Source organism: Abramis brama, assembly GCF_963993115.1.
Source record: "Abramis brama genome assembly, chromosome: 19".
NCBI lineage: Eukaryota > Metazoa > Chordata > Actinopteri > Cypriniformes > Leuciscidae > Abramis > Abramis brama.
Genome location: NC_139981.1, coordinates 24,037,597 through 24,175,959, shown reverse-complemented (window position 1 = coordinate 24,175,959; position 138,363 = coordinate 24,037,597). Strand labels below are relative to the sequence as shown.

The window sequence follows — 138,363 nt, the reverse complement described above, 5'->3', positions numbered from 1 at the left end:
ATGTCTTCTTTTTTTCCCCCGCCCTCAAACACTGTAGTTGTATTCTGAGGCCTGGAAGAGTGTTATTCATGTTTTCAGCTCAGCAAATCCACTTTGATATGGTAATAGGCGTTTCGTTTCTGATGTGCGCTGTAAGCGACAGACCAATCACAACAGACCGGGCCTTCTGACCAATCAGAGCAAAGTAGTCTCTCGGAAAGGAAGGATTTAGAGAAACTGAATCTTTGAACAAACCGTTTTCAGGCTTTCAGTGTATATTATGAGAAAAGTGTTTTTGACCTTGGATGCATGTAAACCTGATGTAAGAGACTTCCAAAACAAAATTAGAAACCTTAAAAATAGCAAAATAGGGGCACTTTAAAGTTCTAGTAATTTTTGTTGTTTTTGTCATTTTTATTCGTTTTCTTTTTTTAAATATGTATGTATTTGTTTTATTTATTTTTATTTTAGTTTTAGGTTTAGTTGTTTTAGTACATCAAGTTAAACTATGTTCAAATGAGAAATGTTGCATTTGTCAACTAGATGAAATACCTTTGTGCTGATATTACATGTAATATTATTCTTTTACTGCCCTAAAAGTGCCTGGACATCATAAAATGTAAAGCACAGAGACACCAAACTTGATATGATGATGCACAAATTTCACCCACTACTCAGGCAAGTGTAATGACATTTACATTTTTGCTTGGGAACCACATGGGCTAGAACCAAATCGAATGTCTAGAATCAAGTTGAATTGGACTATTGATCATGTGCTCTTCAATTTCCATCTACAAAAAAGTTCAGACATTTTCAAATTTCTTTGTTCAAAACTTCTGATGACAACTTTTTTTCTGTTTCACGTTGTGCTCAATGTGCTTTGACCTTAATAATTGCCATTATTTTGATTTGTACAATTCTGTTTAGTGGAACAGAAGTTACACTTCACTTTCAACTTCATAAATGTAGGTCAGGTAGTTTTCAGTCAGTATCATGCCTGTACACTCTTGTCCAGAGAGCAGCCAGCCATAGGCGATGCCAGGAAGACATGATGAAAAGGGCTGATTTTCAGGTGTCACGGGTGATATTACAGGGCACTCATACTGACTCACCCATCAGTTGTAAACAGAAATAACCTTTTCAGGTTAATACCTTGTCTGGACACCTGAACCAAGCACTGGGTTAATAATGTCTTCAGCAGCAAACAGCTTCTGATTAGAGACTCTTGTAGTGACATGTTTTATGTGAATTGACATCATGTAATGAAAGGTAACATTACTAATGTAACCCCCGTTCCCTGAAGGAGGGAGCGGAGATGTTATGTCAGTGACTGACCAATTGGGATCTCGTCTGAGAGCCCAATCACCTTCGAGTGGTAACAAAACAAGCCAACGGACATTGGCGAGTGAGATTTGCATCACAAACCACTCCCCATGATACAGGGATATAAGGAAGCGTGCTACACTCACTGATTAAGTTTTCGCTGAGGAGCCGAGACAGTGTCCTGGCCGCTCAGCTGTGGTTACAGTGATTGTGGCGACAGGACGTAACATCTCCATTCTCCTCTTCAGGGAATGAGGGTTACATTAGAAACCTAGATTAGTAACCTCACGTTACGTCAGTGACTGACGAATTAGGATCCCTAAGAAACACAATCGATGTGCCTTCCCAACGCCCCGTGTAAGATGCCTAATCTCTCTGCACTTACTGGGGCGGAAAAATGGACAGGGTGGAATGTTGATCACTGCTGTTCCTTCTTACACTAGACTAATTGGATAACATTATTACCAATGGAAAGGAATGCTACAGATAAATACTACATCCTACCTGTATGGAGGTAACGTGGAGTTACACATATGGACTGGCCATTAGAGAAGTGCTACATATGGAAGGTCTCTGTGGTAGATTCTGCCTTGTCAGGGATGAAGTCAGTACAATTATAGAGACGGCAGAGTGGACCTTGCCAAGGGAGAGACACTGGCTGTGTGCTAGTGCATACGTGCAGAGGGTCACCAAAGTCAGGGAATAAAACAACTGTCAGTGGCACATGTCTGGAGAGGCAAACAGGTCTACCTTTGCGGCTCCAAAGAATCTCCAAATCAGCTGGAACACCTGGGGGTGGAGTCTCCACTCTCCCGGTAGCGTGAGCTGTTGTGAGAGCGTGTCGGCTGCATGATTGAGCTCGCCCGAAATGTGAATGGCATCCTATGCGATGGTACTGGACATCCGTTGGGGGACGGCTCGACGATCCTCCGCCTCCTGGAGGACGTCGATGGCTCCTCCGGTCGAGGGCAGCCGGCAGTGAGTCCCCCGTTCACTGCTCCGCCCCCATCATGGCGGACGGCAGTAGGCTCCGGCCCACAGCGAACGGGAGCGACGACTCCGCTCCCTCTCGGACGGCAGCCACACCTCCTCGACCCAGAAGCACGGCAGCAAGCTCTCCATCCTACCTGCTGTTCAATCGCTCCAGCACCACCGCCTCAGGCAGCCATCGGATTCACCGCTCCTTTGCTGCCTTACCTCCTCAGCACTGCGATTCCCCTCAGCAGCGAGGGCTCTTCGATAGCGTGTCCCTCCTTCCTACCGGGTTTCGGCACCACTGTAGCAAAGTTTGTTGTTGTAATGGGGAGGAGGAGGTGGGAACCGGTGAACATTTAAAGACTTTTAATAACAAAATAAAACAAATACAAAACAAAATTAAAGATGGCAGCCCCTCACGGACGACTGCTGCCACATATAAATAAAACAGCCCAGGCCTGGTCTTCTCTCGTCCTTCACTGTCGCCGTTCCTCCTTTTATGCTTCCGCTCCTCCGTGAGAGACACGAGAACGGTGCGTCGTCCAGGTGTCGCTCATCATCAATCACGCCACCAGCCTCGTGCCGTTCTCTCACGGCCCTCAGCCTCGTCCTGCACACCACACTTCTGACTCCAGAGGAGATGATGGCAGGCGAGTTGTGACATGGGTCGAGAATGTAGACCACCTTGACAGTTGATGTACGCAACACTCAACGTGTTGTCTGTTCGGACCAGTACTGCTAGCAGTTCAAGGCAATTGATATGCCACTGCAGTCAAGGTCCTGTCCAGGAGCCAGAGGATGCATGCCCGTTGCATACAGCACCTCAGCCTGGACATACCTACCCCGAAGTGACAAATAAAATAAAATTCCATATCAAAATTTATATGGAAAGACCAGTACTTTGTTTAGGCTTGGTTTGTAGGGAATTCCAAACCTGCGCACATATATTCAAACGCACATAACTATAGAACCAATTCTTAATGCACATGTGAACACCATCAGCGTTTCTCACAGGTTCGCGTTTAAAGTCTGTGTAGAGAGAATGGTGTCGTCTTAGCGGCCCCTAATTTAATAACAAATGATCGTTGCGACGGAAGCGAATCAATCAAAACTAACTTTAGCTGAAAAATAACTTTATTAAAGAACCGCTATAAAGCCAAAACAATCTCTGTTACCATAAATTATATGTTTATCTCTGTAAAGCTGCTTTGAAACAATCTACATTGTTAAAAGCGCTATATAAATGAGGATGACTTGACTTGACTTGATTTGACTTGTTCTAGGGGTACTCCTGGCCATAGAAAAGCAATGTCTGACCTCGGGTTGAAAGGTCGGCGACAGGCCAGTGTGATTGCCACCCAATGTGTGTTTCGTTTCCATGCCCATCTCGGGACTCGGCCGTGTAACCAGTGCTGAATCGGTCTCATATGAAGCAATCCGAGTGGCATGACCATGGATGCCATATGCCCCAGAAGCCTCTGAAATACTTTCAGTGGAACCGCCGTCCTGCCCTTGAAATAAATTCAAGCAGTTGAGCACTGCCTGAGCGAACTCTCTCATGAGATGCGCCGTCAAGTTGAACAAGTCTAACTACATACCGAGAAAAGAGATCCTCAGCACGGGGACAGTTTTCTCTTTTTCCAGTTGACCCGAAGCCCAAGATGGCTGAGGTGCCTGAGCACCACGTCCCTGTGTTCGCACAACTGTTCTCGCGAGTGGGACAGGATGAGCCAGTCGTTGAGATAGTTGAGAATGCGAACACCCACTTCCCTTAGCGGGGCAAAGGCAGCCTTTGCAACCTTCGTGAAAACGCAGGGCAACAGGGACAGTCCGAAAGGGAGGAACTTGTACTGATATGCCTGCCCCTCAGACGCAAAGCATATGAATGGTCTGTGTCGAGGGAAAATCGAGACATGAAAGTACGCATCCTACAGCGTCCCAGAGTGGGGACTGAGTGTGCGGTGCAACACTAAGCTGGCTCCATGGCGCAGCTTCGTGGGTACCCCCGGCCTGCGATGGGAGTATGTGGCAAGCAGGACAAGGCAGAGGGCCGTGGAAACAAGCTAGGCAGGGCAGCGCGATTGTTAATGAGCGTCACCTGCATTCCCCGCTCCAGGCCTTGAGTCTCATTGAAGGAGATCCAGATGAATAAAAGGAGGAGTGATGACGGTGCAAGAGGAGAGATGACCAGGCCTGGGACTTTACCTGATGTTTTGTTTATGTGTTTACTTGGTTTTGTGTTTGTTTATTTTATGATTAACGTGTTTAAAAGTTCACTGGTTCACACCTCCTTCCCTGAACAACTAACCTCGTTACAGTCAGTCATTGACGTAATGTCGTACGTGACTGATTGATAGGGAACTGAGGCAGTCTTCATTTATTGATGCTTTTGATTATTAGCCATTTTATTGTTTCTTACTTTTTGGGTGGGTTGATGATATTTTTGAAAGAAGGCTAATTAAATAAGGAGATGATTGTGGACTACATTAACCAGCCAATGAAATCCTTTGTCATTCGTTCAAGTGAGTGAGAGGCATTGTTTGTCGCCACATCACAGATGAAGAGGGCAAAGTCTTCATACAGGATCATTTAACTTCATTGTGATTTCTCTGTACATTTTACCACTTCCGTGTGTGGAAGTATCATATAACAGGACAACTGTTCATCCTCAGGAACTGAAAACCATCTCATAGTCGGTTCTCTCACATACAGCACATAAATAATACCTGAAGGCCATTACCTGGATTCCTGGAGGTCTCTTCTTGATCTGAAGACTTTAAGAACTGGCAGCAGAGCAAGCAATGAGACTGTCAAAAAGTCTTTAATTTCTGAGCTTTATGCAAATTGGAGAACCATGTGTTCTACCGTAAGCATTTCAAAATTGAACTGTAGCTGATGCAGTACTTTTTACGAATCAGTGCATCCATTACATTGCTATACTTGCTGTATTTCAAATGCAGTTTGGATGCTTTCATTATAGTTAAATTTTGTTTGGGTTAACAAAATGCATTCAATTTACATCATATTTTAAAACTTATGTATTTTAAAAATTGCCATTCAGAATTCAAGTATCACATTAACCTGAAAACTTTTTTGTTAATTTAATATATATAGAAAATACCATAATACTAAAAGCAAAACAAGAAAACAGAAAATATCAAAAACTAATTTGAAATATCAAAAACAACTATGATATAGTATATGATAAATATAAGTCGTTGGCGGTGTAGTAGTATAGTAGTTTCCTTGGCGAAAGCACTTCTGCCACAGTTCTACTGTTGATCCTACAACAGTGAAGTGTGCTTTCTTTTCTTTACCAGGGATGGGATCTTGGATAGGAGCAGGCGGCTGTTGGTGTATCAGTAATCAGCTGGCTTTATCTGGACTTGTCACGCAATCAAACCGCTAATCAGAGCAGGATGTGCTGGGAAAGCAAGATAAAGCACTTCATAGGGAAGGGTATATCCTACTCACTTTCCTTCTATTTTAAATTCCCAATTGAGTGGCTGCATACAGATATGAAGTGTGTATTAAAGTTAGAATGGTTATTTTTTACTGGTCACTATTTTCCTAGGGTAGTAGGGAGCCACTTGTTTTTATACAACATTAAATCAGCCAGTTTTGTTTTACAGACTCAACATTTTTTGACTATCATACAAGACTGAGTAATGATATTTTGATTTACACATTTATTTACACATTCATATATTATATGTATGCACTACATTTAATCACAAAACTGTAAACTGTATGCAGTTTAGAATTTCAAATGACAGAGCTTAAATGAAGTAGAAAAATATAATATTTCATGTTGGTATCATACGGCCTGGGAACTAAATATTAGCAGTTCAGTAATAAACTTACATATTAATGTTTTGCACAAAAATATATAGTAGACATAACACAGTTCAACAGCCTATTAACATCAAATGGTATTTACAGTACAAAAAGATATTACCGCAAATCAAACATCGCTATTACAATTCAAAATTACATTGCAGCACTGCAGTTAGAAGCGAGAACAAATTAGTCACAACACACACTATACAGTTAGTTAACAAACCCTGAAATTCCCCTTCTGGATTCCCCTAACTAGAAGGGACCCAAGGGACACAAAATGTAGAGGAAGGAGGAGGCTGCGGTGAACACAATGGAAGTGGACTGCGTTAAACCCACCTATGTTTATTTGGTAATTATATAGATTAATGGTAAGAAGTCAGTAATAACAAGGCATCCACCTCAACAATGCTGTAGTGAGAATCAGGAAATAGTATCAAGATGCACAGGGATTAAGAGGAACAATAAAGTGCTGTAAGAGTATACTGTACAAATTTATCATTTTATGAACATTATACAGTGACGTTTACAAAGCAGCACAGGGCTAGTTTGAGCTAAAGGACAACAACTAAACAAGGAAAAAGTACTTTGAGCTCAATGCAGTCATGTAAAATATTAACAGAACATTGTTAAAGTCAACATAAATAGATCAAAGCAATTGTATGTCTGCATGCTATATACAGACTAGGAGAACTAGAATTAGTAATATACAAATCTCTCGACTAAATAATGCTATGCATGTAAATGTCTCAAAACTCTCAGAAATCAAACATGGAAGCTTTCATTTGTATGAATAAAGCAAGCCACCATGTAATGTCCTGTTATGTAGCTTTTGCTTTGCTGCTCTTGCAGAGTATATTATAAATCAGTGCATTGTGTAGTTACAGTAATGCAAGAGTGTTTTTATTCCTGTAGCTCGTTCTGAGCAGGAAAATGTTTTGCCTGAGTATATGAAGTCTTTAAATATATTTATATTTATATTTCACACATGCAGATATGAGATATTCTTCAGTGTTTGTTTTCTTATCCAACCTTCATTTGCCAGAGTATTTAAGTTGTGTGCTTTGATTTCACTTCAAACTTGAGGTCTTTGTCTCTGTTCTGTAGGAGTCTGAGACATTTCTACCATGCTGTCCAGGAGTTCTGTGCTGTCACGGAGTGTGACAGACACTTTAAAGGCTTTGGGCTTAATCGTGAGCCCATACTCACAGTCCATGCTGGGGATACTTTCTGCTGTAAAGCTACACTGATGTAGCAGCAAGGAAGTGAAGAGGAAGAGCTGTATCTTGGACAGGTCTTCTCCAATGCATCTGCGCTTCCCCGCAGAGAAGATCAGCACGTTGGTGGTTAAGTCTTTGTTGAGCGCTCCATCCTCGTCCAGGAATCGCTGTGGGTTGAATACCTCAGGTTGATTCCATTTGGTCGGGTCATGGTTCAAAGACCATTGGTTGATGAAAACTATGGTATCTTTGGGGATGCCATAACCATTGATGGACGTATCCGCGGTCGTGCTGTGGGGGATCGTTACGGGGATGAACGAGGTGAATCGCATGACTTCGTAGATGAAGGCTGTGAAGTATGGAAGATGAGGCTGGTCTGCAATGGTTGGAAGGCGACTGCGATCCACCACTCTGTCTACATCCTCCTGAAGACGTTTCTGGACTTCTGGATACCTGTAATATAAGTGAAGACCTCTTTCAGCATTTTCAACTTTCTGCTGCTTGAGTTCACCCAGTCACCAAGAATTTATTATGGACATTATGGATTTATTATTTATTATGGAGAATTTATGAATGTCGACATTGAAAACACTTGTATTGCAAAGCAGAATAGCTGTTTCATTGAGGATTTAAATGATGTTTTATTAACAAAGTTCGGGAGGAGCACAGGTATTATAATTAACACGAGTGGAGAGCACTCAGCAATCAACGATAAGAGGTGTGTGTATATATATATATATATATATATATATATATATATTCAGCAGTCTCACCTCAATTCATTGACAGTTTAGCAGCATCCCTCCACCACCCCTTCTCCACACTTCTGTTCCTAACCATTTAAATACGGGGGGAGTACTCTGGGTTCGGGCCGAACTCCGAGCTCAGAGCCCCCCCACCGGACAGCACGCCAAATATGCATTAAACTTTACTCCCTCTAATTGTATGTAAGTGTGAACTCGTGAAATGTAATTTGTATCCCATATCTGTTTATAAAATAAGCCTAAAGTCTCATCTGTACTAGTATCCTGCATGAAGCAGTCATTGTGTTGAGTTTCACAGAGTGGCCTACATGTTTAAAAGTGTTAGTGGGTCAGATTTCATGTTGTGTTTCTGTAACCTGCCCTCATTATTTGCTGCCAGTACCTGCACGGAAGAGTTACATAACACACAAAAACTGTGATCCGTCTGTCTCTTGTGGACTCTTGTAAATCTGTAAGTTGTCGTACTGCAAAGCTAGAGTTCACCCAGTAATAAAAATGTTGTCGTCACTTACACACCTTCACGTTGTTCTGAACCTGTATGAGTTTCTTTCTTCTGTTGAACACAAAAGAAGATATTTTAAAGAATGTTGGTAACCAAAGAGTTGATGGTAGCCATTGACTTCCATAGTAGGAAAAAAAAAACATAATATGGAAGTCAATGGCTACTTACTTCCATCAACTGTCTGGTTACCAAAATTCTTCAAAATATCTTCATTTGTGTTCAACAGAAGAAAGAAACTAATACAGGTTTGGAACAACATGAGGGTGAGTAAATGATTGCAAATGTATAACTTTTGGTGAACTATCCTTTTAAAGTGCTGCATAGTTCAGCTAAATAAATAAATAGCAATGCTGTTATAATGTACTAATGTTAGTTTCAAACTGTTTTTTGTTTTTTTTTTCAAAAAAGTTTTTTTTTTTTTTTTTTTAGCAACATAAGGAGATTCATTGCAGCGGCTCTTTTTCATGCAATGAATGTGATTATTGATTGATAGTGTCAAGCAGAGTATATTGAATAAATCATGTTGCTTTTTTCCTTTTTGGAGCTTCACGGTATAAATCATTGTCCACTGAGCAGATTGAACGTCCAGCAATATTTCTTCTTTTGTATTCCCACAAAAGTAGTTGTATGTGATTTAAAAAATAATGTATTTAAAGCATTTACCTGACTAGTAACAGAATGATCCACTGTAGAGCTGTAGATAGAGTGTCTTGACCGGCTCCAAAAATATCTGACATGGTAGATGGCACGAACTCCTCATCCAGAAAGACCCTCGGCCCCCCTGACATCCCTTTATCCATAGCTACGATAAACGCGTCAGTCATGTCACGGACAAGGCTCAATGAAATAGTCTTGCGGTGCTCCACCACTTTGGAATGAATAAACTCGTAAAACTCCACGTTGAGTGCTTTAAACTGGTTAAAGAGAGTTTTGATTGGGTTTGGGAAGTACTGCAGCCAGGGCATCACATCCACGATGCTTCCAGCTCCGACTGTCTTGGTAAACTGATCATTTCTGCCCACCACCTGCTGGAACTCCGCATCATCAAGTGAGTACCGGTTCCCGAAGCACACGGCGCTCATGGTGTTCGCCACAGACACCACCAAATACCGATGCGGTTCGAAGAATTGCTGCTCGCGTGTTTTAGTCAGAAACAAACGGATGAGCTCTCCTATCTCGCACACGATGTGCTTCTCAAAAGTTTGTTTGGTTTGGATGTTGGCTGTGGAGAAATTTCTCACGGTGCTTTGGGCGATCTTTCGACGCAGTTTCCACCGCTGGCTGTAGTTACCGAACGCCAAACTTTTCCCACCGGACACGAACCGGAACGAAGCGAAGTCGGGTCTGCCGGCAAAATCGACAGCTTTTTTTATAAGCGCCACTTTAATCGCGTCTCCGTTCAGAACCACCACGTCTCGGCTGCCAAGTTTGATCTGAAACACGTCGCCGTATTTCTGGGCCATTCGGGTGAAGAAAAAGTGAGGACAGTTACCGAGCTGAGCGGCGTTACCGATGACCGGCCATGGGAACGGACCCGGTAACTGACTCCGACCGGGTCGCCGCCAGAACATGAGCGTTAAACACACCAGCAGAGATAGTAAGGCACTCCGCGACGAAAGCTGGATGAAATCATTCACAGCCGCTAGGAGATCCATTTTTGATATATTTGCAAGCCTCGAAATCAATGCAGAATCACTTTGAAGTGGTCAGACACAATTTACCTGTTGAGCATCAATCACTGTTAAAGTTTCCAGCGCTTGCGGCGTGTCTGAGTGATTCATATGAAATTATAGAGTGGTGATAAAGTTAGTGTTGTGATGGTTGGTCTAAGATGAAATGAGTTTATCCACGAATTGATCCACGACTAAATCACATCACTGAGAGTCTCCTCCTTTACACACACACACACACATGCACGCACCCTCTCTCTCTCTCTCCCTCTCTCTCTACCTCTCCCTCGTTACATATAATGGGCTAAATTTGCGGTGAAACTGTTTAATAAGGCAAAACGTTGTAGCCTTCCAGGGTAAAATAAATTATATTTTATCGTCTAAATCTAGTTATCCACTGAAATGGGTTAATATTTTTTGCTTAATTCAAAGCTGTTACGTTTTTAACATTGTAATGGGGATGCTTTAGTTTTCTCGTGTTTGCAACTTCAGTACCGTGCAAGTCAGAACAGATCGTATAAAGAATGATGATGTGTGCTGAAACTGTGCATCAAAAATAATGTTTGACAGGAAAATATACAGTAGAGTACTTCCTTCATTACTGTGGAAAATACAATAGAAAATATAACAAGTGATGGAAAATTATGCAATGCTGGAGATTTTTGATAGTATTTTCCTCTTACTCTGTTTCCACCTGTTGCCACTAGGAGGACCACATTCCCAACCAGCGCCACATTATGACACTTAAATTAAGTAATGAAGGGAAAATAAAGACCCGCATTTATTTGTTTGTAATTCTACAACTTTTGTCGTCCGTATTTTGTATTTAAAGTCTTTCTTGGGATGCAACATTATAGGCCTCCAAATAAATCACATATCTATTTTTCTTACAGGAGGACAAACTCCATTCCACAATGTTTGGTATTAAAATATGATGATCACGATCCACTCTGTTTTCACAATCAATCATCAATCATCTTTGAAAATCGATTCATAATTGCCTTTTTTTTTTTTTCTCAGTTGCATCAGACTATTTTGAGGTTTTTTGTTTAAAACGTAGGCTATATAAAAATAAATATGCCTATTATTACAAAATATTATTAAAATTATTATATACAATATATTAACATTATTATAAAAGAGACACATTTCGTATAAAGATATGTTCATAAAAACGAAATACTTATCTAAAAGTATGCCGAATTAGTCCAGCGGCATCTCGACAGTTCAGTACCACGGACAGCGCACGTGCGGCGCGCACTGATCACGCCATGACACGTCAAATCACTTAACAGGTTTTATAGATCCCCAGAAGAACACTGACTCTTTACAGCAATCAGGACTTGACTATTTCAAATGGGCTATTATAAATAATAAAATAAGATAAAATAGTAGGCCTATAGGCCTACATGTGCATCAATATGTGGCTATATGTGCACAACAAACCTTTCCATTACATTCCATTATTTTCCACATTTTAAAATGCTATATATTGATACACAAATATTGTAAGGCTGAATTATCATTCTATTTTGTTATTGAAATATTGTGTTAATATCTGTCAATGCGGCAGTGACATCATTGACGTCTTGTATTTGGTTATTTTTATTTGACGTTTTAACAGATTATGATGTAGGCCAGTGTTATTTCTTTAATCCTTCATTTTATAACATAAAAAAAATAAAAATAAAATAAACAATCGAAAACCATCCCTGACTGACAGTAGCCTAGCCTATACATTATCTTTTTTTATGTGTTGGAGCGGAGGCTTTCGGGACCGCGCATAAACGTCACATCTTTTTGATTTTCCCGGTGAAAACGACCCGAGTCCTTCACGATCAGTCAACCGGCTTTCATAGAAAAACCTAGGAAGTCGCGGAAGGTTACTTTTTTAAGTTTCGTTAGAAGCTGTTCACACATTGGCAATAAAAAAAGCGATTAATACATGAACATTCTTACATATAGGCCCTTTCCGATCTGTTAACATAACATAATGCACTGTATCCTAAATTAACATCGATATCAACAATTGTATTAACTATAAGAAAGGTTAACAAATGCTGTAAGAATTGCGCATGACACGAACACTGACACACACACAAGTCAAGTCACCTTTATTTATATAGCGCTTTTTACAAGATTGTATCACAGCAGCTTCACAGTGATAACATGAAAATAATACAACAAAGTTTGTTTCTAAAAGAAAATTGCGTCATCGTCCACCTTAAATAAGGCAGATCAATAATATTGTTGAATATTAAATTAAAATGTTTAATTAAATTAAACTAAGCAAACCAAAAGCCAAGGCAACAGTGGCAAGGAACCAAAACTCCATCAGGTGAAAGAATGAAAAAACAAAAAAAAAAAAAAAACAGGCTCAGTCAGGGGCCAGTTCTCCTCTGGCCAATGAATGAACAGTGTATGATTATGATCTTTGTATGATTATGATCAGGGCCGTCGCTAGTGGGGTGAAAGGTGGTGACAATTATAGGGGCCCCCGCTGCCCAGGGGGCCCCACAAAATCCAGCAGTTATACTATATAGGCCCCTGTTGTATAAATAATTATAATATTTATATTAGTTGCATGCCTGAGATTTAAATGAAAACCAGAAAAACATGCAATTTGGTTAAATATTTTTTCCAAATATCTGCTTCTCTTACCTCCCTAAAAATGGTTTAGTCCGATCTAAAGTATTTATTAATTATTCAGTCAGTGGCAAACAACAGATGGACCCAATACAATTGTAAGTCCCGCCCCAGCTCGTGAACAGAACCAATCAGAGTTGAGGCGGCAGTGCCTGAAGTTAATGAACTTGGTGGAAGAGCAGGAGACTGACTGACTGAAAATTTCGGGGAAAAGAAAACATAAATCAGGGTACCAGAAACGCCATGAAAAGGAGAGGGAGGCCAGGAGAGTTGTTGTATCCCAGTCGATCAATACGTTCTTAAAGACAGGTTGCATTGTTATTTCGCTTGGAATAAGAAAACTACCGTCGACTAAAGCCTGCCGGCCGGGTACTGTCACTTTTCATTATCGCTGCGCACCACAATCGACCGAATGATTACATGGTCAAAATTCCTCTTTTTACACTGATTTACATAGAGTTAAAAAATTTACACGAGTCACGACGCATTGCATTATGCACCTGACCTGCTGGCTGATGACGTATTTATTACATCAAGAAAACAAGAATACAACACACTGCACTTGGATGAATACATTTATTAGCTTTATTTAATAATATATTACCAGTTCCATATTATCTTTATTAAAAAATAAGACAATAAATTATTTTATTTTTTAAATTTGACTGCATTCTTGTCCATTTCTAATTGTTTACTTTTTGATTTATGAATTATAACAGACTGATGGGGAAAAAAAAACATTATTTTGCTGTTACTTTTTTAAAATTGGTTTTATTATTATTCAACAATTTCTTGCTTTTTGTTAGTTTTTATTAGTTGTAATTTTTATATAAACATTTAACTTTTAAAATAAAGGTTTTACAACAACATCACCATCTTCTGTTATATTTGGGCCTCCATGCTCATCTATTTACAGTATATGATATTGGTGGAGGGGGCCCACATCAATATTTTTTCAGGGAGCCCCGAATCCTCTAGCTACTGCCCTGATTATGATTATGACACACACACACACACACACATTGATTCATTCATCAAAATCATCATTCATTCAATTCATTCAAAATATACTTTTAACCTTTTTTCTTTTATTACAAATAAATATGGGGAACTATATTTTTGCTAAACATACACTTATAGTGTGTGATGTATCATAGGCTATCTGTTTGGAACAACATAATCCAGGTAGAGATGAATTTTATTTTATCCATTAGATTCAGTGTTTCTGTTTTGTTTAGTTATAGTCTACACAGTTTACCTTTTTGGGAAAATTGGAAAATTTTGACTTATGGTCCCCCTCCGAACAAACTCTGGACCCCCAGGCCTCTTTACTGTATCAAAGACCAATGCAGGCCATGCTGAGACAGGCCCTGACAGACACAAGCAACACTTTGCTGCGGTCCAGGTGTTTCCAGGTAATTGTAAAGCTGTTTGTTGTCATTTTTATGTGCATGTTTTATATAGAGCTGGTGTCAGTTTGACAGACTGCATCCTGTGGAACTCTAAACATACAGGTTCTATATTTATCCTTAAAGGATTATGTCAAGCGCTTCAGCTCTTACAAAGAGCTTGTAAAAATAAAACACTAGAAAAGATTACATAAACAACCCATTAAACTTGAATGTATTATGCAATAATTTAAGACATTTCTCCTCATATTCAACCTTATTGGCATACAGGTTCTTTAAAACTCAGTCAAGAACCCTAGGGTTCTATATAGACCTTTAATAATAATAATAATAATAACAATAATAAATTATTTAAAATAATTGGAATTATTGAAATCAAGATGGCCAAAATATAATGATTATGATAGCAAGATTAAAAAAACTTAGATGATCTAATAACTTGAAAAAATTATGGTGCATGCGTCAATTATGATAAAAATATTTGTTAACACTTTACAATAATGTTTTCTTTGTAAATCTCAACATTTTCTAATCCATTTTTAAAGGGGCTATATGTATGTAGAATTCAGAAACCATTGTTATTAGTGACACCAGTGGCCGTTAAGTGAACTGCAGCCAGCAACTTACCAACACACACGTATACAAGAGACTAAACGTGATTCAATGCCCCGATAAACTCATGACAAATTTATTTCCGTTCTTCACTTAAAAGGTAAAAAGAAGTTGGAAATACCTTTGCAGGGATATACTGTTGACGAACATCCCGACATCATCCACACTGCCAAGAGCGACGTTTAGGTAAATAAAATGTGCTGCGCTATTCCCTCTCAAAAACAAAATAAACACACAACAAAAATGACAGCGGTGAGAAAGCAGCATCTGATCTGTAAGTAAGATCGCAGTCGCAATTGCGTGTTATAAAGTCAGAATTGCGAGATATAAAGTCAGAATTGCGTGAAATAAAGTCGCAATTGCGTCTTATAAAGTCAGACTTTTTTTCTCGCAATTACGACTTTATATCACGCAATTCTGACTTTATAACACTTAATTGCGAGTTTATATCTCGCAATTCTGACATCTTTTCTCAGAATTGTGAGAAAAAAAAGACACTTTTTTTTTTACCTCAGAATAGTTTATCTCACAATTCTGACTTTATAACACGCAATTGCGACTTTATATCATGCAATTCTGACTTTACATCTCCCAATTGCGACTTTATTTCTCGCAATTGTGACTTTATTTCTTAGAATTGCGACTTTATATCTCGCAATTGCGACTTTATTTCTCAGAATTGCGACTTGATTTCTCACAATTCTGACTTCATATCTCGCAATTCTGAGAAAAAAAGTCACAATTCTGACTTGATATATCGCAATTGTGAGATAAAAAGTCTCAATTATTATTATTTATTGTTCAGTGGCGGAAACAAGCTTCCATAAAAGTCAGCAGCAGGCTTTCATAGAAAACCTTGGAAGTCTGGGATGGTCTCGTTTTTAAAGTTTCGTTCAGCTGTTCACACATTGGCAATAAAAAAGAGATTAATAGGCTACATGAAAAATCTTTCATATAGCCCCTTTCAGATCTGTAAATATTAGTTAATGCACCGTGAATTAAAATGAATATCAACAATTTTTTAACTAAAAGAAATGTTAATAAACGCGAAAAAATATTGATCATTGTTAGTTAATGCATTAACTAATATAACAAATAAGGACTTTTTTGAAGTTACTTTCATTTAAGGCATTTAGCATGACAGTGTCTTGTCATTGAAGTCACTCAAAGTGAATGTTTGAGTGAAGTAATGATGACCTAATCCCGTGAACACTAGGAACAGGAAAAACCGGACATCTTATCTTATTCGAAATATTTATAATTCCTGCTCCTATCTGATTGGACAAAAATAGTATGATATATGGAAAATGTATATAGATAACTGCTGAGTAGTGTGACTAGGGCAGGCCAGTGACTATAAACTAATATGAAGTAACAAATCAGGAAAATTTACAATATTTCAGTATGAAAAATAGTAATTGCAATGACTGCCGAAGTTGTCTCACGACTATGAGCACATTGATAAAAAAAAGTGCGTGCTTGAGACTGGCTTATCTTCTTTGCTCAGTCAGAACAGTCAACTTCTGGAGGAAACAGACTAACAGGAGAAATCGCCATGGGGCGTTGAGTTGAGTGCTGCAGTCACGCACAGGCACTTTATCATGAGAGGTGATATCAGACACAACTGGAGCTGCCCGTTTAAAACTTACAACTGTTTTTCTGTGTTGCTATGGCTTAGCTGATTAAGTAGATCCTAAAGACTGGATTGCCTGAGTTATTTGCAGGGTAAATGAACAGGAAGAGCCTGAGAATGCTAACATGCCATATTCTGTTTTGTATTTATTTATTTTTTTTAAATTTATCAAATAATTTTGTTAGCTAAAATTTGAGTGGAAATTTGTGCCTTTGAGAAAAAAAAAAATAACAGTGCCAATATAAAATGATAACCGGCAATACGCTAAGATTACAAAACACATATTAAAATACTAATTCATTATTTTTACCTGTACAAGCGAAAAGGCGTTTCCCTGTCACTGTCTGTGTAACTGTAAACAGTGTGAAATGTGATATTGTAATTGTGTTGTTGAATCGTAGGCCATAGGAGTTCATTTAGCAAATTATATTTTACTTCCTCCCTTATAACAATATACTTGCACCAGGAGAGCCCGATCTCATGAAAGTACGTATCTATAGCACGAATGATATTTCTCGTATCATTTATACGCCAAAAAGAGTTTTTGCGTACATATGATACGCAGTTTTCGCGTGCACGCAAAATAATGCAGAATCTTAAAGGTGCAGTAAGCGATTTTTGAGAAACACTGTTGATTTTTGAAATATACCTAAAAAAAACACATCCCTCCATTCATTGCTCCGCCCCCAAAATGTACAAACATGCAGTGCAAGAGTGGATGTCTATTTATCAAAGCTGAAGTGAAAGAAAAATAATGCTTCACGAAAAATAAAGCAAAGATGATGAATTAACGACAATGAAGAACATTAAATAGACATACAGTACACCAGAGTATATACAAGCAAGAGAACTCAAAACTATCTTGTTACTATAGCTAACATTACAACAACAGCATATATTGGTTCTGTGGAACAACAACACCAATGTTACTCATGTATGGAGCAAAAACAATGCAGCCTCAGCCTCCCCTTCTCCAGCACTGGAAAGCTTTTCTAATTTTAACGCGGGTCCTGAAGCTCTTGCCTGATCATAACTCTTTTTTTCAGTGATATCCCTCCGATATTTTCTCATTTGTAATGTCTCTCAGCCATCTCTCTTTCTACAGTCTTTCTTCAAATCTCCCTCTCTCCTCCCCCATCATGAGTGTATACGCCCTAGGGGTGTACGATACTGACAAAAAATTATATCTCAATATTTTCTGGGATTTTATTGATAACAATAATTTGACGATATTTTTTATTGTATATTATAAAATACGATATTATGATGATATTATGTGTTTATTATGTTGGTACCTTGGTAGGTTTAGGACTGCTGTGGACAGCTGACTTTATGAAGTTTTTGATATTCTTTATATTCTGTGTGGTCGTCAATCAGTCGCAGCAGTGACAGAAATTATAATTTCCAAAAAGTTTAAATCGTTTTTTTATCTTTATGGGCATTTTTACCTTTATAAAGCCTTTTTTTTAACCTAAATAAATGTATGCATCATATTTTGCACTAGTCTAACCTACTAGTATGCGTGCACCTCTAGGTGTGTCTTTGTAAAGTGAGGTAATACTGTTCAACATCAGTCGGCGCGTTTGTCGACCCTAGAGGGTTAAGCAGTAATGTACATAAAGTATTGAATGAAAATGTCTCTGAAAAGTGTGTTTTTGTCAAAAATTGCATTTATTTCACTTACCTCAGCTGTGGTAAAGTACGCAAACAACAGCAAGCGTCACTATGGGAAGCAGAAAGTGTCCGACTTCACGTCTCCGTTTTCAGCTCCTCTCTCCGATCGGTTACATCCAGCCGATGTCGAACACACCTGATATATATCGCACACCTCTAATACACACCCTACTGCTAATTGGCTATGATCCTATCCACTTATCGCCTTCTGCACCTTTAAATGTTTCTTTTTTGCTTTTGTTTGGTTGAAATCCATTTCAAATTATAACGGAAAGAAAAGATTCAGATTTGAGAGTGTTCTTTTGGGGCCCCACTGTGTGTGACCGTAACTTTTTACAATAATATTTGCTGAATTTACCCATTCTGCATCCTGTGACACAGTTGTGTTGCCAGACCGTCTGATTTCCCCTCTTTGTTTGTCCATATTACACTCACACTCATACAGACACATCTGCAAACGCATGCGAGCAGGATATTTGTATTTATCAGCTTCACTCTGTGTGATGGTGTCAGAGAGTTTAATCCAGAGCATCACCCTGCCGCTGTGTTACGGCCCTGTTTCCCACATTACAGCACAATGACCCTCGTGACGCCACACTCTCTTCAACCTTTGGTTTCCCAGGAAAATGATAAAACCCTTTCTTTCCTCCCCCTACAAAAGCTCAAAAACATACTAAAACGATTGAAAAGGCAAACAATGCTAATGAGTCTACGAAGTATCCTAACGACCCCACAAATTAACAACCAATTGAGGTACAGCTTCCATCAGGCTGCGCGGCTTTTTTTGTCTAGCCAACTGTTGCGGAGGCCCTTGCCAAAGCGAGTCACTAGTCCGTGAAGGCGTCTCCCTCTTCCTGACACTAGGAGGGCATTTTTACCCCAGAATTTTGAACTGTCACCCATGTCAGATTTACATTCTTTTTGTTTCTTTTCTCTCCTTTCTCTTTTTGTGGAGGAAACGTTTGCAGCCGACATCTAAAAGTGGGCTCTTTGGGGAGAATGTGCAGGAAGCGACATGGTGGTACGTGATCAGCCGCATGACTGCACTTTAATGTCAGCCCACACTATTTTCAGTGGGCGTGATTGCCCAATGCTGATTTTTAATTTGACAACACATATACAGTAAGCAATGAATGCTTTGAAAAATCGTTACAGTAAATTGTGAGTATAAAATAATCCAGACTTGCGGCGACTTTACGTTATTGCTAATTAATAAGTGAATATGTACTTTTTGAGTAAGTGTATTGCATAGACAATATCTTTTATGTTAAACAGTGATTTAGTGGGTCTGAATCTATACTACAAAAACAACACTTATCATGTGAATCTGGTGAGTCTGTGATGTTGACTAATATTTTCCAATACTTTATATACAGTGCTGTAACCACTATATAATTATTTATAGTACTTAGATTAGTGGTTAATCTTTATTGAGTTTTCAATTGCAGATTACTAAAATATTAACTTTTGTCTCCCCCAATATTGATTATTTGATGGTAGTCTTGTGTACATGTAAAAATTGTTTTAAATTTTTTATAATAGTTTTGAAAAGTATTTTTATTTTTCTGTTTATATGTTGTCTACATAAGTTCCCCAAACCAAATATGAGAACTAGAGCCTTGTGACTGTCCAGTGATGGTTTCTGCATTCAGCAAAATTCAGCATGAGACTGAGTTTTTTTATTTATTATTATTTATTTATTTTTATTCATTTATTTATTTGTTTGTTTTATTGGGAATCTACAGACCAGACAGCACAAAGTACTATGTTCCAGCATCCACTGGGGAATGAATAAATTAACCAGTTGATTTATTTTATTTATTTATTTTTATTTGCAGGTTTATTTTTCTGTTGTTGCAGTTTTGTTTAATTTTTTTTTATTATTATTTATTTTTTTATTTTTTTTATTTTTTTTTATTTTTTTTATTTTTTTTTATTTTATTTTATTATTATTTTTTTTATTTATTTTTTTTATTTTTATTTTTTATTTTGTGCTCCAAACCTATGACTTTCTTTCCATGGAACACAACAGATGTACTACGATGTCAACGATGTACTAAAGAGGGAAACGTTTTTCTTTTGCTTTTTACACTGTCCAAAATTTTCCAAATGATCTCCGTTCACACGGATCCGCGAACACGATTAAAGACACTGTATTATGCTGCCAGGCCAGTAGAGTTGGCTATGTCACTTTGGAACACTACACACCTATAGACAGAACATGTAATACGCATCCCCATTTTCGAAAATTCACGTTTTTATGGTTAACATGGAGATGATAATGGTATCGTTTTCACAAACTGCACTTTGAAACCCGTTTTCAATTTCAGGCCCCCAAAACGCTGTTGTTGTGTAAATACAGCCAAAACGCATAAAAGGTTTTCCGTTATTGTGTAAACGGCCCCTCAGTCTCAATTAACTTTCTTTGCATCTTTTTCCATACAGTGTACATTACTACTCATTTTGTGTTTTCGGGAATTTTGGAACGACATGAGGGTCAATAATGTTTGTGTAAAATATCCCATTAATGCTGTTGCCTAACAAACAGTTCCTTACACCTGTTTTGCCATTCATATCAAGCTGTGTTGAGTTGCCAAATGCTAATCCTATTGTGATCCAGCCTGAACAAACTGAGTTTTTACGTGTCAGTGGACTTCAACTCTTTACCTCCTCTATTTTATCCAGCCCCATTGGAAGAGGTCAAAGGTCACCCAGTGCTCAAAGAGAAGTTCTGTCTCCCCACTACAAGCCATGACGGCAGTGTTTTCATTAGCAGTTAATGATGACAGGCGGTCATGCATGAGTGACACCAGCCTTCAGAGTCACGCAAGGCCTCTAAGATGGAAGACACACCATGAAAATGTTGTTTTATTTTTGTCACGAAGAGCTTCTAAAAACATAATCCTAGGAAATCCAGTCACCATGAAATGAGGAAGTGACCAAATTTATCCCCCACATATTCTTGGAATACAATTTTTTTTGGCTTTTTTTTTGGATAGTTGCCATACTTTGACAAGGTTTTTTACAGTAGTATTTTTTTTGTAGAGTTTATTAATTTTAATTGAAAAATCACAGATCAGACAGCCCATGGTACTATGCTGGCACTTATTCCTACCATGCATTGTGACAATAATAAATTAAGCGATGCATTTTTTACAAATTATTTGCAGGTTTATTTTTCTTTTGTAGCTGTTTTATGTTGTCATTTATAGTTTGGTTATAATCAGTTTATTTTATTTTATTAATTATGTTTTAATACTTATTTATTTATTTTATTATTATTTTATGTTCCATGATTTAGGTTTTTATTTTATTTTATTTATTTATTTATTTATTTTATTTTTTAAATTTTTCAGTGTTCCAAACCTATGACTTTCTTTCCATGGAAAACAAAAGATGGGATTATTGAATGATTATTTTATTTTATTTTATTTTATTTTATATATAACTACCTCACTACTTATAAAACGTACAGGAACAAGCTGTTCCTCGGAAAATACTTCAACAGATCAATCTTCTAAAAGTACCAGAGCATTACGTAGTCAAGACTGTCCATCGCGTGCAGAGAGGGCAGAGATGTCACTATTCAACATTGTTATTATTTCTGCACTGGCATGAATTCTGTTTTTCTAACGTTTCTTCTCTCGTTATTTCTGTCTAGCTTTTGTTTCAAGGAACTTGCGTGACATTGTACAGAGTGAGGAGGAGGAAGAAAAATCCCCTCTTGGCAAGACACGGCTACATGCTGAATTTTCCCTGCAGCTAGTAATATCTGAGGCTCTGCCTGCCCTCACAGTATTGTTTCAGGGAGGAATTTGTATCATTTCCTCTGGACTTTTTTGTTGTAATTAATACATCACTCTTTTTTTCATCAGAATAAGTGGTAAGATATAGAGGTTTCATCACCTTTGTTATGCATACTAAGAATTACACAGACCTTTTCGTGTAAAACAGTTGCTAACGTTGTTGTTGTTGATGCTCTTGTCCGTTTTATTGTGTTTGTATCTCCAGGTTTATGGTACAGTCATGCACGTGGTACCCCTCCAACAGCCTGTAAGAACAATGCAAGGTGAGTGCTGAAATCGCACGTACACATGCTACAACCAGTTGGCACGAGTCCACGCCATCCCAAACAAACAAGCCACTTCCTCTCCACCCATACAATCTGGCTCCAAGATAAAGAATGTACAGTTTTACAGGAGGACATCAGAATAGACAAAACCATGTATAGGTACCAACAAATTGTTGATATTTCCAGATTCAGCTTAACCATCACAGGAATAAATAACATTTTAAAATACATTCAAATAGTAAAATATTACATTTTAAATTGTAATAATATTTAACAATATTACTCTTTTTACTGTACTTTTGATCAAATAAATGCAGCCCTGGTGAGCATAAGAGACTTTTGGAAGCATTTCACTTTTGGCAGTATAAATAAAATTGTAAAAATACAGCATCCGTCTAAAAAGTCTTGTAGTGAGGTGCTGCTTAACTAAATCATCATTGAAAATTGTAAAAATACAGCAGCCGCACACTCAAACACTGTGCAAAATCAATTGATTTTGCACAGTGTTTGAGTGTGCGGCTGCTGTATTTTTACAATTTTCAATGATGATTTAGTTTAGCAGCACCTCACTACAAGACTTTTTTGACGGATGAGCGGTGGCTTTTTCTATTTTGGCAGTATAAATAAAAAAAGTTTTATACGTTTTTGGAGATGTGGATTAAACGGTAAAAGACTTGATCTGATGGCGCACATCATGGCGGAATCATTTTTCACTAAACTGCATTAAATAAGTTGGCTTAGTTATCTTATTTAACATTATTTTATTTATCCGTTATATTTTTTTTGAAGGATATTGGTTTACTTATGGCCATTTTGAGCACTTCAGGTTAACTGAGACGAGTATTTGTAGACATTTAAGAGGGGGGTGTTTAGTTTTATTCGGTCTTCACAAATCAACTGTTTCTTGTTCTTCACTGGCATGTCTCTCAACACTAGGCGTTGAGGACTAGTGTATCTTTGAGATTACATTCAGTAAGAGTAAAATACTTAAGTACTGTTAAAATCAGATACTCTAACCCCCAGTTTCACAGACAATGCTCAAGCCTTGTCCTATACTAAAATGCAAGTTTGAGCTGTTTTAACTAAAAGCAACTAAAGTAATGTTTTTTCTAAGGCATGTTTATAAAAGCTATGTCCTAATCGAACTAAGCCCTAATCCTGGCTTAATCTAAACCCTGTCTGTGAAACCAGGTCTATAAGATTTTACTCAAGTCGTATTAGAATTTGTGACTTGTAACTTGTAATGCAGTCTTTTTCACTGTATCTCTACTTTTACTTAAGTATGGTTTTCAGGTAAAGGCCTACTCTTTAGTCAAGTCAAGTCAAGTCACCTTCATTTATATAGCACTTTTAACAATATTGATTGTTTCAAAGCAGCTTTACAGTGATAATAGGAAATTAAAGTAACAGAGATCTCTGCTTATCCATTCCACAAGTTTTCCTTCAAAATCACAGCTGAAAATATGAAACAAGTGCATTGATTCTATCTGGACCTGTGTTTGTGTTGATGAGATTCACCGCAGCTGAACGGATATACCTGCACACACAGGCACTAATGAGCGTTCGGCTTCACTGGCTGTAAAATCTTTCTCATGTCCAACTGAGCTGTTAAGGAAACATGAATCTCCTCTAACAGCAGGAGCCAGACTGCTCAACCAAGACCATCTCGCACTGTTGCCATAACATGGCAGGAATGTCGGTGAATATGAATATTACAGTAGATGCCAAATATGATTTTGCAGAAATGCACAGAAGGACAGTGACCTTCATCTAAACCCGTTGCAGACGTGCAGGATTTCAGAGCATGTGATAAACAGCCAGATGTCTAATTGGGATAAAGGTAAAATACTTGTATGGTGTTGGATGGCAACTGGTGGATTTGCAGGCTAGTAAATCAAAGATTTCATACATATCCTGTGTATGTGTGTGTAATCACACTGAGCATCTGCAATGGCTCAAGCACCTGTAATCATGGTATGCGGAAATTTCTGTTTGCAATCAGATAATTTTAAACCGCTAAACTCCTGGCAAGTTCAATGATCAAGTCAGAGGACACACTTAACGACTAGCTGAAACATTCTAAGTCTGAACTGAACACACGTACAGACTTTTTCCAACAGCTGGAGCAGATTTTAAACACCGACTGAACGCGACTCGGCGCGTTTGGTCATGATCAGTGGTAAGTAATCGGCCTTACATTTGTTAAGTGTGTCCCTGGCTTAAGTGATTTTATTCAAACAATCAGTCCAAAACAGTGCCAATGTAAAGAAAACCAGGCTGATTACATCAGAGATTGCAGACTCAGGCAGAGAGTAGACTCACGTTGCGTTTTCAGTGAATTATTCATTCCAGTGTATGTTTCGAGCTCTGTCATATGCTGTGATTGTTTCTGAAGAGCGCGAGCAGCGTTGGAATGGAACGTCAAAACATCCCTCCGCTGTATGGCCAGATGATAGTACGCAAACTACCCCATCAAACATTGGTCCGACGTCAACGTCGACTGTGTTCCTGGTTAAAAATAGTCGCGGTAGGACGGCATAAATCGGTAAAAAAAAAATAAAAAAAAAAAGGACTCGTAAAGTAGCCTAAGCACGAGTGAGTGCGTTATATGCGAAAACAAACCGTGAATGTGTGCTCTTGATGCACTGCTCGCACAATGCGATTTTGGCATCTCCATGTTGTATAAAATGTAAACAAGCTTTGCTCATGCACACATAGCCTATAGGCCTACATGGTAAATTCTGGAGAAAAAAATATATCTGTAATGTTTTGGGTGTTATGGGTGCTTAAGTGCATAAATTGATGAATTATATGAACCCTTATAATTTGGTTATTAAAGTGTCCTTTTTTTGGAAAGACACCTAGATTTACCTTAAAAAAAAAAGCTTGCAGAAAATACCGTTTTGTGAGAATCATCCTTAAATCCAATAACATATATATATACATATATATGTATATATATATGTTATATATAATTAGAGGAACTAATTATCATATATAAACACTATTTAAAATAAATGCTGTTCTCACAGTCACACACACACACACACACACACACACACACATATATATATATATATATATATATGTGTGTGTGTGTGTGTGTGTGTGTGTGTGTGTGTGTGTGACTGTGAGAACAGCATTTATTTTAAATAGTGTTTATATATGATATTATAATAAACACTATTGTTTTGTTTTTTTAATGTTCTATTCATCAAGGAATTCAGAAAAAAAATATCATGTTTCCAATATCAAGCAGCACAACGGATTTCAACATTGATAATAATAAGAAATGTTTCTTGAAATCAGCATATTAGAATAATTTCTGAAGGATATTGTGACAAATTACATTATAATTTATATCAAAATAATTTTAGTGAGCTTAATAAGAAGCTTTTTTCAAAGACATAAAAAAATCATATCGACCCCAAACTATATGATTATTTTATTTATTTTTTGTATAATTTGTAGACCTATCTGTTTTTCCCCCAGTACCTTGTTTTATTTGTTATTTATTATATCAATTGTATAGGGACAAATGGCAGGTTTCATGTGAATGATCCAATAATATTTAATACTTTTATGGTTAGATAATGTCATTGCCCCATGTTTTTAAAACAGAAGAGAGGAACTAATTACTGGACCATGACCCTTTTGTTTGGGTTTTTGCATTCCCGAGTCCTCCGAAAGTAATATGCTCTATTAATTCTGATATTTCTCTAATTAGATCGGCCATTTGTTTTGTCACTGTGGACTGCAGTCCAGTCCTTCTGTTGTGAAATGAAAAGGTCTCGGTGGAACAGAAGCTGCCCCACAGCGGCCCCAAAAAGCAGAAACCCGAATTCACCTCATCACAAATCCTCTGCACACAAACACATGGACGTGATTTGGGAGTTTTATCCTTTTACAAGGCCTCCCTCGTTCCATTATGTTTTCTATAAAACACAGAACAGATTTGATGTCAAGCTTTAAAGGCATTGTATCATAAGGAAACAAATGTATGTTCATTTATCAACATTTAAAAATTCTTCCTCAGTGAAAAAAAAAAAAAAGTTACCTATGGTCAGTAGAATATCTTTTGGTGGACCATCAAAATAAAGTGTTATCAGATATTAAGCATAGAGTCTACTAATACTCTATTGGCAGTAGTTGACATGTAGTTGCAAAATTACTTATAAGTAGAATGTCTAAAGTGGACCATCGAAATAAAGCGTTACCCAATTTTAAAAACTGTTTTCTATTTTAATATATTTTAAAATGTACTATTTTGCTCTGATGGCAAAGCTGAATTTTCAGCATCATTACTCCAGTCTTCAGTGTCACATGATCCTTCAGAAATCATTATAATATGATGATTTAGTACTCAAGAAACATTTCTTATTATTATCAATGTTATAAAAACATGTCAAAAATGTGAGGACATACAAGCAAACAGGAACACATGCCAAAACAAAAATGACTGTTTTATTGTTTTATTATTTATTAATTATGTTGTAGTCAATGCATGCTTTTTCCTGTGAGCTTTTTGTTTTTCTATGCATTTTTTTTTTTTTTTTTTTTTTGCATAGTAAAATAAAACATGTAACTGTAGTTTGCCTTTTTTGCCATATATATTTATTTTGCCCTATATATTTCAGTGCAGTACATCCTTGAATTCTGACAGCGTGCATGTTTAAGGTTGGTCACCACCGTAACGGTTGCTATAGGAGTTGTATTTGGTTGCTTTGTTGCTTCAATGAGCAAGAAAGGAGAGGTGTTGCCACAGGTAATCTGAAAAGAAGAATGGCTGGCCTGTCAATCTGGATTATATGTGTCTCGCTGCACTTTGATGTGCCATGACCGTCTGAAGCACTGCACACACACTGCTTCCTTCCAATGCTGGCCTGTGTGAGAGTGTGTTTATACAAACTTTATTAAACTAGAAAAGATTAGACAGCTATGAACTATTTGCATGCTAATTATCATGCAGAAAGCTCTTCCAAACCTGTATGATTCATTTAGCTGAGACATTCAGCAGAAAGTTCACCCTGATATTTCTGTCCTTTCAAAGAATTTGAATGGTGGCAAGGTGCTGTCAAGGTTCAAAATGACAAAACACCATGAATTTAATTTAATTTAATTTAATCACCTAATTTTGTTGAATTCTTAATCATTTTAATAATAATTCATGTATTTTGTTGTATTTTTTTATAATTATTTAAAAATATATATATTTAATAAATATTTGAATATTAAATACATTTTAATAAATATTTAAATCAAATCAAATAATCTACTTTTGTTAATTTAATCATCATTCTGTTGTAATATTTTAATAATACATTTTTAAATGCAATAATTTTGAATATTAGATAAAATGCTAATAAATATTTAAATGAAATAATTAAATTTTTAGTGCAGTCAAAATGATTACCATATATATATACATTATATATATATATATATATATATACAGTGAGGAAAATAAGTATTTGAACACCCTGCTATTTTGCAAGTTCTCCCACTTAGAAATCATGGAGGGGTCTGAAATTGTCATCGTAGGTGCATGTCCACTGTGAGAGACATAATCTAAAAAAAAAAAAATCCAGAAATCACAATATGTGATTTTTTAACTATTTATTTGTATGATACAGCTGCAAATAAGTATTTGAACACCTGTCTATCAGCTAGAATTCTGACCCTCAAAGACCTGTTAGTCTGCCTTTAAAATGTCCACCTCCACTCCATTTATTATCCTAAATTAGATGCACCTGTTTGAGGTCGTTAGCTGCATAAAGACACCTGTCCACCCCATACAATCAGTAAGAATCCAACTACTAACATGGCCAAGACCAAAGAGCTGTCCAAAGACACTAGAGACAAAATTGTACACCTCCACAAGGCTGGAAAGGGCTACGGGGAAATTGCCAAGCAGCTTGGTGAAAAAAGGTCCACTGTTGGAGCAATCATTAGAAAATGGAAGAAGCTAAACATGACTGTCAATCTCCCTCGGACTGGGCTCCATGCAAGATCTCACCTCGTGGGGTCTCAATGATCCTAAGAAAGGTGAGAAATCAGCCCAGAACTACACGGGAGGAGCTGGTCAATGACCTGAAAAGAGCTGGGACCACCATTTCCAAGGTTACTGTTGGTAATACACTAAGACGTCATGGTTTGAAATCATGCATGGCACGGAAGGTTCCCCTGCTTAAACCAGCACATGTCAAGGCCCGTCTTAAGTTTGCCAATGACCATTTGGATGATCCAGAGGAGTCATGGGAGAAAGTCATGTGGTCAGATGAGACCAAAATAGAACTTTTTGGTCATAATTCCACTAAACGTGTTTGGAGGAAGAAGAATGATGAGTACCATCCCAAGAACACCATCCCTACTGTGAAGCATGGGGGTGGTAGCATCATGCTTTGGGGGTGTTTTTCTGCACATGGGACAGGGCGACTGCGCTGTATTAAGGAGAGGATGACCGGGGCCATGTATTGTGAGATTTTGGGGAACAACCTCCTTCCCTCAGTTAGAGCATTGAAGATGGGTCGAGGCTGGGTCTTCCAACATGACAATGACCTGAAGCACACAGCCAGGATAACCAAGGAGTGGCTCTGTAAGAAGCATATCAAGGTTCTGGTGTGGCCTAGCCAGTCTCCAGACCTAAACCCAATAGAGAATCTTTGGAGGGAGCTCAAACTCCGTGTTTCTCAGCGACAGCCCAGAAACCTGACTGATCTAGAGAAGATCTGTGTGGAGGAGTGGGCCAAAATCCCTCCTTCAGTGTGTGCAAACCTGGTGAAAAACTACAGGAAACGTTTGACCTCTGTAATTGCAAACAAAGGCTACTGTACCAAATATTAACATTGATTTTCTCAGGTGTTCAAATACTTATTTGCAGCTGTATCATACAAATAAATAGTTAAAAAAATCATACATTGTGATTTCTGGATTTTTTTTTTTAGATTAGGTCTCTCACAGTGGACATGCACCTATGATGACAATTTCAGACCCCTCCATGATTTCTAAGTGGGAGAACTTGCAAAATAGCAGGGTGTTCAAATACTTATTTTCCTCACTGTATATATATATATATACACACACATATGCGATTAATCAATGCGATAGCACTACAGTTTTTTCAAACTGCTTACACACTAAAAGTGATACTTACGGCTCACTCAGTGAAACCATTCACTCATGTACCGAATCTTCAGACCAAGTCTGCAAAACTGCAAGCACATTACCTGCTTTACACTCAGTTTGCAATTGAAAAACAACCTTTTTGCAAAACTCTAAACACAGTTCTCTACATCATTCAAAACTAACAGCTCTTTTGTTTCATTTGGGAAACACTGATGACCTACACCCAATGATCATGTGTGAAAACACTTATACATAAATTGATCACTTAGATATCAAAACTCAGTGTTTTGAGATGTTTACCCCCTTTATATTTATAGTGTAAATATATATGACCCCCTTTATATTTATAGTGTAAATATATATATATACACATACATATACACACATACACATCGCTTTAGAAATAAAGTTGACTTTCAGACTTGACTTGTATGCATATTCAGTGTGCATTCAAGCTACAATATATTGTTTCACAGCAGCCTTACAATAGTAAAACAAATTCTGCTGTAAAGTATGTGTTCAATAACTGTGTAAAGTTCATCAATTGTGCATACATACTGTATATACAGTGTATTTGTGCACATACATGTACGTGTGAGAAACTCTTGTAACTCCACTGCACACTGAACAAGCAAAAGACACAAGATAGTAGTGTTTTACATTTTTAACATTCGTGTGTAGTTTGGTGTGTATGTGGCTAATCATTTTATGTTTGTGTGTAGAGTTACTATGCAAACACACCATTTTTGGAAGCGTTAAAATAGTTTTGAACGAAGTGTTTGCTTTTGCTAGAGATGACTGATGTTTTGCATGTTTTGTGCGTGTTTAGTGGTTTTGTGTGTAGAGTTTCAAGAAATGGAACCATAGTTTCAGAAATTGTAAGCAATTAGAATAAAACTGTAATTTTGTTAATTTCAGTATAATTTAATATTTTATATTCCTCCTGATTAAAGAAAGAGCTTTGAATCAATATAAGTTGGGTGAAATATCTATTTAATTAAAGGTAGGGTCGGCAGTGTGTGTGTGTGTGTGTGTGTGTGTGTGTGTGTGTGTGTGTGTGTGTGTGTGTGTGCGTGTGCGTGTGTGTGTGTGTGTGTGTGTGTGTGTGTGTGTGTGTGTGTTTATTGCAGTCCTGAGAGGACTAGAGACACTCGATTTTTATACTCTCTTTTTCAGAGTACTTACATTTTAATTATGTATTGGTATATAAAGACAGTTTAAACAAATTTGGGAAAAAGTTTTTTAGAAAAATCCTGCCTACCCTGCCTTTAAATGAAATCATATTTGCACTGCAGCCACAGTCTGACTAACACCATTCAGGTGAATTTATGAATGGCACATGAAGTACCTTCCTCTTGTTTCCATTGATGTGTGGTGTGTGTGTGTGTGTGTGTGTGTGTGTGTGTGTGTGTGTGTGTGTGTGTGTGTGTGTGTGTGTGTGTGTGTGTGTGTGTGTGTGTGTCAGTCAGTAAGCTCTGTGGATGTTTTTACATGGCAGCACATTTAGTTCTTTGTAGTTTACACTAACTTATGCAATCACGTAATAGAATCGGTGTCAGTGTGAATGGAACACACCAAACTGGATCGGCCAGATGAGGGGGAAGAGGCAGTTTGCTCACACGCACACATACACCTGTGTTACCGCTCTCTGCAATTCTCTCTCATTTTTTTCTGCGCTGGCCACTGTGACCGGGCAAACAAAGCAATGCAATGTGCAAGAAATAGCTGAGAGCTTGCACAGTAGCTGCAGCGTTCTATTTAGGTCAAGTATGTGAAAGTACATGTCGTGAGTCAGACAGTTTGCTCTTTGTCAGTGGACATGGAAGCTGACTTAGAGTTTCTGTTGTGTTCTTATTGTCTCTGTACTGGCATTGCTTGTGTTTGGTCCACCCTAGCAACTCCCTAACAACCATATTCTCACGGAAGGTCCAGAGAGGGAGCGAGAGGAAAGGAAACATTTTCTTTACAGTGTCATGGCTTTTGTGGATTTTAGAATTTCAAAATCTTTTTAAAGTTTTGTCTTTCCGATCCTCTTTTATTGTGGCATGTTTTATTGACATGACATCTGTTACTTAAATGGCTTGACTAATTATGAATATATAATTCGGTATGCTCAGTCTAATTTATTTAATTTATTCATTCATTTTACTATATATATATATATATATATATATTAGTTGCTTTTCAAAAACAGAATTATAATATAATTATATTTATATAATATAAATATAACATATAGAAATATGGCACTATTAATTATTCATATTTAGCATTTTTGAAAGTAGTCTCTAACTTTTTAACTCCATTGTATTTAGTAAATTGTCATTTTCTTTTGGTTACAACTAAAATGTATTGATGATTTGAGAAAGTACACTATTCTTTTTTTAATACTTTTATGACCTCGGCCTCCTATTCAACATCTACAATATCACATTTCGCAATGTTTACACTCAGTTACACAGAAAGTGACAGGGGAAAATAAAAATCACTTGCGCAATAAACGTGGCATTGTCAAAATTCTCTGTTATTAATGAGTAATGTTACCTTGAAGTTATAATGTGCTTAATCTCCAATAGAATTAGATTGTCTTATGTGTTAAAGTCCCCCTGGTGAAAATCAAGCTTTTAATGTTGTTTATATGTCTACGTGGTGTTTTTAAAATGCTTAATAAACACTGCTCTTGACATTCAGAAGAGATAACGGATGCAAAAAATACATCTGAGATTTATTCCACAGCTCCCTTACTCATTATTATTGGAGAGCATTGTTTGTATGATATTTATAGATGAAGTGTGTAATTTCTATGCCAATAGTGTCACCAATGGGATTTGCATAAATACAGTTATAATCAGAATTATTCAACCCCCATTGCAAATCAGGTTTATTGGCAAATAAACCCAAATTCAAATCCCACCAGAGATTTCCTATGGGGTTCAAGTCAGGTGACTGTGATGACCTCTGTAGAATCTTCCAGGACTTCTTCTGCAACCAAGCCTTGGTGGAATTTGAGGTATGCTTGGGATCATTGTCCTGTTGGAAGGTCCAATGACACCCAAGCTCCAGCTTCCTCACTGACAGCATGACATTTTCTTCTAGGATTTCCTGATACTTCAATGAATCCAGCTGGCCTTCCACACGCTGCAGGTTTCCAGTGCCAGAGGATGTAAAGCAGCCGCAGAGCATCACCGAGTACCACCGTGCTTAACTGTAGGCAAAGTGTTCTTTTCAGCATATGCTTCATTCTTCTTCCTCCAGATATACCGCTGATCCATTGGGCCGAAAAGTTCCAGTTTTGTTTCATCACTCCACAGTACAGAATCCCAAAACTTCTGAGGCTTATTTATATGATTTTGAGCAAATTTTAGCCGACTTTACTTGTGCTTTTGGGTCAGTAGTGGTGTATGTCTTGGAGTACTGGCATGTGTTTAGTATGCGCCTTACTGTGCAAGCTGAAACCTCAGTTCCTGTTGCCTCCAAGTCTTGCGGCAGGTTTTTTGCAGTCACTCAAGGGTTTTCTGAACCTACCTTCTCGGAAATCTCCTTTTTCTGCCCCATCCAGGTAGTGTAACCACTGTTCCTTTAACTTTGAACTTGCGAACTATGCTTCCAACGGTGTCTCTAGGAACATTTAGTGCCTTCACTATCTTTTTGTATTCTTTGTTTGTGAAGGGCGATGATATCTTCTCTTAACCTTTTGGACCATTCTTTTGACAAACGTGACACTCAAAAAACCTAGCCAGTTCAGATATTTCATGTGTTCTAGCTCAAACACACCTGGTGCAACTAATGAAGCCCTTGATTAGTTGCATCATGTGTGCTTGAGACAACACCTGCTTTGCAGATTTGTACTGTTGTGAGGGATTCTATTCAGGGGACTGAATAATTTTTAGACGGCAGAAGTCATTAAAAGTTGCATTTTCAGTTGAATTTGGGGAAACCATTTGTTGTGTTGAGATATGTCAATTAATTTTGTTTGATTGATTCATTGCAAACAGCTGGAAGTCAGTAAATTTTGTCTATAAACCTGATTTGAAATGGGGGTTGAATAATTTTGATTACAACTGTAGCTGTCATATTTGCGCAGTGACGGTTTTCAAACAGGTTGTTTCCATCCATCCATCCATCGGCTTATTATAGCTAGGTAAATGTATTTTAAAGTATTTTTTAGACACTCAACTGTAATATGCTGGCAATGAAGGCCTTGTGATCACTCTCACATGCAAAAACAAGCTGGTTTGTTAACTATTTTATTTACTTTCAGTATGTTAACTTAAATACTATATGTATATGTTAACTTATAAACCAAATGTATAATTCAGAAACCCTTGTTATTAGCGACACAAGTGGCCGTTAAGTGAACTGCAGCCTGTAAATTATTGCTCAGGCTCGCACACGTCATGTACAAGAGCCTGAATGGGATTCAATGCCCAAATATACTCACGGCCAAGTACTTTTTTGTTAAGTTAGAAGTGTTGGTTGCAGCGATATACTGTTAACAAACATCCAGACACTTTCCACGCTGAGAGTGACATTTAGATGAATATGTAAATATGTTCTGCGCACTTTCCTCTCAATGACAAAATACACACACAACAAAAAATGACAGCGGTGAGAAAGCAGCAGTTGTGGATATGGGTTTGTTTGCACAACCTCTGCAATTCATCGGCATCATGTTGACAGATGAGGTAGGCCTAATTAAAATGACACTATTATGATAGTTTGATTATTTGAGACCATAGACTGTATACTTGATCTGGCTAGCCTTTTATTTTTTTTGCATTACACAGTACATAGTAGCTCATTCAGCATTATCCTGAACATTGTATACGCATTCATTTCATGTCTCATAGAAAGGATGAAAGGCTCTCGGGAGCGTGCGTAAACATCACTTCTTTTTGATTTTCCCAGTATTGTGTAAAATGCAGTTCCTGTGAAAAATTGTTCCAGTGGTTTTAGTATACCTGAATATTTATGATATTTCCCCTATTGTGGCAGTGTCCTTGATACACCACGGAAACGAATGGAGCTGAAAATATTAGTGCACACTCATCAAATCGTAACTTGTTTAATCGCTTATTTGCAAAAGGTAATGAAATTTCAATGTTATACATTAACATTCACATTTTCAAAACAATGAATAGTTTGTGTACTATGATAAATCGTCTGAGCTGTTTTGTCTTTTTGCATCTTTTTGCAAACTTTGCATCACATTTGCAGGCTTATTTTGTAAACATGTTTCCTATTATCCTCTGACTGTATAATACTGCCCTGCCTCTAGTATTAAAACGTTTTCTTTTCTTGCCAGCCAGTTGCTGTAATGACAGTGGTAAATCTCTCTTTTAATTTACAGCAGGCTGATAAATTCAACACTTGTATTTGAGCCTGGTGACGGATTGTTGTGTTTGTGTGTTGCTATTTGATGTCAACTGGATGGTTTTCAGCATCTATTAGTATATGTATTTGTCATTAAAGGAATGGTTCACCCAAAAATAAAAAATGAAAAAATTTTAGTCATGATTTTTTAAAAACCCATATGGTTTTGATTCTTTCATGTAACTCAAAAGCAGTAAAAGCTGCCCTTTTTTACACAATTAAAACTTTCAAGGCAATATCTTTAGTGACTCAAATATATAGGCCTATGTGTTTGTTTATAAGAGATGTTTGTGTACATTCTCTTTTGATTATGGCTGCAGAAATGTAAAATGTCGACCAAATGATTATGTGCTGTTAACCCAATTTGCATAATTCCTCTCACTGAATTGGCTACTATAACAACACAGACCGAGCATGCAAATAAATAACGCCGCCATAATATGCTATTCATACTTCAGTTTCCTTGCAACTATAAAGGACAAAAATAGATGGCTTTTAAAGAGCAAGCTCTTATATATAGACTCAAAGGCCGTCAGATCATCAGATAATGGACTTGTTGAACTTTCATTTAATTCATGGGAAACCTTTGCAGACTTGCATCATTCACTTATCTGGTGTCTATCATTTATCCTCTCTTAAGTTTCAGTGACATGTCCTATTATTCACCTAACACAGCAGATATGTTGTTTGTTTTGGGCAGATATTCTCATTCATCTTGGGGTGAAGATTGCATGGACATGTTTCTGGCAGATGGTGTGAATTTGCTGTGGATGTAAGAAAATGCCACCTATACTAATGGTTGCTAGAGATCACTGTGGTGCCATTTTGTCTGTGTCTATTATCAAGTGATTTACAACTTCCTGGTATTTGGAAGATATCCACCCAAAAGCAAAGAAAAAAGCTGTTCATGAAAAAAAGAGGTAAATAAACAGTATGCTGAAGATCTAGTGTTTTTGTGATATCCATTTACACACTAGATCATGTTGGAATTCCATTTTTGTAGACCCTCTCTTTGGGGGTGTTGCATTGTACACAGAGTTGTATTTTTGTAACTTAAAATGATTTTAGTCATACAATTACTATTATTATTTATTTCATTTTTTTGCATGATCAATTAAACGGTTCTGAGAAATTTCTAGCAAATGTGGGGAAAAAATGGGCCGTTAAAATCTCTCTCTCTCCCACACATACATATGTATCATCCACAAAAATATTAAGCAACACAACTGTTTATAACATTCATAATAGTAATAAATGTTTCTTGAGCAACAAATCATCATGTTAGAATGATTATACAGAGTAAAGATAATCATCTGTAGTTTATGCCTCAGGGGAATATGATTTGTATTGACATCACTGTTTTAAGGGAAATAACATTCACATAAAATTTTCCACAAGTGTAACTCCGACGTCATTATTTGACATATACAGTAAAACCTTTTGACAAAACAAAATATTTTTCATTTTAATTTGAGCACACATATTACTATGTGGTTTCTACTGAAATGCGCTGGTGGTGTGATGCAAGAGCTCATTGTTCAGCAGGAGTTCCCCTCTTATCAGGATCATGTTTCTATCACTCAGAAAGGGACTCAGTGTCAGGAAGACATCTGTAATTAGATACCTCATTAATGACCATCTAACGCTCAGAACCAGAGACACCATGAGAACTCTTAACAACATGTTCCTGGTGCATTTTCCATTACCTCAATGACCTTATTGACATGCACATTTAAGTCAAGCAAGCATCCAAAAAAATAAAAAAAAAGCATGTTGTGTGTGCATAAAGTTTATAATTTTGCTAAATGTAAAATTAATTGTTAAATGTTGAATGTTCATCTATATGACTGTTCTTTAAAAAAAAAAAAAATACGGTAACACTGATTTAGGGTGCAGTTCTCACTATTAACTAGTTGCTTATTAGTATGTATATTAATAGGAAATTGGCTGTTTATTAGTAATTATAAAGCACATATTAATGTCTTATTCTGCATGACCATATTCTACATCCCTAATCCTACCCAATACCTAAACTTAACCACTACCTTAATAACTATTAATAAGCAGTAATTAGGGGTTTATTAAGGAAAAAGTTGTAGTTAGTTTAATAGTGAGTATTGGACCCTAAATTAAAAAGTGACTGAAATTACTACTTTTATTCAGCAAGGATGCATTAAATTTATAAAAAGTGACAGTATAGACTGTTAAATTGTTACAAAAAACGATTTCAAATAAAACCTGCTTTTTCTATTGATCAAAGGATCCAAAAAAAAAAAGTATGTCTCCACAAAATATAAATATTATGTATATTACATTGTTAACAACAAAAATAATATTATAATAAAATGTTTCTTGAGCACCAAATCAGCATTTCAGAATGATTTCTGAAGGATCATTTGCATAGGCACTTGATACTTGACCCCTGATCCGCACAATAATAATGAGAAGTACAACCAAAAGTTACATATTTAAGCTGCATGCCATTATACAGTCTTTTAATATGCCATTTTAACAGCTTTCCCCCCGTGTCCTCAGACCAAAGCCTTAGGACCACAACTACAATATTATATAACTTATTTATTAGTCTTTTATATATTATTTTCAGTACTGAATAACTATATTAATAACTGACCATGGTGTTGCTTTCTCTATGAAGGAGATATGTGGTGTGTATGGAAATTTCCTTACAAATACTTTTTATCAGGATCAGTGTTGATGTTAATTGTATGTATTGTTGTTGGGTGTGGAATGTAGTTAATATCCATAAACCCATCTGGTTTATATGTGTTCGTATCCCTCTTACTCTATGACTCTAATGGAAACTTTGAGATCGGCAATCAACAGCCTATGAGGAGGGAGAAAACAGCCAGTGTTCAGCTGGAATGACTTCAGTGTTGAGTGATATACAATCATTAATCATGCAGGAACTTCCTGTCTACATTCTCAATCTCTGAGTGAGGGCCTCGATCACTTCTGCCTGCCCAATTTTGAAGGTAACCAGTGCTGCCACAGTTCAATGGACTTGTATCCAGTGGCTACGCTTGGCATGTTGCTATGATCTTGCTATGGTGGCTGAAGTCTTTTTGACGTTCCTAACCCTATAAATCCTACTATATAATATTTGATTCATGACTTTTAAATTATCAACGGATCAATATGCTGGAAAACCTGTTGCACATCTATTTATTCGTTATTCATTCATTCTGCTGCCGAAAGTGTGTGATTATGCATTGGTTACAGTTGTAGTTCATAGTTTAATAGTGAGTATTGGACCCTAAATTAAAATGTGACTGAAATTACATTTTGACATGACTGACAAATGTTTGACATGATTATATAATGATCATTATTCATAAGGAGCAAGTATCCTTTCAAAATAAGTAAAAAAAATTAAATAAATATATACATGAATATATATAACAGGACAAAAGTTTGGAAACATTACTATTTTTAATGTTTTTGAAAGAAATTTTCCTAAAAAAGTATCACAGGTTATGAAAAAATATTAAGCAGCAGAACTGTTTCCAACTTTGATAATGAATCATCATATTTCATCCATCAATTTTTTTTTTTTTTTTTATTATTTTTTTTACAAATGTTGCACCTAAAGAAATCAATTGTAGCTACTTTTGAGAAATGGTCAAAATTATGTATATATACATATATATATATATATTGCAATTAAACCAGTGAAATGCATTGATAAAAATGCTGTTTGTGTCAAAATGAAACATGTTCATGTCATAACAACATTATCATATTACTGACAGTATTCTCTATATCTATATCTATAAATCTATATCTATAAATGCCACTTTCGGTATTTGAGTGGAGGTAAGTAATAAAATAAACGATTTTTGCTCTTGTGTGATGACTCTATTTGATTTCATTATTAATTCTATCATATGGCTTTTATTGATAACAGTAATGCAAGATTTCAGCAATGCAATTTAATGATTTAATTGCAATGGCAATTCAATTAAATGGCAATACAAGTTTTGACTTGCTGTTAACAAACATACAGTGGTGCTGAGGCAACATTTGCTCAATCATTTTTTTTTTTTTCATGGTTGAGAACATGTTGTGTAAAGATTTCTTCCAAACCACATGGTGTGTTTGTGCGCAAGGTGCTGAAAATCATGCAATATCAGTAGATCTTGTGTTGCATAAATGACACATTGACCCAGAATGCCACGCTACTGTTGACAGGTTGCTGCTGTCAGTGCCTTTTTCTAAATTACTGTAAAAAATTTGACAGTTCAAACACTCCCTGTAAAATTAGGAACATCTGAACATAACATTCGCTTTTCTCATTCAATTTATTTTTATGAGCGTTGCATGATGTTCTGATCTAGAAGAGAAAAGACTTCATACTGCAAGAATAAAGGAGCCGTGCCCTCATGCACTTGCTCGATCTCTTGTTTCGCAGGTGTTATCTGAGATATTTAAACATAAGGTGACCCAAACGCCGTGCTGTCTGTGGGGGAGGCTTGTACTGAACACAGAGATCGCGTGAGACTGCAGACATGACCACCCACTGAGATGAAAAGCAAAACAGAGCGCTGTGTGTCTGTGGAGAAGAGTGGCTAAAAGGTTTCCATTGTCATTTCGCATGCCTTTTAACACATGCATTCAATGTTTGAGTTTTTGAAATCTTTAATGCAAATTTGAGTAGTTGAAATTTTCAAGTCTTCATATCTAGATTCAGTATTGAATAGTAAAAATGGAATTCTTACTTGTAAAAAATGCAGTAATGATCTCTAATAATAACATCTCATGAAATAAACGTTTTTCTCCAAAAAAAACATTGGCCAAATATCTCTTAAGGATATTCCCATTAATATTTACATTTTTTAGCACACCTGCCTAGGAACATGAAATTGTCTAGCTATGACTTCTTGTTTCACAGGAGTATAAATACTAGGAAACACAAATGCCAAATTCCCTTAATCATCCATCACAATGAGTAAAACCAAAGAATATAATTCTGATGTGCAGCAAAAGATTGTTGAGCTTCACAAAATAGAAAGTGACTGTAAGAAAATAAGTAAGTTACGAATCTGCCCGGAAGAGGACATGTGTCTATGTTGTCTTAATGCACAGCAAGGAGGAAAGTTTGAGTGGCCAAAGACTCTCCAAGGATCCCAGATGGAGAATTGCAGAGATTAGTTGAGTCTTGGGGGTCAGAAAGCCTGAAAAAATAATCAAACAACCCCTACATCACCACATGTTGTTTGGGAGGAAAAATCCTCCTTGCTAATCCAAAAACAAACTCCAGCATAGTTGTCAGACACGACTGTAACTTCAAAAGGGATGAGGTTCTATGGTCAGATGAAACAAAAAAAGATTTTTGGCAGCAAAACCACCAGATGTGTCTGGTGCTAACAGGGATAAAAAGTACACACATGATTTTTCTGCTGGAGGTATACTTGATCATGGATTCTAGCATTTACCAACAGATAAAAAATAAAAACTTAACGTCCTCTGCTAGAAATCTTATAATGGGTCATGGTTGGATCTTCCATCAGGACAACGATCCAAAACAAACATCAACATCAACACAAAAATGTGTTAATGAGCACAAGGATACTCAGAGCTGTTATCTTGGCAAAAGGAGGTTGCAAATAGTATTTAATAAAAGGGTGCAATAATTATGGCCAACTTATTTAGGGGGAAAACATTTATTTTATAATGTGATTTACCCCCTAATTTCAATTACTTTACTTCAATGAAATGTTAGAATGAAAGATCAAAAGGATAAACAATGCATATTTATTTTTACAGCCATATAATACAACTGTATAATTCAAATCAATAACTTTGTTTTTTTAAATTGTTGATTATAAAGTATTCTGCTTTTTAAAATTGAATTATGAATTGAACATATGGAAATTAATTATAACTATTCAAAAATACTAATGAAATTGCAGATCTCACTTATTGTTATTCTCACTTGTTTAAATTTCATTTTATTCAAAATTACCCCAAATAAATTATGACTTTCTGATATGTGACCCTGGACCACAAAACCAGTCACATGGGTAAATTTTATGAAATTGAGATTTATACATCATATGAAAGCTGGATAAATAAGCTTTCAATTGATGTGTGGTTTGTTAGAATATGACAATATTTAAGATACAACAATTTGAAAATCTGGAATCTGAGGGTGCAAAAAAATCGAAACATTGGGAAAATCACCTTTAAAATTGTCCATTTATGTTGGCGATTGTGCTGCATTCACTCACAAAAATACATGTTTTATATATTTACAGTAGGAAATGTACAAAATATCTTCATGGAACATGATCTTTACTTAATAGCCTAATGATTTTTGGCATAAAAGAAAAATCGATAATTTTGACCCATGCAATGTATTGTTGGCTATTGCCACAAATATACCTGTGCGACTTATGACTGGTTTTGTGATCCAGGGTCACATATTTGTTTTGGAAATAACATATATCTGTCATGACAACTCTTGGTGTGTTTGGCATGTAAAAGGATATGACAATGTTAATATTTTGGTCTTGGCGTAATAGATTTGCTACGCTGCTGCTGTTGGTTACTGTAACAGTACTTGCTACAGCCAATACATACATGACACGCTGCTGTAAGCAAGTAAGACATGATGCTGATGTACAACATAGCGTACATGACCCGTAGCAGATATATACAGGTGGAGCTGGGGGAGGTGGAAGGTTTCTGAAAGCGTGCTGTACTGCTACAGCAGACGCTGACCAAGTATTTGAAAGTTGAGGAGCAAGCTCATTGGCTGCTGATACAGCAAGAACCAACAAACTGTGTCTATAGAGAAAGATGTGATTGCAAGGCCAGGCTCGAGTTTCATGACAAAACATTGTATTTAAATCCTAAATCAGGGTAGCTCAATCCTGTTCCTGGATATCTACTTACCGGCAGAGTTCAGATCTAACACACCTGTAATTATTAAGTGATCCTGAAGATCTTAAAGGGGACCTATTGTGGCCCTTTTTACAAGATGTAATATAAGTCTCAGGTGTCCCCAGAATGTGTCTGTGAAATTTCAGCTCAAAATACCCCACAGATCATTTATTATAATTTGTCCAATTTGCCCCTATTTGGGTGTGAGCAAAAATATGCAGTTTTCATGTGTGTCTCTTTAAATGCAAATGAGCTGTTGCTCCCCCACCCCTTTTCCAGAAGAGGGCGTGGCCTTTGCAGCTTGTAAACCCTCATGCTACTGATATGTGTAGCTGTGCCGGTCGTTGCAAAAAACATTTCACTTTTAGTCTCGTCTATACAGAAAACTTGTCTCTGTGAATACAATCACAGACATTAGTGGGAACTTCAGCCGCATTAGCCACGGAACTTAGTAACAAGCACATTTGGAAAGGCGATTTTCAGTCATTTACAGAATATAAAGTGTGATACTTACATCTTCAGGATCACGAACAGTTAGTTGGTACTGCTCCATCCTCGGGTTACAACTTTTTAGCAAGACCTGCTTTGTATTGACCCTCGTTCACAAAGCAGTCTGGTGTAAAAAAATAAGCGCAGACATAAATGAAGAGTCGTATGCTCACTCTTACATCCAACAACAAAACACCTGGCTTGTTATTACAAAACTGAGACATTTTTCTTATCACTACAGCTGCTCCAGCGCGTAGAAAATGGCGGAATATGTACAGCTCTCTCAGGGTCTATGCTATGCAGGGTCTATTAGTCTATGCTAATAGGGAAGAGTCCATCAGCAGTCGTGGGCGGGGCCTAGGCATTTTGTGTCACAAAATGTAGAATCTGCAAACGGCTTGTTCTGAGATGCTGCTGATTTATGGTGGATTTTTACCATTATAGGGTGGTTGTGTACACACACTGCTGACACACATTTATGTTCAAACACCATCAAAAAGTGAACCTTGCATAATAGCTCCCCTTTAACCCATAAGAACCCGGACCAATTTCCCCTTATAGGAAAATGGACCACTTAAAACATGTTTCTCTCAGTTGTTTTTTAAATACAACCACTCCTTGTCAAAGATCTGTAATGTTACATATATGTGACATTGGGCGTTTATGATACATTTTTAATGTTACATATATGTCACATTGGGCTTTTATTTCTCATTTGAAAAAAAAAAAAAAAAAAAATATATATATATATATATATATATATATATATATATACATTTTGTCCGTTTTCTTGCTAAATAACAGTTTTTTATTTTATTTTTTTATTTTATTTTCCACAACATTTTCAAAATTATAACTTTTCTGGGAAGATAAATAAAAAAAACTTTTTCAGAAGTAATACAGTTTTTGCATTTTATTTGCTTTGCCACATATGTAAAAACCACATAACTGTGACCATTCAATTTTACGACAACTCTTTTGTAACATATCAAAATTCTACATTTTCAGGTATATGGTTTAACCAGAAATACATTTTTTGATTATTTTTTCACAACTCGAAAATGTGCAAACTGAATAAAAATAAATAACTATCTCACACTGCAGGTCAACATGTTGAACATGCATGTGGTACAATAACATTGCAAAAATGTGTATATTGTGCAATAAAACTGTAAACAAACAAACAATACAATGCTCAGTGAAAATAAAAACTTAAGTTTTTTTACTTAAAAGATAAAATAACCTTAAAATAGTACCAACATATGATATCAAATGTTATACCTGTTTTATACCATATGTTGCATACCTGTTTTAGTTACAGGTATGCAAAATATTTTCAAAATACATTTCATTAACAATGTTATTAATTTGACTTTTTTTTTTTTACATATGTTAAAATATGCTTTGAATTGAGCAGCAGAATATATATAACACTAAAATAATTGAATCAGCTAAATTATTTGAGCAGCTCATTACCATTTTGCTTAATGTGACACATACGTCACATCAAAATTCCACCTGTTTTAAGGTTAACAGCCAAATGTGACACATATGTCACCACAACATTTTCATAACTTGTTTTATATCAATTTGTACAAGACATGTATTAAAATCAGGTCAAGTGTAATCTAGGACATGTTATTAAAACATTAGAATTGTTGTATGGGTTGAAACCTTTAGTAACAAAAACAAGCATTTTTAAAAATTGCTGACACTGCAACGTGCAGACCAGACAGGCCACCATTTTGGAAATGTTACCATGGCAACAAAAATGCTGGGGCGGGGGTTACCATCATGGTGACGATTGGAGCATGAACTTAGTTTGAGAATAGGTAAGTTAAAAGTAGAGTAGGTCATTTTCGTAGAAGCTAGCAATACTGAGTTAGCTTTGAAAGCATAAGATCCCTTCAGAGTGTCTACAAAGCCACGCCTCCTCTAAAAACCATGAAGGTGTACAGCAAAGGAGCAAACAAATGCAAGACTACATCAAAGTACCTCATGTCTCAAAGCACATTACAATAATAATAAACATAAACAACTTCAAGAGCATTGACCTGTACCACCTGACTGCTGCAGATTTGTTACGATGTTGATAGTGTTGCCATTGAAATGCATAAATTCGAGTCACAAACTGCTCCGAGTATAACGTCAGGGGTTTCCATCTCTTCCGATTTACGGTAGTTATCATGTGAATGCAGCATAAGCTCATTGTTTTGGTCAAGGAGGAACTATGGCTGCTGTTTCGATTGTGGTGCTCGGCGACTGACGTCTGTCCAACTCATAGCATGAAATGCGATGATGACGTGTGATGTCTGCGCGGGGTGCGAGGAGGTATAAAAAATACAAACGCTGACAGGCAGGAAGGACTTCATATCCTTGCATTCAGACCGAATACAATGATTGGATGAACATTTTATGGCCCACAGATGAGATATTTACATAAATACTAAGTGATTGCTATCAGCATGTGAAGAGACTTTCAACCAGCATAAAAAATAAATAAAAAATGTCTGGAACAAAATGCCGCTCGATGGTGTTTTAAGCCCCCAATGGCTCCTTAGAGGCAGCTAACCCTACCCTCAACCTTAAACCTACCCATCCCCTCGCTGCCTGGAAGGCGCCGTTGGGGGCATAAAACACCAAACACCCAAAATGCCTACCCTGTATTTAAATGTTCTATGTCACTTTATTCATTCAGCAAATGCTGTGCTAATCGAAGCATTGTGCTACCAATTAGCAAACTAGCATTCAATGAATTAGCTAGTTATGTTTCCACTACTAAATATATTTAAATTGAGATTACATGATATATATTACCCAAATACTTCAAGTTAAGAGCAATTAACATGCATAGTACGAAATAAAAATCTGCTCTGCTTACTTAAACTTAGAATTCTGATTAACTGATCTCCTCAATTTTTTTTTTAGTTTTGCCAACTTATTCAGGTTTACAGTGTGCAGTAAGGTAGATCTTCAGGGACAGGATTGGGCACCCCTGTCCTAAATAATCAAAATACTAATTGCAATTCTAATAATTAAAAATATAAATATGACTAGTCAAAATTATATTTCATATGTCTAATATGTTGAAGTAGCTGAAATTGCATTTACTTTTTTTTAAATTCCTAAACAAATCAATAATATTGCTGCTAATGCTAATGATATGAACCATCAGAAGGACTGAAATGGAGGCTAAATCAGTGAACTGAGATCTGTAGCTGTAATTGCTGCAGTGTTTGTTTTGGTAGCCATAACTCTCTCACATTCCCCTCCCTGAAACTTATGTTTACAAAACGTGTTTTGAAAAGAACTTTACATGAACAGGAATTGTTGAAACAGAGACTGGCATCCGTGCTATGAGCAGAATCTACATGCGTGAGAAATGCTCCAATTTCTGATCATGCCCGAAACGAGAACAGAATGCAGTGACACATTTTTGCGTGTCAACGTTTGGCGCTCGGCCAGGTGTGTGCACGCAAGGTTACATAATGAGAGATACACGAGAGAGGGAGTGAGAAGTGTCATTTTAAGTGTCATTTTAATGCTTGAAATAACAATACATGACACTTCCTCTGGATACACTAACTGCTCTCAATGTCTTCCTCTACATGCAAGCTGCACAGTAATCATCAACTGATAACAGATCTGCTTGCACGGCTCTTTTTTTATCATAATACATGCAGTTGTTTTAAGACATATCTACTTATTAAACATTTTCAGGGCCACTTCCACACTAAAAATGGAAAACTTTTTATGCATTTCGGCCGTTCATTTACGCAACAACAGCATTTTGGTTAGATGTTAGATACATGGTTATTTTAATATACAGTTTACTATTTTATCTATTAAAAAATCCACCACAATAACTACACACAGGAACAAATGAGAAACGAAGTAGGGGTGAGCGGGGCACAAATAACGCGGGGCTAGTTGGTTTAAAACTTTCCACACATGCCAGCATGACGAAACTTAGTGTATTTACTAATTGCCATATCAACACCATAAAGAGAAAAGAGTGTGCCAAAATTTTAAAAAAAAAATCTTTGGAAGATATCACAGAACATTTATTCAGAAATTATTAATTTTTATTATGTTGTGTACTAAGCTGTATAGCTGTGTTTTGCTGTGTATTTGTTGTCAAACTAAAAAAATATATATTTTTAATTCTTAAAAAATGCCATTATTTTGTATGAAAATGTTAATAATTGTATTTTTTCATATTTTCACAGTTTTATTCATATTTTAGTTTGTCTTGTATATTTTTTTGATTAGATCAGATTACATTTTAAGCTTTCATATGGTCATGTTACATGCCCCTCATATGTCACAACATGCCCCATGGGGCACACATGTGGGTCACGTTTCACTTCCATTCTTTCGGGGTATATTAAGAAAAAAAAAATGTATTCATGAAACAAAACCACATAATTGTACTAGACGTGTGTGAAATGTGGGGGGGAAAATTATCTGAACCCCAAGTGGATTTACACAAATCGAGAAAGTCAAAAAGTGTAAGGTTGTGCCCCGCTCTCTAAATTAACATTCTAATAACTGCTATTAACTAAAAAGAAACTCTGATTAACAAATTAGTGAGTAATAGTGTTCAGTTATGAGGTAGTTCACTTAGCTAATCAATAAATTTTGTCATATCTCACAGCAGACTTCTAAGAACTACTATATACAGGTTCATAATTAATAATAATGCATAATTAATAATAAGTGAAGATCATGGTAACCCTCTAGTAATGACTCAAGTGTTGCTACATCCTTCTAAAGGAATTACTAATTATTTCTAAAGTGTAAAACATGGTAACTACCTAATATTGACTTGCAAGCTTTTCAGGTTTTTGTAAGATTTTGGATAATAATTGCTTCTGATGGATTTGCTAACACTTGAGTCATTAGTGGGTTACCATGAACTTATTTTTAGAATGAATTATACATTATGCATTATTTACATTCATTTTTAACCTGTTTATAGTAGTTCTTAATAGTTAATAATCTCGGTGAGATATGACAAAAACAGTAGTTACTGATTAGCTAATAGTGAACTGCCACAGATAGTGAACTACAGAACAGTATGTTACCCACCGTAGTCATGTAGATGATGTATGGGCATGTTGAGTAGCCACAGGTGTAATTAATCACATTAACTAATGAACACATTCCACCATTTCATAACCAGAAAGTGTCAAAATACTTTTTGTCTTCATTTTGAACTGCATATCTATAATTTTAAAAATGGATTTATTTATACATTTGTTTGGTTGGTTGGTTAAGGAGGGACTATTTTGTTTGAAAAGTGTGCTTTGAAGGGTTAGTTCACCCAAAAATGAAAGTTCTGTCATTACTTATTCGCTCTCATGTCGTTCCAAACCCGTACGACCTTCTTTCATCTTTGGAACATGAATTAAGATATTTTTTATGAAATCTGAGAGGTTTCTGAACCATAGGCAGCAACGTCATTGGAACGCCGTCTCAGTTCAGGTGAGCACCACGACACATGCGTGTGATGCTGACGCAGGAGCTGGCCAATGGTGAGCCGCCGTTTTGGCGTAGAACCCGGAAGCGCTGCACTGTGTTTACTACGTCAACAGCGTAAGAGACTGACACAGACGAGAAGAAATTGTTGAATAAAATCTTTATTTTAGTGTTTTTTTTTCACAAAAATAATTCCTGTTGCTTTATAACATTAAGGTTGAACCTCAAGTCACATGGACTATTTTAATGATGTCTTTACTAACCTTTCTGGGCATTGAAAGTTGCAATGACGTTGCTGTCTATGGATGGTTCAGAAACATCTTGGATTTCATCAAAAATATCTTAATTCGTGTTCCGAAGATGAACGAAGGGTTTAAGGGTTTGGAACGACATCACAAAACCAGTCTTATGTGTAATTTTTTTTAAATTGAGATTTACACTCACCTAAAGGATTATTAGGAACACCTGTTCAATTTCTCATTAATGCAATTATCTAATCAACCAATCACACGGCAGTTGCTTCAATCCATTTAGGGGTGTGGTCCTGGTCAAGACAATCTCCTGAACTCCAAACTGAATGTCAGAATGGGAAAGAAAGGTGATTTAAGCAATATTGAGTGTGGCATGGTTGTTGGTGCCAGACGGGCCGGTCTGAGTATTTCACAATCTGCTCAGTTACTGGGATTTTCATGCACAACCATTTCTAGGGTTTACAAAGAATGGTGTGAAAAGGGAAAAACATCCAGTATGCGGCAGTCCTGTGGGCGAAAATGCCTTGTTGATGCTAGAGGTCAGAGGAGAATGGGCCGACTGATTCAAGCTGATAGAAGAGCAACTTTGACTGAAATAACCACTCGTTACAACCGAGGTATGCAGCAAAGCATTTGTGAAGCCACAACACGCACAACCTTGAGGCGGATGGGCTACAACAGCAGAAGACCCCACCGGGTACCACTCATCTCCACTACAAATAGGAAAAAGAGGCTACAATTTGCACGAGCTCACCAAAATTGGACAGTTGAAGACTGGAAAAATGTTGCCTGGTCTGATGAGTCTCGATTTCTGTTGAGACATTCAGATGGTAGAGTCAGAATTTGGCGTAAACAGAATGAGAACATGGATCCATCATGCCTTGTTACCACTGTGCAGGCTGGTGGTGGTGGTGTAATGGTGTGGGGGATGTTTTCTTGGCACACTTTTAGGCCCCTTAGTGCCAATTGGGCATTGTTTAAATGCCACGGCCTACCTGAGCATTGTTTCTGACCATGTCCATCCCTTTATAATGCACCATGTCACAAAGCTCGAATCATTTCAAATTGGTTTCTTGAACATGACAATGAGTTCACTGTACTAAAATGGCCCCCACAGTCACCAGATCTCAACCCAATAGAGCATCTTTGGGATGTGGTGGAACGGGAGCTTCGTGCCCTGGATGTGCATCCCACAAATCTCCATCAACTGCAAGATGCTATCCTATCAATATGGGCCAACATTTCTAAAGAATGCTTTCAGCACCTTGTTGAATCAATGCCACGTAGAATTAAGGCAGTTCTGAAGGCGAAAGGGGGTCAAACACAGTATTAGTATGGTGTTCCTAATAATCCTTTAGGTGAGTGTATACATCATCTGAAAGCTGAATACATAATCTTTCCAGAAAAATCGAAATATTGAGAAAATCGCCTTTAAAGTTGTCCATTTCTATTGGCGATAGTGCTGCATCCATTCACAAAAATAAATGTTTTATATATTTAAGGTAGGAAATTTACTAAATATCTTCATGGAACATGATCTTTACTTAATATCCTAATGATTTTTGGCATAAAAGAAAAATCTATAATTTTGACCCATGCAATGTATTGTTGGCTATTGCCACAAATATACCCGTGCAACATAAGACTGGTTTTGTGATCCAGGGTCATAGGGTGAGTAATTAATGACAGAATTGAGATTTTTGGGTGAACTTACCATTTAAAATAAATGCCATTTTTGTTTTGATATTTTACTGCAATTAAATTTTAAATTGTGGGTTAAGTTTCTAAACACTCCATGGGCCACTGTTTATGAAGTAAGGCTGATCATGCAATTCAGCCTTTTAATATAAAGAAAAAACCACAAATACTCACTATGAAAACTGTAAACCTCATGGTAAGTGAAGAGCCCTGAAGGTGTGCATGCTGAGCAGAGAGGGAAAAAATTGAAATTGCAGCGAGGCCATATGAGGTGAGATGAGTTTGCACAGAGAAAATGCTAATGAATAGAGTGATGGGTAAATCCTGCACTGCATCTTGCTGCAACTTGCTTATCTCAGTGAACATTCCGTGGCTTTGAACAATTATGCGACATAATATATATTTTGTATAATTATGCGACAATGTATAATTAACACAGCTAATGTGATAGATAAACATACCTAATTTCTTACCAATGTAGACAAGATGATTGCAAATTATATTATGTATCATGCTGTCCTCAAAGATGCAAAATATGTTTACATATATACATTTGTAAATATATTATTTTTTCATGATTCCTCATGTTCCCATTTTGTGTTTCACGAAAACAATATCAGACTTTGGAACAACTTGAGGACGAGTAAATAATGAAACAATTCTCATGCATTTCTAGGTGCTGTTTCAGAGTTTCTGAATGATTTCCCAAAGTGTCTGCTTTCATTCTCTACGATACGGTCGCAGCATACCATACAGATGTTGTAATAGGAAGGCATTCAGTTTTGTTTTACAGTAGAGAATATCCTTCAATCCAATAACTAAAAGAGCCACAGGTTTCAGTCTTAGCCATGATGGACAGAGTTGTAGTGATGTAGTTGAATTTGTTCACTCCGCTATGATGCCCTCATGTGGCCATGGTTGTGATTGCATCTCAATTGCTCTAAAATTATAAGTTTTTATTATTTCCTTTTTGTATTTTGGGTGAAAAGAATAGTGAAATATATATATATATATATATATTTTTTTATATATATATATATATATATATATATATATATATATTTGTTAGTAGTAAACAGTAGGCTACACATTGGCAAATATGTATATTTAAATATTTAATTATATTTAGTATTTTTTAGATTTTTGTAGAAAAATTGCATTTGTGCAACGTTTTTTAGACTTTAATTATTAGTATATATCTGCCCTGGCTAAGTGTAAATGGTAAAAAACTTGTCACATGGTTAAGATGAAAGGCAACTGGATGGAACTGGATGGAACCACCTTAGACAGATAGGCTACATATAGGCCTAGGTTACGTTCAGACACAGGCGTGTTCTTTTTTCTTCTTCAAATGCCAGCACAGTAATCTGATAAGAACCTGAAAAAGAGCATGTTTATTGAGAACAAACCAAAGTTTTCACGTAACCTCATTCATAGCTGCCAACTCGCACATCTTCCGACATTCAGCTGCCGCTCAGATTTTCCACCTGATTACTGTCATGTACTATATTAGCTTATTGCTAGAAATGTGTCTTTTTCTCAAGGATAAATATAAATATTAACTTACATTGCAGAATGCAGCTTTTACAATAAAATTTTACTAGCCATAGCCTACATTTGTCATTTTAACATCAATGATTTTTATACAATGAGCAAATAAATCTCAATGAAACGAAATACTGTGAATTGAAAGATCAATTTAGTCAAATGTAAAATTAAATAAATAAATGAAGAAGAAAAAACACCACCACCTAATATAGCCTACATATAATAATTATATGCATTTTCCAGTGAAATGTTTTACTTGGGAAAAATGAAGAAGAAAAAAAGAGTCTAGCCTGATAACAATGTCAGTAGACCGTTGCATAAAAATAGTAGTTAGGGGTAGCTAATCAGTCTTATTTTTCGCTACCAAATTAGACCAATCTACGTTTTTATGTAGCCTACTGACTTACATAAGTTGAACAGTCTTAAAAAATATGACTAACTTGTAAGACTAGGCTAGTCTTAGCAGTTTATGCAACTGGTGTGGTGAAGTGTTGAGTCGGGACTACTAGTAGTTAGCCTATACTTTAACTATATAAATAATCAGGATAAAAATAAAAGATTATTAGCCTATGTGAATAGGGTAGACTGAGTACAGTTGAGACACTTTTTGCGTTTTGATTTTTCACACAAAAATAGATACTGAAAAGTGAATTTCCACATGACATGCCACATGACATTTGACCACATGACCACATGAAGACCCCTCAGGCGGCCATGGCGGAGACGACTCCTCAGGTGGCCAGGGCGGAGACGACCTTTCGGGTGGCCACGGCGGAGATGACCCCTCGGGCGGCCAAGGAACAGGCACCGGCTCAGGAACAGACACCTCAGGAACAGACACCACCGGCTCAGACACCACCGGCTTAGGAACAGACACCACCGGCTCAGACCATGGCCTCTCGAACCATGGCCGCCCGACGGGTCGTCTCAGCCCTGGCTGCCTGCACGATCTTCTCCGCCCTGGCCGCCCAAGGGAGAGTCTCCGCCGTGGCCGCCTGAAGGGTCGTCTCCGCCCTGGCCGCCTGAAGGGTCGTCTCCGCCCTGGCCGCCCGAGGGAAAGTCTCCGCCCTGGCCACCAGATGGACTGACATTTCCGCCCTGGGCTCCCGAACTGTCCATTTCCCCTGCCCCACCCTGGTCTGTCCTTCCTGTTCCCCCTGTTCCGCCCTGGTCTGTCCCTCCCGTCCCGCCCTGGTCCGTCCCTCCCTGGTCTGTCCCTCCCTGGTCTGTCCCTCCCTGGTCTGTCCCTCCCGTCCCTAGTGGAGCGTCTGGTAGCCGCTCCTTAAGGAGGGGGTAATGTCACATGCCTGTCCTGTCTCGTGTAGCACATGTGGTGTTTGTGTTCCTGTCTCTGTTTTGACCCCACCCTCCTTGTTATCTCATTATTGGTTTCATTTGTCCCACCTGTTGTTCCCTCATTATCTGCCTGATTTGTCCCTTTTATAAGCTCCTTTGTGTTTGCAGTCTTTGTCGGATCGTTGTATTGTTTACGTCTCCTGTTCTCCTGTGACCCAGTGGTATGTTCATTTCATAGTTGTTGTGTTGTTTATATGGTTTTCCCCCCTCGTGGGTGTTTGTTTTACTTTGTTCTTTTGTTAATAAATCATTCTTTCTGCACTTGAGTCTTCACTTGGTTTTCTTAGTTATCCCGTCACACCTACTTTAGAAAAAACTTTTCCCGATATTTTCGGATCGGAGATGCGTCCACTGTTCAAATTTCCCACAAACAAAGAGGACACTAATACGCACGTGCACAGCAAAAATCACAACTTGTGCTTGCTGCGAACGCAAGTTATTTAAGGTGTCTCAACTGGTCTATGTCTCAACTGTACACAGTCTACATAAATTATAATTATATATTCGTATTGAACCGTTATTGGATTTCGGTTCGGTCCTGCAGACCAAAATGTAGATAGCAGTCGAACTAAACCTCAAATTAATTTACACCTCAAATTAAAACCCAGTGATGTCCGCAGATCTAATGGTAACAAAATAAAAACGACATAGGCTATACAGATTATGCCCTGTATATCATGAAGAAAAAATGTTTATTTTGTGTTACATGATATCTATTGGTGTTGCCTACCGTACCTCTATGAACAGTGCTAATTCAGGTTAAAAATACACTGTGACAGAGGCAAAAAAAATGAATTCAATAAATAATTATTTAATTAATGAATGAATGAATTAATTCAATTAATAATTACACAATACCACTGTTACCAGTCAAATTAAATCATCAAATGAAAATCCATCTTTGCAGTGCATAGGTGACACAGAAGTGGCATCCGATCTGGCATTAATATATTTTCACTGCATTTACAATTGCATAAATAAAGCTGTGAGACCTTTGAAATTAGAAATCAGGAAAAAAATAAAAAAAATAAAAAATACTTTTAACATATGTCCAAATAGAAACTGTTATTTAAAATTGTAATATTATATTATATCACAATACTGCTGTTTATAGCCTAGGCTAGGCTACTACATTTGAATCAAATAAATGCAGGCTGGGTGAGCATATGAGACCTATTTCAAGAACATTTAAAAATCCAACTGACACACACACAAGTTTCAAGTTTTGAAAAATACAACAACAAACAGCAGGCTAATATTGTAAAATATTATAATATTAAAATATTATATTCAGTCGCTGTCTGTTGCATTGAGACTCTCTGGTATGGCTTTATTTTGAAATTCTCGTCAGCAAAATAGAAGGAAAACAAACAATATTGACAATATTGTTTATAAAATGTAACTCACAATGTTAATTTATTGTCAATTTAACTGTTCCGTTCCGTTCGCCTTACATACTTAATGAAACCTTACGTCCGCCAATAGCAGCGCTTAGTAATCGTGACGTAGGCCAATAACAGCTGCAAAGCAGAAGCATTTGTGGGAAATACCGACTGTTTTAACGAATAAACGTAGCGTTTGTGTTTTTATCGTGTTTAACACATCTATATATTTGATCGCGCGAGTATATCCAGCGTGAAAAATCGCAGCTTGAATTTCCAGTTACCGTCGAGGAGAAAGACAGGTCGAGTCTACCATATAAATAGCCGTCGCGCGTTCCCACTATTTGTCGTTGAGAGCGAGCAGGCTGGCGCCACCCCATTGATCGCTTGATGGATCGGCTGATCTGGGCCGGTACGCTCCCATCGTAGCTCGACGATTTTTTATTTATTTATTTATTTTATTTCAATAGTCCAAGAAATGTATACTGTACACCAGTGGTCTCCAACATGGTGGGTGCCTGCAGGCACCTGGTAGCCCGCATGGAGTCTCTGAGTCGCCAGCCAAGTTCTAGAAACAGCCTGAATTGTAATCTTTCATTTTCTTTTTTTTCTTTCTTTTTTTTCATGATAATAACATAAAATGAGAAAATAACTATGGGTAACATTTCATATAACATTAAAACACAATAAAACCGTTCAATAATTGAAAATATTTACAATCTGCAAGTCGAGATGAGCTTCAGTTCACGAGCTTCAGTTGGCGCCTCCATGATCTGCTATATTTGCCTTCTAATTTATTAAATCCAGGCAACTGGTTGATGAAACATTGATTAAAATTAAGATAGCCTACAATTTATACAAAACAAAATTCACTTTAAAGAAAGGCTTTCTACAAAAAATAAAAAGATCTTTCTATTCATCAAAGAATCCTAAAAAATGTACGTCCACAAATCAGAAACATTCATGATGGATTTAATGTAGTAGGCTAAACACTAACTGTCACCATGGAAGTTTGGCAGGACTAAAATGCTTTCCAGTACATCACATATATTTTCTAGCACTTCAAAACTCAAATATGATCATATATTTAAATGTTATTTTTAATGTGATGACCAAAACATTATTTTGTTCATCCTTCAAAGATTATACCCCAATTTATAAAACTAAACGTTTCTAGATGTAGGGGGGAAAAAACACATTTAAAAATAAAAAAGACATTCATTTCCACTCTCAAATATTTATTTTTTAATCGTTTTGTTTTTGAATTATTTCGACATGAATAAAATTGCTGCCCTCAAATGTTAACCTGGAGTCTTGAAAACTTAAAATAAACCTAGAAAATAAAATAGCCTAGGCCTACTACAACAATAGCCTACATTTCATTTTTTATAAGGAGCGGTTTTTGTTTTATATGCTGCTAAGAAGACACCCCAGAAGATGGGTCAAGTATAGCTCCATCATTGTTCAAAGTAAAAAAAAAAGATCATACTTTATGATGTTAGTTTTAATAAAAAAATTAAAAAAAATCTTTAAAATAAATAAAAATCAAGGGAATTTCTCTGGCATTTCTTTCTTTTTGCTGTATCGAAAACATACCGAACCGTGTCTGTCACCACTGTATCGTATTGAACCGAACCGTGAATTTTGTGAACCGTTACATGCCTAATATATAATTCTAAATTCAATTGTTATAATATTTTACAATATTACTGTTTGTTGTTGTATTTTTCAAAACTTGAAACTTGTGTGTGTGTGTGTTTGTGTGTGTGTGAGAGAGAGAGAGAGAGAGAGTGAGTAAGCCTATATCAAACAAGTAGCCCTCTAGACTGAGAAAGTATTAATTTGTTTAGAAAAACTACTGACCCCATACTTTTGAATGGTATAGTTTGTTTCATTACACTACATTTATTCATTTAACATACACTTTATTGACTTAGAAATTAAGAAAATGACAGGCAATTTATTTTCAGTATGTGGTATCGTCAGGTTTTTATACCTCAAATTAAAACCCAGTGATGTCCGCAGATCTAATGGTAACAAAATAAAAACGAAACTAAGATTATGCCGTGTATCATGCAGAAAAAATATTTATGTTAAAATGTTTATTTTGTGTTACATGATACCTATTGGTGTTGCCTATACCGTACCTCTATGAACAGTGCTAATTCAGGTTAAGAATACACTGTGACAGAGGCAAAAAATGAATTAAATAAATAAATAATAATAATAACAATGATGATTATGATGACGCATGCAAAACAGAGAGAAAAGACTAAATTCTATTAGAATAATTACACAATACCACTGTTACCAGTCAAATTAAATCATTAAATGAAAATCCATCTTTGCAGTGCATATAGATGACAAACACATCGTTAATATAGTCCAAGTGACTACAGTGTCTCAATCTTAAGTTTATCAAGCGACGAGAATACTTTTTGTGCGCAAAAACTAAAGTTTTTTGTTGTTGTTGTTTTATTTAATTTTATCAGTAGGAAATCGCTCTGAAGAAGTCTCGTTCCGAACACATCGCGATATTTGGCATCAGTTCACGTGTGTCAGATGTTGGTAAGTAGTAATTACGCTGTCCTAATAATGTGTGATATAATGTATTTTCTGTTTGTCGATATTAATCAGATTAGCTCGCGATCAGTCACTGCATTATATGTGTCATCTCCACGGAGGCTTTGCGTTTTATTGCTTTTTCTAATTCAAAACAGGGTGATAAACACTGCCTGTCACATGACGTGCTATAGGCCTAAAGACCTTAAATCAGTTAATCATATTCATATCAGATTAAAAGTAGTACAATTAGTTGTATTTGTAGTAGAAGCACAGTATGAACAACACTTACCATGCTTTCACCACATTAACATTAGTTTTACTGTGGTAAGTGTAGTAAAAAGACAGTAATCACAAAACTTACCATGCTTTTACCACACTATTGGTAGTTTTAATGTGATACTTATTGTAAATGCACATTAACCACAACACTTACCATGCTTTTACCACAGTAACCCTAGTTTTACTGTGATAGGTGTGGTAAAAGGACAGTAACCACAACATTTACCATGCTTTAAACCTCAGTAACCTTAGTTCCCTTTCGTGGTCACTCCGAGTTACGTCGGATGACGACGATTGGGGTTTCGCTTAGAAGCCTATCACCTTCGAGTATTAGAAAACGAGCCAATGGCAATGAAATGCCATGGGTCTGCGGAATTTGCATAGCGTAACTCCGCCCGCCGCAGGGGGTATATAAGGAAGTACGCGAGCACAATGCAGACATGCTTTCGCTTCGGAGCCGAGAACTTCTCCACTCCTGTAAGCCAAATATTCTGAGTTATTCTTCTCTTACCTTCGAGACGAGCGAGCTCTCCGGTGTTGGTGTGACGGCGATTTTCAGCGAGTGCACACTTCCCTGCTGATCTTGTCAGTGATCTGACAGTTAGTGTGATTTCTCCCTGTTCGCTTCAACATCCGCGGAGTTTCCTCTCACAAAAAGAGCATTGCATGTGGCACGTCTTTTTAAAGATGTCTCGCCCGTGCACTTCTGGTTGTGGTCGCGATGTATTTTTTCCTGATGGGCACAATCTCTGCTTAGCGTGTTTGGGCGTTGATCACGCTGAAGCAGCGTTTGTGGATGACTCATGTTCTCATTGCGGGAACATGACCATCTCCATGCTGCGGTCGAGACTCAATGAGCTCATCAGAGCGAGAGTCCCCTCATCCACACCCCGATCTACGGTCTCCCCGAGAGGCTGTACTTCGGCTGGTGGCCAGGGTGACCTGAGGGTATCTGTGTGGGACAAACCGCCGATACGTCCACGGTCCACACGCCCCTCTTCAGCATTGGTACCCGCGAGCGTGCAAACCGAAACCGCCGGTCTCTCTACGGAAGCCCCGCGCGTTTCGTTTCGCGTTCCACAGGAGGATGCAATGTCGATCACTGCATCACAAGGTGGGTATGAGTCCTCGGGAAGTGAGGATTCGGCTGTGTTGCCGCCCTCGGGCGCGCCAGCATTGCCCGAGTCTGATCCCGAGCTGACTGCCATGCTTTCCCGGGCAGCCGCGACCATTGGGCTCGAGTGGTCCCCGCCGCCCGATCCAGTGCGCTCGCGGCTGGATGATTGGTTTTTGGGAGCGGCCGCTGACATTCGTCGCCGCCCAGCCCCAATACCATTCTTCCCGGAAGTGCATGAGGAAGTCACGCGGTCCTGGAAGGCTCCCATGTCTTCCCGCGATCGTTCGTCGGCTTTCTCCGCCTTTCCTCCCCTCGATAGAGCTGATGCTTGTGGGTACACTGGGATTCCCACGGTTGAACGTTCTGTCGCGATGCAGCTGTGTCCGGCAGGCGCTTCATCACGTGGTGATCCTAAGCACCCGTCCAAAGCCTGTGGATTCTCGTCCACTCTCGTGGCGAAGTCTTACAGTGCGGCGGGACAGGCAGCTGCCTCTTTGCATGCCATGGCCATCCTGCAGGTCTACCAGGCCCAGATGCTTCGTGACATGCACGAGGGCAGGACAGACCCAGGGCTCGTTGATGAGCTGCGCGCCGCCGCCGACCTCGCTCTCCGAGCGACGAAGGTGACCGCGCGCTCCCTGGGTTTGGTGATGTCCACAGCTGTGGTCCAGGAGAGACTTCTCTGGCTGAACCTGGCTGATATGTGTGAGCCCGACCGGACTCGTCTGCTTGACGCTCCCATATCCCAGGCCGGCCTTTTCGGCGGTGCCGTCGAGGATTTTGCCCAACAGTTCTCGACCGCCCAGAAGCAGACTGAGGCTATTAAGCATATTCTGCCCCGACGCTCCGCTGCTCAGCCGTCGGCACAGAATCCTCAGCCTGCTCGCCGCCGAGGGCGCCCTCCCGCGGCCGCCCCTCCCGCACGGCCCCAGCAGCAACCTTCACCCGGGCCACGCTGTGGTGGGAGCCGCAGGCAGGCGCCACAGCCCTCTCCAGCCCCGCCGCCCGCTAAACGCCAGGCCAAGCGGCGCTCCTGAGACGGGCTGCTCAGGGTTGGCTTCAATTCTGTCCCAGGAGCTGGTAGCAGGGCCACTCCTTCCCCCGGTGGAGGGCCGGGGGAGAATCTTTTGTTCTCCACTCCCCGCTGCTCGTCCAACGACGAGCAGTACTTTGATGTGGTTGAAGACAGAATTGAATTCCCCAACCCTGAGCCGACAGAGTCCGAGGGCCGCAGTGCGCGCCACCCTCGGGTCCCGCCACTGCCGCCCTCCTCTGTCCCAGAGGTGCGGGATGACAGCACGCGCCGCCCACGGGCCACGCTCCTCTCATCCCCCTCTGTCGCCAGACCCCTGCCAGAGCACGCCCCCGTGGGACGCGCGCCCTCCCCTGGCCTCCTCTGGCAGGACGCGGTTAATGACCGTGCCCCCGCACAGGGCCGCTATGCCACCCTCGCCGGTGCCGGTCATTCCGCCTCGCTGCCCCACCGACGGTACGTCTGTGGTTCGTATGACCCCGCTGGTGCACTTTCTGGAGGCCTGGCTAGAGCTTCCCAGACTGTCCCGCTGGGTCGCGAGAACCATCAGGCTCGGCTACGCGATTCAGTTCGCGAGATCTCCTCCCCGCTTCAGGGGAGTCCGCTTCACTATGGTCGGTGGCAATGCCCCTGTCATGAGAGCGGAGGTCGCCACCCTACTGGCGAAGGGTGCGATCGAGATTGTCCCTCCAGCCGAAATGAAGTCCGGCTTCTACAGCCCTTACTTCATTGTACCCAAGAAGTCCGGTGGGTTACGGCCAATCCTCGACCTGCGCGTCTTGAACCGCTCCCTTCACAGGCTGCCGTTCAAGATGCTAACGGCCAAACACATCCTCCAGTGTGTGCGGCCGCAGGATTGGTTTGCAGCGATCGACCTGAAGGACGCCTACTTCCATGTCTCCATTTTACCTCGACACAGACCGTTTCTACGGTTTGCTTTCGAGGGGCAGGCATACCAGTACGCGGTTCTCCCTTTCGGGCTAGCCCTGTCTCCTCGCGTCTTTACGAAGGTCGTCGAGGCAGCCCTTGTTCCCCTCCGGGAACACGGGGTTCGCATCCTGAACTATCTCGACGACTGGCTGATCCTAGCTCACTCTCGAGACCAGGTTTGCGAACACAGGGACCTAGTGCTCCGGCACCTAGTTCGTCTGGGCCTTCGGGTCAACTGGGAGAAGAGCAAACTCTGCCCCGTGCAGAGGATCTCTTTTCTCGGTATGGAGATCGACTCGGTCGCCATGTGCGCGCAGCTTACGAGCGAGCGCGCGCAGTCACTGCTGGCTTGTCTTCGTCAGTTCGAGGGCAAGAGTGCGGTTCCACTGAAACTTTTTCAGAGGCTCCTGGGGCATATGGCATCCGCAGCCGCAGTAACGCCGCTGGGATTGCTTCATATGAGACCGCTTCAGCTTTGGCTTCGCGATCGAGTCCCGAGGTGGGCATGGCAACACGGCACGCTCCAAGTCCCAGTGACTCCAGCCTGCCGTCAGACCTTCACCCCGTGGGCGAACCTCAGCTTTCTACGGGCCGGAGTGCCCTTAGAACGAGTTTCCCGGCATGTTGTTGTATCAACAGATGCCTCCAACACGGGCTGGGGCGCCATGTGCAATGGTCATGCTGCCGCGGGCTCCTGGACAGGACCCCAGCGCCTTTGGCATGTCAATTGCCTCGAGTTGCTGGCTGTACGTCTCGCCCTGCACCGCTTCCATGCGCTGCTCAGGGGTCAGCACGTACTAGTCCGATCAGACAATACCGCAACAGTAGCGTACATCAACCATCAAGGTGGTCTACGCTCCCGCCGTATGTCGCAACTCGCTCGCCACCTCCTCATATGGAGTCAGAAGCATCTGAGGTCGCTTCGAGCCATTTATATCCCGGGACACCTGAACCAGGCGGCCGACGAGCTGTCTCGAGTTCGGCCTCTCGCTGGAGAATGGCGACTCCATCCCCGGACGGTTCAGCTGATTTGGGATCAGTTCGGCGACGCACAGGTAGACCTGTTTGCCTCCCACGACTCGTCCCATTGCGACCTGTTTTATTCCCTGACCGAGGGCACGCTCGGCACGGATGCACTGGCGCACAGCTGGCCGCGGGGCCTACGCAAGTATGCGTTTCCCCCAGTGAGCCTTCTTGCGCAGACCTTGCGCAAGATCAGGGAGGACGAGGAGCAGGTCATTCTGGTTGCCCCGTATTGGCCCAACCGGACCTGGTTCTCCGAACTAGTACTCCTCGCGACAGCACCTCCCTGGCCAATCCCTCTGAGGAAGGACCTCCTTTCTCAGGGACGGGGCACCTTATGGCACCCTCATCCCGATCTTTGGAACCTCCACGTGTGGCTCCTGGACGGGACGAGGCAGGTTTGAGTACCCTACCACCTGCGGTGGTGGCTACCATCACTTCCGCTAGAGCATCGTCCACGAGACATCTCTATGCGTTGAAGTGGAACCTCTTCGTCAACTGGTGTTCTTCTAAACATCAAGAACCCACGAAATGCCCGATCAGTGTCGTGCTTTCCTTCCTGCAAGAAGGGTTGGAGCGAAGGCTGTCTCCCTCCACCCTGAAAGTGTATGTTGCCGCCATTGCCGCACATCACGAAGCAGTTGATGGTAAGTCTCTGGGAAAGCACGACCTGATCGTCAGGTTCCTGAGGGGAGCGAGGAGACTAAATCCTCCTCGTCCTCCCCTCGTTCCCTCTTGGGACCTCTCAGTGGTTCTAACTGCCCTGCAGAGTGCTCCATTTGAGCCTTTGCAATCAGTGGAGCTTAAGTTCCTGTCAATGAAGACAGCGCTCCTGGTTGCATTGGCCTCCATCAAGAGGGTAGGGGACCTGCAGGCATTTTCGGTTGACGAAGCGTGCCTGGAATTCGGGCCGGCTGACTCTCACGTGATCCTGAGACCCCGGCTTGGATACGTGCCCAAGGTTCCTACCACACCCTTTCGAGACCAGGTAGTGAACCTGCAAGCGCTGCCCTCGGAGGAGGCAGACCCAGCCTTGGCACTGCTCTGTCCAGTACGCGCCCTTCGTGCTTACGTAGACAGAACGCGGTGTTTCAGGACCTCAGACCAGCTCTTTGTCTGTCATGGTGGGAAGCTGAAGGGAAAGGCTCTCTCAAAGCAAAGGTTATCACACTGGATAGTGGATACCATTGCTTTGGCATACCAGCAGCAAGGTCGTCCGTGCCCCCTTGGTGTGAAGGCCCACTCCACTCGTAGTGCGGCTTCCTCTTGGGCTCTAGCGCATGGCGCCTCGCTAACAGACATTTGTAGAGCTGCAGGCTGGGCGACACCCAACACATTCGCGAGATTCTATAATCTCAGAGTAGAGCCAGTTTCTTCTCATGTACTCGCTTCAACCAGCCGGTGCTAGATTCTGCTCAGGTGTCTTCGCTTGCTCGCCATTCCTCTCCACGGACGGGATACGTGCGATATTCTCTCAGGTGAGTCTGATAAGCTCTGAGTTCCTCCAGCACTGGTGACGTCAACGCCTGACTTATGCCATTTTGCCATAACGCAGCTTTTGCGCTTGACTAGGTGCCTCCATGTGCATGGTTCCCCCTCTGGGCGACCCCCACATGTGTTTTCCACTGTAAGTCTCCTTGTGAGCGTGTGTCTTTCCCTTGGCAAGCCCTTGCCACCCCTGGGGTTTAAAATTCCACCTGCGGCTGGACACCCCAGTGATTCTCCATATGCATCCCTCTGGGTCATATGTGTATTCTAAGTCCCCCCCATCAATGGCTGGGCATGATTGCATATTTCTCTCTGAGATATGCTTCCCAGTGTACCTTGGTATCCCTGTGTTAAGTAGGACTCCTTCGTTCGTGCTAGTCTCACAACAGGGAGCTCAGACTTACGCAGGGCACTGGAAGACAGCCGAGGTGGCGTGATTAGACTGGAACCCCAATCGTCGTCATCCGACGTAACTCGGAGTGACCACGAAAGGGAACGTCTCGGTTACGGATGTAACCCTCGTTCCCTGAGTGGGAACGGAGACGTTACGTCTTCCTGCCACTTCCGCTGTACCGCTGAAAAACGCCTGGGGCCAGTCTCGGCTCCTCAGCGAAGGCATGTCTGCATTGTGCTCGCGTACTTCCTTATATACCCCCTGCGGCGGGCGGAGTTACGCTATGCAAATTCCGCAGACCCATGGCATTTCATTGCCATTGGCTCGTTTTCTAATACTCGAAGGTGATAGGCTTCTAAGCGAAACCCCAATCGTCGTCATCCGACGTAACGTCTCCGTTCCCACTCAGGGAACGAGGGTTACATCCGTAACCGAGACGTTTTGCTGTGATTGGTGTAGTACAGGACAGTAATCACAAAACTTACCATGCTTTTTCCCCAGTATTGGTAGTTTTAAAGTGATATCTGTTGTAAATGCATATTAACCACAACACTTGCCGTGCTTTTAATGCTTTAATGTAACATCCTATGTTTGTAAGGTAAATCAGTACTTTTTCCTTTAAATAATCCTATATATTATACATAATGATATTTTCTTTTTTCAGCTGAAAAGACCAAAAGGACCTTTCGGACTATTATTGTTTGAGGACAAGTAAACGGAGGAGACGGACAGCTGCAAAGGCAAATATTCGCAATGGTATGTATGTGTTGGTTTGAACCCTAAATCAAACATTTTATCAAGCATTTGTTGTTTCTTAAACCTTTTCTCACAAAACCCATAGCCCAATCAGTACGAACATAGTCTGAAAGTCTTAATAATTCACAAGATTTAACAAGTTGTCAAATTCGTACGATACTTGTATACTCGATAAATATTTGTATACTCGTACACAATCCTGCAGCTTTTACTCTTAGTGCTGTCATTGGCTACTGCCTCAATTCCTGTACATATTTATTGCGATATTTGTAAATCAGTTGCGCCTTTCTTGGAAAGTAGTCGGATGTCCCACACACTGTCAGAAAGTTGATATTAATTGCATTGTATTTATTACAATTATTACAAATTGGTCCCCGTCTGTTTATGTTCCAGTGATACATGATGTCTCTCCACACCTCATAACCGACCTCTGTTTGCAGGGGTGGAAAAGCTTATCTTACTTGTCACATGACATCAGATACTCGATTATTTTGTCATAATCAGATCAGTTACACTGCTGATAACTGTCCCGTTTGCATGTAAATCATTTTCATATGATTATTGCTTGCTATTAAATATTTTATTCATAGAAATGCCCCCACATATCAGTGAACTTATAACATAAAAATGCTTTTAACATTTAATTATGCAACACTCTTTACAGAAAAAATATCCTACAGTTATATATAAGCTGACTATTTGCAAGTAATGTATTAAAATGACCTTCCTTTCTGTCTTGCAGAATTACTTGGTCCTTTTTTTTTTAAAGATCTCTACAATATCAAACTCAACAGCTCTTTTAAGAGCCAACCCTCACAAGAGCTACTAGTGAGTCGCAGCGAATCTTGCCGTGATCAGCCCTTCCCAGGTAAAGTCTCTAGAATATTTCAATCAGTATTTACTCATCAAAGGCTCTCTCCTGAATCGTATGTTAAATTAACTGATTTATAACTGTCTTAATTTATGTTTCAAGAACAATAGTAATTGCACATAGAGTAAGTCGAGACTTTCTTGTTTTACAGCAGAGAAGGAAGACCAGTCCTTATATCAACGCAAGCTAATCGAATAAGTCCTTTGTTTCGGGTGAGGAAGGAACGTCTGGTGCCCAAAGAAGACAGAAAGCTGCGCGAGTCCATTGGTATGTCTTGAATTGAAACAATGCTGTAATATGTAGTACATAATTTGATGTTGACAATTTTACATTGTACAGGTTATCACTTGGTTTTTGACCAAGTGAAGCTCTTGAAACAAGTGACAGAAGAGTATGTAACTTGTCTGGAAAGTATCAAGCATCACTAGCAAAGGCTCAAAAGAGACCATGCCTTCTTAAAGATCTTTTAAAATAGGTTCTTGTTGATTATGGGTAAAACTGTTTTTGTTCAGTACTTAGCTTATATTATGTGCTGCAATATTATATATATATATATATATATATATACAGTGGGTACGGAAAGTATTCATTCCCCCGGTAAATATGATCAAAAATGGCTGTAAAAAATAAATCTTTCATTCAAAAAATTTGATCTTTCATTCAAAAAATTGGCAAAAATCTAACCTTTCATTGAAGTAAAAGAATTCAAATCTCCAAAACACGTCGGCCACAATTATTCATACCTCTAGAATGTTTTATGAATAAAATATCTCTAAAGTATATTCCCATTAATATTTACCTTGTTTTTTAGCACACCAGGGGGACTAGGAACATGAAATTGTCCAGCCATGACTTCTTGTTTCACAGGATTTTAAATATGAGGAAACACAAAGGCCAAATTCCCTTAATCATCCATCACAATGTGTAAAACCAAATAATACAGTTCTGATTTGCAGCAAAAGATTGTTGAGCGTCACAAAATAGAGAGTGGCTGTAAGAAAATAGCTAAATAATTGAAAATACCCATTTTGACCATCAGGGCAATAATTAAGAAGTAAAAATGTTACAAATCTGCCAGGAAGAGGACGTGTGTCTGTATTATCTTAATGCACGGTGAGGAGGATGGTTTGAGTGGCCAAAGACTCTTCAAGGATCAAAGATGGAGAATTGCAGAGATTACTTGAGTCTTGGGGTCAGAAAGCCTATAAAAAAAAAAAAATCAAACAACCCCTACATCCCCACATGTTGTTTGGGAGGGTTTCAAGAAAAATGCTCCTCGCTCATCTAAAAACAAACTCCAGCATATCCAGTGGTCAGACACAACTGGAACTTCAAACACAGGGTTCTGTGGTCAGATGAAACTAAAAAAAGAGCTTTTTGGCAGCAAACACGCTAGATGGGTTTGGTGCACACAAGGATAAAAAGTACCCCATGTGTACAATTTAATATACCACTGGATCTTTAATGTTGTGGGCCTATTTTTCTGCTGGAGGTCCTGGACTTCTTATTCAGATACATGGCATCGTGGATTCTATCAAATATCAACGGATAAAAAAATCCAAACCGGGCGGCTTCTGCTAGAAATCTTATAATGGGCCGTGGTTGGATCTTCCATCAGGACAACGATCCAAAACAAACATCAAAATCAACACAAAAATGTGTTTCGGAGCCCAAAAAGCATCTGCCATGAGCGTCCCAGTTCCCTGACCTGATGAGTGGAGTGAACTGAAGAGAAGAAGCACCAACATGGATCTGGGAATCTGAAGGATCTGGAGAGATTCTGTAGATATCTGATTCTGAAGACTCAGAGCTGTATGAATAATTGTGGCCAACGTGTTTTGGAGAAAAACATTTATTTCATAATGTGATTTCCCCCCCCAATTTGAATTAAAAAAATTGGCAAAATTCTAACCTTTCATTGAAGTAACAATGAAAGGTTAGAATTTTGCCAATTTTTTTGAACGAAAGATCAGACAAAAGATTTATTTTTTACAGCCATTTTTGATCATATTTACCGGGGGTATGAACACTTTCCGTACCCACTGTATATATACAGACCCTTTCCAAAAAATTAGAATATCATGGAAAAGTTTATTTATTTCCATAATTCCATTCAAAACGTTAAACTTCCATAGATTATAGATTCAGGGCCCACAACTTAAACGATTTCAAGTATTTAGTTGTTTATTTGTACATAATTTGGGCTTCCAGCTCATAAAACCCACGAAAACAGGATTTCAAAAAATTTGAATATTACATGAAATCACACAGTAATTACACAGTGATACCATGGTCATTGAACCAGGTTTTGGTTCTTTTGGCAGTGTGGGCAGGTGCAAATCCTGCTGGAAAATGAAGTCAGCATCTCCATAAAGCTTGTCTGCTGAAGGAAGCATGAAGTGCTCTGAAAATGTCCTGGTAGACGGCTGCGTTGAGTGGACAGCGCAGTAGACCAACACCAGCCGATGACATGGCTCCCAAACCAACACAGACTGTGGAAACTTCACACTGGACTTCAAGCATCTTGGATTGTGTGCCTCTCCATTCTTCCTCCAGACTCTGGGACCTTGGTTTCCAAATGAGATGCAAAATTTGCTCTTATCAGAAAAGAGGACTTTGGTCCACTGAGCTTTATTAAATCCAGAGTCAACGCAGCCATCTAGCTAAATCTGCAGGACAGTGGACGCTGAGGGCCAGAGTAAACCATCACTGTTTTAAATAATGCAGAACATAAGCTGACCCGACTGTCCATTAAACAACTTCATTTGAATGGTTTGTGTTTTTTGTTTTACTTTCAGACCAGGACTGCAGAACGCCTGACGATGGGATGTTGAGACTTTTTCCTCTGGTTGAGAAAAAGCTACACCACATCAGTGATCACATCTACTGTAGGGTACAACTGAACAAACTGTTTCGACGAGGAAGAAGAACATGAACACGATAGAGACCAAAACAAATAGTGTTCCAACCAAATAGTGGGTGTTGTGAGGTTTTGTGCTCGTGCACGGCTGCACGCGAAGTCGGAGCTGAGGAAGAAACTGGCTCAAAACCTATTTTTTACAGTCTATGGCTCAAAACCTCACAACACCCACCCCCTGTCGGTGATTGGTTGGAACACTATTTGTTTTGGTTTTGAGTGGTTGGTGAAACCAATTGTTTTTGTGTGCAGGTCTCAGAGACACGTTTTTTTGACGGCCTGCTTATGGGGCGGGCAGCTACCGGATCGTTAGGAAAGATTAGATGAATGTGAAATCACTGATACAACCTTTAAGATGCAAATAAGAGATTCACTGCAATTATTTGAAAACTGCAGGTGAGTGTGTGTTGAAGCAGGGTTGGAACAAAACTCTGTAAGGCTGTGGCCTTCCAGGAACTGAGTTTGACATCTAGCTCATCAATGTCAAAATGATTAAAGAAGTGAACGAATGCCTGATAAAATGTAAGTAGATAAACATTTAATATTTGACTGTTTTACAATAGAAATGTTCAACTACCGACAGTATACGGTGACGCAAATTACTCAACTTTATTTATTTATTAAATTTTGCCTTTTTAATTGAAAATATGCTATAATTCCCTTGATTCATTTAGAGAGAATGCATGCATAATTAAAAATAAAATATTATTTTCAAATGGTTACAATTATTTCACTAATACAATAAGCCTTTCTTTTTCTTTTTTCCCCCTGAAATCACGTTTATAATGAATTAATTCCTTTAAATAAAAATACCCAATTTTAGTTTGGGCTAAAGCCCCGAATATCCACTGACCTTAGAACCGCCCCTGTGTAAAAATCAAATGTAATTTGTATTTAAATTCATTTAAGGTGCGTATTTTTGTATTTTCAAAATACATAAACTACTTTTGCCAGTCAACCTCGTTATCAGGGTATGATTTTGTGCATCAAGTAGTTCAGTCATTCACTATAGCTCAACATTGGATCAGCGATATTTTTCTTTTCTTTTTTTCTTGTTTTTTATAAGGTGAGAATGTCATGATCAATTCTGCTTGTTGATTAATCGTTTACATAGATGGGCCTATTTGTGGGGTAAGCAAATATCCGTGCAGCTTTTAGTGGGCAGGAATTATTGGAACGTTGGAGTGGAAAAAGAAGCATTGATGAATGATGCTCCACAAAAATCTTCAGCTTTTACTTTTATTGTACATCAAAAAAATGATAATCAAAAAGGGGTAAATAGTGTCAAATGAATCTAAATTAATTCTAATTTTAAATTTTATATACACTTTCTAATTTTAATACACTTATAGAAACAAATAAACGTTACATAAAATAAGCATAAAATTACTTAACAAGCATTGGTCTACCTGCAAAAAAAAAAAAAAAAAGAGTTTGAAATTCAGTTTATGCTGTGGAATCAAAACTAATATTGAGAATTGTGAAACCATGATATTGTTACTGTGAAGTAAAATTGAGATTTTGGTCATATCACCCATCCATATTGTAGTGTTCACCACAAGTAATAGACTACATTGTAACTAGAAATAAGTATATAAATGGCTGCTATTTTGCATAAGTTTATTTGTAATTGCCAGAAAGAAAGAAAGAAAGAAAGAAAGAAAGAAAGAAAGAAAGAAAGAAAGAAAGAAAGAAAGAAAGAAAGAAAGGGCAGAGATGTGGTTAGGAATGAAAAGTCAGTAGGCCTATGTAGTTTCTTCATTCACTGTGACCTATACCTGCACTGGATGGTCAATTTCACATGTATTTTGTGTATTTTCAAAATACAAAATACTGTATTTGTATTTGAATACATTTTTTCACACAGTATTTTAAATACATTTCCATGTAATTATGCCCATCTCTGTACATAGAGGAATAAATGAAGATGATAATTGGAGAAGCATATAATACATGTAACATAGAGCTCATGCTGCTCTAACTGCCTTTTTTTATTTGATATAATATTACTAATCTGGAATATTAAGAATCACAATAGTAACTGGGCTGCACATTTACATTGTGAACCCCCTTTCTGTTCACATAATCCCCTTCATTGAGGCCTTGATGGCAGTCTATGGTCTAGCTAGCCTATAGTCTATATGGTACCCATCACGTTAGTGAAGCCTGAGTGACATATAGCCTACTGTAATCGGCATGGTCATGAATGCATGATCTTCATAAAAAATTATGATAGCCTAAAAAAAAACTGCTTTAAAAAAAAACAGTTTGTGCTGTAGTTAAAGCCCGACTCCGACAAGTCAAAAATAAGTGTGCGTTTCCAACAAATTAATAATGTAAACGACAATCTCACGAGTCACGAGAAAAAATATATATCTCAGAAAGTGCACTATCGCGCTGTAATATTATATCAAATAAAAAAAGGCAGTTTACTAAAATCTTCCATATCACAAATGTGAAAGCAAAATGGCCAGGATCTGTGCATGACTTGAGAATTTTCAGAGATTCACATTTATGCACATTATTTGAAAGTGGTAAGAAAAGTTCCACAATTAAATATCAAGCTCACTGTATTACATACACTTATGCTGATCCTAACAGAACTGCATTTTTTCATAGGTGATTATGACATGTTCCTGCAGACAGGTGTTTTATGACCACATTCCCTGACCCAAACCAGTTACAATGCAGCTCTAGCCAGGACAAGGGCACACAATGAAATGAACTTTGGCTAACTAAAGGGAAGATTTCAGTGTCAGTGTCTGAAAAGTCTGAGGGGTTGCACACCTGACAGGGCCTGTGACATTGTTGCAAAAAAAAAAAAAAACACTTTTCATTAAATGTTTAATAAAAGACAAATATGCTTAGTTCCTTGAGTTTTATTTCAATTGTTCTTTGTAAAGAAAAGCCAGTGGTCAAGTGCCTGCAACAAGAGATATTAGACACATGCCTCATGCAACAAAATAAAAAGTAAAAGTTGGCTATACACTGCCCACCTGCTCTGTCCCCTCTGTCTGTGCAGACTCTTCTGTAGGCCTTTCTGTAGATGTGGAATCCTGCAACTTATATTGCAGCCATAAAGCAAACAAGTATAAATTGAGTAAAGTTATTTATGCACTTGCAGGTAGTTCCTCCATATGACAGTTATCTGAGAAGGTTTATTCACTGTCCAGTGCTGGACATTACAAAGTCTTATACTTTCTTTCCTTTGGAAAGTTAGAAAATGTCCACTTACTGCACACATTTCAGCCACCACTTTCTTGGGAACAGATACAAGTGTTGGTGTATTTTGTAAAAGTGCACAAAAGAGGAAAACACAATGTCATTACAATGAACTACACTCGGGAAAAATGTGATCAATAACTCATGGCAAAATATTTTTACATTAACATAAGTTTATCAGTTTTCACTTTCACAAGTCAAAGCAATTCATCATTACTCAAGATTTAACAGTTGAAATGACTATACGGCCTTAATTTAATGCAGCAAAAATTATTTTACAGTGTAGGCTACTAAGATCTTTTCTTTTCTTTTTTTCTCAGCCTTTTTCTTGGTTGCTTTTATAAACAGACAACCATTTATTTAACAGTGCCTTTTATAAGAGACTATAATATAACAAAAAATTACCATTATGTAGAATATTTTTGTACTTCACTTTTATTTGTTCCCATGTTCTAGTGTGGTGACTCTGACATTACAATGAACAAAGTAATTATGCAATTATTAAAATTTATATTTTTATAAATAAATAAATAATTGCAATTTATATTTTAAAATTTATAAATATTAAAATACAAAAATATAGGCTATTAAGTGATAAAAACATCTAACATGGCCACTTCTAACGGATTTAAATTGTCTGCTACTTTTTGCCAGCCCTCTCTCCTGGCTTTTGCAGACTTTGAGGTGTTCCCTGGCGTTTTGATTAAACATTAAAATTCCGAATAAACTTCGACTATTAGTTCTTGCTCTGCTGAGGAGAAAAACTGAGCCCGCTCTTTGGCCACGCTGAGCAGCCAATAGCAGCGTTGCTGATCAATGTTTCTACTATAGATCCATATCCCCTTTTAAACCAGCGCATGAACGCGCAATTATCTCAGATAACTCAATCCAGCTATACTATTCATATCCGACAAGTGTGTTCGAAGAACCTAATTAGCCAGATCATGATTAGCATCATGTGCTACATTAGCATGTAATTTAAAGATGCGATCAGTCAAATGAAATACAATAAACGTACAAATAAATATTACAAATTAAAAACCGATCGGAAATGTCGTCCAATTTCCTAATACTATTATTTGATGCCAACAATACATTTGGAAAACAAAATACAGCCATTTCTGCTTTTTTTTTCTTTTAAACAAAAAACCAAGCTGCACCCTTTTTTAAATTTCATCTTTCATTCCGAAATAGAATAATGAATGAACGAAAAAGTACACGGACCAGGTCGACGTGCAGATTCTAAATATTTAAAATTATTGAATGATTTTATTGTGTTTTAATGTTATATGAAATGTTACCGTTAGTTATTTTCTAATTTTATGTCATTATCATGAAAAACAACAACAACCAAAAAAAAAAAAGAAGGCGATGAGTCTCACCCGCCCAGATCAGCAGAATCATCAGCAACCACGATTAGCCGATTTCATCAGCCAGCAAAGTGATTCAATGGGATGACAGGTGTCGCTCGCAGACTCAAAGCCTTCAACTTTTGCAGAGCACGCGGCTGATCTATATAGGGCAGACACGACCTGTGTTTCTCTTCGACGGTAACTTTCGGTAAAATTCAAGCTGTGATTTTTCACGTTTGATATACTCCCGCGATCAAATACACGATAAAGAACATAAATTCTACCTTTATTTGTTAAAACAGTAGGTATTTACCACAATGATTCTGCTTTGCTATAGGCTCACGTCACGATTACTAAGCGCTGCTATTGGCGGTCACGATTATTAAGTATGTAAGGCGAACGGAACGGAACAGTTCACCCAAAAATGAAAATTCTGTCAGTAATTACTCACCCTCATGTTGTTCCAACCCCGTAAGACATTCGTTCATCTTCGGAACACAAATTAAGATATTTTTGATTAAATCTGAGAGCTGGATCACTGCTCCATAGGCTTCTAAGGGTTTGAAACTTGCTGGCCCAGAAAAGTGGCGTAACTTGGTTTTAAAAAGTGGGTGGGACAGGTGGGGTGGGGGTTGCTAATAAAATGCTAAATCAGATATATGTACAATAACATCACGACGTCCAGCAATCGATTTAAATAGTAGACTACATGGGGTTTAATTTATCGTTTAATGAGATGAAGTGTATAATGTATGTTCTGCCTCATTCAGCAACGTGTTCCTTAATGGCCCAGTGGTAGAACATTCGCCTTCCGTGTCAGAGCTTGTGGGTTCTAATCCACGCTCGGGTGGGTTTTTTTTTCTCGTATAGGTTTTTTTTTCTCATCAAAACCGATTATGTTCATTAGTGGTTGTATATCAAGCAGGGACACGATTGTATGCATTATGTTTTGTGATTTCACCAGAACGAATAGAGAGTATCCGCAACGGATTGAAGCGCGCGTCCCAGTGAAGACAGTGCGGCGTGTGTGCGAGCCACACGAGAAAACACTGTATCCGCGCCACTGATCGCAGCGGATACAGTGTTTTCCTAACAAACAAAAAAAACCTAACAAAAAAAAAGCTTTTTTTCTATATTTTCGCTTGGTAGTATTTTTATTAATAAGGTCAATACAAACAGGGCAATGTGCCAAATCATACCCAGGCCACCGGGATTTCACTTTTACCGGCTGCTCCCGATGGCCGGTCCGAGACTGCCTTATAATTTAGTAGGCTACACGTAGACTATTAGCCTAATAATAAAAGTTATGGCACTTCGGGTGAAAAATGTCGTCCTGTGTTCCGTCTTTTAAACTTCTCCTCAAACGTGCATGCAGTGTAAATAAAGCAGTTACATCAATGAAATGATAGTAAAGTTAGTCCACGGCCACACCCCCATGCTAATGGTACCGCCCACGGCACAAATTACAAGACGAAAAATGGAAAAATAGAAAATCGGTTAGATTTCATTTATTCGAATGTTTGTTTCTGAAGTCACAATTTAGCAAAAGTAAAATTGAAAAAGGGGAGAAAAAGGCAAATATCCATTGATAATGTACTAAAAAAAAAAAAAAAAAGAATGTCTGGTTTCAATTTTGCATTTTTGCATTTGCTTTGTATGGTCTGAAAACTGAATTGTGAAGCGTTACACGGACCAAAGGCAAATATCCATTGATAATGTACTGGAAAAACAAGAAAAATTAATGTCTGGTTTCAATTTTGCATTTTTGCATTTGCATTGTATGGTCTGAAAACTGAATTGTGAAGCGTTACACGGACCATTCGTGCCGCGAGATGTTTTAAAAAGTGGTGGGGACAATATCGACCCTGGCAAAAAGTGGTGGGGACATGTCCCACCCGTCCCACCCGCAAATTACGCCTATTGGTGACACCAATGGTGACATCAGACCTGGCATTAATATATTTTCACTGCATTTACAATTGCATAAATAAAGCTACGAGATCGTTAAAATTAGAAATCAGAAAAAAAAGAAGAAAAAAAAAATACTTTTAATATATGTCCAAATAGAAACTGTTATTTAAAATTGTAATAATATATCACAATACTGTTGTTTATAGCCTAGGCTTAGGCTACTACATTTTAATCAAATAAATGCAGGCTGGGTGAGCACGAGAGACTTATTTCAAAAACATTTAAAAAATCCAACTGACACACACACACAAGTTTCAAGTTTTGAAAAATACAACAACAAACAGTGATATTGTAAAATATTATAACAATTGAATTTATAATTATATAGGATTATGTAACGGTTCACAAAATTCACGGTTCGGTTCAATCGCTGTCTGTTGCATTGAGACTCTCTGGTATGGCTTTATTTTGAAATTCTCGTCAGCAAAATAGAGGGAAAACAAACAATATTGACAATATTGTTTATAAAATGTAACTCACAATGTTAATTTATTGTCAATTTAACTGTTCCGTTCCGTTCGCCTTACATACTTAATGATCGGGACGTAAACCTTACGTCCGCCAATAGCAGCGCTTAGTAATCGTGACGTAGGCCAATAGCAGCTGCAAAGCAGAAGCATTTGTGGGAAATACCGACTGTTTTAACGAATAAACGTAGCGTTTGTGTTTTTATCGTGTTTAACACATCTATATATTTGATCGCGCGAGTATATCCAGTGTGAAAAAGCGCAGCTTGAATTTGTAGTTACCGTCGAGGAGAAAGACAGGTCGAGTCTGCCATATAAATAGCCGTTGCGCGCTTCCACAATTTGCTGTCGAGAGCGGTCAGGCTGGCGCCACCCCATTGATCGCTAGATGGATCGGCTGATCTGGGTCGGTATGTTCCCATCGTTGCTCGATGACTTTTTTTTATTTTATTTAACCCTCTGATGGTCTTCGTTTAGGAGTCATGTTCTTGGCCTTCCCGGTCAGAAGTGACCGGACACCTAAAACTTATTATTATTATAGGTTTATTCAATGTCCAGTGCTGGACATTACAAAGTCTTATACTTTCTTTCCTTTGGAAAGTTAGAAAATGTCCACTTACTGCACACATTTCAGCCACCACTTTCTTGGGAACAGATACAAGTGTTGGTGTATTATGTAAAAGTGCACAAAAGAGGAAAACACAATGTCATTACAATGAACTACACTCGGGAAAAATGTGATCAATAACTCATGGCAAAATATGTTAGTGGTAGAACGTTCGCCTTCTACCTGACAAGCAAAAGTCTGTCAAATCTATCCAATACAATGACGAGTTCCTTCTTTTAAAAACCAATTATGTTACGAGCTCCATTTTTGTCCGTCCAATGAAATGGCAAGGGCCATTTTTCATAGACCAGTCACCGCACATAGTCCATTTTTGTCCATCTTTGAGCAAATTCTATCCAATCTCCGCTCATATTCTCTCTCTATTTTTGCCAGTCCAATGAAATGGCAAAGTCCATTTTTCCATAGACCAATCACCGCACGTAGCACAATCTCCGCTGTTATTTATATTCCGCAAGCTATTGTATTTATTGTTAATGAAATGGCTTACGTTTTCTATATTTTAGGAATAGCAAGATTGGCTCCGTAAAATTACTTTACGATTACCTCAACTGATCAGGTAAATTAACGTTAACTGTCATTGTGTAAATAATAGGGTATAAGTTAATCGCCGCAGCTCTATTTGTAATGTAAATAGTTTTATCCGGTGTTGTCTGACTTTGTGTAACTTCAGTCAGCAAGCAAACCTTTTTTTTTTTTTACCTTATCAAAGTTTTTTTTTAACGTTACCTAACTTATACCTAACTTATTTTTGTCAGTAACGTTAATTTATTTATTTTTTTAGGATTTTTGACAGGATTAACGTTTCTTGCAATTATATATCTGATAGTGTATGTTACTTCATGGGACATGGATAAATCAATGTAGGCTTCAATAAATCTCATTGTAAGTTACTTAATTGATTATCTGAACACACAAAATAAATTTGGATAATGTTTAACTTTTGGGTGTTTTGTTTAACCTGTGGTCAAAAATGACCAGTCATTAGAAGTGAATGGATGAGAATATAATAAATGTATAAAAATAAATTCAGGCACATGCCCATTTATCAGATGGACACAGTTGAAATAACACAATGTTTAATCTGAGTATTTGTTATATTCAAAATAATCATACATTATGCTTTTTACTCCAAAACAAGTTATATGAGCCCAGGTCAATAAGGCATACAGGCCATAAATAGCAAATAGAAGTTCAAAACTTGTAGGCTAATGTTTACAAAAACTTAAGTTGATAAAAATCACAACATTAGGTAATGATATACAGTATGTATTATTTTGGATTTATAAATTGCTATAATGTGGCGGTCATTTTGGACCAGGAACACAAAACTAGCTAACATGAAATGAACACAACAGGAGGGTTAATGCCGTGTTGCCGGGCTACAATGGCAGTTAGTGTAACATGTTCTGTATTGTTTCAGGCAACGACATGGCTTCAACTAAGTCACACAAAGGCATGAGCGATGCTGACTGGCTTGTGCGTCTGGAGAGTTTTGCCCGAACAGGAGTTTGGCCATCGAGGGAGGGGAATAGACCTTCTCCTCGACAAAAAAGATGGCATGAGTAGTATCAGAAGGTAAATTATGTAGCTAGATTCATGGGTTAACTAATAAACTCATATGATAATACATTGTGCTATTTTTATTTATGTGTATGGATAAGTAATTATTTACAATGTAAATACAATGTAATATTGATCTAATTAAGATGACTGTTTTGAGATAACATGGACTACAGTGTCACAGCTACACTTTATGTTCACAGATAGAAAGATGCCCTCTGCAAATGAGGGGGCAGACGACCCTTCTGAAGGAAGCTCAGAAGTGTATTTGTGGATTTCACAAGGTTACTTCAAATAGCCTAGTTCAAGTTGCATAACTAGATAGATGTGTTTGCAATATCAATGTGTCTTTATATCTAAAATTAGACATTAGGAGGACTGTATAATATTATGTGTGTGTTATATCTTAATGCATGTATCACAGGTTCATCCACCAGTAACAGTGGATGCATCAGAGAGCACCCCTGCCCAAAGCACATCCTCCATCAGTGATGTGTCTCATCCTGCAAAGAAAATGGTGTCCTGTCAATGGTGAGCAGACCTCACGATTGCAGGTATCACTGCAGACATTGTAACATCTCAACATTTTCCTATATTTTTCCTAACATTTTCCTTTCAGTTTGAAAAGTCAAGGTTTGGAGGCTCACATGTGGCATCAGCGAAACCCAATTTAAGCATCCAGAGGAAAACCTCTCAGGTTAATATAAAAGACATCATGACTTATTTTATCATGACACTACATCATTTTATTTCATAAAAAATGCAATCCCCTTAATAGATTCATCATAACGTTTGACTCCACAGACATTAGAGCACTCCAGTTCAGCCGCAGCTTCATGCCCACCCTCTGATCCTCGTCCTCCTCTATCCCCAAAACCTCATCGGCCTGTCATCAAGTCCTCCTCTTCCTTCTTCCTTCCTCCAACCCAGAGATCACAACACACCGAAGAAACAACACCACCATCGATTAATTCTGAGTTTGCTGTTGTGAGGAGCCCAGTAAGATGTCATTCAAAATATAAACATGCCTTTGTCATTTAATGCTCTCTTAACTTTTATTTAAACCAATGTTCTTGATAATATCAGCAGGTCTCATCTCAGCCAGAAGACCCTGCGGATCTCCCACTACTGTGGCCACAGACAATGCCACAGCAGGACCAGAAGTGGGTGTCGGAAGCACTTTTTAGGGTTGGTGCAAAGGTTACAGCTGGAGCTGCGTGAAAACCTGCAGTTGTGGTATCACCCCCCACCACCAGCCCTGTTGTACCACCAAGCTCCAGCACCTGATAGATTTTTTCACAGCGGCTCTTGCTCTGGATGCCATATAGGCTATGGAAGGTGCGGCTCCAGTGTACTAATCCTGCCTGTGCCAGGCATCAGCTGTGTGGTGGTGGTCTGCACAGGAGAGTACGACAGGTGTTAGATATTGACAGATACTACAACCTGGTGACAGAGACCCTGATCTGTACCAGATGTAGAACCAGCTACCTGTCCTGGAGTCATGCTGTGCTGCAGCAGTTGGACCTGGCCCATCGATCTGAATTCAGGATTATCCTCACACGCAAGTAAATATTTTGCAGTCATGTTGCTAACTTTTTTGATAAATACTCTGATAATAAGATACTTGAATAAATACTTTTTTCCAAGGTATGCATGTGACATTCGCGTTATTCGCTTGCTGCGTGAGAGGGGCATGGGGAATGGCCCAGTGAGGATCATTGGCCAGCTGAGGGAGAACCACAGTGAGGAGTGGTTAAAACGTGTGGCTCGGTACACATCAGAGTGTGTGGCCTTTTTAGATAAGCCTGGCCTGCAGCCACTGCACTTCCAGGAACCACCACCACTTGCTCCAGTACCCAGCTACAAATGGCTCCTCACTGTATACAGTCAGGACATCCTCAACAGGCTCGATCACATCAAGGCCAGCATCACATCCACGTATGGATCAATTTTAAAAATGGATTCAACTAAGAAGGTTAGAGGAGCTGCTTTAATGACTGTACTCCTTTCTATAATGAATTGTTAAACCAAAATAGCTTTATTTTTCAATGTTACTGATTTGGATGTATGTTGTATTATTTGCTATGTTTATTGTTTCTTTTAGATCACCAAGAAGTTGAGTGGGCCTGCGAAAGGCACAGCACAGTGGCTTACCTCAGTAGGCAATGAGGTAGGTCAGGTGCTGATGAGTGTCCTGACTGCGAATGAAGGGGCTGGGTTAGACCTCATGGCTGCAGGGCTTATGGAGAGGTACCAGAGAGCTGGTGTTGATCCTCCCACTATCCTGTATGTGGACTGTGACTGTTGCAAGGAAGTGGGAGAGACAAAACTGAAGAGACGGTTCAGCAGCTGGCCCGATGTCATCGTTTGCCTAGACATTTGGCATTTTATGCGACGTTTGGCAGTAGGGTGCACCACTGATGCCCACCAGTTGTACCCTACTTTTATGTCTAGGTTGTCATCCTGTATTTTTGAGTGGGACGCAGGGGATCTCACTCTACTGAGAAGGGCCAAGAGGGAGCAACTCACCCAACAGGCTGGCCTGCAATGACAGCAGCAGAGCTTGACCGTCATATAAGCAAAGATGAGCTGGCCCAACACTGCAGGAGGAGAACACGAGGAGAGGAAACCACTATCCGCCTCCTTGATATGCTCATCAGAGAGCTCATGGGTGGCAAGGGGAATGACGCCCTTGGTGTTCCTCTCCTTGACAGTGTGAGGATGCAGCACATCTGGCACGTCCAGAGACGGCACGTCACCCGTATCCAGGACCCTCCAGATGTGCCACTCTACACGGAAACTGGAACCATAAACAAGGGTGGGATGGTTCTAAAAACGTATAGGTGTGCCAGAGGCTCCACATCCCTGGAATCATTTTAAATATATTTTGATAAATGCAGTTCACAATGTTTTGGGTAAAATTACAAGTGTTTCTGGAGAAAAAGAATGTAATTTTTGACAGATCAGAGAAAAATAATACTACCAGAATTTTGTGTCGTAGGTGTCAGGGCAGAAAATAAAATTCATACTAGAATATAGAGTAACCCTGTCTTTTTATGATGCCCTCTGAATTACAGATTTTTTGTTCATGCACAAGCTGACAACAAAAAGATTTACTGCATTTTATTAAACCTTTCTGATTAATTTTCTTTCCTGTTCCAAATATTTCCTCAGGGGAGCTCATTGGAGTGCAGTATTTGTTGAGGCAGAATAGTCAACCCCTGGAGGACATGTGCCCTACCTCCGATAGGACCTCTCAGTTGCTGGAGGAGATAGATGTGGAGGAGCAAGGGGAAGAGGATGAGGGTTTCATTGATTTGTTGGGAGAGGAAGCCACAGTGACAAATCTTGTGGCATTAGATGACTCATTCCTTATGGGTCCTCCATTCCCACCCGCTGCACCACTGCCCTGTGTCCAGACTCCACCAGTGCCCGGTGTCCAGACTCCACCCGCTGCACCACTGCCCTGTTTCCAGGCTCCACCAGTGCCCGGTGTCCAGACTCCATCAGCTGCACCAGTGCCCTCAGCAATGGTAAAAATTTCTTTTCTAGACCAATTGTTTCTCGTTTAGTCATTCGCCCTTAAGCAGAAAATCCACAAACTCACTTAACAGCATGTAATTATCTAACAAACAGTTATATTTTTCCAGGCTGTTGACAAGCAATGCATTCCTGGAATGGACCGGGTGGATGAGTTGGCGGAGTGTCTGGTGGAGCTGCGCACACAGGCGAGCCTCACACTTACCAATCAACAAGTTGCAACCATTGTGGGTTTGTGGCAGAACCTGGACCAATTTGACAAAGACAGGGTGATGTATGCTGCTCGTCATCAAGACAGGCTACTTACAGGACGTTTTAGGTCCCATAAAAAGAAAGCTGTCTTTACTCCTGGTGTCGACAGCACAAAGAGATGTGTTTTGGGTTCTAGCGGCTCTGCAGCACAGTGGCCTAATTGTTGTCGCCTTGTTGAAATGATTTTCATAAGGTTGTGTAACATCCACCGAAGCCCCAAAAAACAGAGGACACAATCTCTGTCAAGATGGGATCTAATTCTTCGTGATTACAGAAAAATTCGACAGCTAATCCTGAGCAATGGAACGGTGATGAGCGAAACAACCCTTCAGCTAGTTGAGGTAAATCAGAGGACCCTTACAACGTGGCACAATGAACGTTTAAAGGGTCAGGAGGTCTCAGTGCTGTTGCAAGGGCTGGAGCTTCCTGAGGCACGTCCAGTGGCATTGGATGCTCTGCCTCCAGCACAAGTGCAGCCTGTTGTGCCTCCACAATATACCCAACCAGTTGCATAGCTACCAGATGCCACCAGACACAGCTGGACAGGCAAAGACAAAGTTTAGAAAGATCCAGCCCTCAGCTACCTGTACATCTGCCACAGCATTTTCATTTGAGCCATCAGCCTTACACCCTCAGCGTTCAGCCACGTTCAGCCAGCTAAGGACAATTTATCCCAGGCCGACAGCACCGCACCCATTGGTTCCTGACACACCCACTGCCCCTGTTGTGTCTCAGATGGTACTGGTGCCCTGCCCAGGCCCATTTTCCACCATTAACCCTGGAGCAATTTCCTCTGACCCACCTGCAAATGTCACAGCCACCCCAACCAAACGGTCGTACCATCGTACTGTAAATGCAAATACGTGCAGAAAGTGTGGCCAATTTCGTACTCAAGAAACTGGCCATAGCCAGTACAAAGGCAAAATATTTTGCCCAAATAAAGAGACAATTACCAAGGAGCAGTGGTTACAGAATATGAGAAAATAACTCTTGTGTGTCTGTGTGATTTATTAATTTTGCTCTCTTGGTTGGCTCAGCTCTGTTTTTTTTTTTTTTTTTTTTTTTATCTTCCAGCTATATTTAAGTTTAAAGTATTATACTGTGCACTTTTTTTTTAATCTTGTATTATTATTATGAAAACAATATTAAGTAAAATACAAAAATATGTATATGAGAGTATGTATAACTAAGTATGTATAATTACACTATAATACATATAATTCAAAAAGAAAATTAAACTTAGAAATGAAACAATCGATAAAAATAAAAAACACGCACTACTTTCTAAATCAAACTTAGAAACGAAACAATCGATAAAATCAAATATTTTATGTGACGGTGTGGATTCGAACCTATAACTTCCTGAATTTTTCCCCTTCTCCCCCCCCCCCCTTCTCTCCCCCCCCCCTTCTCCCTCCCCCCCCCCTTCTCCCTCCCCCCCCCCTCCCCCCCCCCCCCCCTTCTCCCCCTGTTTTCAACATTGATAATAACAATGAATGCTTTTTGACCATTATTCATATATCATATTAGAATGATTTCTGAAGGATCATGTGACACTGAAGACTGGAGTAATGATGCTGAAAATTCAGCTTTGATCACACACTGTAAAAACAAACCTATAGAATCTACCCAATAAAATTGAGGTAACAATTTGCACTCAATTTGTTTGGGTAGATTTCATCCCATATTTTTTTAATAAAGAGCACCTATATGGCTATGACATACTAAACAAAATTAGGTAAAGTCTACCTAATATTTCTCAATACATTACACAGCAAATTACTGAGTAATAATTACTCTATTGTTAGCAGGCAAAAGTCCATCTACTTAATTTTTATTAATAATAATAATAAGTCAATATAAATAATTAAACATTACTTATTCAGAGATGGTTAAATTTACCTAAAAATGGCCAGACACAGGATATTTCATCTATTACTTTTTTATTGACCAATAAACAAACATTTCAAACTAACAAAGGAACTACAAAAGAGCCCTCTTACATTCATATAACACAGCTTTTTCAACACTTTCCATTTAAAAATAATGGGAAGTCAGAATATACATTAAAAGCAAATCTCTCTCACATTTTGTTATTTCAAACAGATATAATTTACCTTAATGGACTGACATGTAATATGGATACAAACAAACATTAAATTTGTTATAAACTTAACACAAATTAATGTAGGTAAAAAATAACCATTATTCAACATCCAATTTTAAGCGACATACAACTTCATTTCACTCACGTGATAACACTTTACAATAAGGTTTCATTAGTTAACATTAGTTAAATGGGTCAAATTAGTTAAATAGTTGATTAGTTAAATCACCCAAAACTTAAAATTCTGTCATCATTTAGGCTACTCACCCTCATGTCGTTCCAAACCCGTAAGACTTACGTTCACAAATAAAGATCTTTTTGATGAAATCTGAGAGATTTCTGTCCCTCCATTTGCAGTCTACACAACAAGTTTGATTGATTGCAATAAGAATCGCGAGAAAAGCTTTAGATCAGGCATAATACTGCGGTCCTAAGCTGGGAAGCTTCAGTATTTTTTAAATTTTTTACAGTCTATGAGTGGGACTCAACACTTCACCACAACGGCATTTTATTTCCTCGGGAACTGCATCTCCCATGATGCAAAGTTAGTGCGGCGTCACAATACATATCTGACGTCAGTAGCCGGAGTTCCGCGTGTTCGGAACTGTAGTCAATATCGGACGTTTATGTGTAATATGATGGAAAGTCGAGGAATTGTATCGATTATATTCGACTTGGATAACACGCTGGTCGATACAGCTGGAGCAGGACGAATTGCCATTCAGAAGGTAAATGCATGAATATGAATAATGCTCAAACTGACGCTTTTAAGGAAAAGCTGACAATAGCCTACTTCTGGTACTGTCTGCCTATTTTTTTTTGACACATATTGACCTACATATGCTTTGACGTAGGCTACTCTGAAGTATGAAGATTTTTGTTTTGGTGCAATTCTATACAAAATATAGGCTACAATATATTTATTTGATCGTATGCAACAAATTATTTATTAAAAAGTCTTAAAGTCCCCCTGTTATTTTATCCCTTAAAACTCATCTTTGATCACCATAATGACATAATTAAGCGTTTTTTCCTTGAAAAAATAAATAAATTATATATATATTCATGCCTTGAATGTAAATACACCCTTGCCTCATTTACCCATTTTTATGAATATGCTAATTAGTCCCGCCTCCACTCGCTCACACCAGCTCAGAGATCCACTCCTTGACGATCACACATAGTTTGTGACGTCAAAAACACCAGCGATTTCAACTGTCATTGATTCACTGCAGTTTTAGGTGTTGACTTGTACATTTCTATGAAGGACTAAAAATGACAGAACGAAAAATAAATAAATAAATAAATAAAAGTAGAAATAAATAAATAAATGCAGAAATAATAGTGAAAATAAATACATTTTGGTAATATAAATGGCTATTTCTGTATTTTTACATGTATTTATTTATTTATTAATGCATTTCAATATGTATTTATTTATGTATTTCTACATTTATTTATTTATGTATTTCCACATTTCTACATTTATTTATTTATGTATTTCCACATTTCTACATTTATTTTTCCCTGCGCATGTATGCTAATTGACCAATGGCTAAGCCACGCCCCCAAACGCGATGAGCCAATCACAGTATGCATAGCTAACCCAATACACTCGGACATTCTCTGCTTCCTCGTCCATTGCAATGCATTGCGGTTATCAGTTTTCATTCGTTTTTATGTTTTTTCTTGTCATTTTGGCTTTTTAACAGCGTGTGTGTGTGATTTTGGTTGGGTGACAGTTGTAGGTTACAGTTTGACAAGAGTTTACAGTTTGACAAAAGCACAATGTTATGTTTTACACAAATATAAGTAGGCTAAACACTTTGCAGTTTTAATTATGTCCTGTATGAACAAAATGGAGTATGTTTTTATGTTTCCACTGTTCGATCGCGCCCGCTCTCTGACACACACACACACAGAGACACACAAACACACACACACACACAGAGACACACAAACACACACACACATTCCAGCAATGCAATCTTGACATCGCAGCCTGTTCATTATTCTGCGCTCACACCAAACGCGAATAGAGCGTCAAATTCGCGCGTATCCGCGTCTAGTTCGACGCTTGAACATTTTGAATCCAAAGCGAATAGGACGCGCGTATAAAGCGAGCGTTTGAAGCGAAATAGCATAAGGGAATGTGAAGGTACGTCACGCAGTGTTGCACTATGGGACGTGGCCGCCATCTTAGGAGGCACGATCTCTGTTTACCTTTTCGCCGCCCGTTGCTATGACGTAATAGTTGGGTGTGTTTGGCTACAACGAGGTAAAATTGAAGAAAAACGAATGAAATTGAAAGAAAAAGAGAAGGGACCCTATCGGGAGAAACTAAATGCCACTACCAAAAACGTTATTCGGACAAATTGTCCGCGATAAACAACGTTGATCCATATGATTTAGCAGTCCAAGACTGGATTAACGTTACAGATCCAGACGCACTAACGTTACCTCCGCTCACAAATCTGGACATCGTTAACCTTGTTTTTGAATTGAGTGCGTACACTTTGCAGGAGTTTAAGAGCTATACATCCCTTCAAAATAGATTGATGTATCTTTGCCCATCCCAGTTTATGTGTAACGTTATTTAAAAGAGTCTTTGTGGATGCAATCAGTACAGAAACAGATAAAAGTCACTTAATGTATTAAGCAGTTAACGTTATACAAAACCTTGATTCACTAACATTTTAAAAGGGCATGTAAAAAGATGTACAGAATATCAAAGCAAATTGTTAATTGAAAACAAAAATATAATTTATTTGATTCATGCAATGTGGCTTTATCGTCTGCTAACATGAACCACAAAATCAATACAATTCATCAACTATCCTACAAGTCATCAAGGAATATACAATACAAAACCTCTAGCTTTGTACAACTTTTAACAAACGTTTTTACAAACCAGTTGATTTAGCAATCACTGCACAACACTTGGACACATGTTTGTAAGAGCACAGCAGACTATGACAACTTTGTCCAAGAACCACAGTCTCACCCTCACATGGCAGAACCATATTTATGGGAATTTTAGAAGACAATATTTTGTATTTGTTTATTAAAATTAAAAAATGTTCTCATTATTGCGGCAACCCACGCGATCCGGCGCCTTCTCGTCAGCTCCTCCATCTGCTTCCCATGTTGTTTTTTTCACGGAAGGAAAGTGGAAAAAACGTATTCTGTTGTTCATTTTCCTCCCTGAACGATCGTGTGACCTGCTATGGCAGTTCTTGATCGAGCAGTACTGACCAACCATATCGACGTTACTAAAAATCTCAACAGAAAATCTAAACACAGCCTCCAACACATGAATTCACATACAGCGGAATAGGGCGCGATCCTCTCAATATGGCGGCGGACGCATAATGCAACACGGCGTGACGTCACCTTCACATTCCCTTCGTTTACACTGTGAACTGTAAATCTTTGTTCTGGAGCTGAAGCTTATCGACCTTCTCAACAATAAAATTATTAATATAACCCTCCAATGCATATTTAAGGCCCTTTTGGTGACATCGAGATGATATATAATCTTTCTGTCTCCAAAAAATCATCAATTGCCTCCTGTGAAATGTCTCCTTCTGTGACAGCTGCCAAAGCGCCTGTTACCGAATGTTGACTGTTTGTCCGAGTGAGTGGAGGGGGCGTGGTTAGCCATTGGTCAATTAGCATACATGCGCAGGGAAAAATAAATGTAGAAATGTGGAAATACAGAAATAAATAAATGTAGAAATGTGGAAATACAGAAATAAATAAATGTAGAAAAGTGGAAATACAGAAATAAATAAATGTAGGAATAAATAAATGTATAAATAAATACATATATAAATAAATAAATAAATATATAAATACATAAATGTATAAATAAATGTATAAATACATAAATAAATACATATAGAAATGCATAAATAAATAAATAAATACATGTAAAAATACAGAAATAGCCATTTATATTACCAAAATGTATTTATTTTCACTATTATTTCTGCATTTATTTATTTATTTCTACTTTTATTTATTTATTTATTTATTTTTCGTTCTGTCATTTTTAGTACTTCATACATTTCTACTTGGTTTGTATTAAATCATATTAAAAACTCCACATAGACATATTATAAACAACATTAAAACCTTGATTTTCACCACGGAGGGACTTTAAAGAACAGCCTTTTTTATTGATCAAGAATAAAAAATATAGGATACATTTTCAGTCCAGGAAATTCAGTCCAATGTTATAAGAGAGATCCCCCCAGCCCCCCTCAATTTGATCACTGATATACCGATATATACTATACATAGTATATCAATCGAAGTAGTACCATTACCATGTTTTTTGGACACTTTGAGGGTGATGATAAAAATAATAACTTTATTTTCTATAGTGCCTCCAAACAAAGGAGCTTCTCAAAGCGCTTTACAAGGTAGAAATACAAGGAACAATACAAAATAAATCAACAATACTTCATAGGTGTATTAAAACAACAAGAAATCAACAATGTTTACCACAATCAACAATCTGCCAACTTAATATTTTTTCAAATATGTTTTAAAAAATCTAAGAAACTGTTCTTCCTGAATTTCAACTGGAAGCTAAATCAGAACCTAGGAAAAATATTGAAAAAGCTCTGTCACCCGTGGAACATTACCGTGTTTGCTGGACAACCAAAAGACAATGCTGAGAAGAGCGAAGATTTCGGTTTGGGATATATGGTGTTAAAAGCTAAGATAAATACACCGGAGCCAGACCGTGAAGTGCTTTATGTGAGCATGAGAACTTTAAAATCACCTCTAAATTTACCCGGTGGCAAGTGCAATGATTTAAAAATGGGAGTAATATGATCTCTAGTCTCCATAGGCTCTAACAAGATTAACTAGGATTTGGTCCTAGTTAAAATTCTCTCTGCAGAATTTCGAACATACTACCTTAGAAACACTAGTACGAAGCACATTACAGTAATCAACAATACGGGGAAAAAACAAATATATTTATTAGCTTTACTGCAACTGAAAGGGATAGCATGGGACGCAATTTTGCAATAGTCTAAGAAAAAAAGTAAGTCTTTACAACATTCTGTACATGATGTCAAATGTCAATGAAGAATCAAAGATCACTCCCTCAATGATAAGAGGTGTTTGGCCAGCCTTATGGACCTCATTTTTATCACTGTATAGTCAAAGAAAATGATTAGCCCTCCATGATTTTATCTCAGAAATACATTTAATGAGCAATGAGACAGCCTCACTTTGACCATGTTTACAATGAATATAGATCTGTGTGTCATCGGCATAAAAATGATACTTAATACATAGAGTTTGTAAAAGTTGGCCAAGCGGGAATAAATTGACTAAAAAGTAAGAGCAAATAAATCTAGTTTTGTAGCCAGAGCATTATTTAGCTGTGAAATTTCATCATTCAAGCACTTTTAACCCAATTCAGTGAAAGATTAAGCAACAGCAGTTGCAGTCTAATCAATTGATTAAAAAATAATAAACTCAGGTTGAAAAATACAGCAAAACATGTACTGTTTTTTTGTGTACTGAATCTGAATGATGTTCTAGCTGAACTGATGTTGAAATGATGTCTACATGGACCTAAAAATGGACTTTCTTTTTCTATGATATTGTTCTATAATTAATAATAATAATTACAGTAATAAAAATTATTTGGACACTTACTCAACACTTAAGACTGTATGAATGTCTTTTAATAAAAAAATAAAAAAAGTAAAAAAAATCCCAAATTGTACTGAAGAGGGTGGATTGGAATCCACTGCTGCTTCAATGTGTAATGAGTGATTATAATCAAGGTATTAATCAATATTTTTCCTTCTAAATATCAAATGAGTTGAATGACTTCTCTGGGGATTTTACTTTGTTATACAAGTTACCAGAGTGATTACTGAAATGTTCTTTTCATGTATTCTTTAATATCTTGATATCTGAATGCAGTAACAGTGCTTGCTTATTTAGCCCAGCTTCCAGAAATGAAATAGTTTTGTGTTTGAGAAAGGTCTTCAACGTGTTAAAACATATAGGACCCATTGAAGCCAATAGTTTAAGGGACCATTTCTTTGTTAAAGCCTTACTTTCCAGTTAGACTAAAGTATAGCTCTCCCTGAGAGAAAGAACGCATTATCTTGATGTTTTGAGAAGACTCTCCTGTTTATAGTTAGAGCCTGGCCAAATCCAACCTTGGAAAAGCTGTGTGTCAGTGTGTGTGTTAGTCTTCTTGGTTACAGGTTAAGGAACCACTGGCATTATTGGAGATTGACTGAGTTGTTGTTGTTGTTCTGGACAGGCTGGCGCCCAGCAATCCAAATCTGCGACCTGGAAGGTCACGACGTGCCTAACTTCAGGGTTTGAGTGTCAGCTACCTAATCGATGGAGATATGCTTCCGTCTATCTGTATATGTGTGGAACAATTACTATGTTTATTTATTTCTTAGCCAATCAGAAAATGCAACCTGAAGCAAGGACGTAGCTTAGACCTTGGTGTAGGGTATAACTGCTGTGATCTTTGTAACTGTAAGCCTACGAACTCCTGTGTGAGTCTTGAAGCTGACTTCTGCTGATGAAACTGCAAACTATCTTCAGTAAAACTTTTCTTCGATTTTTTATAATTCTGACTCGGTCTTCTTTCAAACATCTGGGGTCCTAAACTGTCCTTGGGTCCTAAACTGTTACCCCCTAACAGTACTTATTTTGTTTTAAAAAGATGTAGATTTTATGATTTACGCTGTGTTCTTTATTTAGGTGTGTGAGCTGCTGAAGTCGACACTTGTGCAGGAAAGCCACATCGGAGACATCTGTGAGTGCTATTTACGAAAGCTTCATCATGAATCGTTCGACCCATCAGAAGGAAAAACAATAGATAGTGTGAGGATCCATCACTGGTATGAAGCCCTACAGGAGACACAGGGCACAGATCCTGATCCGGATCTGGCCTCCAGCTGCTACTACACATGGAAGAACACACGTTTACAGGCTCTGACTCTGTCTCCTGAGGTTCGATCTCTCCTGGAAGAACTGCGGAAAAATTACAAACTGCTTCTGCTCACCAACGGCGATACTCAGACGCAGTGGGAGAAGATCGAAGCCGTGAGATGTGAGGGTCTCTTCAGTGTGGTGGTAGTCGGAGGAGATCATCCCGAGCAGAAACCGGCGCACTCCATCTTCACTCACTGCTTCAAGTCTGCGGGAGTTCTGCCACAGGACTGCATCATGGTGGGAGATTCTCTCAGTACTGACATCCAGGGAGGCGTTAATGCAGGAGTGCGAGCAACCGTATGGATAAACAGTGACTGTAAATCTCTCCCGCAGGGCTCTGTGACTCCAGACTACACTATACCTAGTGTACTGAATCTGAATGATGTTCTAGCTGAACTGATGTTGAAATGATGTCTACAAACGTAGACCTAAAGATGTACTTGAAAAATGTGATGACTCATGTCAGGTAACAAGTTTTTAAGGGATAGTTCACTCCAAAATTAAAATCCTGTCATCAATTACTCACTCTCATGAAATTCCAATCCCATAAGACTTTCATTCATCTTTGGAACACAAATTAAGATATTTTTAATGAAGTCTGAGAGATTTCTGTCCTTCCATTGAAAGTCTATTAACCTAAAACTCTTGACGTTTCAAAATGTAAATTAAGCGATTCATAAAAGAAAGTGGTTTTATCCAAGTCTTCTGAAGAGACACAATCGTTTTATGGGTCAGTGACGTGACGCCTAAATTTTCTGTCCGATTGCATTTTTTCAGGCAAAAATGGGTTTAAATGCCTAAAAAGATACTGCATATTTGTAGTACCTCTCCCATGTATGTACTCACTTTAACTTTTCAAAAACCTTTACTTATTTTTATTTATTTTTTTGTTATTTAAAGTGTCAAAACATCATGTGGTGCGACCGTCCGGCCATAACTTCTGTTTTGAAAACATCTTTGAAATTACTCTGAATTTATTCCAATTTATATTCTGCACTATTTGGCATGATTTCCAAAATGTTTTGTAATCCTTTAAAAAAAATCCAAAGTATTTGCATTTATATTTCCATCATAATATACAAACAAACTTTGTCCGATGATGTCCATTTTATGAAATATCATGTGGTGTGACCATCAAGGAACTACCATTTTGGGACTTATATGTTGAAAACTATTCAAACACAGGAAGTTACATCATAAACCAATTTACCAAGGACCCATGGAAGCAGCAAGCAGGTTTGTAATTCTCTCAAATTGGAAAAAAAATAAACCTTTGTAATGGTTGGTATGTAGTTGCCAAATTTGGATGTCATGTGGTATGACCTAAAAAAAAAAAAAAAAAAACCTTTACAAGAAGCCTAGTGCCTATTTCAGGGTTTTTCCTGGCTTAAAATGAGGCGGAGGTGGTAAAATCATAATAATGTATTTTAATAATAAGATAATTAAATGTGTATTTTTTTTGTAGATCATCATATAGCCTAATGTGTTTCCCACATTTTATACTGTCTATGGTTTTTACAGTGATGTTGTTCTGCCTCTCTATTTCTAATTAGGGTTGGGTATTGTTTGAATTTTAGTGATTTCCCTTTCCGATTCTGCTTATTGATTTCGATTCCAATAAGGTAAAAAAAAGAATCATTCACATTTATTTTTAGTCCTATTGCAAAACATTTAATTGTAGCAGAAAGCAACTAGCCTAACTAATATAAATTTCAAGCATTTTTTAAATACAAGTACACAGTAATTAAAAAAACACAAATAAATACAACTGAACAGAGATATGATTGAAATAAAGTGTTTTAAGATTTTCAGGTATTCAGGTACAGAAACTAATCAAATGTAAAATTACACTGCACTTTATAAATAAAATATACATCATCTCTTTATCTTTTGTTGTTTGATTAACGTTATAGCGATGGCAGGAATAATTTTAGGCTGCTATCACTTTAAGACCTGAACGGATTCAATTAATATATTGTTATGCGTTTTCATTTGACATTTGACATTTTTGTGTGTATTTATCCATTTAAGTGCAAAAAGACGCAAAAGAGAACTCAGTTCAGTATTGCGCACTATTCAGTATGCAAGGCGGCTTTCTGTGTGCGCGCTTTGGATGTGTGCTCAGCACAGAAAACAGAGTGCTAGTCTTCTTGCACTTGAATGGTTAAAAATCACTTTAAAATAACTTTGTGCGCACACGCTTTGGATGTATGTGCAGCACAGAAAACAGTGTGCGGATCTTCTTGCACTTGAATGGTTTAAAGTCATATTAAAATGCACACAAAGGAATCGATAAGAGGAATCTGAGTTTTGTAAGTATCCGATTCCTGACCTTAAAGGGATAGTTTACCCTAAAATTAAAATTATCCCCTCAAGACATCCTAGGTGTATATGACTATCTTCTTTCAGATGAACACAAAAAGAGTTATATTAAAAAAAATATTGCTCTTCCAAGCTTTATAGTAGTGTCCTGATTTTGAAGTCCAAAAAAGTGCATCCTGAAGAAAAGCGATGGGTTTTTATGAGAAAAAATATCTTTATTAAAACTTTATAAACTAAAATAACTATCTTCTGGCAGAAAACTAAGGGGGGTTCTGATATTGGTGTTGGCGCCTTTCCATTTCCATACATTGTTCTAAGAGTAATGGAGATGGTCGCAGTACTTGTGTCCTCGGTACATGGTCCAATATTAAATGTGCTTTTGTCTCAGTATATGCCCCTAATGAATACAATAGTGCTGTAGTAGTGTTCTATCAACTGCTTGTTCGTATGATGCCAAGTTTTAATGACTATCTTGTGATGGGCGTTGACTTCAATGCTGTGCATTACGCAATTGATCTCAGGTCTCAAATATCTCACTGATTTAGCCTCTTCGAAGTTGTTTAATGATCTTATAAAACAGGTCAACGTGTGTGATATATGGCGTTTGAGGAATGACAGTGCCAAAGACTACATTCTTTTCAGCTCGCCACAAATCCTATTCACGCATTCACTATCTGCACATATCACCTGCTGTATCCCTTGCATCCCATTTATTGATAATGCTGATACATTACCTCTTCTTCTTTCAGATCACTCCCCAGTAACTTTATCTTTTCTCCCATTTTCTGTTCCCTCTGGGAGTAAACATTGGAGACATAACACATCCTTACACCATGATAAAGAATTTCTATCACAACTGCGTACCTCAACTGCTACAGAGCAACCATGTAGTTTAGTCTGCTTTACTAACAAATTACTCTATTGTTTTTTACGAATTGGTCAAAAAGAGAGAATCAGTTTCAAACCCATAAGGTAATTAAAGCTTGCAAGACTTAAATCAGTGTAATTATTCAGAGACAGTCATTGTAATCAATGGTACTTTAATGAAATAATTAAAATGTTACTAAATAGAATTATTAGTAATTACGAACAATTAATGGGGGTGGGTTGGTGCTTCCTCAAAAGTACAAAAAATTGAGAAGAACCAAATGAACTCCAATTCATATGCATGACCTTGAAAAATGAATATAGTCCACATAAGTGCTAATTGGTACTGATATGAAAACAGTCCACATTGGTGCTAATTGCTATTGATATGGAAATATTGTTGATGACCACTGATACAGACGTATTTCATTATACAAATGAGACAAACACTCAAGCGAATAAAGCATGTTACCCTTTTTCTTCACATTATACTGTCAGGCACTTTATTTTCCACGTATGCAAAGAAACTGAATACAGTCCAACAATTTTACTTGACTTCTAATTTGACTTTAATGTTCATTGCTGCAAGCTCTGCTAAGAAATATCTGAACACATAAGGAACAGATACAGTCTCAATAGAGTCGCTCTTATTGCACAACAAGCAGAATGTTTTCCGAAGCCGTGTAGTTGACCAATGAGGAGGTGGTTTTTCTAGAAGCGGCGACAGCAGGCTGCCGCAATCTATGCAAACTTGCGCCACGGAGCGATCTGAGCAGTTAAACAGCCGGTCGTGAAGCAGAAACGACGTCCCGTGAGCCAGCAAAGCATCCCGTTCCATCTCTCCGAACCGGATTCCTCCCTGCACGTTCCTCCCTCCCAGTGGCTGATTGGTCACTTTATCTCTCGCTCCCGTAGTTCTCACCTGGAACTTGTCAGAGACCATGTGACGCAAGCGCTGGTAGTAAACCACCCCGATGAAGATGTCTGCCTCGAGCTCCAAGCCGCTGATGCCGGAGTAGAGCCGCTCGGTTCCGTAGAAGTTGTATCCCGCGGCTTTCAGCATCTCGCCGAAGTGCTCCAACGCAGAGCTTTCCTCTGAGAACTTGAAGGGTGTGGCGTCGTGGGACAGGCCGTGGAGGGACGCAGATTTCCCAGCCATGCTCTCGATAAGCATCCCGATGGTCATTCTGGAGGGGAAGCCATGAGGGTTGAACAGGATGTCCGGGCTCATGCCGCTCTCGGTGAAGGGCATGTCCTCCGCGGGCCACAGGCGGCTCAGGATTCCTTTCTGACCGTGTCTGCTGGCGAACTTGTCACCAATGGTGGGGTTCCTGGGAATGCGGTTTGTGATGCAAATGTACTTGAAACGGCCAGTGCCGGTGTCATTGCTGCACACCTTGATATTGTCCACTATGCTGCTCTCCTGGTACCTGAGGAGAAACAGGTATTCAGAAATCAATAATCAATGACCAAACTGATGTTAAAAAATGACTGGGAACATGGCGATAACATGAAGATTTTATATGGATTTTTATGTCTTTTTGTACACACTAATCTAAGTGTGAACCATCTATTAAAGGGAATGTGTATCTTACTCCAAAATATGTCTTGAAAGCAAAATAGCATTGGTTTCATAAGGTTTAGTCTATATATTTATAAATTATTTTTCTTATTCCAATAAATTGATGCTCAGGTAAACTATTGGAACTGGTACTCTAATGAAATGAATGCAATACAATGTAAGCAGGTTTGTGTTGGTTGTTGTCTATATTTCATGTTTCACACTGTCATCTGGTGGCTGTAAGAAATACTACATGAGACAAATCTTCAGTACTGCAATCTGACTATGGTGTTACTTAAGTTTTGTTCTTCTCTCATATTTTTTAGTCTGTTAACTATGTGTCCCGGTAGCAGAACATACAGTGTTAACATGCTACTGTACATTAAAACCTGTTAGGAGACTTAATTTTTGTGATATCATCAACTTTCATCAAATTTGAAACACAACTTGGTCCACCAAAAAAAAAAAAATTTAGAACCCAGAAATGAGGTTAATATTTGAGTACTTCAGGTTCATTTGTCCTGAAGTCAATGGGTTTTTGATTAAATGCCTGAAATAAGGTCGGTGGTAAACACAAGATAAAAAAAAAAGAAAAAAAAAGAGAAAACAAATCTGCACTAGATTTGTCTTTACAAGTCTGTCTTTACATCTGCACTAAACATAATACATAAACATCACATAAGTAGATTGAAGTTTGTACATTGTCTTTTTACCTAGTGATAAAGAGCATTTAAAATTAGAATAGTTCATTATTCTATATTTTACATTCAATAATAATATAATTAAAAGTTCGTAACATTTCCTCAGTAAAATTTGAGCAGTACTTGGCTATGTCAGTAAAGCAGTGTTAATCTTGTCAAGACAAAAATATTAGTTTTTCTGAAGAATAAAGAATACTAGAAAGTAGTTTTTTCTGTAAATGTTTTTTTGTGACTATTTTGTGAATGATGTTTTGTTTTTAAAGAATATGACCAACTTAAAGGGATATTTCACTGCTGGAAAGATGAATGTGTATTTAAATTGGGTCATTTATGTAGTAGAAATGTGAAATAATTTTAGAAGTTGGTGCCTTCTAGACTCAGAAAAGCCAGAAAATGTATTTTTGGCTCATGTAGATGAAAGACAACAACTCCCAGAATGCACTTGCTTCGCTGCCCTACGAGGCCACTCCCAAGCCACGCCTACCGGTTACAGAAGGCAGTATCGGGAGAAATGATACAACTAGGCTACTAGTTGACTCCTATGGGCGGGTTGAAAACATGTGGACCTAGCTCCTACTGGCTGTAGTCTCTAGCCTCTGGGCAAAAAAGCCTCCAATGATGCAAAATGACGATTTTTGCGTCATCAGAGTTTTTTTTTCCAGACACACAATACAGAAATCTCTCGTCTCAGGGGGACACGAGGGAGGGAAGCACGGTCATTCGAAAATACTACCGTGTTTCTACTGATACAAAGCTTAATGCTAATCAGTGAAGTATCCCTTTAAGCATAAACAATTGCAAATATAAAAATGTTTAAATAATTGAAATTGTTTTGAACTTTGTCGACTAATAGTATTTCTGTCACAGAGAAGTGTTGTTATTGTTAAACTTTTAAACCTTTTTTTTTTTTTTTGGCTGAAATAAAAAAAAAAAAAAAAAAACTTGACTGCCTTGACAACTAACTGATATAAAATCATTTTAAGTTGAAGTACTAAATTACTAAAACTGAAATATAAATTATAGCTAAAAATAAATAAATATATATATATATATTTTTTTAGCTATCAATATTATAACTATATATATATATATATATATATTATAACTAATAAAAATTACAAAAGCACATAATAAAATGACTAAAACCAAAAATTAAAAGTATAAATATATATATATATATATATATATATATATATATATATATATATATATATATATATATATATATATTATTACTTACTGTAAATATAAGTATAAATGCTATATTCAAAATATTAATAAATACTATAATAGTATCAAAACAATATTAAAATAACACTGAAAGAGAGTAAAATTAATGACTATGATGACTCCATTAAAAGGCCATTTTTAGACTAAAGCAAGTAACTAAAGTGATGTCTTACTTGAAAAAGACCACACGACTCTGGCCGGTATTGAGATTGATGTAGCTGTAGTAAGGGTCTCCATACTTCAGCACGGAGCCAATAAATGGCAATCCATCTGCATCCAGTTTGCCCAGTACTGAGGTGTCACCTGGCTTTACCCCAAACACAATGCTGTCTTCACCTTTGACCTTTTTGTTCAGATCTATGACATCGGTCTTATAAACAAAACCATGAGCGAAGCCACGCTCCCATGAGGACTTATTGACGATCTGGAGAAAGTTAAAAAGGATGAACAATATTAACAAATGCAAAAGAACGTTTTGGAATGTATTAATGGGAAACTATGCCTACCATAGCATCTTCCATATCGTAGCCAGAGTAAGAAATGACAGCCACTATTGCGTTTGTGCCAATAGGGTAATTGTCCATGTTGTAGTGGTCGTACATCGCGGGTCTGACCAGAGGACTCTGGGGGGTCTGCAGACGGTACAGTTTATTGTCGGATCGTTCCTGGTACGCATGCAGTGGGAAGCCCATGGTCTGTTTACCTAAGACAGGATGATGTCAAGTAAGTTGCAGCTCAGAGTTCATTTGTTTTATGATATTTGTAGACATGTTATGACAGAAAGTAGTTATTTAGATATAATCCATCAAAAACACATAAAGGAAGTCTTACTCATCTGGCACTGGTACATGTTTCTGGGGCTCTGGTTGTGATCAGAGTAAGGGATGAATTCTGCAACCACGCTCAACATGCTGTGAGGAAACAGCTCTTGATGTGTGGTCACTCCCTCCTCTAACTCTTCCTCAAAGATGCCCACATTCAGGTACGCCTGAAAACAGTAACGAGTGATGAACACTGCCAGGCCACTTTTTTTTCTCAGTGGCTTTGGTTCCAGAAGTATTTTTCCCATGGGGATTTTAAAAGAGTCTTTGTGAGAGTTATCAGCGAAAAAACAAACCAACCAGCTACGAGGTAAATCACAACATTACAAACGTTGATTTGAAGCAAAAAAGTAATTCAAAATTGGACAAAAAGACAAAGGTGAAAGACTGTGTACTTAACTGCTTTAGTGAAGAAAAGAACTACAACGACCCTTTACAATGCGAGTAAATCACTTGCATAGGCTACCAAATTTCATGCTAAATGTCTTTAATTAGCCAATGGCTAGTCAATTGCACGACTTCAGTCATCTGTGTTTGAGGTAGAGACAAAAAATAAGTTTAGCGCAGATATAATTTCATTGCCTGCTGAGCTTTGCTTTGCTTGGTTGAGAGCGCCCTCTGTCGCTTTCTCTCACACTCACTGTGAGAGAATGAAAGAGGCTTACACGTGAACAACTGACAAGCTAGATCTAAATGCAGGTCTCGATAATAAGGACTGCCCGATGGCCAAGAGTTGACAGAACTGTCACTGTCCCGACTGGGCAAGTGCTGCATTATCATGAAAGTTTATTATTTGCACGTTTTTAAGCCTTGTCAATTTAAACATTCAAGCACAATTTTTTATTTATTTGGGGACATGCTAAATCAGAACAGGCTGAAGGTATGTGCCAAGTAAAAAAAAACAAACAAAAAAACAATCAGAAATGTTCAAAGGAAGTATATAGAACTTCTGCAAGGTTGTCAAGCCAACTAAATAGGTGTCCACTGATTATCAGTGGTACTTGAGTTTCAACAACTTTTCTACAACAACTTTCTCACCTGTTCAAAGGTGCCAATAAGCTCCTGTTTGCCCAGGCCAAGGTTTCGGACAGGCCGCACCATGCGACAGGGTGTGGTGAACAGATGGAGGCCTGGGTACAAACTGGCTTTACCCGTCTGAGGAACCAGAATAATCTCAGTCCAGGGCGGCACTTTTTTCTCTCTCAGCACCTGCAGATGACACAAATGTTAACATTTAGATGATAAAACCCTCAACATAACTTGATCAAGGATAAGAAAACTATTTCCCACCTTAAATCTGCGGAGAGACTCGACGACTGAGGGCGCCACTTCTTTTTCCACCCAGCCAATCATGGCCCCATCCAGTATGACAGGATAACAGTCTGAATAAGGCTGACTGGGGCTACCGTCTACAGCAGTCACACCTGGTGACAGATAAAATAGACAATTAATATCCTATTGAATTGGATATTCAATTCAATTCACTTCACATTTATTTGTATTGCGCTTTTCACAATACACATCGTTTCAAAGCAGCTTTACAGAAAATGCATTAGTCCACATTACAATTTAGAGTGATCTGTTATCAGAGGTGACTGTCGAAGTTATGTATTTCAGAAATGTACATATACAAAATCACAGTTAGCTATAAATGTTTTAATTTAAACTATGTAATAATTTAAGGCAGAAACAATGAGCTCATTGAAGTAACGAATACTTGTTTGTTAACAAATGACTATGACAGGATATTATAGGTAGGGCTGCACGATTTGGGGAAAACAATGTAATAGTTTAAAAATTGCAATTGCGGTTAAAATGCTTTTTTTTAAGCTCCAGGTTTGCTGTGCATGTTAAATAATTACACACATATACACACACACACACACACACACATATACATATATATATATACACACACGTGTATACATATATATATACATACATACATACATACATATATATGTATGTATATATATGTATATACATGTATATACACATATGTGTATATATATATGTATATGTATGTGTGTGTGTGTATATATATATATATATATATATATATATATACATATACATATATACATACATATGTGTATATATATATATATATATATATATATATATATATATATATATATATATATATATATATATATATATATATATGTATATATATATATATATATATATATATATATGTATATATATATATATATATACACACACATTTTTTTTTTTACAATGATTCTTATCTAACTATCTTATTAAATAAAAATAGACAAAATAAGAAATAATCATAAAATAAGAATCATTTTATTTTGTAGTACTGTATTGTAACTAAAATTAGTTACAATAACTAATCTTAATTTATTTATGTTCAGACTTTAAACCATAGAGCTTTTTTTTTTGCGAAGTGCAGGGAGACCCTAAAGCTTCACTTTTGTTGACAAAGTTTAGAAGTTCTTTGTGAAGGTGGTTGGTACATGTTGTGTTCCATGCAGCACATTTATTTATTTAATTAAATCAGTCTTTGCAAATTGATAATTGCACCAACTATATTGAGATTTTGGTTTTATTTCGACTAACCATGCAGCCCGCCAACCCTAATTATAGGCATTTTGCAAGAGCCAACTGATGATCTTGTTTAACAATAAGATGTTATTTACCCAGAGAGCAGAGCAGGGCAGGCAGGGTGGTTGTGGGATGCACCTGTGCCACAATCTCACATTGGGCTGTCAGGTGGTTCATGAGGCCGCACGGTTCTCCGTCAGGAGTGTGTACCGGACACAGGAAACCCCAAGACTCTGGCAGCAGCTTCCGCACACTTGTGGTCCTCATCTTAGCGAAGGCGGCTCCTCTGTGCACGCAGCGAAAATGAGACAGGTAACGGATGTAGTTCAGCTTATCTGCCACGACACACAGTCCGGTGTTCTGCAGCATGCCCAGACCTGGGGTTAAAAAGACAAATGTTATCTATTGATGCACATGGAAAGCCTGTGACCGCACATCAGTTCTGTGACTTCATTCTGTATTAATGTGGCAAGTTACAATACCAGTTTCATACCCGTCTTGGACTGGAGGTTTCCTGTGGCTAACATGTACTCAAAGGCACTGGTGAGATCTGTAGCCATGTTGAAGATTTTGGTTAAACCAGTTGTGGTCAGCTCTCCCAGTCTTTCACTTTTCTTTTCCAAGACCCTTTTAAACGACACCAGCCAGCCTGCCATTTTCTCCTAAGGAACATGCAGAACAGCTTTGGGATTTTTTTTTGTAATGTGCTGCATTTTGCACTTGCAGCTATACACACTGCTGTTTAAAAGTTTGGGGTTGGTAGTTTTTTTTTTGGGGGGTGGGGGTGGTTTTGTCTGATCAGTTTGCTGGCATCTGTCAGAGCTTGTTTTCTCTGACTGAACATGTGGAGTCAGCGTTAGGATGTCACATTTATAAGGACATTTATAATGTTATAAAAGGTTAGAAATAAATGCTGTTCTTTCAAACTTTCAACAAAGAATCCTGGAAAAAAATACATCAGTTTCTACAAAAATATTACGCATCACAACTGTTTTTAACATTGATGATAATATATGTTTCTTGAGCACCAAATCAGTGTATTAGACTGATTTCAGAAGGATCATGTGACACTGCAGACTGGCGTAATGGTGCTGAAAATTCTGCTTTACCATTACATGAATAAATTACATTTTCAAAATAGTTATTTTAAATGGTAACAATATTTCTTGATCAAATAAATGAAGCCTTGAGCATAGTCAAAAGCATTTTAAAAATCTCACCAACCCCAAACATTTGAATGGTAGCATTTATGAAAGGAGCATTGACATAAGTGTGCAAGAAAGACATGTGAATAGATGATAAAGGTGATCTTACTTTCAAGAACATGAGGTAGAGCTGGCCTGGTGTGAGAACTTCCTGGAACATCAGACTGTCAGGGTTCTCCTCCATACACTCCTGTTTGGCAAAGCTGAAGAGCTTCCGTGTCATCATGCACAACACGTAGAACTTCTCCACATTTGACTTTAAGTGAATACACAGACATTCACTGCAAACAGAAGAATAACACTGTAAACATGCCACATTTGATGGAATTTGTTGATGTGTATAAATATTGAAATGCAATTATTATTATTTTTGCCATATCATGCAGCTCTACTTCCAACAGATTTCACATAAAAAACACTGAAAAAAAATGGTAAAATCTAAATTAACTGATATTATTAAAGCCAAAAATATTATTTAACAATCACCCAAACAATCATCAACAAAACGGCAAAACAGTGTAGGTTCTGTAAAACCTAGGACTTACTCTAACAGGAACTGAGCACACTGCTCGTGAGTGAACCACTCTGGTAGGTCGAGTTTGACCCGGAAACGCTCGCCCAGGTAACTGAGCACCTTGGCTTTAGTTGTGCAGCCCTGGTCCATGACCATACGCAGAATTTCTGAGATACAGCTCTTAAAGAAAGAGTTCTCCTCTCGACCTTTAATCAGCTCCTGGTAGATCTGGTAATCTGAGAAATCCACTAGTGCCTTTTGGGGTGAAAGGAAAGGCATTTGAAACATTAAATTCAAAAGTGATTATGCACCAGTCCCTAAATATTACACCACTCTCTGGAAAATCTGATTCTGATTGGTCAGTCGAGCCGGTCAAATATGTTTGTATAATGACTTCTAAACCTTGTAAAGCAGCAGAACCACTATACTTTTTGTTCCAGTGACTGACATGTATATGCATGCGAATATGAAGACCAGAAACACAAGCTCATGCAAAGAAAAGGTTTTTTTTGTTGCAGCGTTTCAAAGTTTTGAACTGCAAATTTGTATCACATAAAGAGTAGACGCAACCAACAGAAGATCGGTACAAATTTTGTAGAACTGTGGAAGAGATTATTTTTGTTATTTTTCATTTTTGGAATTATTATCATTTATACTACAGGGCCATTGAATGCTTGAATCTGATTGGTTGACGAACGTTCTAAGGTGTGCATTATTTTCAGGGAAACACACAGCTAAAGTAGTTCCAGGCAGGTCTTGACCGCATTACAGTTCCATATCACTTCGCGTAGTCAACTGTAATAACGGAAAATAGGATACAATTCATAACAAGAAAAAACATTTAGCCCCATGCGCTTGATCTGCAATTTTCAATGTCTAGCTTCACAATCAATGGAAACATGCAGTTTAATTTTAATAAATAAAGTATATAGTCCTATATAATCAATAGAAAATTAAACTGAATATAGGCTAAATAAATGGATAGTCCTGCAGCACGGATTTTTATTGCAGATAATTTAACAAATAAATAATTATTGATTGGCCTACTTGTTAAAAGGGCTTTGTGTTTCATTTATTTGGCTAGTCTACTGTCATCTGTCAATAATAGAAACAAAAGAATGAACGAATTAATTAAAACGAATTGAATTAATAAATAAATAATAATATTGACGCACATGCTTTTCTGTCTCATTATTGCACATCTCTCTCTAATAACTGCATTAATAACTGCATAAAGCCGGGGACACACTTTAAGGCCGGTTATGAATGTTATTTGATTCTTATGACTGATCATGTCCAAACGCGTGTTCAGCGCATTCAGTCTGTGTTCAAAGTCGGTGTTTAAAATATGCTGCGATGAAAACAGTCAGAGAATGTGTCAGCTAGTCGTGTGTCCCCAGCATTAGTCTGCTATCAGTGGCTCAAACCTCCGTTACTAACTCTAAAATGACGTTTTGGAATTAGCAACGGAGGCATGGGATTAGATGCGTAAGAAATTAGTCCTACATACAAGAGCGTTTTAATGACAAAAACTTTACAAACGTCTTGAAATACATAATCTGAACAATGTTTCGAGGTGTGGTAACTGTAGTATAAGCGGAATAATTGACTTCAGGCCGTTGAATTATTAGAAAAATAATGCACACCCGAGGTGAACGGCCACTCCGCTTCGCGTCGTGACCGCATTACCACCTCGGGTGTGCATTATTTTTCTAATAATTCAACGGCCTGTCGTCAATTATTCCTTACTTAAATATGCTGCAGAGTGTGACGTCATATGACTTCTGCAGTGTCTGAAGAAATTGTGCAAAGTGTAACCGTCCATTGTCCCAGGCCACAGACAACTTCTCACATAATAAAATAACTTGAACTCAATCAATGTATTCTGCATCCTAATATTTATTTATTTGGAAAGTTGTTGTGCAATAAGCGGTGTTGTTGTTAAACTATTACAAATAATTTTTGGTTATTGAAATTAAGCTGAAATATAGTTTTAGATGAAAAAATAAATAAACATGAATTAGAAATGTTGCAACTACCCGAAATAAGTTTAAAGTCAAGCACTAAATTAATAAATCTGAAATGAAAATATATTTATAAAAACTTAAAAATGATAAAAGTACAATTATAATGATTAAAACTTAAAGTCCCCCTGTAATCATCCCTTAAAACTCATCTTTGATCACCACAATGACATATTTAAGTGTTTTTTCCTTGGAAAAAAAATTCGTCATGCCTTATAATAGCTTGAATGTAACACCCTTGATACATGTGGTTATATGAATATGCAAATTAGCCCCGCCTCCTCTCACTTACACCGAGACATGCTCAGAGATCCACTCATTGACTTAATTGGTTACAAGGTAGTTTGTGATGTCAGAAACACCAGCGATTTCAAACCGTGTTTTTGAGACTGTCTTTGGTTCACTGCAGTTTTAAGGAGAAAATACTCAGCAATGGTGTTGACTGATGAATTTGTACATGGTTTGACATAAACCATATTAAAAACACCACATAGACATAAACAAGATAAAGATAAACTTGATTTTCACCACAGCGGGACTTCAAACTAAAATTAAAATAAAAACTTGATGACAACAATTTTCATTTTTGGGTGAACTATTCCTTTATGCCTAGTCCTAGACTAAAATGCATGTTTGAGCCTTTTTAACTGAAAGCATCTTGCATTGATGCAGGGCCTGATTTTCATTTTGGAAAGGTCATTTGAGGGGGTAGTTACATTTATCTCACCTAAATGTATGCTCACTATGTATTTGTGTTTTTACAATGGGGTAATTTTGATGTGTATGGGTTTACACACAGCACAAGGAAGCTTGATTTCAACCTTGAATATAATTTACAAAAAAGACAAGTAAACAAGAACAGAACGCGAAAAACTACTAAATTAATCTAATTATCTGTGTGGATTAATTTGCATATTCAACCAACAAGCTAATTGATTCATTTTTGTGCGAATTTTCCACCTTATAAGTGCGAAACCTGCAGGAATTAGTCAAATTATGCTCAATACCCACAATCCTGCGCCAAAATTTAAGCTCTCATTGACACATCTTAAAATATCAGGGCCATTTTTTTTGTCTCAAGAGACACACCAGTAATGTTTTTTTTTTAAGGCATGTTTATAAAAGCTACTTAAATGCCCTAAGGCCTTATCCTGGCTTAAGTCCAAGCCCTGTCTGTGAAATCGGGTCATATAATACTAAAATAAACATGGTAATAAGTAGGGTAATGTCAACTAGTCATTATCACAAAAGAAACACCTTTAGGATGATTTTAACAGTTTATATAAAAAAAATTTTTTTTACCTTCAGCGCAAAGCCCAAGGGAAGAAAGAACAGCTCTTTCTGGTAAATGAAATTCACCATCACTGTTCCATTTTCCAGGTAGTGTAGATTCATATTAATGGCTGTGTGTTCATCCTTTACACAATGCATTGAAATACCTGCACACAGTTAATACCGAAGTCAATCTGTGTATTTAATAAATCCTATTTCAATTATTCATTCTGGACAAGATGCAGCCAGGGATTAAAGTGAAAAAAATTCTTCTGACTGAAATTTTTTTTTAGGCCAAGTCATATTCCTTTAACTTTTTACATAGTCGAGACCAATAGCGTTTTAAGGGGAGACGTTTTAAACCGCTTTAATATTGCCAGTAGGGGTATTTTAAAAGCTATTTTAATCTATGAAAACCAGGCAGGGAGCATGTAGTCTACTGTAGAGCACGAACGGCAGCATTGTGACTGGCTTCTGATTGATGGTGACCTAGCACTTTTTTACCATTATTGCCATATTGAAGTCTCCTGTGACATACTGTGCAAAGACACGTACCTGGCTGTTAGATTTTTTTAGTCCACGAACTAAAAGGCTTGCCATTCTCCCCCCATTTCGCTAAGCCTTCCCCTTTACTTAAACTTTCGTTAAGTAAAGGGGAAAATATTATATATAGGCAAATTATAACACGTTTACACAAAATTAGTGTTAAAAAAAGTACTTTTCCCCTTTACTTAACATAAATTGTAAGAATATGACTAATAGTAAAGACTAGTACTAATACATAAACATTAGGCCTATGCTAAAGCTATTAAATAGCAGTCCCAAACTAGTTTTTGTTAATACAATGTTGGTATGAGCCACTACAGTCATTTAAAAATATAAAAAATAATACAAAGAAAAATAGTGGCATTTTGGGGTTAATATGGAAACGACAGTTACGATGGTGAATACACAATATTAACAATAACTGTTAATGAAACATGGAAACTGCTCCTGGTGAATAGAATGAAAATCATCCCTGCATTACTTTTATTTCGGGTAATTTACAACGTAACGGCGTTGCATGCTCGTAGTTTCTTTTGCACTTGATCAGTGAGGCGATACAGCGCGCGCCGCCGCATTTGGGCGTGCAATTGAGTGTGCGCTACGACTACAGTATAACGGCTGACAGGACAAGAAAGTCCGTTTTTCTGAGGTGAAAAACTTTATTTCAGCGTACACTTATGTCACTGCCTGGTAGTTCCTATTGTGCTGGGTTTTCTGAAGTAGTCATGATTCGCCTCTCATAACATAACGCTCTAAACACGCACGCAGAGTGGAAAAGGAGGAGCGGGGGCGCGGGGAGCAAGGATCACAGCGCAAATTTGAACTATATCGATATATGCGATATGGTCTAATTCCATATCGCATTTCAAAAATATATCGATATATTTTTTATATCGATATATCGCCTAGCCCTACCTGCATTATAAGTGTGTCCATGGTAACCGAAATATAGTTATATCTCAGCGCTCAGCTGTAGCCTGACATGCACTTTTCGTGAGCGGTAATTGAAAACCCGGAGTGGACCATGAGCGAAGTGATTACAGATCGCTTAGAGTGGAGAGAGGAACGTGCTTTTGCTCCACTCCAGGCTTTGATCACATCCCCCTCAGCAGGGTGAATACACCTCGTCTTTCCTTAATTTAAGACCTATTCAAACTAAAATTAAGACATTTACCGTATTTTCCGGACTATAAGTCGCTCCGGACTATAAGTCGCATCAGTCAAAAAATGCGTCATGAAGAGGAAAAAAACATATATAAGTCGCACTGGAGTATAAGTCGCATTTATTTAGAAATTTATTTCACAAAATCCAAGACCAAGAACAGACATTTAATCTGGAAAGGCAAGTTATTTAACTACACAGTAGCACACAGAACAACAGGCTGAGTAGGTGTCCGGTATGTTAACGCAACACATTAACAGTTATTCAGCTACACAATAGCATAAAGAACATATACCTGGGAGGCTGAATAGGCTAAATTAACATAAGCCAGGGAGTCCAACAAGCAAGTTACCAGTAAACAAGTTCACCAAGCTCCCGCGATCTCATTCCACATCACTGAATCCATTGAATTTTCTTCATATGGTGCCGCTTCTGAATAACTCCGCCAACTAGAGCGCCCTCTCGCGGCTGTAGACGGTAATGTTTTCTCTTGGTTCATCTCAGTCTGAATTAATTTTGATATATAAGTCGCACCTGAATATAAGTCGCAGGACCAGCCAAACTATGAAAAAAAGTGCGACTTATAGTCCGGAAAATACGGTATTACACTATTTGAGAAATGAAAGCCTATTTACGGCCTTAAAATTATGAAAAGTGAATTTAAGACATTAAGGACAGACTGGAACCATATTGACGGAAATCCGTCATAGACTTGCTGCAATTAACGGAAATCCATCGTAGCGACGGAGAACTTTAATCCCTGTGCAGCACTCACCGTACTGAGTGTAGCCCTGTCCTCTGGTCTTAAACTTTGGTCTTGATATAGCGATGGGATAGTTCCTCCTCGGCATGATCAGAAGACGAATCACCTTCTCTATGCCATTCACCACAAAATAACCACCCATTTCCTACCGGTAAAACAAGACTAAGTGTTATTTTATCCAAAAGACAACAGTATGATGGTGGCGTTACATGCAGTTCTGTGACGTGTGATTTATACCTCAGCTTCTTCGTGATGCTCGATGAGTTCTTTGGGTGAGAGACCATGGAGGTTGCAGAGTTTCGATTTGACCATGATCGGCACCTGTCCCATAGACTGTTTGATGATTCCTTTGGGAACGCCATCAATAGACCAGCTCACGTCAGCCTGTGAAAACACAAAACACTGACATCAGTGGTCGTCAGCTGGCTTGGCTCCAGGACCCAGACTGGATATCAAGCAGTGACCTAACTAGTCTCAGCCTTAAAAATAACTGTTAGTTGAACGTGTGATGTGTAAGGCACACAAAATGGGAAACAATTCAGGAGTCTTCATCTGATTGGTTGAATTCTACAGGATTTAATGGTCCACCTGGAAGCAAAGCCGTCGTGATGCCAAACCCCATCGTGACATGGATTTAGTGATTACCACATAGAAGTGAAGCACTACATGTTAATTATATTCTCTGCTGTATTTTCCTGTAATTATTATTATTATTTTTTTCAATTTCATTCGGAATTATTCAGCCTTTAAGAACAAGCAGAATCCACTGGCGGTTTCTCTTGTAGTGGGCGGAACTAATGCGCAAACATCCATCTCATTGGCTAGCGCTTGCCTATTACTGTCCCTGATTAGATTTCAGCAAATGAGGGTGAATGCAGATAATGTGATTAATATTCATTAACTCAGCAGCTCATCAATCCTTATGCATTTTATACTGTTATTAGTAGCAGTAGTATTATTATCTTATCAGTATCGTAGTATTATTACTAAGTTCTGTTAAAATGACAAATATGCATTCATACAATTTCATTCATAATGGTTACCACATCTTAGTTCTAATAACTTAAGTTCTATAATAAAAAATGCCTGATTGACTAATGTAACTAAGTACTTTCAGAACATATCAAATATGAATGTAACTTAATGTAAAAAGATTTGCCCTTTTACAAAAAAGACAAATTCAAAAGTATGGGTTACCATATTTGGCATTCATGTCACATCACAATATTTCTAAAATATCCCCAGACATAATCTTTTTTTACAGTCTATGGTTGAAACCATCACGATGACAGCCTCCAAGTCTAGATTTGTGATCATTTGTCTGTGGTGTTACTGGGTTTCATGGTAACACCACATGACTCCATAGTGACTCCACAGACAATATACAACCAGAAATGTTCTACTGTTATTCAAAAACATAGAATTTGATTTAGGACATTCATTATCATATAATTTTAGCACTCTTGCCAGGTATGGGAAAATGATCTGCTGCAGAACTGCAGCGTCCTTACAGACAGCGTAGAGATGTAGTCGACTTTGTTGTAAGTCTATGGTGTAAATATTACATCTGTGGTGTTATTTTAAAATGTATCTGCAATTTCTATTTTTATATATTATGGGTGTATCGATACCCTCAGGTCACGATCGATTCATATCAAGATACTGATCATACTGAATGATATTATTGTGATACTCCAAGACATATGATAAAAGGTTAACCAAAAATGTACGGTATATTTGATATTACATTGTGGGTGTAAATGAATAGGCTTGGACTTGATGCTGGTAACAAAATGCACAGGACAATGGTGACACCAGAATAAAAATATTCATGATTCTTAAGCTGAAAATACAGAATTATTTTAGACTAATATGCTTGCACTTTGTCACTGACTAGATATATTTAAAATAATGTAGGCCACTTTTTACTGGTAACAAGACATTTGGCATTATCAGGACCCACAAATATTCCCCCATTGCATATTATACATTATATTCAACCTTATATATAGTAGTTTAATGTAATACTGACACTAAAACTCTGAAAACTATTTTTTCTATACGATACACATATATGTTTGCATTGCGATGTATTGTGACAGTGACACTATATACTGTTAACACACATACACATATATTCAATCCTCAGGCTTACCACTAGCTTCCCCCTGTATGTACAGCGCCTGCCTCTGCACTCGGCCGGGAACATCCGCAGATCTCGGCTGATTCCTCCTTTAGGAACCGCTGGTGTGTGAATGATGGCCTCCACAAAAGACAGGCTGACTCTGTTTCCCTTGTACAAGAACTCCAAAGGAGGAATGGCCTAAACACAAACATAATTTACCTGTTTAGCCAGCACTTGCATGTTAGTGTCTATAGAGAATATGCATGAGTATAAGCATGTGTCTGCACCTCACCTCCACAACCCGACACAATCCATCAGTAACTGCCTGATCAAATGACTCAATGTGCGCCTTCACCAGCTCCTGCACGGGAACGTGCTGTTTGTCTTTCGGGACACCGAACCCTGCCTCTGTCAGATTCTTTAAACTCGGTTCGGACTTTAGATTACACCACTTGGAGAGATCCATATTGCTGCGCACACACGTGTGTGTTTGTCAACGTGATTTCGGCAGTACAGCGCATAACTTCCTGCTACACAACTTCAAAATAAGAGTATTCTCCCTATATGCTATTTTAATCCTCGGGTCCTAATAAATCTCACGATTGCATTCATTTGTTTTCCCGCATTTTGGACCATGATTTAGGATATTACTTATTGTGAATTAGATATCCTACATAATGCAATTCTTCCTTAAAATGAATTCATTCTCTTTCAAATGCAGTAACTTACACACCATCAAACATCATACTGTGTTTTGTTTCCTTATGATGTGTAATGTGTTATTACGAGTATTTTATAATAAATGGTTTAATCATAAATATGATATTATAAATAGTGTACGTTCAGAGCTTTTAAAACTATAAATTTTCATTCTATGAAAATACTGGCATTATTTTATATAGAAAACGAAATAATATGTAATAGAAATTTAGTTTAAATCATTTCGTTTAATTAAATCACTAAGTAATAAATATTGTATTACACTTATTATTACACATTAAAATTAGAGCCCTGCATTTCAGCCCGAGCCCGACGGGCCCCGACTTTTTTACGCCCCTAGGGCCGGGCTTCGGGCCAATTTTCACGTCATAGTTCACATGCGGGCCGGGCCTCGGGCCTTTTTTGAGTTATCCTTCTTTTTATATTTTTAGACATTAATAAAAAAAAATATGAGAAGTTGACGTCGACGATAGAAAAACAAACATAGAAAGACATTTAATAACCTCATAACTTTCATAATCTTATAATTACACTGACATATGATTGACATGACAGTCGCATGCACGCACGCACGCACACACACACACAGAAGGTTTCCCGTCAGCGGAACCAACGATTCACCTCATGTGCAAATAATGGAGAATATTAAGAGAAAAATCGCGAGTGATAGAAGAGAGGACTGGGTTAAAATCTTCCACTGTGGATGCTATTCTTTTTCTCCACGATGCTCTGTAAAAGACTGTTCTAACTTTTCGTTTGATTGGACTTTATTTTCGTTTAACTGTTGGAAACTACTGGAAAAAAGAATGGCCATGTTCTGTGGTGCATTTTTGAGGTAAGATAACCTGCAAGTTTGTTTTTGATTTATTTAATTTAATTTGTTTAGATTGACTATTGCTCATTTCGTTTGCGAGCGCTGTTGCGAGCAGCCTGAGCCTGCCTCAGTATTTCAAAAAAAATTTACTCACTGTGGTTTAATAAATAAACATTAAACTAACTGTCTGTGTGATATGCTTGAAGTGTTTTATATCTATGGATTTTATTGTAGCTAAGTAAAGTATTAGCGTTGATTTGAGAGGCTAAATTGATCAAACATGTTTTACTCGCTGTTGGCTCGGCTTGCTTGGCCGTCATTTTTTTTTTTTAAATGCTTCAAACATTTGTCTAAATTAGCTTAATAAAGAAATGAAATGAAAAGAAAAGAAACATAACTAACAAAACAGTCATTTTAATGGCAGTCTGCCGCTGTGAAAAAAAAAAAAAAAAAAACGGGCTCGGGTCGGACTCGGGCTGATAATTCTGATGAGCTGTCGGACACGGGTCGGGCTAGGGCCTGAGCGTCTCGGGCCAGGGCCGGGCTCGGGCCTAGATTTGAGGCCCGTGCAGGGCTCTAATTAAAATCACAGATACTTTTCTTTTGGACTGAGGGCTCGTTTTGGCGTGTAATGATCACGCCATAAATATGATATTATAAATAGTGTACGTTCAGAGCTTTTAAAACTATAAATTTGCATTATATGAAAATACTGGCATTATTTTATATAGAAAACGAAATAATATGTAATAGAAATTTAGTTTAAATCATTTCGTTTAATTAAATCACTAAGTAATAAATATTGCATTACACTTATTATTACACATTAAAATCACAGATACTTTTCTTTTGGACCGAGGGCTCGTTTTGGCGTGTAATGATCACTCTTATTTCACCCTTCACCGCACACATGCTCGAACTGAAGGGGATGTCAAAGTAAAAGTCCTACTTATGCGCAGTAACTCGCATTTTGCGTAAATACAGCGCTGGGTTAAGCATATTGAACTCTCCACTGGCCTTGAGGACGCTTGAAGATCTTTAAATTATGAGCAAACAATAATAATAAATAATACAAACAGTAATAATTAAACATGAGCGCGTCAATCTCCTCCCATAAAGGTAAAGATCTTATTGAAGATGTTATATAAAGGTGTTTTGTTGAAGTGTTGTAGAAATGTGCTATTTTGCTCATGCTGTGTGTGTTTGTTTATGGTCGGAATTTAGCTGTAAAGAAATAGTAACGTAATGGAATAAGCGTACATTTTCAAGATGTGATTCACAAACACATTTCATGAGTGTCTCGGATGTATCTTTGTTTGCTTTTGCTCGCTGTGTAGTTGGGAATCTAATAAACTATCTCTGTTCGTATCAGGTTTCTATAAATGAAATATTGTTTCAATTTGACTAACATGGATATGGTTACCATGACAATTTATTTAATATAAGATTCAACGTTTAATGTTTCAAACAGTAGATTTGTCATTGTGATGTTATTGGAGTCACAGAACAACGTACAATCTTTAGTAGCAATTTTGTGTAAGTTTAAGTAACAATATTAATATTGTTATTGGACTAAAAGGCTTGTAGAATCTGTGAAAAAAAAAAAAAAATGTATAGCCTACATTTTATATGATTAATGTAAGTAGCAATATTAATGTATTAATTATATTATTTTTAAGTATTTGTACATATTTGTAACATTATTATTAGTCTTTCATCTTATGCAAGCATAATCGCTGTAGAATGTCTGTATGGTAAAATCTCTTAATTCTGTCCTCCTCTAGCTGAGATTATCACTGCAGTGTCTGTGACGTTTGGAGCTGCAGCGGTGGGAATCCTCATCTACCAAACATTTTTCAACAAAACCAAATGTGTGAAACCTAAAGTGAACCTTGATCTGCAAAAAGACAACCCCAAAGTGGTGCATGCGTTTGACATTGAGGACCTGGGCGACAAAGCTGTGTACTGTCGGTGCTGGAGATCCAAAAAGGTGAGAAAGAACTTAAGTAAAACTTAAGACAAACTGACAAACTTTGAACCATTGACTGTCAAAATAGGGAAACAGTAGAATCAGAAATGTGAGTGTTGAGGTTCTGCCCATTTTCCAAAGCAAGTTCCTCCTGGAGAAACTGAAATTAAATGTCTCTTGCAGATGCCAAATCAGGAGAAATGTTTATTATGTACATGCGTATAATACATGTACATCTGGGTGGGATTGATTCAAGGAGGTTTTTATCTCGAACCTGTCTGTTAGCATTCCTATTTCGATCATGCGGGGTCGGGTCCAACTGCCTTTAACCTGCATCTGCAACAGGTCACTTGCAAGCTGTCGTTGTCTTTATTTATGAGTACTACGTTCCTGAATTCTGTTTTTGTCAAGTCACTTAAATCTTAAATTCTGGGATTCCACGAGGCTAATTATTCTGGGGCCACAGGAACATCAAAGGCAGCAGGAGGGGAACACATCCATTTCATCTAAAGAAGAAAAAAGTCATGTTTAAAAAAAAAAAAACCTGTTGAAAAATATGTTCTATATACAAATGTACTGTTGATTAAAATGCTAAATTTGAAATTACGAATAGGCTTGGACTTGGTGCTGGTAACCCAATGCACAGGATAATGGTGACACCAGAATAAAAATATTCATAATTCTGAAGCCGAAAATACAGAATTATTTTAGACGAATATGCTTGCACTCTGTCACTGACTAAATATATTTAAAATAATGTAGTCCACTTTTTACTGGTAACAAGACATTTGGCAGTTTCAGGACCCACATGTTCCTATATTGCATTATTATACATTATATTCAACATTATATATAGTAGTTTAATGTAGTACTGACACTAAAACTCTGTAAAAAAAAATTCTCACACAGTAATTTTTATTTTGGGTGAACTATACACAATAAATATTGTCTCTATCCACGATACATATTGTTGCATTTTTGTATTGCGATATATTGTAACACGCATATATCCTAGTCGCTTCACCTCCATTCACAAATCCTCTCTCATGGGATAGTAAAGTGTCCAGAATCAGTAAAGTGACTCGCCAGACGTAGTAGGTCATCCTGGGACTTTTTGCCAACTTTTTATCCAATACTATGTATTCGGACATACTACTCTTTTGGCGTACCGTTTTTCGCATACTATATATTAGGGAAGTATTTGATTTCGGATGCAGCATCAGTGTTATGAGACGCCCACTTATGACTGCACATGCGCATTGGCCAGTCTAGCCTGAACAATAACCTTTTTTTAAATTTATATGAGCATAAGAAACAACATTTACGAGACAGTTGTTGCCAGATGAAATTTATTTAAGCTTGGTGAACAGCTTTGGAGAATTTGCCCATTTAAAGAGACAGGAGCTGCACTTGTATGACTGAAATAACTGGCGTTTCAAAAATGGCTGCTGAGTGATATGACTTGCCTGAAAGGGACTTCGATGGGGAACAGCAGTTCTGATTGCACATTTTACAAGATAAGAGATTTGTCAATGATGCTCAGGTACTGTTGCGCACCAAATCCTCCGCCATCGTCTTATCGGTTATCTCACTTTTAGTTTATAATTGTAGCATCCGTTGTCCAACTAAACTAAATGTTTTTTATGTCTAAGAAAGGCAAAACGACAGTGGGGACAGTGCCACAGTGGCCAAGTAATGTAATTGGTGTATCAGACATATTGGGTAACAGACTAACGCAACAAGCCTAGTGGTGATGGTCACATTTTGGTCACATGAGCTGTGAGATTCAGTGACATCAAACTTGTTGTAACACATCTGTAATGAAATTGTTTTCTCTGGTCTCTTTCTTACAGTTTCCATACTGTGATGGCGCACATGCGAAACACAATCAGGAAACGGGAGACAACGTTGGTCCTCTGATCATAAAACGCAAGGAGGCCTGAGCTATTCCACTGCTCATGAAAGTCCATTCTCCGCGATAGAGATTATGTGTCTTGGCTTTAAATGTGTGGTCGGGGCTGCTGGGATTAAATGTGTGATTATATTATCCCGTGTTTGTGTGTTTAATCGTATAGTGTATGCTTGACAGGTTCCAGTGATGTGCTTTCTGGGGTTGTTGTTAAGCAATACATACTATTTTCATATCTATTTTCTCTTTATTGGATGACTGATGTACAGATTTCTGGCTTAGCCAAAATCTCCTAAACATGTTTATGTGCTTGCCTTGAACACTGGTCACATTACTGTAGATGCACTACAGATTAAAACTTGAATAAAAACACATTAGTCTGAGTTTGAACTGAATCTTTGTTTGTTTTATGAGATAAATATGAATGTGAAATGGGTATGGAAACCAAATGGCCACCTTCTCATTTGCTCTTTGTGTGTGTGTTTGCCTGTTAAACTTCACATGATGTGACCTTAACTGATCACTGACATTTAATGTGTTTAAATCGACACTCTCCTTTTCTCTAGCTATTTTTGAATCATGAGTCACTGAATCTGATAGGTACTGCTTTATGTCATTTAAAATCTAATTTGGTAGGCTACATTTTGCCTCTGCTTGTGGAAAGACGAGATATATTTCTGTAGCAGAAGAGAAAATGTTACATGAAGCAAAATCATGTTAGTCTTTTTCTGTGAAATTGTAGCCTATTCTCTCTCTCTCTCTCTCTCTCTCTCTCTCTCTCATAAAAGTACAAAACATAAGTTTGATGTTTAATAAACCATGTCAAACTGACTTTCTGAGACTGTGATTTTTTTTTTTTTTTTAATGAAACATTTCTAGATTTCACAGTTTATCGCTTGAATAAACTTCAATTCTTGCTGATCAACGACTTAAAGCAATTGAAAGTCATTGCATTATTTTAAATCCCCTCTTTAGATTGCGGATTTGAAAATATAAACTTCTACAATTAAAAATAGCGCGGACGGCACGCTAGAACGCAACCTGTGAGAACGCCGACTTTGATTGGTGGACTGCGTGCTGACGTCACGTCCCATTCAGGAACCAGAGCGCAACCTGTGAGTACGCCAACTTTGATTGGCGGAATGCGTGATCACGTCACGACTCATTCAACAACCCGAACGACGCGACGCGTCGCGCTCCGGCAGAGTAGAAAAACTAAAGACGAGTGAATGAACGAAAACATTCGGGGCTCCAGACGCCTATCTGATCAGATGAAAGAGACGTTTTGAGTTTTAATGAATAGAATAACTGTCAGATATGGAAAATCATTTACAGAAGTTTTTCCAGTTTCCGTTCAACTTGGATAAGTTCACGCTGAACGTGTCTGCAGATAGTCAAATCATGGACTCATCAGCTCGAACGCTGGGAAAACTGGAAAAAGACAATAAAAAGAAAGGGTCAGTAAAGCAGGTGTTCCTGGATGGATGCGTGCCCTTTTCTCATCAGGTGGCCGGGCATAAATGCGGGATCAATAACACTGGTCAGTTCATAACTTCTGTAAAGTTTTTAATCATCATGTTTCTTAGAAATGCTGTATTAATGTTTTGTTTTTGGTTTTTTAGGTTTTAGGGATTGATGACGGAATGTGAATATCAGAGCTAGTTAAGTTGTTTGATATGGATTATTGGATTTCATCATACTGTTTGGATTGGATTATGAACACCCATTATCAAAAAGTTTTTACAGGACCTAACGTTACTATAGGCTATAGTATCAAACCAATTTTATAGTTTTATAAACCAATCCTATAATAATCAAATGGCATCCTACTGGATCAATTGTAATTCCCACAGGAGTCTTTTGTGGAATAATGTTGGAATAGTAAAGGAAACCGCAGATTGATCTATATGAATTTTTCAATCCTAAAAGATTTTATTTAAATTACTTTCCTAATGGTATAGGACATTTTATCCTATTGGTAATTGTGCATTCTAAGGATCTTGTAGGACTGTTGCTATAAATTATGATATAAATTCCAATAGGAATCCTGTACACGTTTCTTTAAAGAACTTTTTTCTGAGAGTAAATTTACTTGTGACCTGTGGAGGACTTTGCACAGGTTTTCCTAACAGGGTTGGTTGAGTAATATGTGTTAAAAGTATTAGATAACTAATTATAGTTTATTAAAGGGTCACAGGATTTGTTGTCACATTTGTTTAACGTGGGATATCGTCATGGTGATTTCTATGAAAAGAAACCTTCTCTCTGCCTACAGTCAGATGACATCATTTCCTCTGTTGTAGTAACTCTTATGTGTCATTTGTGGCTCTGTCATGGGGATTTTCTGAGTGAATGAGATGTGAGCTGTTATCTGATGGATTGTCAGATTGCCAGTGGTCAGCACTTTGTCTTTTCTTGTGTTAAAGGAATAGTTCACCCCAAAATGACAATTCTGTATCACCTACCATCATGTTCCAAACTTATATTGTTTTAAAAGGAGAACTTAAATATATATATTTTTATTACCAAACAATTTTATTATTCTTTTGAAAGTTCTATTTATCAAAGTATGTATTACCTATTTATTAGGTTTCCACCAAAATTTGAATCAGCACAACTGTTTTCAACATGGATAATAATAAGATATGTTTCTTGAATCTTGAGCACCAAATCAACATAATTATTTCTGATCATGTGACACTGAAGACTGGAGTAATGATGCTGAAAAATTGGTCTTGCCATGACTGGAATAAAAAGAAATTTTCGAATATATTAAAATAGAAAACAGTTATTTTAAATTGTAATAATATTTCATAATATTAGAGTTTTTATTGTATTTTAATCAAATGAATGCAGCATTGGTGAGATTATTCTTTCGGTCACTCCAAAACCATTTCGGCCCGAAATCGTAAATAGCTGTTTCCGCTGAAACTTTTTGGCAACTGTTACACATGCGTTTTCTTTCTCAACTGTTTACGTTCAACTGTGTTTACAAGGATATTTCGACATAATTTTGTTGTATTTGTGCGTTCAAGTGCAAGAAGTCGTGTACGAGAACTCATTTCGGTATCACACACTATGACAGGCAGGTCTATGCGCTTGCTTTGGATGTGCGCGCAGAGAAAACAGCGCGAGGAGCAAGTGCCGAATTGAGTTCCCTTCCGCACCTTCTTACGCTTGAAAATGGTTTGAAATCACTTTCAAATGTGCACACAGGAATCGATAAGCAGATTTCATTTCAAGTATCCGATGCCTAACCTTAAGTATCTGATTTCACAATTGGAATCGATTTTTGATACCCAGCCCTAATTATATGCTTCAAAATAAAAAAAATTTCACTTATCAGCTGCAACTTCCTGTCACCCCTTTAGGTAGCCTATTTATTAAATCCTGAGTTTGTTGGCACTTAATATAGCTAATTCTTATAGTGTCATTTATGTGGCTTTATTCTCTCCTAAGTTTTCCTTGAGGTGTTTTCCCGGCTGCCATAAAAGCATTCACACTCAAAATAGTCACAAGTTGTCATGATGATAAAGTGCCGACAGGTTTTCAGTGTTTGGTTCACTGTAATTGCACAGGTGTTCTGCAGCATCCTGATGGAACAATTCTGAAGCAGCTACAACCTCCTCCGAGAGGCCCACGGGAGGCGCACTTCTACACACAGGTAATTTAAATCCACAGTACAATATCTATACAGCAGCGACAGTTGCATGCAAATAATGTCAGAGGGACAAACCTAAACCAAAATAACACCTTGAATACTAGAAAAAACTACTGACAGTCAAGCACAAAACAGTAACTGACACATTTCACTCCATTAAAATAAATACTGTTCCGAAGGTTGGGGTAAGATTTTTTAAAAAGACATTAATACTTTTATTTAGGGTTGTCACTAAGAAGGTAATCAAGTAATCGGTCAATGTTTTGTGGTAATAAAAATAGACGAACAACTTGATGAACAACAATTCGCATAGAAACATGGTGATGTGTTCTCCTGTGTTGGCATAGGTTTACGTTACAAATCTGGTGAAATGGTGCCAGATGAATGTTATGCTGGAGTTTGTTAGCCAAGGTGCTGAGACGCGCTCCACGCATGTAGCCTAAATGATAACAGTGCAACACTTCAATATGAAACTCTAAGCACACCGGTCTTTATATGCGTTCCCAAATGCACGTTGTTGGAAACCCAAACAAACAGCACATGCAGAGACTGGTTTTGTGTTGAGCAGCATTTACTGTGAACGAAGCGGCTCTGAAAAACCTGCATGCATGTAAATAAAAGCCGTGGCGCTTCACTCCTAACCCGCAGCACATAAAGGCTACTTACTTATTTAATTGAGTCGCAGACTTTGTGATGTCACAATAGCACTACACTATATTATGATTTTTAAATGTTTTAAATATATTGTGCAGCCTTATAAAACCCGTCTAATCATGCGTTTCATGGATTCTCATTCTTGGAATGTGCCACTTCCGGCATTCTGCCAGTACTTTGCCGGTTAATCAACACAGGTAAATTGCAATCGAGGGTGTTTTATTTATTTATTTATTTTTATCAAGTACTTTTAATTTAATTGAGGAATTATGACAGCCCTACTTTTATTCAGCAAGGATGCATTTAATTGATCAAAAGTGACAGTAAAAACATTTATAATGTTACAAAGGATATCTATTTAAAATAAATATTCTATTCATCAAAGAATCAGCACAACTGTTTTCCAACATAGATAATAATCAGCAAATCAGCATATTATAATGATTTCTGAAGGATCATGTGACACTGAAGTAATGATGCTGAAAATTCAGCATTGACATTACAGGAATAAATTATTTTTTTAATAAATATATTAAAATACAAAACAGTTATTTTAAATTGTAAAATATTTCACAATATTACTGTTTTTACTGTATTTTTAATCAAATGAATGCAGCCTTGGTGGGCAAAATTAATTTCTTTTTTAAAAACATAAAAATTCTTACCAATTTACTAATAGTTACACTACTGGTTTCAGAGTAAAGGCACATGTCACTTTTTTTTTCCTGCAGGTATATGCCAAAGACTGCACAGACACAAGACTACTGGACCTGCAACAACATCTTCCCAGGTTCTACGGCACATGGGCGCCACGGGAGTCGCCACATGGTGAGAGAAGTTTTCATATCAAGATGTAGATGTCAACATGAAATAACATCTGCAACCCATTTTACTTCCATAATCGTATGTATTTAAGAACCAAATAGGATATTGAACAGGGGTGGAGCAAGTTGTTACGTTTTGATAAGATTATGAAGGCAAACATTTGTTTTATTTGGAATAATATGCACAGATGAATCATGCACAATGAACATTGATCAAATGCAAGGTCATTATGCAATTTCATGTTGACTTTAAATTACTTATGACGTGTTGTGTCACACGGTTGAACTCAGCAATCCTGTCCATTAAAATGGTTCCTTTAGCAGTCAAGCTTGAAGGTCAGCTCTAGTTAGTGTTATCTATGTTTGGCGAATTTAGAGCGTTGCCAATGAGTTAATGATTGATAGATGGTATGTGGTATGGGGTGTCATCCAGCAGTGTTTTTTTTGTAAGGTTATTAAAACGCTCTTATCATCATTATGCATGTTGCCATGTGTCCAAAGAACATGTGCTTTACAGTGTGTTTGTTTAGTCTGTATGTAGTCAATGAACATTAAAGGAGTGTTCAGTTTATCATTGGACTTTACACTGCTGTTCTCCTTGTGTTTGTGAGTGGCCATCCCAGTGATGACACCATAAATACTGTGTCAGTTGACAGCACTGAAAAAGAACTTGCCAGAAATAAATGACTGATCGTGGAGGCTTGGCCTCTGAAACATCACTTAAAGGTACAGTGTTCAGTGTGATTGTAGAAATCAGTTGTGAGCCATTCAGACACTGAAGAAGAAATTTTTTAATGGTTTTCCTGGACTCAGCAACTCTAGTTGGGCCTACAGTTTAAATTATATAATAACCTAGCAATGATCATATATATATATATATATATATATATATATATATATATATATATATATATATACAGTGCAATGCATAAGTGAATACACCCATGCTAAAGTTGACTAAAAAGAGGAATAAAAAATCATATTTTGGAAATTGAACTTAATGCCTTAATTTAAAAAATTAGGAAAAATCCAACCTTTAAGGACACCAATTTTCTTTGTGAATGAATAATGTATCATAAATAAATAAATGTTCTTCCTTAAAATACATGGTGCATAAGTCTGGACACCCCTATGTTAAATTCCCATAGAGGCAGGCAGATTTTTATTTTTAAGTATTTTTAAAAAAAAAATTTTAGGATCCTATGCATCCTGATAAAGTTCCCTTGGCCTTTGGAATTAAAATAGCCCCACATCATCACATAGCATTCACCATACCTAGAGATTGGCATGATTTTATTTCAGTTAGCCTAAAAGCTAGTTTGATTTGCATTGAGAGATGATCTTATGGAAAGTACCCCATGCCAATCTCTAGGTATGGTGAAGGCTATGTGATGATGTGGGGCTATTTTAATTCCAAAGGCCAAGGGAACTTTATCAGGATGCATAGTATCCTAAAAAATAAAATAAAAAAAATACTTAAAAATAAAAATCTGCCTGCCTCTATGGGAATTTAACATAGGGGTGTACTCACTTATGCACCATGTATTTTAAGGAAGAACATTTATTTATTTACGATACATTATTCATTCACAAAGAAAATTGGTGTCCTTAAAGGTTGGATTTTTCCTAATTTTTTAAATTAAGGCATTAAGTTCAATTTCCAAAATATGATTTTTTATTCCTCTTTTTAGTCAACTTTAGCATGGGTGTATTCACTTATGCATTGCACTGTATATATATATTCATTCAAACATTTTTTTTGTTTTATTAATACACTGTAAAAAATGATCGTATTTTTAACGGTAAAAGACTGTAAAAATGCTACAGTGAAAAACTGTTAATTGGTTAACAGAAAGTTTCCGTACTATATACGGTAAATAACTGTGATAGATCTAACGGTACATTTAATGTAATTTTACTGTAACATACCGTTAAATTTACAGTTTTTGAAAGTGAAAAAACAACTCATTGTATAATTTACAGTGAAAAAACGTAAATTGACATTCCCACAATTCCCTGTGACACTTCACATTTGATGTATTTTTGTTGAAATAACTATGTTTGTTTCTAAATAGTTTTCTTCATTTTTTCTAATCAGTTATGTACATTAGGGGTTTATGTTACATTTAATGTTGTTAAATTAATGTTTATTGCATTTTTAAAATTTCATGTGTTACCATGATGGTGTTTAATGTTTGTGTGAATGACACTGTGCAGCTTCTATATATATTAGTATTAACTTTCTTGTGGAAGAACTGCTTGTGTTGAGCTTTGATTGATCATGTGACTCTCATCACTGCTGTGATTGGTGGTTATCAGTGTACAAAACAGATATTAATACTTAAATAGGACGGTAAATTAACTTTATATCATATTACTGAAATTTACTGTTATATTTACTGGATTATACTGTAAAATTGACATGTTGTTCAGAATAGCACGTACATTTTACAGTTTAAACCAGTAAATATAACAGAACTCCAGTGTGTTATATGCTGGTTTAAACTGTAAAATGTACATGTTATTCGGTAAAAGCATTTACTGTTTTGTTGTATATTTTACGGAATTGTTCTGGTAACCCCAGCTGCCAGTTTTTTTCCGTAAAAACTACGGGATTTTTTTTACAGTGTAGCCTACTTTTATTCAACAGTGGTGCATTAAATTTTAATGTTATTTTAATTTTAGTTTTAAATAAATGCTGTTCTTTTGAACTTTCTATTCATCAAAGAATCATGAAATGATTTCCACAAAAATATGAACAACTGTTTTCAACATTGATGACAATAATAAGAAATATTTTTTGAGCAGCAAATCAGCATATTAGAATGATTTCTGAAGGATCATGTGAAAATTCAGCTTTGCCATCATAGAAATATATTGCATGTTAAAATATCTTAAAATAGAAAACATTTATTTTAAAGTGTAATAATATTTCACATTTTTCTGTATTTACTGGCCAAATAAATGCGGCCTTACTTTGGCAAGGTTCTTTGAAAGTTCTTCCAGTAACGTTCAATCAAAGTTATCAGGTCTTTAATAATTTTCTTAAAATATTAGCACAAAAACATACATATATATATTTTTTTACATATATATATATATATATAGGCCTATATTTTTTTTATGTTACTATTTGTTCTAAAACATTCAAAGAACATTCAAAAGCAATGTTCTCATAATGTTTGCAAAAATATAAAACAGAATGTTCCCTTTACATTCGTTTAATGAAGTTTTTTTTTTTTTAAATGTAAAAAACCCCTGAACATTCAGGGAACATTTCGAAATAACGTTTTCATAACTTAATGGGAACATTAGCAGAACTTTCTTAGAAAATATTTTTATTAGCTTGCTGGGTTCCTTCAAAAACATGAAATAATCTTATCGACCTTTGTGTATTGAACAGTAGGCCTAGTGTATGTATATTGGTTTTACATTATGGTTTCAAGACTATCACAAATCATTTGTCATTTTAAACCGTGTTAGCCATCTTGGTGACAAATCAGCAGAATGTAGAATACTTAACAGAAAACTCGTCTGCCAGCCATAAGAATAGACGTGCTAAAACAACACTGGCTGTCATTCTGTCATCAAATGCACAAAACCGTGTCTTCTTTATCTCTCATATCTCAGAGCTGTATCTAAAACTGGAGGATGTGACGAAGAGGTTCTTACGGCCCTGCATCATGGATGTGAAGATGGGGAAGAGAAGTTACGACCCGTTTGCGTCACTAGAAAAACGTGAAGAGCAGATTAGCAAGTATCCTCTGATGGAAGAGATCGGATTCCTGTTACTGGGAATGAGGGTGAGACAGCATGCGTGTGTGATTTGTTAACTTTCCTTATACTCATTATGCAGGATCTCCTTTTCCCTTGTTGTTTTATCTCTGTATACTCCGCTTAGTATCTGATTTCCTTATTACAAACTGAGAGTTCATAAACACAATATTAAGCTTCAGATCACTCGAGGGCTCTAGGTTCGCTTTCAATGCTGCAGAACAGAAATCCCCGTCTGCTGTCTTAAGGCATGATCGATATCCGGAGCTTATCCAGACTCTCGGTTAATTACCTCTGAGGAATACTGATAAGACATTTGATGATAAGATTGTGATGAAACCAGTGGTCAGTTACACACACTCCTCTGCTTTTGCTCTCTGCACCTCATTGTGCTGCACTGTGAAGAAGGGCACATGAGAAGAGATAGAGAGATCAAATTAATTCCATCATTGAGTCTAAAGATCTTCTGGCCCTGATGCATTTATCATGAGAAAAACAGTGACATTTTATGCTCATTGACGGCATGGTTCGTTATAGTGACCGACCTTTTATTGGATTATTCTGTCAGGTTTATGTTCTGTTTTATGGACTATTGGGGAACGTTTACAAGACAACAAATGTTTTTCCTTTGCGATTTTACCATATCAATCGAGCGCGAGGTCCGATGATGAAACACTGGAAGAACTAGTCATTCAACCCGAACCTCCATCGCAAGGAGGACTAGAGCAGGACTCGGTGTTTCTCAGTGATACACTACTCAGTTTGAGGTACATTATGAGATGTTGCAACTGTAATTTCTCACCATCAGCATTAACAAGTGCATGTCCATCAACAAACCGATTATTTTACTTGTACTAATTTATTTTAAAGTATTTTTGTAATATATTGCGGTGAACACGTGGAAACTGTATCAATAACAGTGCATGTATGCAATGTATACATTAGCCGAGCTCTAGCGTGAATGACTGATGTAACATAAATGTTGGTAAAACAAATCTTGCTCCATGATTAATCTTTCCTCAAAGTAGTGAGAACGACAGACAATCTGCATTAATAGACACAGTTATAGGTAATAGTGGCCCACAAACTGATTAGCAGAAGTATTTCAGTAAGACAGTAGCCGCGTTTCCATTACCCTTCAAATTGCGCAAATTGAAATTGCGAATTGAAAATACACCCAATGGAAACACGTCAATTTCGCAAAAACTCCCATTTATCGCAAAAAAGTTTTTCCGCTCGCATGAGGTGGTTTTTCAGGCAATTCGAAAAATAAATATTTTGCAAAACTGCAATGGAAACAGTTTTTGCGCATTTGCAGGTCACCTGACGTAGATGACGCGGTGTGTTTGGACAGAATACGAGACAGAGTTCTTTATTAAATTCATATAAGACAAAAAAATAATTACAGGAATAATGGATTCTAAACCTCAAATAAATGCCACAATCAAGACCTCGAAGCAGAAATGAGGGAGAAACACCCAGAAACACCTCATATGTGCCGCTCTCAAGTATAATAAGGGTCGTTCCTTGCCATTAATACTTGGAAACACACATACGTCTCCTTCGATTAATAATAATGGCTAGTGCAGTGGCTGGGATATAGTACATAAAACTACCAACGTCCGTTGCCATGGTTTTTGGAATGATTTTACTTATCGCGAGAAGAAAAAATGAAGTTTTAGTCGCATAACATCGGTTAATGGAAACGCCGTCATTTCGCAATAGTTTTTTGTCGACATTCAGAAAAAATCGCAAAAGTTTTGCACAAATCTGTAATGGAAACGCGCCTAGTGATAACGTGAGTTAGCCAGTTATCAGGAGACCTACACAATATAAAACTCAAAACTAAGAATTTTGAACACCATCTTTAAAGAGCAAGTGATTTGCAAATCCTGCATTGAACTTGATTTGAGAAGAAGTCATCAGTGAAATAAAGGCAGCTAAAGTTTAGGATTATACTGCTGTGATATCATGGTAAAGATGAATTTTAACCACTGATTCTTCACATGCTCATCCTTGGGCAGTGAAAAAAAACCTGGCTTTACCGTCACATTGTAGAGCACAGCGTCTTCTCGACATGATGCTCTCCAGTATCCACAGAAATCAGTTGCTGGTTTGAGGTTCAAGTTTTCCCTGGTGTCTGCGTGCGCAATAAGTGGGCGGGCAATATGCTAATGTTTCGTCTTGATGTCACAACAAAAAAACGATTCATTTAATTGACTCAGAGTCGACTCTTACTTTTGAAAGACAATAACTTTATATATGGTGTTTATAATAACTTTATATATTTATATATAAATCTGAATATTTATTTCAGATTTAAAACTTTGCAGGATGTTTTCATTCACTTAGGCCTCGTTTACACTATCAGTGAAATGTGACCCAATTCCGATTTTTTGCTCATATGTGATACAGATCGGATGTGTTCTATGACAGCGTAAACAGGAAAAAAAACGCATGCATTCGGATATTTCGAGATCGGTTTCAGGCCTCATTCATATGTGGAAATAAATCAGATATAAATCGGATATGTGCCAATGCGACTGTAATGTAAACAGGCAGATCGGATTTTCTGAGGCATTAGGCAACGTCTTCGCAGTTTAATGACGAGAGAAACCCCGACACGCTTCTGCAAAGGGACGGATGGCCTGACGAAACTTCGTGTCGTCGTAGGATAGGAATGTGGACAGACGTTGACACAACATATCAAAGATTGGCTTGCTCATCCTAAAATTTCGGACCCACTGCTTCTCGTTAAAGAGGAACAATACACAATACACTCCCACCAGTCCTGAGATATGCACAGGCTGCAGTGATTACTGCTGATTAAATTAACAGGACACTTCACCTAACCTTATTTTATTTCATTTTTATTTGATAGACTCGATTTAGTCTTTAATGCAAAATAATAATAATAAATAAATAAAACATTTTATTTTGAAATTTGGTATTTCATTATTTTGATTAGGGTTACACATACTGACCTAAATAGTTGAACTAAATTACATTTAAATAGCACTATAACATCATAAATAAATAAAAAAAGATAATCTTTTATGCCTAAGATTGTGTGTGCAAAGAATCTATTATTATATGCAAACAAAGGAGGTCATAATTTAGCAAATTGTTTAGAATAGCACAGCAACACAATCATAAGACATTCATTTCAGCTGCTCATGACAGCTGAAAAAGAAAGGCAAGCCAAAAAGGCAAGAATGCTGAAAGTAAGGGTGCGATTTGATCTGGCACTGATCGTTATCAGCCGATTGATAGAAGAAAAAATCTTTTGACTGAAACATTTTCCTCGACCAAACCCCATTCCACAGCCTGTCACACACCCAGTTTAAGAGCAGTTTTTTCTTCTTCTTGTAATTAGGAGTATAGTGAGTACATGCTTTACCTTCACAAATGAAATACTCAAAAAACATTTGCATTTAAAGAAAGCACTTTTCATCCTCCTCCGCCTCATAATCATGGTGATATATTGCAGAGCTAGCATCAATCATATTTTGCATTTGTCCATCTGTGCAAGATAATTTAACCCTTTAAACATGCGTGATGTTTCAGATTGTATGGCAAGTGTAAACGCATGAATCGGATATGGGTCACAATTGAAAGAACGTGTAAACGGACGGTCAAAAAAATCGGATATAGGCAACAAATCAGAATTGGGCATCAAGACCTGCAGTGTAAACGAGGCCTAATAGAGCTATGTTACACACTACATGAAAGGTAATTTTTAAAAAAATCCACAATAGGGGCCCTTTAAACTAGCAAAAGTGGAAAAGTGGACACACCCTAAGTGCACTTGCACACACAGTGAGGCTCCAGTGAGGCTCATCACAGTTTTAAGTCTGTATGCATGCAAGTTTCTCCAGTGCTGTTCTAAACCTAGTGAAATGCCTATGTACAGTAGATAGCATTTACATTTGTGGTGCATTGATGCTAAAGTCTAGACAGCAATGCAGGTCATTATGTTTTGAAGCATATTTTCATATTTAAGTGCACTTGCACACACACACACCTTTAGACCACTTAGATCGTTAAAATTGGGCCCAGAATCTCCAAAATAATGAAACAACATAAAGATGGTGTATTTTAAATGTTTTTAATGGTATCTTTTTACTAAGCACTATGCATCATTGATACCAATACCCATGATGTTTTTTTTTTTTTTAGCCATTAAAAGCCACTCAACATTACAGTATAAGCTATAATTTTTAACATTTAATAGGCTTAAAAAATATAACAACCTTTAATTTAAGTGAACTTAAAACAATCTTCACTTAAACCCATTGTAACAAATGTCACATTTAGCTGAGCCTTTAATATATCAGGGTTCAACACTAAGGCAGGCCGGTTCAGATTTTTACCTGCCCTGCTAAAATGCTTTTGACCCATGTTTAAGACTTTAAGGTAGGTCTAACAGGTGAATATACAGAAATGGAATAATTCCTTTGTCTGTGCATTAGCTGCATTTAATAAACACTGCACAGTCTTTGCTGCATAAATTATAAATTGAATATATATTCATCCTTATTAAAGCTAAAAACGTTATTCAGTCAAGAGCAGTGAGTGATTTTCACTTTGCCTTTTGTTCTTTGATTATCATTAATGACACAGACATTGCCGCAAGTGTGCTGTTGGTGTCTGTCATGTACAGACAGACAGTAGCCTAATAATCGTGGTCTTTCCAATATAATGAAAAATACCACTGTATTTAAAGGATGTAATTTGAAGGAAATATCTTTCTTTGAAAAGTATTTTATACAAATTTGATGTAGCCTAATTATTCTAAAACAATACAAGGATACTGAATGATTTTTAGCAATGGAGTGTGATGGAACAACTGCCATTTATAGTCCGTATCTCATATTTTCCTAATGTCTTGTACTACCGTTAAACATGGTATCACTTGGATGGGAATATGCATATGGAGATGATATGCAGATGATGTCATGCATAGTAAAACTAGACGTTGTAAGCCCCAATATGTGGTTATTCCGGGGAGGAGACGTGGTGGAGATGCATACACACAATCTTTCGCTGACTGGGTTTTTTGCACAGGTTCTGGTGTGAACATAGTTTTATAAATCTGAAAACTTTTGTGCGTATGCAAATGTTTGTGTACGCACACTTTTAGGATGAAATCTTTGGAAAGTTTTATACATGAGGCTCCATGTGTTTTGTCCACAGAGAGCTGCTTCACAAACGCACACCAGTACAGATTTGAGGTCTTTTTTCTTTCTTTCTTTCTTTTTTCTTTCTTTTTTTTGCACTTGAATGGTTTAATAGCACTTGAATGAAGGATATCATCATCTTATAAGGTAGTGCTAGCAAAAGGATGGCAGGAAAAAAAAAACACATTCTGTGTTAATTGTGTTAAATATAATTTAAAACTAAAACATTTTAGAAAATTTGAAATGTAACTGACATAAAATAAGTTGAATGTGGAAAAAAAAAAAAAAAAAAAAAAAAAAAAAAAAAAAAATATATATATATATATATATATATATATATATATATATATATATAACATTAATACAAATATAAAAATAGCTTATTAAGAAAACATTAAGAAAATGAATAGTAAATAGATAATACTAAATACTAGATAATACTAATAATAAATACTATAATACTAGTTCCTTGCAACATACAAGCTGGTAAGAATAGTCTGTACTTGTGTTATATCTGTGTGATATAGTTTTTCCTTGCCACTGTTTTCTGTAAAACTGCTTGTGAAAATGATCTATACTGAATAGTGCTATAAAATTTAGTTTAATTGAAAAAAATGTAAAACATAACTTAATACAAATGAAATATTTTCCAAATAATATTTGTATCATTTATTGTGGTACTATGACAATATAAAAGCTGATCAATTAAATTGTAAAACATTGTCTTTATAATATAATATTTAATATTTTCTCACATGGTATAAGTGGGTCTTTATGCATGAAAATATAGCTTTATAATATAGCTGCCTTTATATTTTTGGATCATCATATTTGGGGGGTCCTTGGCATTAACAATTTAGAAAAACCCCTGCCCTGGGCAATCAGATTGTGTGGTATAATATACAGCCAGTAGGTGTTGCAAGGTTTAAACCAACCATGATAAATGAAAAGCAAAATGACATTTTGCCAATTATGTCACACACCGGGTAGCTCCATACAGTATGATTGACTGTGCCAAATTCTTCTTACTGCCAGGACAGAAAAATGACCCTGGAAAAGAGTCGGGTCAACAAGTCCATTGTAGAATTGATGCTGTTGTTGCAATGCATTTTCGATTGCAATGTATATTATTGACAGTTTTTGTGAGTTCCATTAAGTGTGAAGTCTCCATCTCGTTTCCTCTGTTCGGTGTCTCCTTCCTCCAGCCCCTCCTCAGTTTATCATCCTTTCTCTCTGGTTTCTGCGTACTTGTTTCTTTGCACCTAATTGGTTTCAGTGTTTCTAGGCTGGGAAATATTTGCCAGCTGCTGTCACCCTCTCCTTCCTTTTCGCTCTCTCTCTTGTTCTTGCCTTCCATGTTATTTGTAAGGATCCATCCAGTGAGGCTCATCACAGTTTTAAGTCTGTATGCATGCGAGTTTCTCCAGTGCTGTTCTAAAACCTAGTGAGATGCCTATGTAGACAGCATTTACATTTGTGGTGCATTAATGCTAAAGTCTAGACAGCAAGGCAGGTCACTATGTTTTGAAGCATATTTTCATATTTTTCTTTATTGTAATGTCTCTGATGGATCTCCTCTGATCTTCTTCTCTCTCATCTTCTCACCTCAGGTGTACCAGATCAATTCAGACGATTACATTACTCTTGACCAGTTCTATGGACGCAGTCTTGGAAAGGACACCATTAAAAATGGTCTGACTCCAATTTCATTTTTTTTTTTACTTTATTTTATCTATCTATCTATCTATCTATCTATCTATCTATCTATCTATCTATCTATCTATCTATCTATCTATCTATCTATCTATCATGTCATTTTATCATGGTTGTTTTTTTTTATGACTAAATGTACATGTTTATATAGAGAGAGATTCAGAGAAAGTGTTTCTCAATCTTTTCCACTGGCTAAATAGTATTTTTCATCGCTTTATATTTTTAATGGAAACAGATAGGCCTTATTGTGCATTATCAATCATTATTTGCGAGAAAATATTTTCTCAGACAATGAGTTCTGCTATTATCATGCGCTAAGCAATCGTCGCTGTAGTTAAACCATTAAAACGCAGTATGCCACAGAAAAAGTGTTCAAAAGCATCGCATCCACTACAAATCGTTCTATTTATTAGGAAATTAGGACTTCTCTGTAATGATTTCATTTCATTTAAGTGCTTAACTCAATTAATGAGAATGGCATATGTAATATAAATGTGTATATCAGATGTAAAACATAGTTTAAATCATTCTTTTATTTATTTGAACTGTTATTGTGAACATGCACTGTATTTATGGACTCATAATGAAGATATAAAGTGGTTTTCCTTCATCTGATCATGTAGTCTCAAAACTCAAAAATGAATCTATGAATTTTTCTTCCCTCAGGCCTGACTAGATTCTTCCATAATGGCGAAGACTTACAGAGGCATGCAGTTTCCCTGATCATCTCTAAAATCCGAAGCATTCTCCGCTGGTTTGAGGGTCAGACTCAGCTGCATTTCTACGCCAGCTCTCTGCTGCTGGTGTATGAAGGCTCTCCTCGCACAGTCAACGGATGGAAACACACGCGAGCTGAGACAGGAACAGGACATCAGCAGGGGGAGCCACAGAGCAACTGTAACAAACCCCACGAGGCTCTGAGCACTCAGGGCAATTTAACACACAGTCATCCGTACTGCCGTGAGACCGACGCTAACGGAATGTGTGCAGGAAGTGTAGAAGAGGAACAAGAGGAAATTGGAATGGGGGAGAAGAAACAGTTTGGACAGGAGGAGGCAGTGGAGGTGAAGATGATCGATTTTGCTCATGTATTTCCGAGCAACAGTCCGGATGAGGGATACATGTACGGCCTGAGGAACCTTCTCTCTACTTTAGAACAAATACTAAAGACTGACATCTGACCTCCTGAGAGAGTCCATGTCTCTCTCTCTCTCTCTCTCTCTCTCTCTCTCTCTGGTTTGATATTTCTATCTATTGTTTTAAATGAATTTGGAAAATTGGGTTATATATTTGGAGGCACATTTTTCTATTTTGAGATAACGTTTAATCGTACAATGAAAACATACTGTAACTTTCAGAGCGCAAAACTTCTGGATAAAAAAAGGCGCTATACGCTATATGACGCTATACTTCTGATGCAACTATTGATGCTTTTATTCCAAAGTAAATTCTAGTTAGATTTTATTGTATGTTTACCTTTTCTTACTGCCAAAAATATCCACGTTAGTGTACCTTTTAAAAAATGTAATTTATTTAATTTTTTACAAATATGTACAAATCATTTTGAATCTGTAAAAACAATGAATCTTTATATATATCGTTTTTTTATTTTTTTATTTTATTGTTTAAAAATAAGAAAGCTTCCCAAGAACATGTTAAATGCTTTTCATATAAAATTGAAATCATACAACAAAATGCAAAATGTGTGTGTGTTTTTAAATCACAGCTAAGGCTTGTTAACAGAGAAAATGGGTATTCTGTATTCAGTATTGCTGAATAAAACAATAAGCAATGAGCAGTCATTAATATTTTAGCTGTAAGGTAGGTTATGCCTGCAATCATGCAGCTTCTGCTCTGACATTAAAAGTGCAGAACTCAAAATGATGTGAACCGTAAAGAAATGTCAGACACATACTGATTTTATGCTGCTGGCATTCTTTGTTGATAAGATCCAATTGAGTTTCTTTTTAATAGCATTTTAAAGGTACTTTTCATTTGACTTTTTTTTATCTTTTATCCCAAATGTCCAAAATCTCAGAACTCTTTGTAAATTGTTCAAAAGTCTAATATGGAATAAATTTGTCTGTAGCCCAAGGTGTTCTACCGACACTTGATTGTTCTCTTATATACATTTAAAAATGATGGTGCATTTATATTTTAGCTTTGCAGAAAGCTTCAGATTCTTCACTGCATAGTTTTCCTAATGGTTGCTCTGGGTTTTCATCTCTGCCGTAAAAGTTTGTTATTATCCATAAACCGTCTCTCACATGAGCAACACTTCTCCCAAACTGCTCTGTGATTGGACAAACCCAGAGTGTTATTTCTTGAGATGCTTTGCAGTTTTAATGTAGATGAAGCAACAATGAGAAACCGATTGCTTTAAACAGGACCAAAAAACTATTATTTTAATTATCTTCTGAACTCATTATTTGTACTGATGTGCAAAAACACCACATTGCTTTTCAATACTTACAGTTGATGAAGCAAGTCAAGACAAAGACGTCAGCGGCGTAATAATTATAATGTTGTTTAAAAATAGATTAAAACAGACAAATAATTGAGTATCTGAAGTGAAGTGCATCATGTAATTTGGATAAGCACACAATTATTGAGCTGCTGTCCTGCTGCGGTTCTTCATTTACAGTTTTCTCAGTGTCATTCTGTCCTCCTGCTCTTCTTTAAACAGGAGGGATTTTTCATTTTTCCTAATTTGAGTGCAATTTGAAACATAATTGGAACCTCAGAAGCAATTTCAGTAGAAACGCAATTTCCCAGCAAATGCCCCCAGAAACGCTCAGCTCTGAGGCATCCATTAAATAGGTTAAAAAAAATAAAAAAATAATATTTATTACCTTAAGATCTCACTTTCTAGCAGCTGACAATATTTTTTTTATTTCTTTTTTCACCTTTTGATCTCAAAGCATGATCAAAGTGTTTGAAACGCATTTGTGTACATGGAACACATTTCATATGTTTTTTTCCCACACAGCTCTGAATTAATAAATCATACATGTCATACATAAATTTGATATTTATATTTTGTTATAGTGTGTGTGTAGTTCCCCACATTTTCATTTGGTGGCGCTGTGGCTCCTGTGTGGCCGCACAGATTGACAGACTGGAAATGGAGAAAACTCAAAACTCCATCCATTGGCATCAGATCTGGGTAAGAAATTCAGTGGAAAACGAAAGCATTCCATGACATAGCTGTGTACATGTTGTGGTTATTATATTGCTTTCTATGTGTTGATCTGAAAGAGCTCTTGCTTTGGGATCTATGTCTATGATACTTGTGGGAGTTTAGTTGAGATGAACATGAGACAGAGGCGGGCTTGAGAAAACAGTTTTACTTGCACATATTCTGGACGGCCTTTATTATTTCAGTATTGCGTGTTGGTATGTCTATTGATCATGCTGGGAGCGTTTGTGTGATTTGTGATGAAGTTAATCAATATTTGGCCGGATCGAGATGGAGGACAGAGGAAAAGAGAGAAACTAATTAAAACTGGAATTGATTCTTTATTAAAAGGACAAGCTTTATCTCATAGTGCTCAAACATGCGCATCCAAATCATTTATTCGGTGAATCAAAGCAATGCCATAATCATAATTCATTTTGATATTTCACCCATCTGATTAGAGTTCTCCAAGTTCTTCAAAATGTTTGTAAACAATTATATGTATGATGTATTTTACTGAAACACTAGACATTCCCAGTAAATGTATTCTTAAAGTGGTCAATATTGAATGGATTTTATTCCTTCATGGGCTGGAATGGAGAGTGACATTATTAAGCATTTATCTATCATTTGGCGTTTTCTCTTAAGAAATTGTTTACTGACATGATTTGATTTGGAGTCTCCACACTTTAATCAAGGCTAATGTATATTTCCCAATCCATCCTATAATACAGTGGTTCCCAATTCCAGTCCTCGTGACCCACTGCTCTGCACATTTTGTATGTCTCTCTTATCTGACACACTCAGTTCAGTTCATGGAGTCTCTCCTAATGAGCTGATGATCTGGTTCAGGTGTGTTAAATAAGGGAGACATACAAAATGTGCAGAGCAGTGGGTCACGAGGACTGGAATTGGGAACCACTGCTATAATAGGCTATAGCCTATTAAATAATCTATTACTTGAGGTAATAAGTAGGCTACTTGATATTGATTGAATAATGATATTGATTGATTAAATAACCTCTCTGATGAATTCAGTAAGTGAAGGCCACAGTCGCTCTTGTAGACCAGCCAGGAGTTTGCAATGGACGGATCAAGGATGTATCCAAAGAGGGGAATATACACGGGAAAGTGATCTTTTCCTTGGATCCACCGTTTGACAGCTGAAAGAGGCATGATCCCACTGGTATTGCTCAAAAGGTTGACACATTTGTTGTCAAACTATTTTACTGCAATCACCTCTTCAGCAGACCTGTAGTCATAAGACCCACGTCCTCTCTTAATCAGCTCTTTATCTGTCATCAAAGGAGCTCCACCAGTGCGGGTTGGTAGGACGGTGACGATGCACTTGACACCCAAGGAGGTTTGCAGGGTCTGGAACAATTTAAAGCTTGTAAAAAAGTTGTCAAAAAAGACAACAGAAAGACGTAGCTGTTGTATAGTTTTGCATAGTGTTGTCAGCACTTTGGCTCCTATAGGTAGCATCTGCTCCTCCTCACTGAGGGCGACATTGAAGAATGTGGATGCCCCTTAATACATCAGCAGGTCATGGATGATGCCAGATGAACTGGCTCTGCAGAAGACTTTAAAACCCCACTTGTCTGGTTTATTACCAATATTGGCATATATATAAAATGTTACAACTAAAATTGTAAGAGATTGTTATTTATTTGTTTGTTTTTTTATTTGTTTTTTTACAATTATTAGATGGATATCAACAGTATCACACTAGATGGATGTCTATATCTATATATTAACGAAAATGCCTTGTTGCTGCTAGAGATCAGAGGAGAATGGGCCGACTGATTCAAGCTGATAGAAGAGCAACTTTGACTGAAATAACCACTCGTTACAACCGAGGTATGCAGCAAAGCATTTGTGAAGCCACAACACGCACAACCTTGAGGCGGATGGGCTACAACAGCAGAAGACCCCACCGGGTACCACTCATTTCCACTACAAATAGGAAAAAGAGGCTACAATTTGCACAAGCTCACCAAAATTGGACAGTTGAAGACTGGAAAAATGTTGCCTGGTCTGATGAGTCTCGATTTCTGTTGAGACATTCAGATGGTAGAGTCAGAATTTGGCGTAAACACAATGAGAACATGGATCCATCATGCCTTGTTACCACTGTGCAGGCTGGTGGTGGTGGTGTAATGGTGTGGGGGATGTTTTCTTGGCACACTTTAGGCCCCTTAGTGCCAATTCGTTTAAATGCCACGGCCTACCTGAGCATTGTTTCTGACCATGCATGTCCATCCCTTTATGACCACCATGGCATGTACCCATCCTCTGATGGCTACTTTCAGCAGGATAATGCACCATGTCACAAAGCTCGAATCATTTCAAATTGGTTTCTTGAACATGACAATGAGTTCACTGTACTAAAATGGCCCCCACAGTCACCAGATCTCAACCCAATAGAGCATCTTTGGGATGTGGTGGAACGGGTGCTTCGTGCCCTGGATGTGCATCCCACAAATCTCCATCAACTGCAAGATGCTATCCTATCAATATGGGTCAACATTTCTAAAGAATGCTTTCAGCACCTTGTTGAATCAATGCCACGTAGAATTAAGGCAGTTCTAAAGGCGAAAGGGGGTCAAACACAGTATTAGTATGGTGTTCCTAATAATCCTTTAGGTGAGTGTGTATATATATATATATATATATATATATATATTGACATCCATCTAGTGTGATACTGTTGATATCCATCTAGTAATTGTAAAAAAATAAATAAATAAATAAATAACACAGCATTTATCATTTAAGAAGTATTTGCCTCTGATAATTATTATTTCCACACATTAATTCTATGAATTCATTATATTTACTTCAAAAAATATCCAAAAGTGGCAAAAAAATACATAGGCTACTTCAGAAATTATCTCAGTATATTCATGAAGAAACAACAATAGCTGTGTCATATTCATAGCTATGAATGATCAGAAGTTTATATTTCTCAGCAAATAGTCCATTCCGACTGCAGAAATGGATGATCTGAAAACATTGGCTTAGCTTTTCTACGTTTACCATAATGTGATAAATCAACCTTTTGGTTGAGCACGTTTTTGAAAATGTATTAAAAACATACTAAAGTTTTTTCATGGCACCAAGTAACATAATTTTGTAAAGTTAGGTGTAAATGCCAAAAAATATGCTTACCTTGCTAAATTTCACCAAGAACAGTTCACATGGCAGGAGTGATTTATTTGTTTCTGACATCCATTATAGAAGAAGTGTTGTGACAAGTGCTGTTGATTGACAGTGGAATCTAGTGGATTTTTTTTGGCATAACATACCTCAACCAGATGGTAGAGATGGCCCAATCAGCTTGAGTTAAGTTAGGTACTCCTCTCAATAAAATATAGTGACTCAAAACCATTTGGTTGAGCAGGCAGTTAAAGGGGTAAGATACAAGTTTCAGTGATAAACCTACCAACACTTTCAATAATTGTTCTTTCTGTTAAAAAACATTTCGATCTGATTGTCCATGGGCGGGATACAAAAATGCGGAAGTATATAATTTTTTTTACAAAAACCCTGGAGCTGTCAAAAGTCATCCGGCGGACTTTTGCTGACAAGTAAAAGTGAATTTCTCAGTTCAGGTAACACGGAAAACGAGTAAACATTAACATATACATATATTACGTACATTAATTTACGTATACGTCTGGCATTATAATGATACCAAGCAGGTTGAAAATTGGCGAAATTACACTTTAAGCATTTGTCTGTTGTTCCTGAATCATTATTAAGATTTGTTTGTTAGTGACTTGCAAAGTTATCACAATAGGAAAAATATATTTTCTTGCCGTTATTACACGGTACATGCCCTTTTAATCTCATCATATTCAGTATGCACTGCAAACTCAGGACGGTAAATGTCTTATTTTATCTTGAGGATGTAGATTCACCACTCTATAAAATGTGTTTTTAGTGGCCATATTTTAAGAATCAGTATCGAAGATCATGATTAATAAAAAAATATATTATTTTGTCCAACAGTATTCACTATGTAGCCTTTATGACCTGGAGCAATACATATATGAATTAATGTTAAGTTAATAACAACATTAAATTACCTTGGAATTTTTTTTCGTGTTTTTACTTACATAGCCTACATGTTTATTTGCCTGTGACGGGTGGCACATGCCTGTCGTTGAAGATTTGCAAACATAGCGTTTGGATAATTTCTGTAAAAAATAAATAAAAAAAGAGAATATATATAGACCTACATTTCTGCCTGTACTTTCAGCAGATATGTTCAACAGGGTTCATGTTTTATGGTTCAGACAAACCTTTACTAAAACACATAATGCTGTCTGCTGTGAAGTGCTCTTCAGTTTGACTAACAAAAAAACCCCAAAAAACCCAGCCTTTTAAAAGCATGATAACCACTGAGGTTTGACATGCTCTTAATGCATCTTTATTAGTCGTATAGAGAATGAGACCAATGGAAACGTTTCTCAATGCATAATCTTAACAAGTTGGTGGACATCTTTGCTTATGTTGCTTATATTATTTGTAGATCTTCAGTTTGATGAATGTATATGGTTCTTAGTACTTGGTGTAGTGGTTAAAGGGTTAGTTCACCCAAAAATGAAAATTTTTGAAACATTTCTGTGAGAGCAGGCTGCTCTGGGACGACAGCGGGCTGCTCTGGGACGACAGCGGACAGCTCTGGGACAGCAGCTGACTGCTCTGGGACGGCTTCCATGAGCACATGGCCAGCAAACACAATCACCAGCCATGTGCCCCAACAAAACAAGAAATGAACATGCTAATGAGAACACTCATAAGCCACGTGTTCACACAAAACATGACAACATGAAAGCATGCAGCCAGTGAAAAACACAAGCTGCATGCAACACAGCACAAGACAAAGCA

The 138,363-nt window shown here is 37.6% G+C and overlaps 6 protein-coding genes and 2 long non-coding RNA genes across 9 annotated transcripts; 6 read left to right on the top strand and 2 right to left on the bottom strand.

Moving 5' to 3' along the window:
• Positions 1-5,944: 5,944 nt before the first annotated feature.
• Positions 5,945-10,443, bottom strand: cyp1b1 (cytochrome P450, family 1, subfamily B, polypeptide 1). The gene is made up of 2 exons (XM_084092922.1): positions 9,264-10,443; positions 5,945-7,787 (listed from the first exon to the last, which is right to left on the bottom strand). Exons 1-2 carry the CDS (start codon positions 10,253-10,255, stop codon positions 7,190-7,192), a joined length of 1,590 nt encoding a protein of 529 aa, XP_083949048.1. The 5' UTR covers positions 10,256-10,443; the 3' UTR covers positions 5,945-7,189.
• An 11,168-nt stretch (positions 10,444-21,611) lies between these two features.
• Positions 21,612-56,485, top strand: LOC311070024. Its single transcript, XR_014603603.1, has 3 exons — positions 21,612-22,127; positions 22,256-22,313; positions 56,415-56,485. It is a non-coding gene; the product is annotated as an uncharacterized lncRNA (long non-coding RNA).
• A 7,794-nt stretch (positions 56,486-64,279) lies between these two features.
• LOC311070023 lies at positions 64,280-67,293 on the top strand. Its single transcript, XR_014603602.1, has 3 exons — positions 64,280-64,375; positions 64,530-64,645; positions 67,177-67,293. It is a non-coding gene; the product is annotated as an uncharacterized lncRNA (long non-coding RNA).
• An 8,978-nt stretch (positions 67,294-76,271) lies between these two features.
• LOC311069455 (uncharacterized protein) lies at positions 76,272-81,248 on the top strand. Its single transcript, XM_084092634.1, has 10 exons — positions 76,272-76,510; positions 76,699-76,779; positions 76,920-77,026; positions 77,115-77,192; positions 77,300-77,494; positions 77,582-78,060; positions 78,143-78,470; positions 78,600-79,313; positions 79,670-80,028; positions 80,146-81,248. Exons 8-10 carry the CDS (start codon positions 79,043-79,045, stop codon positions 80,800-80,802), a joined length of 1,287 nt encoding a protein of 428 aa, XP_083948760.1. The 5' UTR covers positions 76,272-76,510; positions 76,699-76,779; positions 76,920-77,026; positions 77,115-77,192; positions 77,300-77,494; positions 77,582-78,060; positions 78,143-78,470; positions 78,600-79,042; the 3' UTR covers positions 80,803-81,248.
• Positions 81,249-82,971: 1,723 nt separating this feature from the next.
• nanp (N-acetylneuraminic acid phosphatase) lies at positions 82,972-90,712 on the top strand. Of its 2 annotated transcripts, XR_014603529.1 has the most exons (3): positions 82,972-83,122; positions 89,154-90,208; positions 90,624-90,712. XR_014603529.1 is itself a non-coding variant. In XM_084092745.1 (2 exons), the coding sequence occupies exons 1-2, from the start codon at positions 83,021-83,023 to the stop codon at positions 89,796-89,798; spliced, it is 747 nt and encodes a 248-aa protein (XP_083948871.1). In that variant the 5' UTR covers positions 82,972-83,020; the 3' UTR covers positions 89,799-90,217. The 2 variants fall into 2 exon arrangements, 1 of the variants encoding a protein (XP_083948871.1); XM_084092745.1 differs by lacking the exon at positions 90,624-90,712 and having other exon boundaries at positions 89,154-90,217.
• A 2,020-nt stretch (positions 90,713-92,732) lies between these two features.
• Positions 92,733-109,588, bottom strand: polr1b (RNA polymerase I subunit B). Its single transcript, XM_084092610.1, has 15 exons — positions 109,364-109,588; positions 109,102-109,269; positions 107,184-107,330; positions 106,959-107,091; positions 104,506-104,642; positions 101,211-101,434; positions 100,775-100,946; positions 99,954-100,122; positions 99,556-99,837; positions 98,180-98,313; positions 97,928-98,098; positions 96,900-97,056; positions 96,575-96,771; positions 96,242-96,492; positions 92,733-94,006 (listed from the first exon to the last, which is right to left on the bottom strand). The coding sequence occupies exons 1-15, from the start codon at positions 109,535-109,537 to the stop codon at positions 93,124-93,126; spliced, it is 3,399 nt and encodes a 1,132-aa protein (XP_083948736.1). The 5' UTR covers positions 109,538-109,588; the 3' UTR covers positions 92,733-93,123.
• Positions 109,589-111,560: 1,972 nt separating this feature from the next.
• Positions 111,561-115,260, top strand: cisd1 (CDGSH iron sulfur domain 1). The gene is made up of 3 exons (XM_084092255.1): positions 111,561-111,724; positions 112,390-112,595; positions 114,428-115,260. Exons 1-3 carry the CDS (start codon positions 111,697-111,699, stop codon positions 114,515-114,517), a joined length of 324 nt encoding a protein of 107 aa, XP_083948381.1. The 5' UTR covers positions 111,561-111,696; the 3' UTR covers positions 114,518-115,260.
• A 371-nt stretch (positions 115,261-115,631) lies between these two features.
• ipmka (inositol polyphosphate multikinase a) lies at positions 115,632-132,376 on the top strand. The gene is made up of 6 exons (XM_084094044.1): positions 115,632-116,023; positions 118,062-118,147; positions 119,530-119,626; positions 123,253-123,425; positions 130,187-130,268; positions 130,956-132,376. Exons 1-6 carry the CDS (start codon positions 115,801-115,803, stop codon positions 131,468-131,470), a joined length of 1,176 nt encoding a protein of 391 aa, XP_083950170.1. The 5' UTR covers positions 115,632-115,800; the 3' UTR covers positions 131,471-132,376.
• The last annotated feature ends 5,987 nt before the right edge of the window (positions 132,377-138,363 follow it).

Bases quoted from the DNA above. Each gene is read 5' to 3' on its own strand.
- polr1b (XM_084092610.1), bottom strand. From the start codon at position 109,537: ATGGATCTCTCCAAGTGGTGTAATCTAAAGTCCGAACCGAGTTTAAAG. The intron at 100,123-100,774 runs GTAAGATCACCT...CATGTTCCTTAG, and splicing joins TCTACCTCATGTTCTTGAAA to GAGAAAATGGCAGGCTGGCT. The intron at 98,314-99,555 runs GTAAATAACATC...ATCTGTCACCAG, and splicing joins TGCCCTGCTCTGCTCTCTGG to GTGTGACTGCTGTAGACGGT.
- nanp (XM_084092745.1), top strand. From the start codon at position 83,021: ATGTGTAATATGATGGAAAGTCGAGGAATTGTATCGATTATATTCGAC. The intron at 83,123-89,153 runs GTAAATGCATGA...TTCTTTATTTAG, and splicing joins GACGAATTGCCATTCAGAAG to GTGTGTGAGCTGCTGAAGTC.
- cisd1 (XM_084092255.1), top strand. From the start codon at position 111,697: ATGAGCGCGTCAATCTCCTCCCATAAAG. The intron at 111,725-112,389 runs GTAAAGATCTTA...GTCCTCCTCTAG, and splicing joins GTCAATCTCCTCCCATAAAG to CTGAGATTATCACTGCAGTG. The intron at 112,596-114,427 runs GTGAGAAAGAAC...TCTTTCTTACAG, and splicing joins GGTGCTGGAGATCCAAAAAG to TTTCCATACTGTGATGGCGC.
- LOC311069455 (XM_084092634.1), top strand. From the start codon at position 79,043: ATGACAGCAGCAGAGCTTGACCGTCATATAAGCAAAGATGAGCTGGCC. The intron at 79,314-79,669 runs GTGGGATGGTTC...ATATTTCCTCAG, and splicing joins AACTGGAACCATAAACAAGG to GGGAGCTCATTGGAGTGCAG. The intron at 80,029-80,145 runs GTAAAAATTTCT...ATATTTTTCCAG, and splicing joins CACCAGTGCCCTCAGCAATG to GCTGTTGACAAGCAATGCAT.
- ipmka (XM_084094044.1), top strand. From the start codon at position 115,801: ATGGAAAATCATTTACAGAAGTTTTTCCAGTTTCCGTTCAACTTGGAT. The intron at 118,148-119,529 runs GTAATTTAAATC...TTTTTCCTGCAG, and splicing joins AGGCGCACTTCTACACACAG to GTATATGCCAAAGACTGCAC. The intron at 119,627-123,252 runs GTGAGAGAAGTT...CTCATATCTCAG, and splicing joins GCCACGGGAGTCGCCACATG to AGCTGTATCTAAAACTGGAG.
- cyp1b1 (XM_084092922.1), bottom strand. From the start codon at position 10,255: ATGGATCTCCTAGCGGCTGTGAATGATTTCATCCAGCTTTCGTCGCGG. The intron at 7,788-9,263 runs GTAAATGCTTTA...CTTATATTACAG, and splicing joins ATCATTCTGTTACTAGTCAG to GTATCCAGAAGTCCAGAAAC.